This window comes from Fundulus heteroclitus, unplaced genomic scaffold (assembly GCF_011125445.2).
Source record: "Fundulus heteroclitus isolate FHET01 unplaced genomic scaffold, MU-UCD_Fhet_4.1 scaffold_95, whole genome shotgun sequence".
Taxonomy (NCBI): Eukaryota; Metazoa; Chordata; class Actinopteri; order Cyprinodontiformes; family Fundulidae; genus Fundulus; species Fundulus heteroclitus.
In genome coordinates this window covers 340458-447581 of record NW_023397417.1, presented here as the reverse complement: position 1 = coordinate 447581, position 107124 = coordinate 340458, and the positions used below count along the sequence as shown (strand labels likewise).

Genomic DNA, 107124 nt, shown 5'->3' with positions numbered 1-107124 from the left:
GAGAGCTCCCCCTCTGGTAGATTAGAAATAATGCAAGTGCTCAATTACTGAGGAGCTGCAGGAAGGTTCTCATTTTCTGTGCCAACTAACAGCGGAACATTGGGTGTTTCTGGGAGACTGAAAGTATTTATTTTGTATAGGCCATATATTCCTTTTAAAGTACTTGTTCTCACCCGCAGGGCTTTAAATGGCCAGACCCCCAATTGTTTGTGTCAGCTTTTAACCTGCTTTCAATCCCAGCACCCAGAATCTACAGGCCTTTTCTCATATGAGGCTAAAAATTAAGGGCTTTTGAGTCTATGACTGCAAAACTGTAGAACAATCTCCCCCTGCAACTTCCCTTTGCTGACTGACATTCATTATATACATCCATCCATCCATCCATTTTCTGTCACGCTTGTCCCTTGTGGGTTCGCGAGGGGTGCTGGTGCCTGTCTCCAGCGTTCAATGGGCGAGAGGCAGAGTAAACCCTGGAGAGGTTGCCAGTCAATCGTAGGGCAGCACAAAGACAAAGATGACAAACAACTATTCACGCACACACTCACACCTAAAGAGAATTTAGAGAGGCCAATTAACCTAACAGTCATGTTTTTGTACTGTGGGAGGAAGCCGGAGTACCCCGAGAGAACCCACACATGGACAGGGAGAACATGCAAACTCTATGCAGAATTATATATATATATATATATATATATATATATATATATATATATATATATATATATATATATATATATATATATATATAATGCTATTGAAATGAGTTCCTGAAATTAATTAATTTTTCGATAAGTTTCTTATTCATTAAGTATGTCTGTATATATAAATAGACAAATCCATAAAAAGGGATTTAAAAATTGCTTAAGAAGAGCAACACAGAAACAACTCTTAAAGGCATATATAGGAACGTCAGTATACTGCTTTTTTTCCCCTAAATTGCAACACAAAATAAAAGACCAGAAATATTTTTCTTTTTCTTTTGATCTTGGTTTTAGGAGCAATAAAAAGTCAACATCCAAAAGGATGAAGGAGAAAAAGTAATGAATTATTTGTTATTTTGCGATGCATGATTTAACAATCAATCATTTATTCTGGGGTTCATACTGCAGGTATAACAGAGATCCAGGAAACGAGTGTGGTAGAACAGGACTGAGAAACCCGCCTCAGCTTTCTCTGGTGACCTTCTCTCCACCCGCTCCAGTTTTGCTGCCTTCTTCTGCATGTTGGTCCTGATCCGGTCCATCTCTCTGCTGAAAACTAAACAGCACCACAGCTTCATGGTATTAATCTAAACAACCTCCCAATCTCACATCAGTCTGTTATGTGAAAATCTTCTGCCATGTTTGTGTTGGTTTAGCTGTGGGCTCATCCACTCTTACTTTCGTTGTACTGGTATGTCCCACCTTAAACATCAATACTGCAACGTGATTGGTCCGAACCATTTTTGGTTCAGACACAAAAGCTATAGATATTCAGTTCCTTATATTTTATTATCCATAAAAGCTGATTTTATGCTATTTATGAAACAGAGTAGGTCCCAAAACCATCAGGTTTTCTGAAAATACAAAATATTCTAAATTCAGAACTTTTTTCAAAATAAACCATTTTGTATTAAACTAATCTTCCTTTAGTTTAATGTTTAGGTTTAGTGTTTGAGATTGTACATTTTGTCTAGAAATAAAAAAAATAAAAAATAAACTGTGTCTTGTGTGAAAAGTAAATATTTTTTATTCTTATTTACTCTCTTCTAACCACAACTTTTGAATAGGTCCCTAAAATCAGGGAAAACAATAGTGGATAATAAAATTCAGAAAGGAGAATGTGAATTTAACCCAGGCTGATCCAGTTGCAGCTGCAGAGTTTTTGTACAGCTCTGGGGCTTCCTGTGTCACTGTGCTTCTCGAGCACAATAATAAACTGCAGAGTCTTCGGTCTTCAAGCTGCTCATGTGCAGATACACTTGATCCTTGCTGTTGTCTCTGGAGATGGTGAAGCGATTCTGAACAGATGTGGAGTAATATTTATTGCTTCCACTGGGAGCAGAAATATAGGAAACCCATTCCAGTCCTTTTCCTTCAGCTTGTCTGATCCAGCTGATCTCAGCGCTATCATCTGATATTCCTGCATATGTACAGGTCAGAGTGTGGGATTCTCCATGTCGTTTCACCACTGGTTCAGATTCAGTCAGAGTCTGAGTGAAAACAGCTGAAAGAAAGACGGTGAGATCAGAAAGGATCCGAACAGAAAACCTGTTAACAGAAGAGTGCAGAAGTTTGCTACCTACCAGAAACTGTAAACAGCAGAAGAGAAACACAGCCGACTACCGTCATTGTGAAAAGTTGTTGCACATCTCCTTGGTGGTTCAGTTCCTTCTCAGATAAATAAAGACATTTACATTGGCCCCTCCCAACAACTTTAAAATAAACACGTATGTAAAGATGTTAGGGGAAATGGGCATACGACTGATTGCTGACATGGAATTAATAATGCTTAGGGTGAAAAAAACATATTTGTTGTTGATCTGTACCTTTTAATGCATTAAAAGCTGATTTACTTAAACACTGCATGACTGTAGCAGTAAAACAGGAACAAAGGAGACTTTGCATGTCCTAATTTACAAACGTTAGTAACACTTTATTTGAAGGGGTGTGGATATGACTGACTGGGACAACAGTCATGAAGATTTATGACAGTGTATGTATTACATATCATTTGAGAGACACTTTTTGTGCAAAACGGACATTGTTCAAGACTTCTTTGTTATGAACATTTGACATTATAACCCAACATAAATATCTCGGCAGGTCTTAGTATAAATCTTAAAAAAGTTATTTAGATGTATCTGTGAACATTACATTACACTGTGATGTGTGATGTGTCTTAATTCTGTCAGTCATGAGACCATTTTGATTTTGTCATTAATATTATCCCTTAACTCAATTAAAGTTGAACAAGTAGCACTAATTTTTCCTTATCCTTATAGTTACAATACAACAATTTCAACTTGTCATAAAAATGCCTTTAAGTTGTAGTGCACTGATTAATTGTTATAAATACCCTATCAAAACCAATTGACAAGTAATGGATACAATTTATTTTATTTGTTTGCACAGTAATTTTTTCCTCCTCAAATCCACCTTGCCCCACCGCTATCTGTTTAAAATGAAGGTACATATAAATACCTTTTTAAGGTTTCTAATTAGATCTGTTATTACATTTGTATTATGGGTTATGATTGCTTGGTTATTGTCAAGTTGTCGTAAAATAAGACTTTTTTAAACAATGTCAACCTTGCATTAAAAGTGTCATAATGTATTCAATGACACAGTGACAACAGTCATAAACATGCATAAAGATGTCTTCATGTTCATAACATTGTTATGTCACGTTTATGACATATAATGTCAGTCTTATGCACACCCCTTGAAATACAGCGTTACCCAAAGGTCCTCACAAAGGATGACGTTTGACACAGACTGTACTGCTAAATGAATAGCATCTTTTTGCTACGCACATTTTAAAATATTTTACATATACATTCAGAAAGAAAAAAAGCTGTCAATCTTTCTATAAACTGTAAAGTGTAAACTAATTTATGACATTAAATAGTTTATGTTATGCCATAACACACTTTGTATATGGATAATTTAACTTAGATTAATTAAATTGTTGGTTTTCAAAGAATTTATAGTGTATTGGTTTCCCTCTGGTGGTTTAATGTTGCATTTTTTTCCGTCTGTGAAGTTCTATTTGATTGGCCAGTTGGTGGTTATTTTGACTCATTTGCAGAGGAATTCACATGGGGCACATTTTCTGCTCATTCCGATGTATTGTGTTTGGGGAGTGCTTTGAACAAGGACTACGCTTTACATGATTAAAACATAGGAAAATAAAAAGCAGAATAAAAAGCAATTCAAAACTTAAATGTAGAAAATTTTAAACAAAATGGAAACTAAAAGATTTTAATAACACATGGACTACAAACTTAAACTAATGATGTTTCAGTAAACAGTTTAACTAGAACAGTGAATGGCAAAGGCAGTCCTAAACAAATGGGTTTTCAATCTAGATTTAAAAGCATTCAGGCTTTCAGCACTTTTACAGTTTTCTGGAAGTTTGTTCCAGATAAGTGGAGCATGAAAAAAATGCTGCTTCTCTGTGTTTTGTCCACGTTCTGGTTATGCACAGTAGGCTGGACTCAAAAGACCTTAGTGGTCTTGGGGGGTTGATACACTGATAACAAGTTTGTGATATATTTAAGTGCTAAGCTATGCAGTGATTTATAGACTATATAATATTTTAAAGTATATTCTCTGAGATACAGGTAGCCAGTGTAAGGACTTTAGAACTGGGGTAATTTTGTCTATTTTCTTAGTCTTGGTGAGGACAAAGGCAGCAGCGTTCTGGATCAACTGCAGTTGTCTGAAAAACTTTTTTGGTTTTGGCTTTTGTGTTTTTTGTTGTTTACATAGTTTCATGTTTTTTTTTTATAACGAGAGAATCAAAGTCTTCACTTAAGTCATGTTCACTTTCACCTGACAGATATCGGTCAGTCACCACACAATTTTCTAACACATTTTTTTTTATTTAGAATTTTGTATTATTAATATAAAAGGATGAAAGCTCATTTTGCTTGACACTAAAATGGTTTCCTGAAAAGATAAGTGTAGCATATTATTCTGGTAAATGAATTATAAAATAAGAATTTGAACTTTATTGATCCCACAATGGAGAGATTCACTTCTGCATTTAACTCACTGTTAAATCTGGGCTGCCACTGTGCAGCGCCTGGGGAGCAATTGGGGGTTAAGGGTCTTGCTCAGGGACCCAGAGTGCAGGCAGTGGGGATCGAACCAGGTACTTGCAACCTTCTCAAAGCACAAGTGTGCTGCTCTAACCAGTAGGCCACTACTCCCTACCTTTTTAATGTTTTACATTATAATGTAAAACATGACACAATACAGGAATGGTGACAGTACTAGAAGCTAATTTGATTGTTAATGTATATGAAAGTTTTTTACATATTCCTCTATAAAACTTGTGATGTTCAGAAGCGCATGTTCAGAGGATGACTGGCTCAGCTGTTCACAGCTTAGAACAGAAAAAGGAGACGGTACGCGTCGCATGCCAGGAAGAAGTCCCAGTACAAGGGGGAGAAGTCAAATTAAGTTTATTTGTACAACATATTTCAGCAACATACAATTATTTATGCAATAAATAACACCACATAATGCGCAACAACGTCACAAAATTATGTGACCTCGTAATTAACTTGTATGATGGTTTTAAGGGAAATTTAAATCCTAATCTTAATCTTTCTTTATTAATTTCATCATCCATCATTTGATGTTTCAAACCGCAAGCTCATTTTATTGAAAAAGCTGCCAATACTTGCACATTAAACAGAGTCTGTTTTCATAGCTTAATTCTAGCTTCCAGCGGAGGCAGAGGCAACCCAAACATAGTGGTAGGTTGCAGCACATGTGATCCACTTTACAGCGTCATGAGAGAACAATGCTGCAGCCCAAATATCGGACCGTTCCACCAGGAATTGTTCCGGTGCTCCCCATTAGCCACTCTGGGTCTGAGTAGTCAAGACCTATGTTCATTAAGTTGTGCTAAGACTAGAATCATAAAGACCCCTTTTTTTACTATAAAGAAATAATAATGAAATACATTGACTTACAGTCATTTCCTTTATTTCCTTTCGTATAAATGCCCTCTCAGATTTGTTGACATTGGATAGCATTAACATTCTTAATGGGAAGGACTGTGACAGAAAATGAAAACCATTGGAAAAAATAAAATAAACAATTTTTTGTCTCACCATCAATGTTTCAGTGCAGTCATTATATCACTATTAGATAAATAAGATAAGATAAACTTCATTTATATAGCACCTTCCAACAATGGCTAGCATTGATCAAAGCGGTTTACAAATTAAAACAAATACATACAGAGAACAAAAAAAAAAACAGTTAAAAGGCAATCACAATAAAAAGATAAAAGAATATAGGAGTACAAAAAGTTAAAAGACAACAACGGCCCTTGCGGCCCAAATATGACATTCAAGATAAAAGCGTTCATCTGTTATTTGAGGGTGCTTCAGGTTTTTGTACAGCTGCTGAACCGACTTCAGTCACTGTGTCTCTCGAGCACAGTAATAAACAGCAGAATCTTCTGTTTTCAGACTGTTCATCTGCAGATACACCTGTTGTTTGCTGTTGTCTCTGGAGATGATGAAGCGCCCTTGGACTGACTGAGAGTGATAGATATAGCTGGGGTTATAAATGCTAGCTAACCACTCCAGTCCTTTCCCAGGAGCCTGTCTGATCCAGGCCATCCAGTAGTCACTGAATGTGAATCCCGAGGCCGTACAGGTCAGCATATGGGAGTCTCCGGGGTTTTTAACCACTGATTCAGATTCTTTCAGAGTCTGTCCTTCAACACCTGTGAAGCAGCAAAAGTGTAATTCTTGTTAAAAGACAATTTCTCAAAGACAGTTTAATGTTCTCTCTGCATTTTCTCACCCATAAAACAGAGGACAAAAATAAACAGTCCTGATCTGCTATCCATCATGTTCTGATGTGTTCTCTGTTCTCTTATCTCCCGTTCATGCTCCAACTATTAAGGCTAGAAGTTATTCAAGTTTTGCATTGACTCCTCCTGCCAGGGAGGGAGGATATTAATCTCAGGCTGACAAGGAAGTGAAAGTGTAAATTAGTTTCTTTATGTCAGAATTCAGTTTTTGTTGTTTATTATTTTCACTTCACTGGATGAAATAAAATAAGTGAGATGGGAAAATCGTTATTGTTGGCACTGTTGGATAATTGTTCTGAACATTAACAATTGTTCAATAAAAACTCACATTTTCTTTCTTTAAAAGGCAAGTTTTTTTTTTCTTTTTTGGACTGGGTGAGCATCCTGTAGTAATTCATTAATAAAATGCTTCCTCAAAAACATCTTAAAACACTGTGTAGACAGTGTATACATGTACATGTGTCTTGTGAAATCCATTCTAGTGGCTTAAAAATGCATCAACATAACTAAATTGAATGAATCATCTTGTTGTCACCAGCACCACCATATGGCCAAAGAGAGAATATCTCAAAGCCTCCCCACCTGCTTTAAACACACAACATCTTCATCACAGTAATACACAGCAAAGTATTATGACCTTAAATTGGACAGTCTAAGATTAACCATGCTATTGCCGTTTCTACTTGGCTTATCTATTTTACCTTGAAAACTGCTAAATATTGTGCTCCACCTCCATCCATGTAGATATATCCCATACTTTGTCTCCTTCAACTCATATCACAGCACCTAAATGAAGCCAGATCCGCTGGAGGAGAGACTGAGTCTCTCCAATGATTAGTTTCAAAACTCTGTATTCTGAACGGCAGCTTGATGACGTACCAGCAGAAGACATTGCACTAATTAAAATTAGGAAGCTATTTAGCAGGGTTTTTACATTTACATTTTTTACATTTCTGATGCCCAGGTTACAAGATCAGTCATCAATAGACATCTTGCAAGGAAACACTCATTTAAACCAAGAGGGATGCATAAAGGAGTGGATTCTTTATTCTTGTTACGCAGTTAAACACAGTCATGTTTTTATCTTAAATTTGATTTATATTCCTGATGGTGGAGAGAAAACAAAATAGTTCTAATTGTTCTGTTCCTCTGTATCAGTGCAGTCACTAGAACACGGTTAGTGTCTTATAAGGATAAAAGGCACTCGAGGTTTTTGTACAGCTGCTGAACCGACTTCAATCACAGTGAGACTCGAGCACAGTAATAAACAGCAGAATCCTCTGTGTTCAGACTGTTCATCTGCAGATAGACCTGCTGCTTGCTGTTGTCTCTAGAGATGGTAAACCGGCCTTGAACTGACTGAGAGTAGTATGTGCCACTACCAGTAGTGACAGAAGCAACCCACTCCGGTCCTTTTCCAGGATTCCTTCTGATCCAGGCGATCCAGTGGTTGCTGAATGTGAATCCAGAGGCTGTACAGGTTAATTTGTGGGATTCTCCTGGTCTTTTAACCACTGATTCAGACTCTGTCAGAGTCTGACCATCAACACCTGTGAAACAACACAGTCAAAAATCATAACTTTTGTAAAATGACTATTTCCTGTAGACAAATTATGTTCTGCCAACATTTTCTCACCCATAAAACAGACGATTAAAATGAGCAGTGCTGATCTGTGCTCCATCATGATCCAGTGTGTTTGTTGTTCTCTGACAATAGAACAAGAGATATAATTATGGCTGTAAGTTACAAAAGTTTTACATTGACTCCTCCTGCCTGGAAGGGAGGAACATAGACTTCATTATCAATACAGTATCATAGTCTGACTGGATTTATGTCATGCAGTTACACAGTTTCCTTTCTCTTTAAGTGTCAAAATGATTACATCACTAAAGAAAACAATAACTAAAATGACATGACCAGCAAATAAAGGAAACCCAAATTAAAAGAGACATATATAACAAAATGAACATATTTACAAACTATTGTGCAATCATCCCGCATTACAATATTTTTTGGACTATTAGTTGCATCAGTCAAAAATACGCCATAAAAGAGAAAAAAAGAGGTTTAAGTCATTCTGGACTATACATTGCATTCATTTAATTTAATTCAATTTAATTTATGCAATCCAAGACTAAAAACTGACATTTAATCTGGTAAGGCAATTTATTCAATGACACAGCTGCATCCACAGATGGCTGAATAACATGAAACGTACCCAGGAGGTTAAATGGGGTACATTTGCATAATAAGCCACCAACCTGGAAAGTTCTTGTCAGCCCTTTACACTGAAAGTTGGTAAAATTAAGCTGAAATTATATACTGACCGTAGCAGTGTTTTAATTAATAAATATATGCTAAAATCTTTTTATGCATAATTATTAGCCATTGTATTGTTATTTTTCTGTCTAAAAATAAATCTCAAAGTGTTTTGTGTCTTTATTTAAAAACAATTCATGCTAAATTGAAAACAGATCATCTTCTTCAGGCCAAAAAGCAAAAGTATTGATCTGATATTATGTGTATGATGAGAACTGAACAATGACCATCCATCAATAGCCTATATAATAATAAACACAGAGAGGATAAAGAATCACTTTACTCAATTAAGTCATTTTTAGTTGTTTCACACAAGAAATCTAGTCAGAAATAACAAAGAAAATAATTTAGTTTAGAGACGAACTTGTCGCAAAGCAAGAAATCCATGCAAGTGCCAACAAATTTCAGTTTGATTGAAAACCTGAGAGAGATAAACTATAGACAGATAAGCTAACCATGGATAGAATACTTGGTAAACACCAAACAAAATCATAGAATAAACGTACATATAGTAAGAAGCAAAGATATTTTACATACATTTTATTTAAAAATTAGGCCATTGCTGGGAAAAAAAACAAAAAAACTTTTCACTAGTTATTCTGAGGTCATAAAACTACTTCTGATTCTAAAACCATCTGTGATCTAAATGCAATGTTAACAGGTAAACATTAACCAGAGTTCTTACTGTCAGTATTTTCTGGTTAGTTTTGAACAGTTTTTGAAGAGCTCAACCAATTTTTACAAAAAAAGTTCAAATGGAAAATATATATTTTGTAGAGGTGTAACAGTACATTGATCTACATCAATTTATCAATTTGATGTTTAAAGATCCAGTTACATCAATGCAAAATGAAAATATCAAGCCATGTTGTCATTTTTAGGATGCACCTTTATTTTGAAATTTGGGAATGGGACTACAGAGAACAGGTGATCTATTATTATTATTATTATTATTATTATTATTATTATTATTATTATTATTATTATTATTATTATTAGGCGCCTGCCATAGCATTTGCAATGAGGAGGCAGTGCTGTGCGAAGCACAGCACTGCCTCCAATGCAAATGCATGGAGGCACCTATTACTATGCACCTCTAAACGCGTCTCTTTATTAATATTCTTTACTTCTTCTTCCGTCACGATTAATGCGGCCCGAACTGTAGCGTGCACCCCCACAACATAGGTATCAAAACCTGCGGCTCGATTACGAGATGTGTGCTACTACTTTAATTGGGATTTCGAGTTACCATGGCAACAAAATTAGCGAAAAACCACCCCCAAAAAACCCCATAGGAATGAATGGAGTCGGGTAGAAAGAAAGCCTAAAAAAAGCCTCCAAATGACCATTTTCAACGCTGTACTGTGTCGTCATGCTTTCACCTACGAACACCGTTTAACTTCCAGTTTGTAGATATATCTGTGACCTACTCAGAAGTGAAAACGGGATGTGGATATCTTTTATCGTCTCTTCACAGTTACTCCTCAAATCTCATGTCCAAAAATCAGCGAAATCATCGTTTATAATGAAAGTCAATGACGGAATTCTCCAACCGCTAGAGTGGGCCACTCTAGCTTTTTTAAAGATTTCAAAACTCCGAACAACTTGACCTTACTCGCTCAATTTTCGCTCTACGCAGACAAATTATACATGAAAACGTAGGTATTTTTGTCAGGATTCGGGAAATGTAACCCTCATTTGTGTGGCTTTTATAGATTTTTCGCAAATCACCTCAGACCGACACAAACCCGAAACCTCCCCCATTCATTTCCTATGGAGCGGTTTTGAAAAATGACGTCTAAAAATCCAAAACATCACATGTTTTCGCATCGTCGCTACTCCTAAACCGTTTTATGTACAGACATGAGACTTTCACACATGAATGTCCCAACCCTTCTGGCACTCACAAAAAAGGAATTTTGTGGATAACTGTTACGGTTTTTCCGCAGGAACAATTTGTTCGGGAGTAGCGAATGTGCAAAATCCTAAAAAAACTTTGGAGCTGCATTTTCCTTACCTGACTCCGCCAGATGGATTTGCTCCGCATATCCATCTGGAAACCTTCCGTTGAAGTAATTTTGGGAAGGGGCGAAAATACTGGTCAGCTGATTGGCCTATGTTGGTGATAGACGGGCCAAATAAACCAATCAGATTCGTCGTCGCTCGTAACAGAGCGACGACGAAAACACAACCACAAGCCAAGCTACTCTTGCTGCTGCAAGTAAAGGCTCGTTAGCTCAGCAGAGAAATACTCTGTAATTCCGATAAAACTTGCTCGATAGCCGCGCTAACGCTAGTTTCATCGGCTGAAGCCGCCATGTTCTTTAGACTGAACTGACGCGCTTCCCGTTGCGTCACACCGCAACCTGCCTCAAAGCCAACGCTGATTGGACGTTCGTTTGGTGAACGGCTCCAAATTTTCTTTAACGGAGAGTATCCAGACTGATCTGCGAGTGAAACCTTGAAACCTCGCGAGATCAGGATGGTCTCACGAGGCTAGCATTTTCCCACATCATCCACTTTTTTACATTGTCGCTGTGTCTACACCGATTTTTGTACAAACATAAAAATGAGCTTCATGGTCCTCAAAAGCCTGCTGATACTCATGGTGAAAGAATTATCTTGATATCTCTTATACTTTTTGAGTTACAGCGATTTGTTCGGGACACTCTTTAGAGGATTTCTGAAAATCCATAAAAATGCCATTTAGATCATAATTTTTTACGCCTTTATTAAAATTTTTCCAGCAAAAAACGATAGCTTTTCTTCTTCCCCTATCCGTTACAAACTAAACGCAGAAAAAATTACGTCTCTACCATTTACGGATGAAGAGATATCAAGCGTTGTTCGGGGCAAAGTTCTCCATTATAATCCAATGGGACTTTTTGTGAGCAAAGTCTCTGCACTTTGGTGCAGAGACGTTGGCCGCTGCAGGTGTGTGAGTGAGTTTCCATGACAACGGAACTCTGAGGGCCAGAGAGAGAAGGTCCATTAGGATACAATGGCAACTTTCGACGCCCGCTGCAGCGGCTGTGATTAATGTAGGAATCTGAAATTCGCACAGTCACTTCCTCCTAACATTTTAAAATTTTCATGTGACTTTCAGCAATGTGTCAGTTTTCTGTCCCATTTTGATTTTACATGCTTTCTTATTGGGCCTTTGCTTCCAACAGGACCTGGCATGATGCCCAGACACGACCCAATTGGCCAATACAGCACCACCCACATGTGGGAAATGGCACTACACACCATTTTGGTCAAATGTTGAGTTCTGGGCCCAGATGTGGTGAGGCTGAGTTGCTAAAGGAGGCCAATCTGTCCCATGAACTTTGGTCACGTTTGGTGACATTAAGTATTGGCACCCCTATTTGAGGCACTTCCCAGTACAGGATTTGGACCAAACTGACAGAGTACAATCACCCGGTGATACTGAACACAACCTTGTTAGCGGCTAACGGTTAGCATGTTGTTAACCGGAAGTAGCTCTTGGAAGGTATCACCAACTTCTGCTTCACAGAGTCTGTTCTTACTTTAGAGAGAAAGCTCCACAAGAAATTTGGGTTACGTCGCATCAAGCATCTCAAAGCTATGAGGTGTCAAAAATCCAATGCTTTTCAATGGGGGACCAAACCCCTTATGTTCCCAATGATGCATGCCCATATATGGCGCTACAGTATAGCTCACAGGGAAAGTGCAGGCTTTGCATGCAAGAGGTCGTGGGTTCGAAACCCGGCGTGGGTGACAAAGATTTTTGTGTTATAATCCCCACAGTGTATATTAAAACATGTGTGCTGATCCCATTAAGTATTTTTTTGTACCACCCGCCATTTTGAGTTACCATGGCAACGTTATAAACAACATATTTTCTCCCTATTTGAGGCTCATCCCAGTACAGGATTTTGACCAAACTAACAGAGTACACTCAATCAGTGATACCAAACACAACCATGTTAGCGGCTAATGGTTAGCATGTTGCTAACCGGAAGTAGCTCTAGGAAGCCTGTACAAACTTCTGCTTGACAGATTTGGTGAATTTTAGGATTTTCTCCCTTTTTAGGCACTTCTCAGTACAGGATTTCAACCAAACTAACAGAGTAACATCACCCGGTGATACTGAACACAGCCATGCTAGCGGCTAACCGTTAGCATGTTGCTAACTGGAAATAGATTTAGGAAGGTCCTACCAACTGCTGCTTAGCCAGAGTTCTTCTGCCTTTACAGACAGAGAGGGCTGCAGCTGTCAGTGAGTCTCCATGACAACGCTGCTAGCAAGAGGCTCCTAGGAGGTTCATTGACTTAACATGGCACCTTCAACGGCCGCTGTGAGGGCTGTGAAGACCGTAGGAACCTGAAATTTGCAGTGTTACTTCCTGTTAGTATTTTTGACGGTACGGTACGCACCAAGAGGCAGGCGCCTTGCTAAATTTCTTCAGAAATTTTTCTAGTTATTATTATTATTAAATTAGAAAAAATCAGTTTTTGTCTTTTGTCCCTGCTGCATCTCGTAGGTACACAATTTTATGTTTTTTTTTTTCACATTAGATATCATATTTCCAATGGTGGGACAATGATAAAAAAGGGACTTTAGCACTCTTCGATAGTATCAGTGTTTAGTGTTTCACTGTATCATTCTTAGTTTTCCAGTCCTCACAGCAAAAACACAATTATCCAACCTCTAACTCTGAATGAAACTTGAGGTTTTTGTACAGCTGCTGAACCGACTTCAGTCACTGTGTCTCTCGAGCACAGTAATAAACAGCAGAGTCTTCTGTTTTCAGACTATTCATCTGCAGATACAGCTGATCTCTGCCATTGTCTCTGGAGATGGTAAACCTGCCTTGGACTGACTGAGAATAATATGTGCTGCCACCACCAGTATTAATATAAGCAACCCACTCCAGTCCTTTTCCAGGAGCCTGTCTGATCCAGGCCATCCAGTAGCTGCTGAATGAGAATCCAGAGGCTGTACAGGTGAGTTTGTGGGATTCTCCTGGTCTTTTAACCACTGATTCAGATTCTGTCAGAGTCTGACCATAAATGCCTGTGAGGAAACACAGTCAAGAAATACAGTTTTGTTACAAAACTGGTTCACATGAACAAAAACAATATCTGGAAGCCTTTTCTCACCTGTGAAGCAGATTAAAAAGAAAAGCAGTTCAGATCTGACGTCCATCATGTTTCACTGTGAATTTTGTTCTCTGACAGCCTTGTTGTGTCACACAAATATAGCTGGAAACTAGTAAGCTTTGCATTGACTCCTCCTGTCAAACGTGTGTGTGTGTGTGTGTGTGGGGGGAGGGGGGGGGGGGGGGGTTCAAACTCAGATCTGTTAGGTAAATAGTTGCTATTTTTAATTTAAAAATTCCAATTAAGACAAAGGTCTGAATAATAAAGTGTGGCAAGTCACTGTAATTAGAAAGCAGTTGGATACAATATTAATAATCATGATCATTAGAATAATGAACAAAATCTGTCAGAAATATCCATAACATTGGGCCTAATTGTTCGGTGTATATATATATTTCTCAGTTTTACAACAAACAGTTATTTTTATTTATATACTATTATGGCAGGTCAGAAGTAGGCTTGCGACCTCATAGCATAAACTTTGGGTCACCACAAAGAAATTTGAAGCTTTTGCCTTTGATCACTGTTTGTTTGTTTCATCAAATACATTTATATATATATGTATGAAAAAATTGTATACTCAACACATAAATTAACAAACATAATGTATTGATTTTTGTCAGGAGACCGTTTTGGGCCCATCATACCAAATGTTTTTTTGGAAAATATGTTTTTCCAAAGCATGCGTTGGTGGAAAGTCAGCTAACAGGAAATCCTAAGTCCCAGCTGTTGAGCTCATTGTTGTTGTGTTTGTGTGTGTCTGCATGTGAGGAGTTTTTGTACAGCTTCTGTGCTCACATTAACCACTGTGGGTTTGGCACAGTAATACACAGCAGAGTCCTCTGGTTTCAGGTCTGACAGTCTAAGATACACCATGCTGTTACTGTTGTCTCTGGTGATTTCTATACGTCCATCAACACTGCTGGCATAAGCTGTTTTACTTGCATCGTACCAAATTGCCCCCATCCATTCCAAGGGTTTTCCTGCTGGTTGTCTGATCCAGTTCATTCCATACTGACTGAAATCAAACCCAGATCCTCTGCAGGACAGACTGAGAACTTCTTGAGGCTTTTTCACCACTGAGGTGGAAGGAATGGACTCCAGAGCCTGGCTGTTAAAACCTGACAGAGACCAAAACCAGTCAAAAAACAAGATACATTAAATTACAATAAAATGGCATTATGATCACAAAGTGATGCGGCTTACAGGGCAGACAGCTCACAAGCAACAGGACAGACAGTCTCAGCATCATCTTGAAACTGAAGCTGGGAATGAAGCTCTTTCCTCTAATTAAGAACAGAGGCAGACAGAAGGGGGCAGGCTGTGCAACATTTGCATTTCCTATATAACACAACATGCAAATATAGATCTACTATACAAATTATCTAATTTGATCAGTTGATCAGATTTATTTATGTAGCACATTTTGAAAACCAAACAATCCAAAGTAATTTTCTTAGAAAAAAATAATGCAAATAAAAAAACACAATAATAAATTTAATCCTATGATAAATAAGTATCAACAGAAAGTTTTTGGAACAGTGATAGGAGGAGGCAGATATATTAAGAAAATGAAAACTTTAGGATCAATGTATACTATTTAAAAAGAAAATCATTACATAAAAGCTGGACAGACTCGGTTAGTCTATGTCATCAGCAGTACAACAAAAAAAATCATAATTAACAGATAAACAGCTTTAAAACATAATCAGTATATGTTAATCAATATAATGTGTTTTCCTTAATGAACCGACTTATTTAAATAAATAAAGTTTTCAATAATATTCAAATTACTCTAATATCAACAAATATACAGATATACGTATAAACAGAAGCATGATCCTGTTATTTTGGGATGAGGAGTAAATAAATGTCAGAAGAGATAAAGATGATTTCATTCATCTTTGTTGGGTTTGGTTGGAAGGTAAAGCTGAAGGCTGGACTGATAATGTGTGGGAATATAATATCAAGAGTTGTTTATGGGATGGAGACAGGGCACGCCTCCTCTGGTTACACTCAGCCTGGTTGAAATGGCTTGAATTAATTTATTGTTTAACTGAGTTGGGTTATTTTCAGCCAACTTGAAAGTATCCAGCAGTTTTCAGCATGTTTAAGTTTAACTTTAAGTGATGATTTAATAACCATTTACTGAAGGTTTTCTTTTTTGTGTGTTTATTCTTTGTGAATATAATCTGCCTTTATAGACTCCCTATTCTCTAGCCCTAAACCTTTGCATCTGACAATATAAATCTAAAGATTTCTGAACCTAATTTTAGCATAATAGAAAAAATATTCTATAGGAACATACATTTAAATTTAAGAACAAATACAGCTGATTTTTGTCGTGATTTGGGTTTTTGTTTCTGTTTTGGACTGATCTTAACCACTCCCTGCCAGAATGTCTCATCTTGTCTTGTTTGCACTGCTTGTATGTTGCTCCCAGTTTTTGGTTGCTCAGCCTGTCAGACTCGGGTTTGTATGTTTGTCTTTTTTTTTTTGCAAAAGACCTGCCCTCACTTCTTAAGGATTACAAGTGACTGTGTGCTCATCCAGTTGCTCTTCGTTGGAACCAGAGAAGTTCTCAAAATCACAAGGTTTTCTGAAAACACAGAATACTCGTATTTCAGGGCTTGACATAAAACAAAATAGAAACTTTTTTCTATAGAAATCATTTGGAAATGTATTCGGTTCAAACTAATCTTCATTTAGCTTTATGCAAAATCTTTGAGAATGTATATTCTGTCTAGATATTCAGCACAACATTTGTGAATATTTGATATTCAGCACAATATTTGTGTTCCTCATAAGACACATTTGTGTCCTATGAGGAAAGATAATAATTTGTATGCTTGTTTACTCTCTTATAACAACAGCTTTGGAGCAGGTAAAAAATCAGGTAAAACAATAGTGGATAATAAAATACAGAAAAAAAGAGTGTGAATTTAACCCAGGCTGTTTGAGTGTCAGCTGCAGAGTTTTTGTACAGCTCTGGGGCTTCCTGTGTCACTGTGCTTCTCGAGCACAATAATAAACTGCAGAGTCTTCGGTCTTCAAGCTGCTCATGTGCAGATACACTTGATCCTTGCTGTTGTCTCTGGAGATGGTGAGGCGATTCTGGACAGATGTGGAGTAATATTTATCGCTTCCAGTGGGAGCAGAAATATGGGAAACCCACTCCAGTCCTTTTCCTTCAGCTTGTCTGATCCAGCTGATACGAGCATCATCATCTGATATTCCTGCATATGTACAGGTCAGAGTGTGGGATTCTCCATGTCGTTTCACCACTGGTTCAGATTCAGTCAGCGTCTGAGTGAAAACAGCTGAAAGAAAGACGGTGAGAAGGATCCGAACAGAAAACCTGTTAACAGAAGAGTGCAGAAGTTTGCTACCTACCAGAAACTGTAAACAGCAGGAGAAGAGAAACACAGCCGACTGCAGTCATTGTGAAAAGTTGTTGCACATCTCCTTGGTGGTTCGGTTCCTTCTGAGATAAATAAAGACATTTACATTGGCTCCTCCCCACAACTTTAAAATAAACACGTATGTAAACATGTTGAGGGAAATGGGCATACGACTGATTGCTGACATGGAATTAATAATGCTTAGGGTGAAAAAAACATATTTGTTGTTGATCTGTACCTTTTAATGCATTAAAAGCTGATTTACTTAAACACTGCATGACTGTAGCAGTAAAACAGGAACAAAGGAGACTTTGCATGTCCTTCTAATTTACAAAAGTTAGTAACACTTTATTTGAAGGGGTGTGGATATGACTGACTGGGACAACAGTCATGAAGATTTATGACAGTGTATGTATTACATATCATTCGAGAGACACTTTTTGTGCAAAATGGACATTGTTCAAGACTTCTCTGTTATGAACATTTGACATTAACACAACCAAAAATTTGTTTGTAATGACAACTTAAAATTAACATTATAGACATTATAACCCAACATAAATATCTCAGCAGGTCTTAGTATAAATCTTAAAAAGTTATTTAGATGTATCCGTGAACATTACATTACACTGTGATGTGTGATGTGTCTTAATTCTGTCAATCATGAGACCATTTTGATTTTGTCATTAACATTATCCCTTAACTCAATTAAAGTTGAACAAGTATTTCAACTTGTCATAAAAAATGCCTTTAAGTTGTAGTGCATTGATTAATTGTTATAAATACCCTATCAAAACCAATCGACAAGTAATGGATACAATTTATTTTATTTGTTTGCACAGTACTTGCATTTTTTCTTCCTCAACTCCACCTTGCCCCACTGCTATCTGTTTAAAATGAAGGTACATATAAATACCTTTTTAAAGGTTTCTAATTAGATCTGTTATTACATTTGTATAATGGGTTATGATTGCTTGGTTATTGTCAAGTTGTCGTAAAATAAGACTTTTTTAAACAATGTCAACCTTGCATTAAAAGTGTCATAATGTGTTCAATGTCACAGTGACAACAGTCATACACATGCATAAAGATGTCTTCATGTTCATAACATTGTTATGTCACGTTTATGACATATAATGTCAGTCTTATGCACACCCCTTGAAATACAGCGACGTTTGACACAGACTGTACTGCTAAATGAATAGCATCTTATTGCTACGCACATTTTAAAAGATTTTACATATACATTCAGAAAGAAAAAAAAGCTGTCAATCTTTCTATAAACTGTAACGTGTAAATTAATTTATGACATTAAATAATTTATGTTATGCCATAACACACTTTGTATATGGATAATTTAACTTAGATTAAGTAAATTGTTGTCATATATTGGTTTTCAAAGAATTTATAGTGTATTGGTTTCCCTCTGGTGGTTTAATGTTGCATTTTTTCCTTCTGTGAAGTTATATTTGATTGGCCAGTTGGTGGTTATTTTGACTCATTAGCAGAGGAATTCACATGGGGCACATTTTCTGCTCATTCCGATGTATTGTGTTTGGGGAGTGCTTTGAACAAGGACTACGCTTTACATGATTAAAACATAAGAAAATAAAAAGCAGAATAAAAAGCAATTCAAAACTTAAATGTAGAAATTTTTAAACAAAATGGAAACTAAAAGATTTTAATAACAGATGGACTACAAACTTAAACAAATGATGTTTCAGTAAACAGTTTAACTCGAACAGTGAATGGCAAAGGCAGTTCTAAACACATGGGTTTTCAATCTAGATTTAAAAGCCTTCAGGCTTTCAGCACTTTTACACTTTTATGGAAGTTTGTTCCAGATAAGTGGAGCATGAAAAAAAATGCTGCTTCTCTGTGTTTTGTCCTGGTTCTAGGTATGCACAGTAGGCTGGACTCAAAAGACCTTAGTGGTCTTGGGGGGTTGATACACTGATAACAAGTTTGTGATATATTTAAGTGCTAAGCTATGCAGTGATCTATAGACTATATAATATTTTAAAGTATATTCTCTGAGATACAGGGAGCCAGTGTAAGGACTTTAGAACTGGGGTAATTTTGTCTATTTTCTTAGTCTTGGTGAGGACAAAGGCAGCAGCGTTCTGGATCAACTGCAGTTGTCTGAAAAACTTTTTTGGTTTTGGCTTTTGTGTTTTTTGTTGTTTACATAGTTTCATGTTTTTTTTTATAACGAGAGAATCAAAGTCTTCACTTAAGTCATGTTCACTTTCACCTGACAGATATCGGTCAGTCACCACACAATTTTCTAACACATTTTTTTTTATTTAGAATTTTGTATTATTAATATAAAAGGATGGAAGCTCATTTTGCTTGACACTAAAATGGTTTCCTGAAAAGATAAGTGTAGCATATTATTCTGGTAAATTAATTATAAAATAAGAATTTGAACTTTATTGATCCCACAATGGAGAGATTCACTTCTGCATTTAACTCACTGTTAAATCTGGGCTGCCACTGTGCGGCGCCTGGGGAGCAATTGGGGGTTAAGGGTCTTGCTCAGGGACCCAGAGTGGAGACTGTGGAGATCGAACCAGGTACTTGCAACCTTCTCAAAGCACAAGTGTGCTGCTCTAACCAGTAGGCCACTACTCCCTACCTTTTTAATGTTTTACATTATAATGTAAAACATGACACAATACAGGAATGGTGACAGTACTAGAAGCTAATTTGATTGTTAATGTATATGAAAGTTCTTTACATATTCCTCTATAAAACATGTGATGTTCAGAAGCGCATGTTGAGAGGATGACTGGCTCAGCTGTTCACAGCTTAGAACAGAAAAAGGAGACGGTACGCGTTGCATGCCAGGAAGAAGTCCCAGTACAAGGGGGAGAAGTCAAATTAAGTTTATTTGTACAACATATTTCAGCAACATACAATTATTTATGCAATAAATAACACCACATAATGCGCAACAACGTCACAAAATTATGTGACCTCGTAATTAACTTGTATGATGGTTTTAAGGGAAATTTTAATCTTAATCTTAATCTTTCTTTATTAAATTTCATCATCCTCATTTGATGTTTCAAACTGCAAGCTCATTTTATTGAAAAAGCTGCCAATACTTGCACATTAAACAGAGTCTGTTTTCATAGCTTAATTCTAGCTTCCAGCGGAGGCAGAGGCAACCCAAACATAGTGGTAGGGGGCAGCACATGTGATCCACTTTACAGCGTCATGAGAGAACAACACTGCAGCCCAAATATCGGACCGGGCCACCAGGAATTGTCCCGGTGCTCCCCATTAGCCACTCTGGGTCTGAGTAGTCAAAACCCATGTTCATTAAGTTGTTACCTGACTCCGCCAGATAGATTTGCTCCGCATATCCATCTGGAAACCTTCCGTTGAAGTAATTTTGGGAAGGGGCGAAAATACTGGTTAGCTGATTGGCCTATGTTGGTGATAGACGGGCCAAATAAACCAATGAGATTCGTCGTCGCTCGACGAAAACACAACCACAAGCCAAGCTACTCTTGCTGCTGCAGGTAAAGGCTCGTTAGCTCAGCAAAGAAATACTCTGTAATTTCGATAAAACTTGCTCGATAGCCACGCTAACGCTAGTTTCATCGGCTGAAGCAGCCATGTTCTTTAGACTGAACTGTCGCGCTTCCCGTTGCGTCACACCTCAACCCGCCTCAAAGCCAACGCTAATTGGACGTTCGTTTGGTGAACGGCTCCAAATTTTCTTCAACGGAGGGTAGCCAGACTGATCTGCGAGTGAAACCTTGAAAGCTTGCGAGATCAGGATGGTCTCACGAGGCTAATTAAGTTGTGCTAAAGACTAGAATCATAAAGACCCCTTTTTTACTATAAAGAAATAATAATGAAATACATTAACTTAAAGTTATTTGCTTTATTTCCTTTCGTATAAATGCCCTCTCAGATTTGTTGACATTGGATAGCATTAACATTCTTAATGGGAAGGACTGTGACAGAAAATGAAAACCATTGGAAAAAATAAAATAAAAACATTTTTGTCTCACCATCAATGTTTCAGTGCAGTCATTATATCACTATTAGATAGATAAGATAAGATAAACTTCATTTATATAGCACCTTCCAACAATGGCTAGCATTGATCAAAGCGGTTTACAAATTAAAACAAATACATACAGAGAACAAAAAAAAAAACAGTTAAAAGGCAATCACAATAAAAAGATAAAAGAATATAGGAGTACAAAAGGTTAAAAGACAACAACGGCCCTTGCGGCCCAAATATGACATTCAAGATAAAAGTTTTCATCTGTTATTTGAGGGTGCTTTAGGTTTTTGTACAGCTGCTGAACTGACTTCAGTCACTGTGACTGTCGAGCACAGTAATAAACAGCAGAATCTTCTGTTTTCAGACTATTCATCTGCAGATACACCTGTTGTTTGCTGTTGTCTCTGGAAATGATGAAGCGCCCTTGGACTGACTGAGAGTGATAGATATTGCTGGGGTTATAAATGCTAGCTAACCACTCCAGTCCTTTCCCAGGAGCCTGTCTGATCCAGGCCATCCAGTAGTCACTGAATGTGAATCCCGAGGCCGTACAGGTCAGCATATGGGAGTCTCCGGGGTTTTTAACCACTGATTCAGATTCTTTCAGAGTCTGTCCTTCAACACCTGTGAAGCAGCAAAAGTGTAATTCTTGTTAAAAGGCAATTTCTCAAAAACAGTTTAATAAAAGGCAATTTCTCAGCATATACTCACCCATAAAACAGAGGACAAAAATAAACAGTCCTGTTCTGCTATCCATCATGTTCTGATGTGTTCTCTGTTCTCTTATCGCCCGTTCATGCTCCAACTATTAAGGCTGGAAGTTTTTCAAGTTTTGCATTGACTCCTCCTGCCAGGGAGGGAGGAAATTAATCTCAGGCTGACAAGAAAGTGAAAGTGTAAATTAGTTTCTTTATGTCAGAATTCAGTTTTTGTTGTTTATTATTTTCACTTCACTGGATGAAATAAAATAAGTGAGATGGGACACTCTTTATTGTTGGCACTGTTGGATAATTGTTCTGAACATTAACAATTGTTCAATAAAAACTTACGTTTTCTTTTTTTAAAAGGCAAGTTTTTTTTTCTTTTTTGGACTGGGTGAGCATCCTGTAGTAATTCATTAATAAAATGCTTCCTCAAAAACATCTTAAAACACTGTGTAGATAATGTATACATGTACATGAGTCTTGTGAAATCCATTCTAGTGGCTTAAAAATGCATCAACATAACTCAATTGAATGAATCATCTTGTTGTCACCAGCACCACCATATGGCCAAAGAGAGAATATCTCAAAGCCTCCCCACCTGCTTTAAACACACAACATCTTCATCACAGTAATACACAGCAAAGTATTATGACCTTAAATTGGACAGTCTAAGAAAAACCATGTTATTGCTGTTTCTACTTGTCTTATCTATTTTACCCTGAAAACTGCTAAACTCCACCTCCATCCATGTAGATACATCCAATACTTTGTCTCCTTCAACTCATATCACAGCACCTAAATGAAGCCAGATCCGCTGGAGGAGAGACTGAGTCTCCCCAATGATTTGTTTCAAACTCTGTATTCTGAACGGCAGCTTGATGACGTACCAGCAGAAGAGATTGCACTAATTAAAATTAGGAACCTATCAGATTTTTCACATTTAAAGACACATATCAATTGTGTTTATTGGGACCTGGGTAAGGAGAGGGTAGGACTCACCAGGAGGAGTTAGAATGAGCAGAACAAGAATAAATGTGTTTAACTTGCTGAGGAGGATTTCTGATGCCCGGGTTACAAGAACAGTCATCAATACACATCTTGCAAGGAAACACTCATTTAAACCTAGAGGATGCATAACGGAGTGGATTCTTTATTCTTGTTACACAGTTAAACACAGTCATGTTTTTATCTTAAATTTGATTTATGTTCCTGATGGTGGAGAGAAAACAAAATAGTTCTAATTGTTCTGTTCCTCTGTATCAGTGCAATCACTAAAACACGGTTAGTTTCTTATGAGATAAAAGGCACTCGAGGTTTTTGTACAGCTGCTGAACCGACTTCAATCACAGTGAGACTCGAGCACAGTAATAAACAGCAGAATCCTCTGTGTTCAGACTGTTCATCTGCAGATAGACCTGCTGCTTGCTGTTGTCTCTAGAGATGGTAAACCGGCCTTGAACTGACTGAGAGTAGTATGTGCCACTACCAGTAGTGACAGAAGCAACCCACTCCGGTCCTTTTCCAGGATCCCGTCTGATCCAGGTAATCCAGTGGTTGCTGAATGTGAATCCAGAGGCTGTACAGGTTAATTTGTGGGATTCTCCTGGTCTTGTAACCACTGATTCAGACTCTGTCAGAGTCTGACCATCAATACCTGTGAAACAACACAGTCAAAAATCATAACTTTTGTAAAATGACTATTTAGTAAAGACAAATTATGTTCTGCCAACATTTTCTCACCCATAAAACAGACGATTAAAATGAGCAGTGCTGATCTGTGCTCCATCATGATCCAGTGTGTTTGTTGTTCTCTGACAATAGAACAAGAGATATAATTATGGCTGTAAGTTACAAAGGTTTTACATTGACTCCTCCTACCTGGAAGGGAGGAACATAGACTTGAGTATTAATACAGTATCAAAGTCTGACTGGATTTATGTCATGCACTAAAGAAAACAATAAATAAAATGACATGAACAGCAAATAAAGGAAACCCAAATTAAAAGAGACATATAAAACAAAATGAACATATTTACAAACTATTGTGCAATCATCCTGTATTACCATACTTTTTTGGACTATAAGTTGCATCAGTCAAAAAATATGTCATAAAGAAGAAAAAAGATATGTATGTCATGCCGGACTATACTTCACATTTATTTAGAAATTTATTTTACACAATCCAAGACTAAAAACTGACATTTAATCTGTTATGGCAATTTATTCAATGACACAGCTGCATCCACAGTTGGCTGAATAACATGAAACGTACCTAGAAGGTTGAATGGGGTAAATTAGCATAATTAGCCACCAACCTGGAAAGTTCTTGTCAGCCCTTTACGCTGAAAGTTGGTAAAATTAAGCTGAAATTATATACTGACCGTAGCAGTGTTTTAATTAATAAATATATGCTAAAATCTTTTTATGTATAATTATTCGCCATTGTATTGTTATTTTTCTGTCTTAAAATAAATCTCAAAGTGTTTTGTGTCTTTATTTAAAAACAATTCATGCTAAATTGAAAACAGATCATCTTCTTCAGGCCAAAAAGCAAAAGTATTGATCTGATATTACGTATATGATGAGAACTGAACAATGACCATCCATCAGTGGCCTATATAGTATTAAACACAGAGAGGATAAGGAATCACTTTACTAAATTAAGTCATTTTTTGTTGTTTCACACAAGAAATCTAGTCAGAAATAACAAAGAAAATAATTTAGTTTAGAGACGAACTTGTCGCAAAGCAAGAAATCCATGCAAGTGTCAACAAATTTTTGTTTGATTGAAAACCTGAGAGAGATAAACTATAGACAGATAAGCTAACCATGGATAGAATACTTGGTAAACACCAAACAAAATCATAGAATAAACGTACATAGTATTATAGTAAGAAACAAAGATATTTTGCATACATTTTATTTAAAAATTAGGCCATTGCTGGGAAAAAAAAACTTTTGACTATAGTTATTCTGAGGTCATAAAACTACTTCTGATACTAAAACCCTCTGTGATCTAAATGCAATGTTAACAGGTAAACATTAACCAGAGTTCTTACTGTCAGTATTTTCTGGTTAGTTTTGAACAGTTTGGAAAATAAATATTTTGTAGAGGTGTAACAATACATTGATCTACATCAATTTATCAATTTGATGTTTAAAGATCCAGTTACATCAATACAAAATGAAAATATCAAGCCATGTTGTCATTTTTAGGATGTGCCTTTATTTTGAAATTTGGGAATGGGACTACAGAGACAGGTGATCTATTATTATTATTATTATTATTATTATTATTATTATTATTATTATTATTAAATTAGAAAAAATCTGTTTTTGTCTTTTGTCCCTGCTGCATCTCGTAGATACACAATTTTATGTTTTTTTTTTTTTTCACATTAGATATAATATTTCCGATGGTGGGACAATGATAAAAAAGGGACTTTAGCACTCTTCAATATTAGTATCAGTGTTTAGTGTTTCATTGTATCATTCTTAGTTTTCCAGTCCTCACAGCAAAAATACAAGTATCCAACTTCTGAATGAGACTTGAGGTTTTTGTACAGCTGCTGAAGCGACTTCAGTCACTGTGACTCTCGAGCACAGTAATAAACAGCAGAGTCTTCTGTTTTCAGACTATTCATTTGCAGATACAGCTGATCTCTGCCATTGTCTCTGGAGATGGTAAACCTGCCTTGGACTGACTGAGAATAATATGTGCTGCCACCACCATCAATATAAGCAACCCATTCCAGTCCTTTTCCAGGAGCCTGTCTGATCCAGGCCATCCAGTAGCTGCTGAATGTGAATCCAGATGCTGTACAGGTTAATTTGTGGGATTCTCCTGGTCTTTTAACCACTGGTTCAGATTCTGTCAGAGTCTGACCATAAATGCCTGTGAAGAAACACAGTCAACAAATAAAGTTATTTCTACAACACCGGATCACACGAGCAAATACAATATCTTGAAGCCTTTTCTCACCTGTGAAGCAGATGAAAAAGAAAAGCAGTTCAGATCTGACGTCCATCATGTTTCACTATGATTCTTGTTCTCTGACAGCCTTGTTTTGTCACACAAATATAGCTGGAAACTAGTAAGCTTTGCATTGACTCCTCCTGTCAAACGTGTGTGTGTGGGGGGGGGGGGGTTATTCAAACTCAGATATGTAAGGTAAATAGTTGCTATTTTTAATTAAAAAATTCCAATTAAGACAAAGGTCTGACTAATAAAGTGTGGCAAGTCACTCTAATTAGAAAGCAGTTGGATACAATATTAATAATCATGATCATTAGAATAACAAACAAAATCTGTCAGGAATATCCATATCATTGGGCCTAATTGTTCGGTATATATATATTACTCAGTTTTACAACAAACAGTTATTCTTATTTATACAATATTGTGGCAGGTCAGAAGTAGGCTAGCAACCTCAAAGCATAAACTTTGGGTCACCACAAAGAAATTTGAAGCTTTTGCCTTCGATCACTGTTTGTTTCTTTCATCAAACACAGTTTTATATATCGAAAAAAAATGGTATACTCAACACATAAATGAACAAACATAATGTATGCATTTTTATCAGGAGACCGTTTTGGGCCCATCATACTAAATGTTTCTTGGAAAATGAGCAAGAGAAATATGTTTTGCCAAAGCATGCGTTGGTGGAAAGTCAGCTAACAGGAAATCCTAAGTTCCAGCTGTTGAGCTCAGTGTTCTTGTGTTTGTGTGTGTCTGCATGTGAGGAGGTTTTGTACAGCCTCTGTGCTCACATTAACCACTGTGTATCTGGCACAGTAATACACAGCAGAGTCCTCTGGTTTCAGGTCTGACAGCCTGAGATACACCATGCTGTTGCTGTTGTCTCTGGTGATTTCTATTCGTCCATCAACACTGCTGGCATAAACTGTTTTACTTGCATCATTCCAAATTGCCCCCATCCATTCCAGGGGTTTTCCTGCTGGTTGTCTGATCCAGTGCATTCCATACCGACTGAAATCAAACCCAGATCCTCTGCAGGACAGACTGAGAACTTCTTGAGGCTTTTTCACCACTGAGGTGGAAGGAATGGACTCCAGAGCCTGGCTGTTAAAACCTGACAGAGACCAAAACCAGTCAAAAAACAAGATACATTCAATTAGAATAAAAACTGGCATTATGATCACAAGTTGATGCAGCTTACAGGGCAGATGGCTCACAAGCAACAGGACAGACAGTCTCAGCATCATCTTGAAACTTAAGCTGGGAATGAAGCTCTTTCTTCTAATTAAGAACAGAGGCAGACAGAAGGGGGCAGGCTGTGCAACATTTGCATTTCCTTGATAACACAACATGCAAATATAGATCTAATACATAAATTCTGATTTAATCAGTTGATCAGATTTATTTATGTAGCACATTTTGAAAACCAGACAATCCAAAGTAATTTTCTTAGAAAAAAAATAATGCAAATAAAAAAACACAATAATAAAATGAATCCTATGATAAATAAGTATCAACAGAAAGTTTTTGGAACAGTGATAAGAGGAGGCAGAGGTATTAAGAAAATGAAAACAAGAAAGAAACTTTAGGATCAATGTATACTATTTAGAGAAAATTCATTACATAAAAGTTGGATAGACTCGGTTAGTCTATATCATCAGCAGTGCAAGAAAAAAATCATAATTAACAGAACAACAGCTTTGAAACATAATCAGGAAATGTTAATCTATACAAAGTGTTTCCCTTAATGAACTGATTTACTAAAATAAATAAACTTTTCAATAATATTTAAATTATTTTAATATCAACGTATATAAAACACGTAAAACTGTAGACAATTTAAAAATTGTTCATGACGGGAAAAACAGAAACAGCTCTTCGAGGTATTGGTAGGACAACCAATAACCAGCTTTTTTCTAAAAGAAAAATGTAACAAAAAGACCAGAAAAATATTTTGTAGGCCTTTTATTGATCTTATCTGTGTGAATATTAAACAAAACCAGAATTTTGGGTTGAGGAGCAAATAAAAGTCAAAGTCCTAGAGAAACAACAAAGGATGAACAAAGATCCTTCAAATGATAAATCTACATGAAGATTTAAAATAGTTGTAAAGAGCAGAAGCAGCATCCTGTTATTTTGGGATGAGGAGTAAATAAATGTCAGAAGAGATAAAGATAATTTTATTCATCTTTGTCGAGTTTGGTTGGAAGGTAAAGCTGAAGGCTGGACTGATAATGTGTGGGAATATAATATCAAGAGTTGTTTATGGGATGGAGACAGGGCACGCCTCCTCTGGTTACACTCATCTTGGCCTGGTTGAAATGGCTTGAGTTGATTTATTATTTAACTGAGTTGGGTTATTTTCAGCCAACTTGTAAGTATCCAGCAGTTTTCAACATGTTTAAGTTTAGGTTTAAGTTTAAGTAATGATTTAATAACCATTTACTGATGGGTTTTCTTTTTTGTGTGTTTATTCTTTGTGAATATAATCTGCCTTTATAGACTCCCTATTCTCTAGCCCTAAACCTTTGCATCTGAAAACATAAATCTAAAGATTTCTGAACCTAATTTTAGCATAATTGAAAAAAAGATTCTATAGGCACATACATTTAAATTTAAGTACAAATACAGCTGATTTTTATCGTGATTTGGGTTTTTGTTCCTGTTTTGGACTGATCTTAACCACTCCCTGACAGAATGTCTCATCTTGTCTTGTTTGCACTGCTTGTATGTTGCTCCCAGTTTTTGTGTGCTCAGCCTGTCAGACTCGGGTTTGTATGTTTGTCTTTTTTTGCAAAAGACCTGCCCTCACTTCTTAAGGATTACAAGTGACTGTGTGCTCATCCAGTTGCTCTTCGTTGGAACCAGAGAAGTTCTCAAAATCACCAGGTTTTCTGAAAACACAGAATACTCGTATTTCAAGGCTTGACAATAAAAAAAGTTGAAACTTTTTACTATATAAATCATTTGGAAATGTATTCGGTTCAAACTAATCTTCCTTTAGCTTTATGCAAAATCTTTGAGAATGTTCTGTCTAGATATTCAGCACAAAACGCGAATGTGTCCTATGAGGAAAGATAATAATTTGTATGCTTGTTTACTCTCTTATAACAACAACTTTGGAACAGGTAAAAAATCAGGTAAAACAATAGTGGATGATAAAATTCAGAAAGGAGAATGTGAATTTAACCCAGGCTGATCCAGTTGCAGCTGCAGAGTTTTTGTACAGCTCTGGGGCTTCCTGTGTCACTGTGCTTCTTCGAGCACAATAATAAACTGCAGAGTCTTCAGTCTTCAAGCTGCTCATGTGCAGATACACTTGATCCTTGCTGTTGTCTCTGGAGATGGTGAAGCGATTCTTGACAGATGTGGAATATTGTTTAGTGCCTCCATTGGGAGCAGAAATATGGGAAACCCACTCCAGTCTTTTTCCTTCAGCTTGTCTGATCCAGCTGATATCAGCGTTATTATCTGATATTCCTGCATATGTACAGGTCAGAGTGTGGGATTCTCCATGTCGTTTCACCACTGGTTCAGATTCAGTCAGAGTTTGAGTAAAAACAGCTGAAAGAAAGACGGTGAAATCAGAAAGGATCTGAACAGAAAACCTGTTAACAGAAGAGTGCAGAAGTTTGCTACTTACCAGAAACTGTAAACAGCAGGAGAAGAGAAACACAGCCGACTGCAGTCATTGTGAAAAGTTTTTGCACATCTCCTTGGTGGTTCGGTCCATCTGAGATAAATAAAGACATTTACATTGGCTCCTCCCCACAACTTTAAAATAAACACGTATGTAAACATGTTGAGGGAAATGGGCATACGACTGATTGCTGAGATGGAATAAATAATGTTTAGGGTGAAAAAAAATATTTGTTGTTACTCTGTACCTTTTAATTCATTAAAAATATGATCTGCCTAAGAAAAGTAAAAAAAAAAAAAAACTGTTCATTCTGAATACAAGGCAAGATATTTTATAAACTTTTTCCAGAAACTACATATCAAATCAATTATTGTTGTGCCTAAAAAGGTATTTCCAACTCAGAAATTCTGTCATGATTATATACTTGGGCCCACATCAGAGAAATAAAAGAAATAAAATAAACCTAATATTTGTTTAGGTTTTCATTAGGAACTTTTGTCTTCCTTTCATGATATGTTTAATCTGACTCAAGAAAACCTAAAACTTAAGTGGTCTTAAACTGGGTGAGAGTTGATAAATGTGTGTTTATAACGGAGGGAGAGTTTGTATTGGCCTCCCTCTGCTATAGCACTGCCAGAAAGAGTCCCCTCTTTAGTGAATTTTCTAATTTTTTTCAGATTCTAATGAATTATTGGTATGAAAAATCTCCAGTGTCATTTAAAGCACTGCTGCTGGGGCATGTTTCATTTTTTTTTATCAATACCTGATCATTTTTACTTGCTGCTGATAAGGTGTTACACTTGTCACAGTGCGATTCACCTCTTGAGGCTTTATTCAGTCATTTTTCTTGCTTTTTCCAAATTAAGTATTATTTAATCACAGTGGTTCCAGGAAGAGCATAATAAAATGCCAGGGTTTCTCCCCAAAAATGCCAGCATAGTTAAAAGTAAACAGATAATAATGCCATAATGACGCTGTAGTCTAACTGGACACACCGAAAGTTATACTTGTTTTAGCCCTACCATCTTGCAAGTACGAAAATGTACAAAGTAAAACTTTTCACCAGTGCGTACAGAAAAAAATATCAAATTATTTATAGTTTTAATTTTTTCACAATTTCTGGCTCATGTAATACAGACACACACATATGTATAAATATATATATATATATATATATATATATATATATATATATATATATATATATATATATATATATATATACAAAATTATTCTGAATACTCTCCAATATTTTTCATGTTTTTTTCAGAAAAACATTTGGGAAACATTCTAATTAAAAGTTCCTTGAAAGTTTTCAATCACTGGGAGCTTGTTTCTGGCAGGATAATGTGAGTCAGTCAGTGAGCTGCGATAAACCGCAAGAAATAAACCTGGGAACCAAAACTGTTAACGAACATTTAACGAACTAGAAAAATTGTAAAAAAAAAAAAAAAAAGAAAAAAGAAAGAAATTAAGAGTACAGATTGGTTTTAGTTAGCTAATTAGGAAGCATGAAACTATGAACAAATGTTTTAAATAACACCTGTTTAGCTGTTAGTTTTTCATGACTGAAACCTGAATTAGTTTTGTTCCTCTGACTGTGAGAGGAAGCGAGGTAAATGAGCAAAACTTTTCAGAACAGCATAAATAAATGTAATATTAGCATTTAATCAAACCCTGAGTGAGTTATGGGACACTTTAGATTCACTCTTGTTTTGCTATTATTTTTTAACGTAATTATCAAATTGGAAAGGATCAAATTAAAGTTAAAACAATTTTCAGAAATCATAGTTTAATTTTTAACGGTCATATCTGCAGTATAGATGCACTAATCAAGAGTTACTATTCTCTGAAGGCTTCATTCATAATTTAATGAAACCTCTGTAGCACACAAACAGTAAATTAAGTATTCATAGCACTTTTCATATTATAGGTTCTATGGCTGCTGCACAGCACAGGGTTCTTAAAATAAACCATAATGTAGCCCAGAGCTGCTCCTTTATGCAGTTTCAGGGTCGCTGGGGCTATAATTTACAAACATAAGTTTGTGTGTTGTTCTGTAGTGATATTTCATTAATTAATTTTCAAACTACTCTATAGTCAATGAAGCTTCTACTGTTCATTAATTGTTTAAACTTATGTTGATGCCACAGATTCAAAACAAGGTTACTACTGCTGTGGTGAATGTGAGAAGGTTTATTTTTCACCACCAAACAGTGTGTGAAAGTAGCTCTCAAGATTTACATCATTTGTGACAGAGTAATGTTGCACATTAACATAGGGAGATCAGAGCTTCAAATTACCATGGCCAATCGCACACAGGACCCCTGGAAACAACTTAAAGATGGCTCTAAACACAAAGCATGAAGTCTTGATCTGGGATACAAACATAAATAGGTTTAGATAAGATGATGAACCCTTCTTTAGACACCGAGTCTTATCAATATAAAACCATATCCCACAATTTATTGCCTGGGAAAGATAGAGTCCTGTTGTCATAAAATTCTGTTTTTCTTTTTGCCATTTGTCCATGACACGACAAGCCAGTTGTCTTCAGGGTGTAATTAGTGGATCTGCTCAGTATAAAGCTTTTTCTAGTTTTTGAAAGTTCTTACAGTCCTATTATTTGTTAACTAAAGAACAGTCTCTTCCTGTAAAGAGCTGCAATGTAAACACAGTATAATCTATATTTATGTCAGTAGTATTATATTATCAATGTACAATTCATGATGCAGCATGAAATGAAACTTGGTTCATTATATTACTTTAAAATCCACACTCATTTAAACAATGTTTGTTTTTTTGGAATTTTGCCACTGAGTTATTTATCTTAAATATTACCAGTAGTGGGTTGAGCTGAATGCTTCCAAAGGAAGTGGTAAATGGGGGAAGTTTTTGTATGAGCCTCCTGCTTCTTTCTGTCACTGTGCCTCCGAGCACAGTAATACACAGCTGTGTCCTCAGTTTTCAGCTGGTTCATCTTCAGATAGAGTTTACTGTTTGAGTCATCTCTGGAGATGGTGAATCTTCCCTGGACTGAATTGGAGTAATAGATTGGAGTACTGCTGGTGCCTATATAGGCGATCCACTCCAGTCCTTTTCCAGGAGCCTGTCTGATCCAGCTCATCGCATAGCTGCTAAGCGTGAATCCAGAGGCCGTACAGGCCAGGGTGTGGGATTCTCCTGGTCTTTTAACCACTGATTCAGATTCTGTCAGAGTCTGACCAGCTACACCTGCAAAGATGAGAAAAGAATTATAACTTTGGATCCAAGAAAAGCTCCTATTCCAACTTAGGTTAGAAAAAGCTGTGTTCACCTGTCCAGCAGAAAGCTATCAGCAGCAGTGTTGTCCTGCAGTCCATGGTGTTGAGCTGACTGTCTGGTTCTCTGCCATCATCAGTGCAAGATGTTTAAAACAGTGACGTTTTGCATCAGCTCCTCCTCAAAGGGAGGGCCTAGAGTCAGGCAAAGTTCTTTTTATTTATGGAATGGAAACATTATTTTCACCAACAACATTTACATAACTCATCTATAACCTCATATTAAGCCGTTGATGTCATGGATTTCATAAAGACAAAAAGTCATCAGCATGAAGAAAAGTTTTATGTTGTCCATTTTCCAAAATATCTGTTGTATAAGTAAGCAATGAAATGGAAATTCTAAATTGGGATTTATGGTTAATTTGAAGAAATAGACAGAGACTCAGGGCTTGACGTTGAACAATTAAATATTTATTGTTGCTGGAGGATTTTGTACAGATGATGAACCGACTTCAGTAACTGTGTCTCTTTGAGCATATTAATAAACAGCAGAATATTCTGTCTTCAGACAGTTCATCTGTAGATACACCTGCTCTTAGTAGTTGTCTCTGGAGATGGTAAACCGGCCTTTGACTGTCTGAGAGTAGTATGTGCTGCCACCACCACCACTGATAGAAGCAACCCACTCCAGTCCTGTTCCAGGAGCCTGTCTGACCCAGACCATCCAGTAGTTGCTGATTTTGAATCCAGAGGCTGAACGGATCAGTTTGTGGGATTCTCCTGGTCTTTTAAGTGCTGGTTCCAATTCTGTCAGAGTCTGACAATAAACACCTGTGACGCAACATAGTCAGTAAGTACAGTTCTTGTTAAAGAAAGTGTTTCACAAATGTAGATTAAATTTCTGTCAGCTTCTTTACACCTGCAAAGTAAATAATAAAAAAACATTAGCTCAAAATTTGTAGTCCATCATGTTTCACTGTAATTCTGCTTCTATGACCGCCTTGTTCGGTTGCACAAATAAACCTGGAAACAAATCAAATATGCATTGACTCCTCCTGCCAGGCAAGAGGGGTTGGGGGATTGAAATTCAAATCTGTGAGGTAAATAGTATACTATAGTTTTAATAGTATTTTTGTCCCATCAAGGCAACAAATACAGTGAGGCAAATCACAAATATAATAAAGCAGTAATAAAGCAGACTGCTGCAGTTTCTCCTCTTCCCAACTAAGTGTATCTGGTAGATTGCGAGAAAGTACTTGTTTTGAACTGTGTTTCTGATCTACTGAAAGTATTTATTTTGTATAACCCGTCTCTTCCATTTGTAGTACTTGTTCTCACCTGCAGGACTTTAAATGACCTCCACACAAACACGGTCCCAACTCGGCTTGTTCCCCTCCTAGAGAGTGTTTGAACATGTTTGCTGCTCTTCTGCTTCTCAAACAGAGCAATGTGAGGTCTTAGTCTGTTTTCTAGCATTTGGTGGTTGTTCCAGGTTGTCAGTAGTAACCATTTTCTGTCTGCATTACGAACAAAACAAGCTAGTATAGGAGCTGAGTTAGATGAGGCTAACTCTGGAGTAACTACTGACCCTTTTGTTTTTTCTGAAAACCACTGAGAAGACTTCCCACAGCATTCTGGGCTTTCGTCAGATACTGCTGGGGTTTCACCAGCTTGTCCTGCAATCAAGAAATCCCAACAGTAAGAGAGCAACTGCAACAAACCCTCAATGTGTGTTAGCGTTAGCAATAACTGCTCTTAATTGGTGCAAGACTCTATGCCTTAAAATGAACAAATTGGATGCTTTGGAGCGGGATTTTGGAGGAAGTTATGAGCAGTAATTATCTTACCTGAAATAGCTCTCTGGTGAAGCCTATTGTATTTTTATTTTTTTATTTTGGTTACTGCTCCTACTAGCTATCCAGTGCATAGCAGCTTGTTCTCATCTTGTATCTGATTTTCCTGCCTTTTTCTACCTGCTGACTTGTGTACCGGACTTAGCCTGTTTCTAGATTATCCAAGCTTGCCTTGACCCCTGTCTGTTCTACCTGCTTGCCCGTGTACCGATCTGGATTGTTATCTGACCACCGAGCCTGCCTGTCCTCGTCCAGCCTGTCAGTTTGTTTGTGTACCGAGCTGGAGTTCACTATCTGATCACCGAGCCAGCCTGACCTTGTCTAGGCGGACTGCTCATCTGTCAACCTGTTTTCACCCATATCTGTCTTTAAGAACCGTCTTTAATCTTATCCACTTGTCTGGTTTGAATGCTGGGTCTTCTGTCTTGGCGTCATAACAATATGTCTACATTTTATGAACAAGAGTGGGATCCCGTCATGAAAAACTTACACTTTGATAATGTATCCCTCATATAAACTTTCCATTTCTATTTGTTACAACAAACAATGTGTCAAAAAATAGAGGAGATATAAATTCAGGAGAAACAGCCACTTATGCTGTTGCTATAAGGCAGGGGTCTTCAACAGGGGGTCCGCGACCCCTAGGGGGTCCGCGGAGGTACTGCATGGGGGTCGCGAAAGTTTTGGTTGATTAGACATTTTTTATACCCACCCCCCTGCAATTTTTTTCCACTAATTGAAATGTCTTTAAATTGAAATGTCGTTATGCATGATTACATGCAATTGACAGACATTGTTGATCTTGGCAGGTATCAGTTTATTGTGTTATGTTATGTTTATAAATGGCAGTGGCATGGCCACCCTACTCACTGTGCCTCGCACATGTTTAAAATAATAACATGAATATATGAACCCGTGTATTATTTGAGTATCTTAGTATTGAATGCACAATAACAAGGTACATTTACACATGGCACTATAGGACCAGTTTGATATAACACAATTTTATACAATATATATAATTAGGGGGTCCCCGCTCCATCTCGCCATCAGTTTGGGGGTCCTTGGCCTGGAAAACGTTGAAGACCTATGCTATAAGGGAAAAGTGTAATTCCCTTATCTAGTAAGCATGCCTCAGTTATTAAAGCTTTAAAAACTTGCAAAATGATGAAAAAAAGTCTAATGAAAATACTTGATCCAGTGATTTCACTTGTAAATAAGTGACATTTTTAAATTGCAGTGAGCAGCCAACAGCACTGTCTGCTCCTTGGTAGTATCAGTGGCAGGGGTCACCAACCTTTTTGAAAGTGAGAGCTTCTTCATTGGTACTATGTCATACGGAGGGCTACTAGTACTGACTTTTGAACTAAAGAGTCAGAGTTCATAATAACTTTATGTAATATAAAAACATTTTTAATGTTTTTATTTAAGATGACATTTTAAAATATATATGAATACAAAAGGAAAAGCAAAAAAATAGAATACATTGTTCACACTGAGCCTGGTTCTGCTGGCGGTTTTACCTTCCCGTTAAAGGGGAGTTTTCCTCTCCACTGTTGCTTCATGCTTGCTCAGTATGAGGGATTGCTGCAAGGCCATGGACAATGCACACGACTGTCTACTGTGACTCTACGCTCCCTCAGGAGGAGTGAATTCTGTTTCACTCCTCGAAGGCTTCAATCTGCTGGGTTTCGTTAGATTAAAAACTATTTGACCTATCTGTCTGATTTGATTGAATTTGACTTTGTAATGTGCCTTAAGATGACATGTATCATAAATTGAAATATAAATATAAAAAAATTGAATTGAATTGTATTGGCCCTGCGATAGACCGCGACCTGTCCAGGGTGTACCCGCCTCTTGCCCATTGACAGCTAGAGATAGGGACAAACACCTCTTGTGACCCCAATTGGAATAAGGTTGTTAGAAAATGGATGGATGGATAAATTATATGTTTTTTTGATTTTCATCAAAACTCTGCAGCCTTTTGGATTAGCTGAAGGCTTCAATTTACATTTTGTGGACTTCATTATAGTAAAGAATTACAATAGTCCAGCCTTGAAATAATAAATATATGGACTAGTTTTCAGCATCAATCCTCGACAAAATATTTCTAATATTCTGGAGGTGATAAAAGGAAACCTGTTTAATATGGGGGGTAAACACAAGCTACACTCTGAAGTTGTTCCGCAACATACCACAAGGTTTGAAAGAAGAAAGACTTGGAGAAGACATTGTTGATGGAAGGGACCGATTGTGTATAGGGAATGTTACTGCCATCTCAGGTGACAAATGAGAATCATTTAGTTTTATTTTGTGGTAAATATCTTACTTTTAGCTCTTTTAATGTTAATTTTAATAAAAACAGTAGTTCATAGACTGAAGTTTGAGGTTTGAGATTGAACAGTGTTACGGATTATGAGATTACAGAGACTGGGCTGTGAAAGGCAGTTACCATGGAAACTACAGACAAACAACAGACACTGGAGACACAGAGTCTGACATACTTAGACTGGACAGAATGACTGATTAGGGGTAGACATGCCAGCTGGGACGGGGCGACGTGGCACAGAGGTTAGGGAGATCGTCTTGCAATTGGTGGGTTGCCAGTTCAATCCCCCGCACTGACTGTCTCTGTCGTTGTGTCCTTGGGCAAGACACTTCACCCGCATTGCCTGTGTAAAGCGCTTTGGAGGTCATCAAGACTAGTTAAAGCACTATACAAGTACAAGCCATTTACCATTTACATTATAGTATGATCTTCTCCACCAATGTGATGAAAGGAACTCTGACATCAAACTGTGCACGGCCCTGAATGGGTGTACGCAATTGGTCCTACTTAATGTCTGTGAGAGGAGCGTACTCTCTGGCAAATCTACCCATCTCACATTGTTGTGTATGAGAGCCTAGTAGTGAAGCTGTAAACACCCCTCTGCCTTTTAGATTAAATATGCTAAAATATTGTTTCAGTCTTTATATTATCACAGAACTCTACAATAGAAACACCACATTTTTTAGGTAGAGTCTGGGTGGCCGCAACCAGGTCAGTTCTTTATCAACAAAAATGTTGATTGCTGCTGGAGGTTTTTGTACAGCTGCTGAACCGACGTCAGTCACTGTGTCTCTTCGAGCACAATAATAAACAGCAGAATCCTCTGTTTTCAGACTGTTCATCTGCAGATACACCTGCTGTTTGCTGTTATCTCTGGAGATGGTAAACCGGCCTCTGACTGACTGAGAGTAATATTTGCTTGAGACATCGATGGTTGAAACCCACTCCAGTCCTTTTCCAGGAGCCTGCCTGATCCAGGCCATCAAGTAGCTGCTGAAAGTGAATCCAGATCCTGTACAGGTCAGTGTGTGGGATTCTCCTGGTCTTTTAACCATCGGTTCAGATTCTTTCAGAATCTGACAATAAACGCCTGTGAAGCAACACAGTCAATTAGTTCAGTTAATGCTAAGATACAGTTTCACAAAGGCATATTAAATGTTTCAGCATTTTCTCACCTGTAGAGCAGATGATAAAAAACAGCAGTTCAGATTTGTGGTCCATCATGTTTCAGTGTGATTCTTGTTCTCTGACAGCCTCAGTTACAGTGGCACAGATAAAGCTCTAATTTAATGTTTTGCATTGACTCCTCCTGCAAGATGCAGGGGTGGAGAAGAGGTTAAATGCAATTCATTAAACTAAATTCCTGAAGTTAGACTGTTTTCTTTTCTGGTCATTCTTGTTTCTCTTAAATATAGTAATTTAAGATAATTTTTTTAGTTATAATAGTATTTTTTCCCAAAATCTGTCAAGGATATCAATAATATTGGTTTAGAAGAAACGGTTCCAACATGCTATCATAAACTTTAGGTCACTACAAAGAAAGCTAAATATTTTGTCCTCTATTATTGTTAAAGCAGAGCATCCAACACATTTATTTTGTAAATCTTTGATAGCCAACACTTTATGCAAAATGAACAAATATTCTGAATGGATTTTTTTTCAGTAGACTATTTTAGGGCCATCATATTGAACTATTTTTTGTGGAAGATGAGCTATGAAAAGTCTGCTAACAGGAAATCCTAAGTCCCAGCTGTTGAACTCAGTGTTCTTGTGTTTGTGTGCGTCTGTATGTGAGTAGTTTTTGTACAGCTTCTTTGCTTACATTAACCATTATGTGTAGCTCATGACACAGTAATAGCAGAGTCCTCTGGTTTCAGGTCTGATAGTCTGAGATACACCATGCTATTGCTGTTGTGTTTAATCATTTATATACGGTCATCAACAGTGCTAATATGAATTGTTTTACTTGCATCATGGGAAATAGCCCCCATCCACTCCAGTGTTTTCCTGCTGGCTGTCTGATTCAGTGCATTCCATACCAACTAAAATTATACCGAGATCCTCTGCAGGAAACTGAGAACTTCTTGAGGATTTTTCACCACTGAGATGGACAGAATGGACTCAAGAGCCTGGCTGTTAAACCTGACACAGACCAAAACCAGTCAAAAACAATTAAAATCGGACCAAAAGCTGGTATTATGGTGACAAGTTGGTGGAGTTTACAGCTCACGATCAACAGGACAGACAGTCTAAGCATCATCTTAAAACTGAAGCTGGGAATTGAGCTCTTTCCTATGATAAAGAACACTGGCAGAACGAAGTGGGTTGGCTGTGCAACATTTGCATTTTCTTCATAACACAACATGCAAATACAGATCTACACAAATGACCTGAAATGTTCATTAGATCCTCTCACTGAATAAATACTTAAACAAACATTTCAACACAAATCCAATGATGAATACATATCTATAGAAAAGGATAGGAACAGAAGGCAGACATTTTAAGTAAATAAAAACAAACAAAAACTTATAGGACAAATGTGTGGTATTCTGAAAAAGTATATTTAATAAAAACTTAACAGTCTCTAGTGGTCTATATTATCTGTGGTACGGGAGCTCCCCCTCTGGTGGATTAGAAATAATGCAAGTGCTCAATTACTGAGGAGCTGCAGGAAGGTTCTCACTTTCTGTGCCAACTAACAGTGGGACAATGGGTGTTTCTGGGAGACTGAAAGTATTTATTTTGCATAGGCCATATATTCCTTTTAAAGTACTTGTTCTCACCCGCAGGGCTTTAAATGACCAGACCCCCGATTATTTGTGTCAGCTTTTAACCAACTTTTGTTTGTAGCTTTCAATCCCAGCACCCAGAATCTACAGGCCTTTTCTCGTATGAGGTTAAAAACTAAAGGGGACAGGGCTTTTAAGTCTATGACTGCAAAACTGTAGAACAATCTCTCCCTTTCCTGACTGACATTCATTATATACATCCATCCATCCATCCATTTTCCATCATGCCTGTCCCATATGGGGTCGCGAGGGGTGCTGGTGCATATCTCCAGCGTTCAATGGGCGAGAGGCAGGGTAAACCCTGGAGAGGTTGCCAGTCAATCGTAGGGGAACACAGAGACAAAGATGACAAACAACTATTCACGCACACACTCACACCTAAAGAGAATTTACAGAGGCCAATTAACAGTCATGTTTTTGTACTGTTGGAGATATATATATATATATATATATATATATATATATATATATATATATATATATATATATATATATATATATATATATATATATATAAATTTATATATATATATATATATATATATATATATATATATATATATATATATATATATATATATATATATATAAAATGCTGTTGAAATTAGTTCCTGAAATTAATGAACTTTTCGGTTTCTTATTCACTAATTGTGACTGTATATATAAATAGACAAATCCATTGCAGGGGATTTAAAAATTGCTCAAGAAGAGCAACACAGAAACAATTCTTAAAGTCATAAATAAGAACATCAGTATACTGCTTTTTCCCTAAATTGCAACACAAAATAAAAGACCAGAAATATTTTTATTTTTATTTTGATCTTGGTTTTAGGAGCAATAAAAAGTCAACATCCAAGAGGATGAAAAAGTAATGAATTATTTGTTATTTTGCGATGCATGATTTAACAATCAATCATTTATACTGGGATTCATACTGCAGGTATAATAGAGATCCAGGAAACGAGTGTGGTAGAGCAGGACTGAGAAACCCGCCTCAGCTTTCTCTGGTGACAAGCACCTCCACCAGTTTTGCTGCCTTTTTCTGCATGTTGGTCCTGATCCGGTCCATCTCTCTGCTGAAAACTAAACAGCACCACAGCTTCATGGTGTTAATCTAAACAACCTCCCAATCTCACATCAGTCTGTTATGTGAAAATCTTCTGCCATGTTTGTGTTGGTTCAGCTGTGGGCTCAACCGCTGTTGCTTTCGTTGTACTGGTATGTCCCACCTTTACCCACAATACTGCAACGTGATTGGTCCGAACCGTTTTTGTTTCAGACACAAAAGCAATAGATATTCAGTTCCCTATATTTTATGATCCATGCAAGCTGATTTTATGCAATTTATGAAACAGAGTCGGTCCCAAAACCACCATTTTTTTTTGAAAATGCAAAATATTCTAAATTCAGAACTTTTTTCAAAATAAACCATTTTGTATTAAACTAATCTTCCTTTAGTTTAATACAAAGTGTTTGAGATTGTACATTTTGTCTAGAAATAAAAAAAAATAAAAAATAAACTGTCTCTTGTGTGAAAAGTAAATATTTTTTATTCTTGTTTTCTCTCTTTTAACAACAACTTTGGAACAGGTCCCTAAAATCATGTAAAACAATAGTGGATCATAAAATTCAGAAAGGAGAGTGTGAATTTAACCCAGGCTGTTTGAGTGTCAGCTGCAGAGTTTTTGTTCAGCTCTGGGGCTTCCTGTGTCACTGTGCTTCTTCGAGCACAATAATAAACTGCAGAGTCTTCGGTCTTCAAGCTGCTCATGTGCAGATACACTTGATCCTTGCTGTTGTCTCTGGAGATGGTGAAGCGATTCTTGACAGATGTGGAATATTGTTTAGAGCCTCCATTGGGAGCAGAAATATAGGAAACCCACTCCAGTCCTTTTCCTTCAGCTTGTCTGATCCAGCTGATCTCAGCGTTATTATCTGATATTCCTGCATATGTACAGGTCAGAGTGTGGGATTCTCCATGTCGTTTCACCACTGGTTCAGATTCAGTCAGAGTCTGAGTGAAAACAGCTGAAAGAAAGACGGTGAGATCAGAAAGGATCCGAACAGAAAACCTGTTAACAGAAGAGAGCAGAAGTTTGCTACCTACCAGAAACTGTAAACAACAGGAGAAGAGAAACAGAGCCGACTGCAGTCATTGTGAAAAGTTGTTGCACATCTCCTTGGTGGTTCAGTTTCTTCTGAGATAAATAAAGACATTTACATTGGCTCCTCCCCACAACTTTAAAATAAACACGTATGTAAAGATGTTAGGGGAAATGGGCATACGACTGATTGCTGACATGGAATTAATAATGCTTAGGGTGAAAAAAACATATTTGTTGTTGATCTGTACCTTTTAATGCATTAAAAGCTGATTTACTTAAACACTGCATGACTGTAGCAGTAAAACAGGAACAAAGGAGACTTTGCATGTCCTTCTAATTTACAAAAGTTAGTAACACTTTATTTGAAGGGGTGTGGATATGACTGACTGGGACAACAGTCATGAAGATTTATGACAGTGTATGTATTACATATCATTCGAGAGACACTTTTTGTGCAAAATGGACATTGTTCAAGACTTCTCTGTTATGAACATTTGACATTAACACAACCAAAAATTTGTTTGTAATGACAACTTAAAATTAACATTATAGACATTATAACCCAACATAAATATCTCAGCAGGTCTTAGTATAAATCTTAAAAAGTTATTTAGATGTATCCGTGAACATTACATTACACTGTGATGTGTGATGTGTCTTAATTCTGTCAATCATGAGACCATTTTGATTTTGTCATTAACATTATCCCTTAACTCAATTAAAGTTGAACAAGTATTTCAACTTGTCATAAAAAATGCCTTTAAGTTGTAGTGCATTGATTAATTGTTATAAATACCCTATCAAAACCAATCGACAAGTAATGGATACAATTTATTTTATTTGTTTGCACAGTACTTGCATTTTTTCTTCCTCAACTCCACCTTGCCCCACTGCTATCTGTTTAAAATGAAGGTACATATAAATACCTTTTTAAAGGTTTCTAATTAGATCTGTTATTACATTTGTATAATGGGTTATGATTGCTTGGTTATTGTCAAGTTGTCGTAAAATAAGACTTTTTTAAACAATGTCAACCTTGCATTAAAAGTGTCATAATGTATTCAATGACACAGTGACAACAGTCATACACATGCATAAAGATGTCTTCATGTTCATAACATTGTTATGTCATGTTTATGACATATAATGTCAGTCTTATGCACACCCCTTGAAATACAGCGACGTTTGACACAGACTGTACTGCTAAATGAATAGCATATTTTTGCTACGCACATTTTAAAAGATTTTACATATACATTCAGAAAGAAAAAAAGCTGTCAATCTTTCTATAAACTGTAATGTGTAAATTAATTTATGACATTAAATAATTTATGTTATGCCATAACACACTTTGTATATGGATAATTTAACTTAGATTAAGTAAATTGTTGTTATATATTGGTTTTCAAAGAATTTATAGTGTATTGGTTTCCCTCTGGTGGTTTAATGTTGCATTTTTTCCTTCTGTGAAGTTATATTTGATTGGCCAGTTGGTGGTTATTTTGACTCATTAGCAGAGGAATTCACATGGGGCACATTTTCTGCTCATTCCGATGTATTGTGTTTGGGGAGTTCTTTGAACAAGGACTACGCTTTACATGATTAAAACATAGGAAAATAAAAAGCAGAATAAAAAGCAATTCAAAACTTAAATGTAGAAATTTTTAAACAAAATGGAAACTAAAATATTTTAATAACAGATGGACTACAAACTTAAACAAATGATGTTTCAGTAAACAGTTTAACTCGAACAGTGAATGGCAAAGGCAGTTCTAAACACATGGGTTTTCAATCTAGATTTAAAAGCCTTCAGGCTTTCAGCACTTTTACACTTTTATGGAAGTTTGTTCCAGATAAGTGGAGCATGAAAAAAAATGCTGCTTCTCTGTGTTTTGTCCTGGTTCTAGGTATGCACAGTAGGCTGGAGTCAAAAGACCTTAGTGGTCTTGGGGGGTTGATACACTGATAACAAGTTTGTGATATATTTAAGTGCTAAGCTATGCAGTGATCTATAGACTATATAATATTTTAAAGTATATTCTCTGAGATACAGGGAGCCAGTGTAAGGACTTTAGAACTGGGGTAATTTTGTCTATTTTCTTAGTCTTGGTGAGGACAAAGGCAGCAGCGTTCTGGATCAACTGCAGTTGTCTGAAAAACTTTTTTGGTTTTGGCTATTGTGTTTTTTGTTGTTTACATAGTTTCATGTTTTTTTTTTATAACGAGAGAATCAAAGTCTTCACTTAAGTCATGTTCACTTTCACCTGACAGATATCGGTCAGTCACCACACAATTTTCTAACACATTTTTTTTTATTTAGAATTTTGTATTATTAATATAAAAGGATGGAAGCTCATTTTGCTTGACACTAAAATGGTTTCCTGAAAAGATAAGTGTAGCATATTATTCTGGTAAATTAATTATAAAATAAGAATTTGAACTTTATTGATCCCACAATGGAGAGATTCACTTCTGCATTTAACTCACTGTTAAATCTGGGCTGCCACTGTGCGGCGCCTGGGGAGCAATTGGGGGTTAAGGGTCTTGCTCAGGGACCCAGAGTGCAGACTGTGGGGATCGAACCAGGTACTTGCAACCTTCTCAAAGCACAAGTGTGCTGCTCTAACCAGTAGGCCACTACTCCCTACCTTTTTAATGTTTTACATTATAATGTAAAACATGACACAATACAGGAATGGTGACAGTACTAGAAGCTAATTTGATTGTTAATGTATATGAAAGTTCTTTACATATTCCTCTATAAAACATGTGATGTTCAGAAGCGCATGTTCAGAGGATGACTGGCTCAGCTGTTCATAGCTTAGAACAGAAAAAAGGAGACGGTACGCGTCGCATGCCAGGAAGAAGTCCCAGTACAAGGGGAAGAAGTCAAATTAAGTTTATTTGTACAACATATTTCAGCAACATACAATTATTTATGCAATAAATAACACCACATAATGCGCAACAACGTCACAAAATTATGTGACCTCGTAATTAACTTGTATGATGGTTTTAAGGGAAATTTTAATCTTAATCTTAATCTTTCTTTATTAAATTTCATCATCCTCATTTGATGTTTCAAACTGCAAGCTCATTTTATTGAAAAAGCTGCCAATACTTGCACATTAAACAGAGTCTGTTTTCATAGCTTAATTCTAGCTTCCAGCGGAGGCAGAGGCAACCCAAACATAGTGGTAGGGGGCAGCACATGTGATCCACTTTACAGCGTCATGAGAGAACAACACTGCAGCCCAAATATCGGACCGGGCCACCAGGAATTGTCCCGGTGCTCCCCATTAGCCACTCTGGGTCTGAGTAGTCAAAACCCATGTTCATTAAGTTGTTACCTGACTCCGCCAGATAGATTTGCTCCGCATATCCATCTGGAAACCTTCCGTTGAAGTAATTTTGGGAAGGGGCGAAAATACTGGTTAGCTGATTGGCCTATGTTGGTGATAGACGGGCCAAATAAACCAATGAGATTCGTCGTCGCTCGACGAAAACACAACCACAAGCCAAGCTACTCTTGCTGCTGCAGGTAAAGGCTCGTTAGCTCAGCAAAGAAATACTCTGTAATTCCGATAAAACTTGCTCGATAGCCACGCTAACGCTAGTTTCATCGGCTGAAGCAGCCATGTTCTTTAGACTGAACTGTCGCGCTTCCCGTTGCGTCACACCTCAACCCGCCTCAAAGCCAACGCTAATTGGACGTTCGTTTGGTGAACGGCTCCAAATTTTCTTTAACGGAGAGTAGCCAGACTGATCTGCGAGTGAAACCTTGAAAGCTCGCGAGATCAGGATGGTCTCACGAGGCTAATTAAGTTGTGCTAAAGACTAGAATCATAAAGACCCCTTTTTTACTATAAAGAAATAATAATGAAATACATTAACTTAAAGTTATTTGCTTTATTTCCTTTCGTATAAATGCCCTCTCAGATTTGTTGACATTGGATAGCATTAACATTCTTAATGGGAAGGACTGTGACAGAAAATGAAAACCATTGGAAAAAATAAAATAAAAACATTTTTGTCTCACCATCAATGTTTCAGTGCAGTCATTATATCACTATTAGATAGATAAGATAAGATAAACTTCATTTATATAGCACCTTCCAACAATGGCTAGCATTGATCAAAGCGGTTTACAAATTAAAACAAATACATACAGAGAACAAAAAAAAAAACAGTTAAAAGGCAATCACAATAAAAAGATAAAAGAATATAGGAGTACAAAAGGTTAAAAGACAACAACGGCCCTTGCGGCCCAAATATGACATTCAAGATAAAAGCGTTCATCTGTTATTTGAGGGTGCTTCAGGTTTTTGTACAGCTGCTGAACTGACTTCAGTCACTGTGACTGTCGAGCACAGTAATAAACAGCAGAATCTTCTGTTTTCAGACTGTTCATCTGCAGATACACCTGTTGTTTGCTGTTGTCTCTGGAGATGATGAAGCGCCCTTGAACTGACTGAGAGTGATAGATATTGCTGGGGTTATAAATGCTAGCTAACCACTCCAGTCCTTTCCCAGGAGCCTGTCTGATCCAGGCCATCCAGTAGTCACTGAATGTGAATCCCGAGGCCGTACAGGTCAGCATATGGGAGTCTCCGGGGTTTTTAACCACTGATTCAGATTCTTTCAGAGTCTGTCCTTCAACACCTGTGAAGCAGCAAAAGTGTAATTCTTGTTAAAAGGCAATTTCTCAAAAACAGTTTAATAAAAGGCAATTTCTCAGCATATACTCACCCATAAAACAGAGGACAAAAATAAACAGTCCTGTTCTGCTATCCATCATGTTCTGATGTGTTCTCTGTTCTCTTATCGCCCGTTCATGCTCCAACTATTAAGGCTGGAAGTTTTTCAAGTTTTGCATTGACTCCTCCTGCCAGGGAGGGAGGAAATTAATCTCAGGCTGACAAGAAAGTGAAAGTGTAAATTAGTTTCTTTATGTCAGAATTCAGTTTTTGTTGTTTATTATTTTCACTTCACTGGATGAAATAAAATAAGTGAGATGGGACACTCTTTATTGTTCGCACTGTTGGATAATTGTTCTGAACATTAACAATTGTTCAATAAAAACTCACATTTTCTTTCTTTAAAAGGCAAGTTTTTTTTTTCTTTTTTGGACTGGGTGAGCATCCTGTAGTAATTCATTAATAAAATGCTTCCTCAAAAACATCTTAAAACACTGTGTAGACAGTGTATACATGTACATGTGTCTTGTGAAATCCATTCTAGTGGCTTAAAAATGCATCAACATAACTAAATTGAATGAATCATCTTGTTGTCACCAGCACCACCATATGGCCAAAAAGAGAATATCTCAAAGCCTCCCCACCTGCTTTAAACACACAACATCTTCATCACAGTAATACACAGCAAAGTCTTCTGACCTTAAATTGGACAGTCTAAGATAAACCATGCTATTGCCGTTTCTACTTGGCTTATCTATTTTACCTTGAAAACTGCAAAATATTGTGCTCCACCTCCATCCATGTAGATACACCCAATACTTTGTCTCCTTCAACTCATATCACAGCACCTAAATGAAGCCAGATCCGCTGGAGGAGAGACTGAGTCTCCCCAATGATTAGTTTCAAAACTCTGTATTCTGAACGGCAGCTTGATGATGTACCAGCAGAAGACATTGCACTAATGTTTTTATCTTAAATTTGATTATATTCCTGATGGTGGAGAGAAAACAAAATAGTTCTAATTGTTCTGTTCCTCTGTATCAGTGCAGTCACTAAAACACGGTTAGTGTCTTATAAGATAAAAGGCACTCGAGGTTTTTGTACAGCTGCTGAACCGACTTCAATCACAGTGAGACTTGAGCACAGTAATAAACAGCAGAATCCTCTGTGTTCAGACTGTTCATCTGCAGATAGACCTGCTGCTTGCTGTTGTCTCTAGAGATGGTAAACCTGCCTTGAACTGACTGAGAGTAGTATGTGCCACTACCAGTAGTGACAGAAGCAACCCACTCCGGTCCTTTTCCAGGATCCCGTCTGATCCAGGCGATCCAGTGGTTGCTGAATGTGAATCCAGAGGCTGTACAGGTTAATTTGTGGGATTCTCCTGGTCTTTTAACCACTGATTCAGACTCTGTCAGAGTCTGACCATCAACACCTGTGAAACAACACAGTCAAAAATCATAACTTTTGTAAAATGACTATTTCCTGAAGACAAATTATGTTCTGCCAACATTTTCTCACCCATAAAACTGACGATTAAAATGAGCAGCGCTGATCTGTGCTCCATCATGATCCAGTGTGTTTGTTGTTCTCTGACAATAGAACAAGAGATATAATTATGGCTGTAAGTTACAAAAGTTTTACATTGACTCCTCCTGCCTGGAAGGGAGGACCATAGACTTGAGTATTAATACAGTATCAAAGTCTGACTGGATTTATTTCATGCAGTTAGACAGTTTCCTTTCTCTTTAAGTGTCAAAATGATTACATCACTAAAGAAAACAATACATAAAATGACATGACCAGCAAATAAAGGAAACCCAAATTAAAAGCAACATATATAACAAAATGAACATATTTACAAACTATTGTGCAATCATCCCGCATTACAATATTTTGTGGACTATTAGTTGCATCAGTCAAAAATACGCCATAAAGGAGAAAAAAAGAGGTTTAAGTCATTCTGGACTATACATTGCATTCATTTAATTTAATTCAATTTAATTTATGCAATCCAAGACTAAAAACTGACATTTAATCTGGTAAGGCAATTCATTCAATGACACAGCTGCATCTATAGTTGGCTGAATAACATGAAACGTACCCAGGAGGTTAAATGGGGTACATTTGCATAATAAGCCACCAATCTGGAATATTCTTGTCAGCCCTTTACGCTGAAAGTTGGTAAAATTAAGCTGAAATTATATACTGACCGTAGCAGTGTTTTAATTAATAAAAATATGCTAAAATCTTTTTATGTATAATTATTAGCCATTGTATTGTTATTTTTCTGTCTTAAAATAAATCTCAAAGTGTTTTGTGTCTTTATTTAAAAACAATTAATGCTAAATTGAAAACAGATCATCTTCTTCAGGCCAAAAAGCAAAAGTATTGATCTGATATTATATATATGATGAGAACTGAACAATGACCATCCATCAATAGCCTATATAATAATAAACACAGAGAGGATAAAGAATCACTTTACTCAATTAAGTAATTTTTTGTTGTTTCACACAAGAAATCTAGTCAGAAATAACAAAGAAAATAATTTAGTTTAGAAACTAACTTGTCGCAAAGCAAGAAATCCATGCAAGTGCCAACAAATTTCAGTTTGATCGAAAACCTGAGAGAGATAAACTATAGACAGATAAGCTAACCATGGATAGAATACTTGGTAAACACCAAACAGAATCATAGAATAAACGTACATAGTATTAAAGTAAGAAGCAAAGATATTTTACATACATTTTATTTAAAAATTAGGCCATTGCTGGGAAAAAAAAAAAACTTTTCACTAGTTATTCTGAGGTCATCAAACTACTTCTGATACTAAAACCGTCTGTGATCTAAATGCAATGTTAACAGGTAAACATTAACCAGAGTTCTTACTGTCAGTATTTTCTGGTTAGTTTTGAACAGTTTTTGAAGAGCTCAACCAATTTTTACAAAAAAAGTTCAAATGGAAAATAAATATTTTGTAGAGGTGTAACAATACATTGATCTACATCAATTTATCAATTTGACGTTTAAAGATCCAGTTACATCAATGCAAAATGAAAATATCAAGCCATATTGTCATTTTTAGGATGCGCCTTTATTCTGAAATTTGGGAATGGGACTACAGAGACAGGTGATCTATTATTATTATTATTATTATTATTATTATTATTATTATTATTATTATTATTATTATTATTATTATTAAATTAGAAAAAATCAGTTTTTGTCTTTTGTCCCTGCTGCATCTCGTAGATACACAATTTTATGTTTTTTTTCACATTAGATATAATATTTCCAATGGTGGGACAATGATAAAAATGGGACTTTAGCACTCTTCGATATTAGTATCAGTGTTTAGTGTTTCACTGTATCATTCTTAGTTTTCCAGTCCTCACAGCAAAAACACAATTATCCAACCTCTAACTCTGAATGAGACTTGAGGTTTTTGTACAGCTGCTGAACCGACTTCAGTCACTGTATCTCTCGAGCACAGTAATAAACAGCAGAGTCTTCTGTTTTCAGACTATTCATCTGCAGATACAGCTGATCTCTGCCATTGTCTCTGGAGATGGTAAACCTGCCTTGGACTGACTGAGAATAATATGTGCTGCCACCACCAGTATTAATAGAAGCAACCCACTCCAGTCCTTTTCCAGGAGCTTGTCTGATCCAGGCCATCCAGTAGCTGCTGAATGAGATTCCAGATGCTGTACATGTGAGTTTGTGGGATTCTCCTGGTCTTTTAACCACTGATTCAGATTCTGTCAGAGTCTGACCATAAATGCCTGTAAAGAAACACAGTCAAGAATTACAGTTTTGTTGCAAAACTGGTTCACATGAGCAAATACAATATCTGGAAGCCTTTTCTCACCTGTGAAGCAGATTAAAAAGAAAAGCAGTTCAGATCTGACGTCCATCATGTGTCAGTGTGAATTTTGTTCTCTGACAGCCTTGTTGTGTCACACAAATATAGCTGGAAACTAGTAAGCTTTGCATTGACTCCTCCTGTCAGACGTGTGTGTGTGTGTGTGTGTGTGTGTGTGTGTGTGTGTGTGTGGGGGGGGGGGGGGGGGGGGATTCAAACTCAGATCTGTTAGGTAAATAGTTGCTATTTTTAATTTAAAAATTCCAATTAAGACAAATGTCTGAATAATAAAGTGTGGCAAGTCACTGTAATTAGAAAGCAGTTGGATACAATATTAATAATCATGATCATTAGAATAATGAACAAAATCTGTCAGAAATATCCATAACATTGGGCCTAATTGTTCAGTATATATATATATTTCTCAGTTTTACAACAAACAGTTATTTTTATTTATATACTATTATGGCAGGTCAGAAGTAGGCTTGCGACCTCATAGCATAAACTTTGGGTCACCACAAAGAAATTTGAAGCTTTTGCCTTTGATCACTGTTTGTTTGTTTCATCAAATAAATTTATATATATATATATATATATATATATATATATATATATATATATATATATATATATATATATATGTATGAAAAAATGGTATACTCAACACATAAATTAATAAACATAATGTATTGATTTTGGTCAGGAGACCGTTTTGGGCCCATCATACTAAATGTTTTTTTGGAAGATATGTTTTTCCAAAGCATGCGTTGGTGGAAAGTCAGCTAACAGGAAATCCTAAGTCCCAGCTGTTGAGCTCAGTGTTCTTGTGTTTGTGTGTGTCTGCATGTGACGAGTTTTTGTACAGCTTCTGTGCTCACATTAACCACTGTGTCTCTGGCACAGTAATACACAGCAGAGTCCTCTGGTTTCAGGTCTGACAGTCTGAGATACACCATGCTGTTGCTGTTGTCTCTGGTGATTTCTATTCGTCCATCAACACTGCTGGCATAAACTGTTTTACTTGCATCATTCCAAATTGCCCCCATCCATTCTAGGGGTTTTCCTGCTGGTTGTCTGATCCAATGCATTCCATACCGACTGAAATCAAACCCAGATCCTCTGCAGGACAGACTGAGAACTTCTTGAGGCTTTTTCACCACTGAGGTGGAAGGAATGGACTCCAGAGCCTGGCTGTTAAAACCTGACAAAGACCAAAACCAGTCAAAAAACAAGATACATTCAATTAGAATAAAAATGGCATTGTGATCAGAAGGTGGTGCAGCTTACAGGGCAGACAGCTCACAAGCAACAGGACAGACAGTCTCAGCATCATCTTGAAACTGAAGCTGGGAATGAAGCTCTTTCCTCTAATTAAGAACAGAGGCAGACAGAAGGGGGCAGGCTGTGCAACATTTGCATTTCCTTGATAACACAACATGCAAATATAGATCTAATACATAAATTATCTGATTTGATCAGTTGATCAGATTTGTTTATGTAGCACATTTTGAAAACCAGACAATCCAAAGTCATTTTCTTAGAAAAAAATAATGCAAATAAAAAAACCACAATAATAAATTTAATCCTTTGATAAATAAGTATCAACAGAAAGTTTTTGGAACAGTGATAAGAGGAGGCAGAGATATTAAGAAAACAAAAACAAAAACAAACTTTAGGATCAATGTATACTATTAAAAAAAAATTATTACATAAAAGTTGGATAGACTCGGTTAGTCTATGTCAACAGCAGTACAAGAAAAAAATAATTAACAGAAAAACAGCTTTAAAACATAATCAGTATATCTTAATCAATACAATGTGTTTTCCTTAATGAACTGACTTACTAAAATAAATAAACATTTCAATAATATTCAAATTACTCTAATATCAATGAATATACAGATATACGCATAAAAAGAAGCAGTATCCTGTTATTTTGGGATGAGGAGTAAATAAATGTCAGAAGAGATAAAGATAATTTCATTCATCTTTGTTGAGTTTGGTTGGAAGGAAAAGCTGAAGGCCGGACTTAGAATGTGTAGGAATATAAAATCAAGAGTTGTTTATGGGATGGAGACAGGGCACGCCTCCTCTGGTTACACTCATCTTGGCCTGGTTGAAATGGTTGAGTTAATTTATTATTTAAGTGAGTCGGGTTATTTTCAGCCAACTTGAAAGTATCCAGCAGTTTTCAGCATGTTTTATGCAAAATCTTTGAGAATGTATATTCTGTCTAGATATTCAGCACAAAATACAAATGTGTCTTATGAGAAAAGATAATAATTGTTATGCTTGTTTACTCTCTTATAAAAACAACTTTGGAACAGGCCCCTAAAATCAGGTAAAACAATAGTGGAAAAAAATGTGGTAATTTAACCCAGGCTGTTTGAGTGTCAGCTGCAGAGTTTTTGTACAGCTCTGGGGCTTCCTGTGTCACTGTGCTTCTCGAGCACAATAATAAACTGCAGAGTCTTCCGTCTTCAAGCTGCTCATGTGCAGATACACTTGATCCTTGCTGTTGTCTCTGGAGATGGTGAAGCGATTCTGGACAGATGTGGAATAATATTTACCGCTTCCACTGGGAGCAGAAATATGGGAAACCCACTCCAGTCCTTTTCCTTCAGCTTGTCTGATCCAGCTGATATAAGCATCATCATCTGATATTTCTGCATATGTACAGGTCAGAGTGTGGGATTCTCCATGTCGTTTCACCACTGGTTCAGATTCAGTCAGAGTCTGAGTGAAAACAGCTGAAAGAAAGACGGTGAGATCAGAAAGGATCCGAACAGAAAACCTGTTAACAGAAGAGTGGAGAAGTTTGCTACCTACCAGAAACTGTAAACAGCAGGAGAAGAGAAACACAGCCGACTGCAGTCATTGTGAAAAGTTGTTGCACATCTCCTTGGTGGTTCAGTTTCTTCTCAGATAAATAAAGACATTTACATTGGCCCCTCCCCACAACTTTAAAATAACTATATATGTAAACATGTTGAGGGAAATGGGCATACGACTGATTGCTGAGATGAAATAAATAATGTTTAGGGTGAAAAAAATTATTTGTTGTTACTCTGTACCTTTTAATTCATTAAAAATATGATCTGCCTAAGCAAAGTTCGAAAAGACTAGCTGTTCATTCTGAATATAAAGCAAGATATTTTATAAACCTGGGGAAGTTTTACTTTTCCAAAAAGTGCATGTAAAAATGAATTATCTTTGTGCCTAAAATGGTATTTCCAACTCAGAAATTCTGTCATGATTATATAATTGGGCCCACATCAGAGAAATAAAATAAATAAAATAAACCTAATATTTTTTTAGGTTTTCATTAGGAAATTTTGTCCTCATTTGATGATATGTTTAAACTGACTCAAGAAAACCTAAAACTTAAATGGTCTTAAACTGTGTGATAAGTGTGTGTTTTAACGGAGGGAGAGTTTGTATTGGCCTTCCTCTGCTGGATGAAATATCTATAGCCCTGCCAGAAAGACTCCCCTCTTTATTGTATTTTCAAATTGTTTCACATTCTAATGAATAAATGGTATGAAAAATCTCCAGTGTCAATCAAAGCACTGCTGCTGGGGCACATTTCCATTTTTTTAATCAATACCTGATCTTTTTTGCTTGCTGCTGATAAGGTGTTACACTTGTTACAGTTCGATTCACCTCTTGAGGCTTTATTCGGTCATTTTTCTTGCTTCTTCCAAATGAATTATTATTTAATCACAGTGTTTCCAGCAAGGCCATAATAAATTGCAAGGTTTTCTCCCCAAAAATGCCAGCATAATTAAAAGTGAACAGATAATAAATCAAACAACGAAAAGCTGCCATAATGACGCTGTAGTCTACCTGCATACACCAAAAGTTATACTTGTTATAGCCCTACCATCATGCAAGTATGGAAATGTATGAAGTAAAAGTTTTCACCACTTTTTAACAACTGCGTACAGAAAAAAATGGCAAATTAATTATTGGTTTAATTTTTTTCAGAATTTCAGGCATTTGGGAAGCAATCTAATTGAACGTTTTTTTGAAAGTTTTCAATCACTGGGAGCTTGTTTCTGACAGGATAATGTGAGTCAGTCAGGGAGCTGTGATAAACCCACAAGAAATAAACCTGGGAATCAAAACAGTTAATTTTACATTAATTCAACATATTTTAGAACTTGCATTTAACAAACAAGAAAAATAGTAAAAAAAAAAAAAAAAATGAAGGGTACAGATTGGTTTTAGTTAGCTAATTAGGATGCATGAAACTATGACCAAATGTTTTAAATAACCCCGGTTTAGCAGTTAGTTTTTCATGACTGAAACCTGAATTAGTTTAGTTCCTCTGACTGCCGTGCTGAATGTGAGAAGGTTTATTTTTCACCACCAAACAGTGTGTGAAAGTAGCTCTCAAAATTTACATCATTTGTGACAGAATAATGTTGCACATTAACATAGGGAGATCAGAGCTTCAAATAATCATGGCCAATCGCACACAGAACCCCTGTAAAACAACTTAAAGATGGCTCTAAACACAAAGCATGAAGTCTTGATCTGGGATACAAACATAAATAGGTTTAGATAAGATGATGAACCCTTCTTTAGACACCAAGTCTTATCAATATAAAACCATATCCCACAATTTATTCCCTGGGAAAGATAGAGTCCTGTTGTCATAAAATTCTGTTTTTCTTTTTGCCATTTGCCCATGACACGACAAACCAGTTGTCTTCAGGCTGTAAATAGTGGATCTGCTCAGTATAAAGCTTTTTCTAGTTATTGAAATTTCTTATTTTCCTATTATTTGTCAACTAAAGAACAGTCTTTTCCTGTAAAGAGCTGCAATTTAAACCCAGTATAATCTATATTTATGTCAGTAGTATTATATTATCAATGTACAATTCATGATGCAGTATGAAATGAAACTTGGTTCATTACATTACTTTAAAATCCACATTCATTTAAACAATGTTTGTTTGTTGAAATTTTGCCACTGAGTTATTTATCTGAAGTATTACCAGTAGTGGGTTGAGCTGAATGCTTCCAGAGGAAGTGGTAAATGGGGGAAGTTTTTGTATGAGTCTCCTGCTTCTTTCTGTCACTGTGCCTCTCGAGCACAGTAATACACAGCTGTGTCCTCAGTTTTCAGCTGGTTCATCTTCAGATAGAGTTTACTGTTTGAGTCACTGGAGATGGTGAATCTTCCCTGAACTGAATTGGAGTAGGAGACTGGAGTACTGCTGGTGCCTATATAGGCGATCCATTCTAGTCCTTTTCCAGGAGCTTGTCTGATCCAGCTCATGTCATAGCTCCTAAGTGTGAATCCAGATGCCGTACAGGTCAGGGTGTGGGATTCTCCTGGTCTTTTAACCACTGATTCAGATTCTGTCAGAGTCTGACCAGCTACACCTGAAAAGATAGGAACAAAATTATAACTTTTGACCCAAGAAAAGCTCCTATTCCAAATAAGGTTAGAAAAAGCTGTTCACCTGTCCAGCAGAAAGCTATCAGCAGCAGTGTTGTCCTGCAGTCCATGATGTTGAGCTGAGTGTCTGTTTGCTGCCATCATCAGTGCAGGATCTTTAAAACAGTGACGTTTTGCTTCAACTCCTCCTCAAAGGGACGGACTAGAGTCAGGCAATGTTCTTTTTATTTAAATGGAAACATTAATTTCACCAACAACATTTACATAACTCGTCTATAACTTCATATTAAGCCGCTGATTTCATGAATTTCATAAAGAAAGAAAGTAATCAGCATGAAGAAAACTTTCTTTTATGTTGTCCATTTTCCGAAATATATGTTGTATAAATAACTGATGAAATAAAAATTCTAAATTGGATTTATGGTTGATTTGAAGAAACAGCCAGAGACTCGGGACTTGAAGGTGAACAAGTAAATGTTTATTGTTGCTGGAGGTTTTTGTACTGTCTGAGAGTAGTATGTGCTGCTGCCACCACCACCACTGATAGAAGCAACCCACTCCAGTCCTGTTCCAGGAGCCTGTCTGACCCAGACCATCCAGTAGTTGTTGATTTTGAATCCAGAGGCTGAACGGATCAGTTTGTGGGATTCTCCTGGTCTTTTAAGTGCTGGTTCCAATTCTGTCAGAGTCTGACAATAAACACCTGTGACGCAACATAGTCAATAAGTACAGTTCTTGTTAAGAAAGTGTTTCAAAAATGCAGATTAAATTTATGTCAGCTTCTTTTCGCCTGTAAAGTAAACAATTAAAAAACATTAGCTCAGAATTTGTAGTCCATCATGTTTCACTTTAATTCTGCTTCTATGACTGCCTTGTTCAGTTGCACAAATAAAGCTGGAAACAAATAACATTTGCATTGACTCCTCCTGCCAGACAAGAAGGGTTGGGGGATTCAAATTCAGATCTGCGAGGTAAATAGTATGCTAGTTTTAATAGTATTTTTGTCCCATTAAGACAACAAATTCAGTGATGCAAATCACACAAATAATAAAGCAGTAATAAAGCAGACTGCTGCAGTTTCTTCTCTTCCCAACTAAATGTATCTGGTAGATTGTCAGAAAGTACTTGTTTTAAACTGTGTTTCTGGTCGACTGAAAGTATTTATTTTGTATAACCCGTCTCTTCCCTTTGTAGTACTTGTTCTCACCTGCAGGGCTTTAAATGACCGGGCACCCGATTATTTGTGTAAGCTTTCAACCATCACCTATCATTTTATCCCTAAGGGACTCAGGGAACCCCTCTGCAACTTCCCTTTGCCCACTCCTTGTGAGTTTCTAAAAAAAAAAAAAAAAAAAAAAAAAAAAAAAAAAAAATTCTTCCTATAGGGTTTTACTGTGATTTTATTTTTTTATACTTGTTTTGATACTGTGTTTAAATAAAAATGTTTACATAGTGCTTTGTGGCTTTTTGTCTGTAAAAAGGAGCTAACTGATGAAAATGAGAAACTTCAAATATTAAACATTTTGTTATGCATTTTTACACATTAAGTTTGCATATTATTATTATATTTGAAGTTAATCTTTTATATATATTTTTTTTATTTATTTAGGGTAAAGCAGCCATTATTTTGAAAGTCTGAAGTTTAGCTGACCGGATTTCCTTAAGGTGTAGCCACGCCCACACCTCCACACAAACACGGTCCCAGCTCGGCTTGTTCCCCTCCTAGAGAGTGTTTGAACATGTTTGCTGTTTTTCTGCTTCTCAAACAGAGCAATGTGAGGTCTTAGTCTGTTTTCTAGCTTTTGGTGGTTGTTCCAGGGTGTCAGTAGTAACCATTTTCTGCCTGCATCACGAGCAAAACAAGCTAGTATAGGAGCTGAGTTAGATGAGGCTAACTCTGGAGTCACTACTGACCCTTTTGTTTCTCCTGAAAACCACTGAGAAGACTTCCCACAGCATTCTGGGCTTTTGTCAGATACTGCTGGGGTTTCACCAGCTTGTCCTGCAATCAGGAAATCCCAACAGTAAGAGAGCAACTGCAACAAACCCTCAATGTGTGTTAGCGTTAGCAATAACTGCTCTTAATTGGTGCAAGACTCTATGCCTTAAAATGAACAAATTGGATGCTTTGGAGCGGGATTTTGGAGGAAGTTATGAGCAGTAATTATCTTACGTGAAATAGCTCTCTAGTGAAGCCTATTGTTTGTTTGTTTTTTGTGTGTTTGTTTTTGGTTACTACTGCTAACAGCTATCTTCTTGAAATTTTCATAGGTATTCATCATGTGTATAAAAAAATTCATAAGCCTGTAAAAATATATCACTCTTCTCTTGCACAAGAGTGGCTCAAACATTGACATATTTTTATTTCTTTTTTTGCATTTACTGCTTTTGCACCATCTAGTTTATTTGTAGAGATTAGCATGCTAGCTAACATTAACCAAAATATTGTTTATTATTTGTTTTGAGGATTGTCAAGAGCCAAAACTCGCATGTTTTCTAACTAAAGGGACATTCTGATTACAGAAGAATGTTGTAATTTATTTAATAAGTTATCTGTAAGAATTGGTTGTTGTTACGATCGTGCACTCCTTCCTTCATGGTGGAGTATTTTAAAATACTTCACACACCAGGACATACTTTACATGCACTTTTGTAATATTACAATTGTATTCAGATTTTTTTTTCTTGTTTTAGGGATACTGTGATAAACCTAATTTCAGCTGAAGCTCAGTAAACTCATTCTGATTCTTCAGTATAGCAAAAAAGGTTTTCACAATTGTTTTGATTGAATCCCATTATTTCTTTTGTGTATTCACCAGTTATTTGGTCTCCAAAGTTACACCTGGCTCTTTAGGCCTTCCTATTTTCTCCTAATAACCTTACCTATAAGTAATGAAGACTTGTGCAGTGTTTTCAAATATGTAGTTAACATAAAAGTGACATTATCACAGTTTAACTACATGTTCAACCGAAACATCTGTATAGAGCTTCCAAATATCATGACCTTAATGGTAAAAGAAATACATTTCTTTTTTATCATGTTTTTTGCCACCAGGCTGCAACCCTTATGCTTTTTTTGTTTGTTTTCCATAAACATGAAACATTTTATTGGTCAAAATGTATTAATTCTCATTCATTCATCTTTCATTCTTTATTTTAAAACCTAAAATAAGAGATATGGCTCTTTAGTTTTCCTTAAAACTAAGAAATTGTATGTAGTCGGATTTTATAAATCTTAAGTAGTTATTAAGATCTTCTAATTAGGGAAAATGGCTCATTAAATTCTTTATGTTAAAATTATTGAAGACGACCAATAAACAAGGTGCTCTTCTTGCAAACAGTTAATTATATGCGGTCATTAACTTGAATATTAACATTACTTGCTTGCATGTTAGGTCACCAATAGGGAACCTTTACTGTGATGATATAGTAAGGCAATATGCAGATATTGATATAGTCTGAACATTTGTTTTTGGTTCAATTTTTTTTTTTTTTTTTTATGTGTGCCCTCACTTTTGTTTCCCATTACACTTGCTTATCAGTACTTTGGAGTTTGACTTCATTCTAACCCATCATTATAAAACGAAACATACACAAAGCTGATATTTAAATACTTTGAAAATATAATATAGCAACATAACTGCTGTTTTTCTAATTCACAGAATCATAGGCACCACAATATGGCTGCAAGATTACCCTGATCCTGCAGCACTTAAACACCAAGCTGCCTGCATTTCACCAGACATCCCGAATAAAACTGCCTTTTTATAATAAAGTTCTGACTGGGCCGTATGTCTGCTTTCAGGAGCATGAGGTACACATCTTTATAGATAGATAAAGAAGAAGCGTTTTTTTTTTCTGTATTTTTTTCCATATTTTTTCTGAAAACTTAATGCCATTTTTTTCTGGGTTTTCTCTCAGACCTCCTACAGAGTTCCACCCATCAATGTCTGCTGATTCCCAAGACCAGTTTGTCTCGAACCACGAGGAAGACTCCAGTTCCGAAGAACCAGAAGAACTGCGGTTTGAAAAGACACAGGATGAACCAAATGATGCGCAGATCAAAGAAGAGGAGAAGGAACTGTTAATCCATCGGGAAGATCAGCAGCTAGAAATGAAGCAAGAGACTGAGACCCCCTCTGTGGAAACGTCTTCTGAAGAGGAAACGGACGACAGTGATCTCGACCAAAATGGGGCTGAACTCCTCTCTCAGAGTCATGCTAAAGCAGAGGACCAAAACCAGGAAATATCTGGTAGCTGTTTGTCGCACTGCTGTGATGTCTGTGGTAAAGAGTTCAGGAAAAAAAATCATTTGACCGACCATAAGAGAACTCACACAGGTGAGAAGCCCTTCCTATGCGGGGTCTGTGGCAAGAGCTTCGGCCGAAAATATGGGCTTAACAGCCACATGAGAACTCACACAGGAGAGAAATCGTATTCCTGCGACGCGTGTGGCAAGGCCTTTAGTGACAGCGGTCAGCTGAACACTCACGTGAGAACTCACACGGGCGAGAAGCCGTATTCCTGTGATTTCTGCGGCAAAAACTTCAGTCAGAATGGTCACCTGAGGGACCACATGAGAATCCACATAGGTAAGAAGCCTTTCCAGTGTCGGCTCTGCGGCAAAACCTTCATGAGAAAAAACTGCCTGAAATGTCACATGGTTACTCACACTGGTGAGAAGCCCCACACCTGCGAGCTGTGCGGCAAGTCTTACGGCGTCCGCGCTAACTTGACCGCTCACATGAAGACGCACACGGGCGACAGGCCTTTCACCTGTCTAACCTGCAAGAGAAGCTTCATCACGAAGTCGGCTCTGAATAGCCACATGAGCACCCACTCGGGTGAGAAGCCTTTTTCCTGTCCGACCTGCGGGAAAAGTTTCCGCGAGAAAACCTTCATGACGGTGCACATGAAGACGCACACAGAGGAGAAACCGTTCTTGTGTCCCGTATGTGGGAAGAGGTTCAGTCAAAGGAGGTATTTGACCAAGCACAAAAGGGGCCACACAGATGACAAGCCGTACACCTGTGAGGTGTGCGGCAAAGGCTTCTGCCAGAGTTGCGATTTGACCTCTCACATGAGAACCCACACAGGAGAGAAGCCGTTTCCATGTCTGACCTGTGGAAAGAGTTTTGGTAAAAAAAGTAATTTAAATATACACATGAGAACTCACACAGGCGAAAGGCCCTTCCAGTGTCAGACGTGTGGGAAAGGTTTCAGAGAAAAAACATCTTTGAACAGACACACGGAAACTCAACACCCATAAAAAAAAGTATAATTTCTGACATGAGTAATTTGACTTCCACGCCTCTGTTGAGTCTGGCTTGACGTGAATAAACTCTAACCCTGAGGGAAAAAAGTGCTTTCCTGAAAAAATTCAGATTAAAACAAAACTTTTCCGTAGATGATGGTCACATAATACCGGTTCATCTTAGCTAATTAGAAGATCATCAAAAATGTATTTCTTTTAGTTATGTAATTAAAAAAGGGAAATGCAGTTATTATGTAGATTGATTACACACAGATTGATGTTTCAATAGTTCATATCTGTTGTTTTTGATGATTGTGGCCAATAGCTAATGAGAAAAAATTAAACCCACACTAACTCCTGACAAAATTGGAATATTATATAACACCAGTGAAAAAGATTTTTACTACAGAAGGGTTGGTTTGCTCACACTGCACAGGACAAATATCCGGTCGGATGTCCTTTGGCATAAACTACTGTATCAATGTTCTGCTGAGGTGTCTAGGAAACCCAGGTTGCTTTAATATGGGCTCTCTGCTCATGAGCTCATCTGCTCATAGGTTGATGCCTATTATCTTCCTCCTGATAATACTCTGCATGGCGTTTAGGTCAGGCAGTTGCTGGACAGTCAGCCTGGTTATTACAGCAGGTATTAGTAATTTTGGCAGGTTCCAAGTAAAAAAAAAAGGATATCTAAGCAAACTGCAGAAGTAAAACTTCCTGATGGATGACCTAAGTGTCTGTGGGCTTGGGATACAATTCAGGGGACCAACAACAGGTACCATGGCTCGCCAATTTATTAGTGGCAGTTCAGAAATTACACTGGACCTCAATCAGTATGAACTCTGAGCCTGCGTGCTCCTCTTTCATACTACGGAACATGTAAATGCAATGCTAACTCTAAATTTTAAGAGATGACCCACCGACCAACAGTCCAGTGGTTCTGTTTATCCTAGGTGAGACACTGGTTTGGAGTTGGCTTATAACCAGGAACGTGACAGCCGTAGCTCATGTCCTGGCTGTTAAAGCACAGGTCACAGTCCACACCTTATGAATTTCACCCAAGCAAATATGTTTTTTTTTTCTTCCACTTAACCTTCTATCAATAGTCCTGGATTTACCACTTGTGGCTTATTCCTCCATGTGGAGGGTGTTAGTCACTGTTAGCTGGAGGGCTGTAAAGTAAGCACTCTCCCGTAATCGTCTAGGTCACCAAAATAAAATGTCTGTATTTAAAAAAGTCCTTTTAAGGTTTATGTAATATACTAATGTAAACCATAAGAATCATCAAAATGAACAAAAACGAATGCTTGAAATATATAAATCTGGCTGTAATGCAATGAGTTTCACTCTGACTCCTTTTACTGAAAGAAATTAACTTTTTGATAATGTTAAAAAAAACTTTAGACGCTCCTGTATAATTGTGTTTTATGAGGTGTTCTCTGCATGTTATTGCCATTTTATTTTTTTACGTTTATATAGAAATGCTGCATATTTTGCTAGTATTTTTGAGTAACAAGAACAGATGGAAAATGTCAATTGTGCGAGAACAGAGGTGTGTTAAATGAACTGTCTGACACTAAATTATCCCTGTCCTGGAAATCTCACTTAGTGCTTAAAGCTCTATAAATGTTGTCCATTTAAGAAGGATTATCCTCAGATTGTTTTAAAATGTACATCCTTGGAAACTTTCAACATGCAAATTAAAGAAGTGGATCCCTACAATGGTTGTTGTGTGATGCGTTCATCCAACACAAATAATAAATTAGATTTGTGTAAGGTGTTAACTAAAGGCTTTCCAAAAATAATCTGGATCCTAAACCAGATTTTGATGGCTGCAGTCGTTTCTGTTGTTTCAGTTTGTGTACAAGTCATTTTCCTGCTAATATATTTGCCCTAAAAGTTAAGATTACAAAGACCCTCACAATCAAATTGATCTTTAATTTCTGTTGCACAACTTTGAATGGAATGATTGAGGAAAATAGAGTACATTCTACATTTTTATTTACAGATTTTTAAACAGGGTTTTGTTCATGACTTAAAAAGACTAGTTTTGTACTACGAAAAAAATCCTCTAAACACCAGTTGTTTAACAAGGTGTTTTAAATGATAGAAAACTATAAATATTGTCAAAACAATTTCCAAAGAAGCAGGCTCATATTCATTTTTACTCATCTCCTCATTGAAAACCAAATGATTTTTAAGCTATAGAACATTTTGTGTGTGTGTAATGCAGAACTTTTAAAGCTATAGCTGGTAATCCTGCTCAGAAACACAAATATTTTACCAGGTTTTATTATACTGGGTAAAATTGTCCTTCCTTCCTGAAAGTAGTCAATACATTATGTATTCAGAAACTTTTGAGAGTTTTTTTTCTTTTGTTTTTTTACAGATGAAACTTAGAAACGCTTGCATCTCTTTGTCAGTCCACATGTACCTATTGTTGCTTCCAGACTGGACGGTATCCGTTTAGTGGGATCTTTGCTATGAATGTGTCTGTGTCAGTTAGACTCACAGCAGCCAGCAGCAGAGCTACAGAGAACATGGTTGTGAAGCTGGTGGCAGTATTTTTTTTTCTTTTGCAGCAGACAGCAACAGATCAAGTCTGTAAAACTTGACTATTCTGATTTGCATAAAACCAAACCAACCACATCAGAAACACATGATAAAAAGTTGTTTTATGTAATATTAAGCATAGTGAAGGAACAGTCTACATGCTTGTATGCTGTTGATTTTAAATCAATATTGCCATTATATGAGAAAGTTAGCACATGTACTATCATATGGTGTGGGTCTTTCTGTGGGTATATTAATTCTGCGCTGTCTGGAATCAAGTGTGGCTGCGTTGCATTCTGAGACGGTCAGTCTGAAGAACGCATGCCCGGCTCCTATCTTCGCACTCTGTGCTCCATTAACCAGCCTTGGAAACCGTGACGTCAGACCACTGTTGTGAATTTGTATTCTCAAAGAAAAAATCTGTATTCTCAAGCAGCCGCTGCTGTTTGTGTTCATGAAGAATAAAGCACAAATTTAAACTTGATATTTGTATATATTAGTTATTGAAGTTGTAACTATTTAAACTGCATGTTGTATAATTTGCATGAAATTTCAATTATTATGAGTTTACAAATGTTTGTTATGCGCAACTTCTGACTAATATGGATAAGTATTTTGACAGTAATCTTACCTCATACAAGAGGTTAGCCAGACATGCACCTGAGTGGTAAAGGAACAGGAACAAATTTTTAAACAAATATAAACTGTGTTCTGAGAAAATGGAAAAGCAAAAAGATATTCAATAGATCTATGTTGTGCAAAATTTTCCATCGCAGTGTGTGGGCAGAGATTTATGGCTCCTCTGATGCCAGCTTTTGTAGGAACATTAATTTCTTCTTGGTATAAAACTGAATAAAGAGTACATTTAAATTTAAAGATAGATCTGAAATCACATATGGTCTTAGGGCGCCTCCTCTGGTAGTTTTGTGAATAATACATGTGTAAAGCCTGTGCAGGGTTTTTGTACAGCTGTGTTGCTTGTTTGTGTCACTGTGGTCTCTGGCACAGTAATACACAGCAGAGTCTTCAGGCTGCAGATTCTGTCCATTCAGAGTCACTGTGTTACTGGAATCCTGTAACGTAACGCTAAACTTGTTTTTCAGCATATCATTGTAGTCTGAGGTAGCTCCACTTTTCCCATCACCAATCCACTCCAGTCCTTTCCCATCACGCTGTCTGATCCAGCTTGTCCAATAGCTGCTCACAGAATAAGAGACCTGACAGCTGATGGTCAGACGTTGGCCTGGCTGCACAATCTGAGTGGCTGGTTGAATCAGCTCTTCACACTTTACACCTGTGTAAGATAAAGTTTGTAAAAAAATGTATATCATTCAGTAGTTGTGATCTTACTGTTTCTCTCTTAGTGAGACTCACATGATCCAGCAACCAGCAGCAGCAGCAGAGCTACAGAGAACATGTTGGTGCTGAAGGTGGTGGGAGTGTTTCTTCTTCTGCTTCTGCTGTCTCTAAACCATTAATAGTCGACTGCCTGGAGGTTTACTTTGCATACAGGAGGGCAAAACATAACTAAACTGTCCAATCAGAAGTGCAGCATCAGGTTTTGCTTTTCACAGAATCTACATAAAAAAAGCTTTACGGACATTAAAGTTAGATGATAAGGGGCTGATTAGTGCTTTCTTTTAACGCTGATATAGCCAAGTTCTTAATATAATATCAGTTTCTAAGAAAAGCTATATTTAGGTTTAGTACAGATTTTTTTTCCCCATATGTCATTATACTTAAAACATTACTCACTGATTCGTCTTTTAATTACGAACATGTTTTTTTTATTCTTATTATTATTTGAATGTGAATAATGACTCTAAGTTTATAATTTGGAGCCTGAACTCTCTGCTCTCAGACAGAGAGTCATAATAGCAAAAAAAGTTAGCAAATTTGCATGAAAGTCACATCACTTGAGACAGCAGTTGAAAACTGAAACCAATCATTTTGTCTCTTAATGGCAATTCTAGTAAAAACTTTACAAAAACTGAAATCCATCTGATTTTAAAAGTACTTAATTACAAGATTTATTTTGATTGATTAAGAGTGATAGGTGGTACCACCTTCACTGCTGATAGCAGAAACCAAATCTGGTCTTTTTCTGATTCAAGTGTTACAGTAATGCGCATCAACCCCAAAATATGTTCAGGTCAGATTATAGGATTATAGTGTTTGACCATCAGTACCAGCAGACTGGTTCTTCATTAGCAACTGAACTACAACAAATCTGCATTCATCATTCAGAATATTGGTAAAAATAATCCTTACCACTTTAGCTTATTGACTAGGTAATCATTGCAAGTACAACCTCAAATTTAAGCCAATTGCCTCTGTTCATGGTGTTTGTCAATGATTCACAGCAGCTCTTAAACTTTTTAACAGACATGTAAAAGTGGAGTAATATGCTCGTCCTCCTGGAGAAGAAACTGGACTCATCTGAGCTAAATATTTGCAAACATTTTATGCTATTGATTGTTTTTGATCCTTTCCAGACATCTTGTCATTTAAAGTAAAAAGTTCATTTTAAATAATTTAGTATCAGCTTGTTTTCTGTTTTTTATAAACACACAAGACCTAATCCTGGACTACAACATGTTTGAATTCTTTCTAAACCAATGGTCATCTATTACTCTAAAGAAAACTAAACCATTGAAACCAGGACAAAATTTGCTAAAACTATTATATATGATCCAAAGTGCAAAGTGGAGATTTCTTGTGGAAGGATTAAATCAGAAATTTTAAGTTGAACCTTTAGTTGGTAGAAATCCTGAAGAACAGGAAATCATGAACCACAATGTGAGTTTCTGTAACAGCGTACGTATCACTCTTGCATTGCCACCAATACAAGATTTTACAGGGCTCACACATTTGTTCTAAACAGGCCAGATAAATCATACAGAGCACTAAGGGCTTTCATTGATCATAACACAGGAAAATGGAATGAAGAAGAGCCCTGTACGGTCATTACATCAGCATTTCATATAAATCTAGGTACACTACCATGCAAGGGGCTGTACACTTCCTAATAAGACATCAGTGAAAAAATGTCTTAAGCCTGGCAAGCCAGACTGAATTACACAGAGCGTAAATTACCCATAATGCAGCAGCACTTTTCTGCTACTATAACAGTCATTATACATAATGGAGATTTTTGTTGCTTGGTACCTTGAAGGATAAAGAAAGTGCATGTGAGTACACCATGTATTATCTGATTTTTTTAGACAAAAGCTGCAAAAAAGTGTTCACTAGAGAGTTGACTCGATGGCATGACATGTTTTGCGGACTACAAATTGCAAAAAAAGCAGAAAACATCTGTTTTTTGAGTCACATCTTATGCTGACCCTTTTTACTCCTGCCTTTCAAATGGGGCTCTACCGGCTCTTTACCAGACAGTTAGTCTAACTAGTGAGGCTTAATGTCTCATTACTTGGGTGTTATCTGATAGATTGTGTAAGTAGCATTGTGTCCAAGACTAAAGTTAGCATACTGTCCCCGGGATAACTAACCCATTTCCATCAGCCCCCTTTATCCACATTTAAGTATGTTACTTTGGCCTGATTTGCTGGTTCATTTGTTGCATTGTATGTGTGAATGCGTCAACGCTCTTTTATGGAATAGCTTTTATCGAGCAATAGCTGTATACTTGTTTGTTTACTTTTTTATCCTATTCAGATGATTTTTATTGTTTGTAGTGCGTTTAATCATTGAAGCAGCTTTGTTTAGCATACAATGTCCAAGACAAATTTCCCTGTAGGGCCAATAAAGTATATATCTATCTACATCTTATATGATTCAATTTAGATGAATCATCTGTTATTTTCCCAACAACTGCTTTCAGTAGCTCCAGCAACCTGTAGTTTCATATATCTAACAGCCCAGTTGGAGGTTGTGCATGAATAATATTGTAAATAATGACAGTAATACTTTTTTTATGTACTCGTGGCAGCTGTAGTCAAGTTCTCCCTTTAACCTTTCTATAGTTCTGTTGTCTACAGGTACAAATTCACTTTGTGTGATTAGTCAGAATTAGACTAAATATAAAAGGAGAGCTGTATTTGGATTTAGTAGTAGTAGTAATTTTTCATATACATGATGTCATTGGATAACAGGAGCAATCTCAAAGCAAACAGCCAAACCTGCTGCACACGTCAATATTTTTGATTCCAAAACACACAATACTACTGCTATAAAATGCAAAAAACACAAAAAAGAAATGTTCCCAAATTTACAACAGAACATGAACTTAAGTCTTTTTTATCAGTGCCATTACCTTATATAGATTTTTTACCCACCTTCAGGGAATCTCAAAGGCACAATTAAGAAGGCTTAAATAATTGGTATGTTTTACTACATTTATAGTACTACAACTGTATGGTTGTACACTATGTTTAACAATTGACATTGGTTTTATCATTCAAAAATATGTTATAAGCAAATATTTAAAAAAGAAAACCTTGAGAGACTCGAGAGAAAAGTTTATGTGATGGATTTAAATACATCTCAGTTATTTCTCAATTTTGGACTGTCCAGACCCCCTCAGATCATCAGACCCAACTCCACTTAAATGTGTTTATTGTGACAAATAGAAATTGTGTCAGAGTTCCCCTTGTGGTGGCTTCCTGTTGAAACTATTCATGCATCAAGGAGTTTTTGTACCGTGTTTCTGCTTCCTGTGTCACTGTGGCCATTGAGCACAATAATAAACAGCAGAATCCTCAGCTGTCAGGCTGTTCATCTGCAGGTACACCTGACTTTTGCTGTTCTCTCTGGAGATGGTGAACCGGTTTTTCACTGAGTCAGAGTAGGAGATGAGGCTGCTGTCTGCTCTTATATAAGCAATCCATTCCAGTCTTTTTCCAGCTGGCTGTCTGATCCAGCTCATTCTAGGAGTGCTACTAAACCCAGAATATGTGCAGGTCAGTCTGTGGGATTCTCCAGGCCTTTTAACCACTGATTCAGACTCAGTCAGTGTTTGACCATCAGTACCTGCAGACAGACAGATCATTAGGTTCTGAACTGTAATAATTGTGTATTTACTCACTAAGAGGGTCCTTTAAATGATCATTTGTTCTCACCGGTCCAGTTAACTGCCAGGATGAGGAAAGCGATCACAACCTGATGAGGTCTGATCATTGTAGAAGCCATTTGTCTCTGCTCAGTCTGGACGTGTCTTTGTCTCTGATTTACTGCAGGTCTTGAACTCTCTCACAGACATGTAAAGGTGGAAGCAGTGCAAACTTTGCATCAACTCCTCCCTCTGGAAAAGATGCAGAACTCCTCTTCATTTATCTGTAGACATTTGATTTTAGTAATCTTTTGAGATTATGCTTGGAAATGTTGATGGACTAAGATAAACACTGACTAAATGTGAACCAGTTATCATTACTTTCATTCAAAGTCAGTTTTAAAGCCAAACAATAACTTATCTTATGAGTGTCGGGAAACAACTCTGTCAGAGGAGATAATTTTAGATAAAATGTGAATGTGAAGCAGAGGTGGGTTTATTATTATTTGTTTCATTCAGAATTTTATTTTATTTTTTGTCAAAATAGAGCAACTCAGAAACTTTTTAGGATTAAAATAATATATTAATCACCAAGCTCTTTGTAGAAATGGGTTAACAATATTAATTTGTGTTAAACCACAAGTTCAATGGAAGTCTGAAAAACACAAATGTTTACGTGACCTGTTTGTTGCTTTGGGAGCTGTCTAAATTTGGGGTTGTGCTCTTATTAATGTTTTATATATTTTTTACCAAAAATGGCAAGCTCTTTGTAGAAGTGGGGAAGAAACATATTTGATATCTGAAAAACTGATTAATATGAGTTGTTTCTTTGTTTTAGATTCCTCTGAGGTTTTACTCTGGTTGATTGTTTAAGATAAGATAAGATAAGATAAGATAAGATAAGATAAGATAAGATAAGATAGGCTTATCTTATGTTTGTTTAACAAAATTGTGAATAGGTCTAAAAGACCTCAAGTATGTTTCCTAATATAACTTTAAATGTTTCTTTTTCTCACTTCAGTATTATAAGAATATTTCAGGCATAGACTTTGCATCCCTTTTATTTGTCAATCCACCCAGTCTACCTAACACTGGTTCAAGAGCGCCTCTTCTGGTGATTATGTGTTGTATGTGATCTAAGGGGGTTTCTGTATAGCTCTGCTGCTTGTTTGTATCACTAGCTACATTTACATAAACAAAAGTAATCGGAATAAACACCGATCTGAATAAAAAAACGTCATGTAAACAAGCCTATCGGAATATGATGATTGGATTAACCTCAATACACATCAAAGTCTTCACACTGCATATTTTCCCTGTTCAGTCACAAACATATGCACAGATCAACTCTAATATTTTAATGAATGACCTGTAGCTGGTTGCGGCTCAATCACAAACTTTTTATAGCTTTGAAAAAGCTAGTTTCATAACACTGGAGATTAAATGAGAAACAAAACAACTTATTTTACAAAAAGACAAGTCAACCAAATTCCAATTGTTTCTTTTCTTTCAGGTTGTCTGATCCTGTGCACAAGACAGGAAGTAAATGAGAACAGAGCACTTTTGAACAACAGACTGAGAAAAGGAAACCACAAAGATGAGGGGAACAGGCATCTGGGTGGTACAGGAAGGTTGAGGAGGAAAGAAACACAAGTACTTGTTTGGCCTGGCTTCATGCTTGTGGTACTATAACAATGACTAAAGGCAATTGTTATGTTGTCCTCACATATCTAAACTGTGGTCTGATGATAGTGAGAAAGTGGAAAAGCAAAAAGGTATTCAATGGATCCATATTGCTCATAATATTTGAAATGTTTTATTGTTGCACTGTAATAGAGTGGGAACCTGTCTAGGTTGTACTCCACTTCTCACCCAATGAGCAATGCAGTTAGGCACCAAGCCCCTCTAGCCTCGTGAGACCATCCTGATCTCGCGAGCTTTCAAGGTTTCACTCGCAGATCAGTCTGGCTACTTTCCGTTAAAGAAAATTTGGAGCCGTTCACCAAACGAACGTCCAATCAGCGTTGGCTTTGAGGCGGGTTGAGGTGTGACGCAACGAGAAGCGCGACAGTTCAGTCTAAATAACATGGCGGCTTCAGCCGATAAAACTAACGTTAGGGTGGCTATCGAGCAAGTTTTATGGGAATTACAGAGTATTTCTTCACTGAAAGAAGAGCAAAACACTGTTCTGGAGGCTTTTCTCAGAGGAAAAGATGTTTTTGCTCTTCTCCCGACTGGTTTCGGCAAGAGCTTGTGGTTGTGTTTTCGTTGTCGCTGTTAGTACGTCATATGCTTCATTGATCTGATTGGTTTATTTGGCCCGTCTATCACCAACATAGGCCAATCAGCTGACCAGTATTTTCGCCCCTTCCCAAAATTACTTCAACGGAAGGTTTCCAGATAGATATGCGGAGCAAATCCATCTGGCGGAGTCAGGTTAAAGCCCCTCATGACCCTGCAAGGATAATTGTGTATAGAAAATGGATCAATGGATGGATATTTCTTTGTCTATTAATTTCCGACTTCTCTTTTGTTTCATTATCATGACTCCATATTCAGTTTTCCATGGCAGTGTGTGGGCAGGGATTTGTGGATGCTTGAATGACAGATTTTGTTTAATAAACAACACATAAATTTATGGTGTGTCTTACAGACAATCTGTTGACAAGTGAGCACTGGGTTCTTAGTGTGTAAATCCAGCTAATGTAATATTACCATAGAAAAAAAACATTACAGAAAATCCTTAACTGAATTTTTTAAATACTTTTTTAAGATTCTCACTGACTGTAAAAGCCTCAAGAGATTTTTAAAAGGTTCATCTGTTTTCACCAGTGGTCTCATGGCGCCTCCTTTGGTAGCTTAGGGAGCAAATACATTTGTAAAGCCTGTGCAGGGTTTTTGTACTGCTGTGCTGCTTGTTTTTATCACTGTGAGTCTGGCACAGTAATACACAGCAGAGTCTTCATGCTGTAGATTCTGTCCAATCAGAGTGACTGCTTTACTTGAATCCTGTAACGTAATGCTAAATTTGTTTTTCAGCATATTATTGTAATCTGAGGTATATCCACTTCGTGCATCACCAATCCACTCCAGTCCCTTCCCTGCAGGCTGTCTGATCCAGTTTGTCCAATAGCTGTCCAGAGAATAAGAGACCTGACAGCTGATGGTCAGACGATGACCTGGCTGCACAATCTGAGTGGCTGGTTGAATCAGCTCTTCGCACTTTACACCTGTGTAAGATAAAGTGTGGTAAATAATTATAAAAAATTTATATCATTCAGTAGTTGTGATCTTACTGCCTCTGCCTCAGTGAGACTCACAGGATCCAGCAGCCAGCAGCAGCAGCAGAGCTACAGAGAACATGTTGGTGCTGAAGGTGGTGGGAGTGTTTCTTCTTCTGCTTCTGCTGTCTCTAAACCATTAATAGTCGATTGCCTGGTGGTTTACTTTGCATACAGGAGGGCCAGAAATAACTAAACTGCCCAATCAGAAGTACAGCTATTAAAGTTAGATGATAATGAGGTTTATTAGTGCTCCCTTTTTAACACTGGAAGCAGCTGTATCTAAGTGCTGCATGTAATGTCAGTTTCTAAGAAAAGCTATATTTGGGTTTAGTACAGATTTTTCCCATATGTAGTTGTACTTAAAACATTACTCACTGATTCATCTTTAAATTGCATCCGTATTATCCATATTATCTGAATATGAATAATGACTGTGAAAGTTTAGAATTTAGAGCCTGAACTCTCTGCTCTCAGACATAATAGCAAAAACATTTAGCAAACTTGCATGAAAGTCAAATCACTTGAGGCAGCAGTTGAAAAGAACTGAAACCACTCAGTTTGTCTCTTAATGGCACTTCTAAGAAATCCTTTTAAAAATTTAAATACATCTGATTTTAAAAGTACTTAATTACATCATATGGTTTTTTTTGACTGATTAAGAGTGATAGGTGGTACCACCATCACTGCTGATAGCAGAAACCAAATCTGGTCTTTTTCTGATCCGAGTGTTACAGTAACGCACATCAACGCCTAAATATGTTCAGGTCACTCTGTGGGATTCTCCAGGTCTTTTAACCATTGGATAATGTTCAGTCAGTGTTTAACCATCAGTACCTGCAGACTGGTTCTTCATTAGCAACTGAACTATAATAAATCTGCATCTATCATTCAGTATATTGGTGAAAATAAATATGACCACTGCAGTTTATTGACAAGGTAATCATTGCAAGTACAACTTCAAATCGAATTATTGTAAAAGTCAAATTTCTCTGTTCATAGTGTTTATCAATGATTCACTGCTGCTCTTAAACTTTTTAACAGACTTGTAAAAGTGGAGTCATCATTTGCAATGACTCCTCCTGGAGAAGAAACTGAACTCATCTGATCCAAATCCTTGCAAATATTTTATGCTATTGATTTTTTTTTTATCCTTTCCAGACATCTTGTCATTTAGAGTAAAAAGTTTCTTCTCAAATAATTTAGTATCAACTTGTTTCCAGTTTTATAAACACACAAGACCTAATGCTGCCCTACAACATGTGTAAAGAATTGCTTGTGGTGAATCCAAAGTTTAGCCAAACACGGAGCTGATGCTACAAAAGGTCTTTATTGACAGAGATGATGGATCCTCCAGGTTGACAAAAAGGCAAAGGCTGGGACAAACTCAAAAACAGGAGAGATCATGCAGGGCAACAGACAGAGAATTTAAACAGAGGCTGCAAGGCTCTTACCAGGAGGTAGCGGACAGGGACAAGAGGAGATATTCCGGCAACTAACCGAAAACGAAGACGGGCTTAAATAGGCAACAGAACAGGAGAGCCGGGCGGGGCTAATTAACAAAAACAGGTGGAGGTGATAAAGGGAGCATAAGATTGATAAACAAAAACCTAAGGTAAGGAATAAGACTAAACGGACACGGGCTGAAATAAAAACTAACAACAAAGGCCAGATAACAAAAACAGGCTAAGCATAAATCCAAAACAAGAAACAGAAATAAATCCTAAGACAGAAAAGATAACTAAACTGAACAAATAACCTAAACCACAACAGAACATTACAACATGTTTAAATTATTTCAACACCAATTGTCCTCTATTGTTCTTAAGCAAAACTAAACCAATGAAACTAGAACAAAATTAGTTAAAACCATTATATCTGATTCAATGTGCAAAGTAGACTGTTTTTGTGAAATGAGGAAACCAGATTTTTATTTTTTTAGTTGAGCTTCAGGTTGGTAGAAATACTGATGATCAGAAAATTATGACCCACAATGTGAGTGGTTACTAAAGCAGAGTGTGTATCACACTTGTATTGTAAGATTGTACAAGGCTTATAGTTGTCTAATTTCCTTTTTTTTTTTACACATTAGTCAAGCGAGTTAGAGTTAGAAATCAAACTAACAATGGCTACATGAAAGAAATCTGCAGTCGACCTGAGTTGTATGATTCAACCAGTTATTACTAACGAGGCAAGTCCAAACCAAGATCAAGCCTACAGAAGAGTGAGTGAAGGGACTGGAGCAGTTAAGTGAAGGTGTCAATAGATAACACCATTGCACAGCTGTGTTTCTGGCTTCTCGCCAGCTGTGCATATTGCTGCCTGGCATGCGCAAGGCAAGCAATATGTCAGGCGGGTTACAGCACACATAAGTGGCGACCTTGTCGCTGAAATTATGTTAGGGGTGAACGCACCATTAGACACACCATACTGTTGATTTTATTTTAAATTATTTCAATATGTACTCTCAATCTGCTGGCATATGTGTTTCTACTCTGCCTTGAAAAGCCTCTTCTTATCTATTTCAGTCCTTTTCCTTCAGGCTGTCTGATCCAGTTGATTACATAGCTGGTAAATGTGAAGCCAGACCCTCTTTAGAACAGGCTGAGAATCTCTCCAGAATTTATACCACTGGACTGGAAGGAAGGGGCTTTTATGCTCTGACCTGTACATTACTCTACAGTAATGTGACGTCAAACACAAGGAACCTTACAGCGTACAGAGAGAACAAGAAGGACAACAGTAATTTTGTTCATCATCCTGAGGCTGGAGACACAAATTACAAACCAGTCAGCAGGACAGAAAAAGACAGCAGAGATTAGTTATTTGAATTATGATGGAGAAGGGACCCAATGTACTAAGTGGATGTGCTATTCATTGTTAATCTTATCTTTCATTTAACACAAACTATTTTTCATAACATTTAGCATTGTAAAATTAAAAAAGTACTAATGACGGGAAAATTTCAAAATTTATCTACTTGTTTTCAGTTTCAACATGTATTTTCATTTGTACAATAGTTATGACCCTTCCTTGGCTCCATATGATGAGCTCTTCAGATACACCATGTTGTTTTGAATGGGTCATCTACACTGTGTGAAAAGACAATGGTTTCTAGTTTGGATCAGTGAGAAAAACAAGTAGAAGATTGTTCTTCTGAGCTCTGATGTCTGCTAAATATGTATATTTGGGGAGACAGTGATAAATTGCCTGCTTCTGTCTCTAAACCATTAATAGTCGACTACCTGGAGGTTTACTTTGCATACAGGAGGGCAAAAAATAACTAAACTGTCCAAGTGCAGCATCAGATTTTGCTTTTCACAGAATCTACATAAAAAAAGCTTTACAATCATTAAAGTTAGATGATAAGGGGCTGATTAGTGCTTTCTTTTAACGCTGATATAGCCAAGTTCCTGCTTGCACTGGTCTGTATGGCTACTAATATAGCTCACCACAGTCATGGTTCGCGTGAATGGGTGAATGACTGAATGTGGTGTAAAGCACTTTGGGATCATCGGACTAGTTAAAGTGCTATACACGTACAAACCATTTACCATTTTTTACCATTTTGGAGAATAAATTGATATGGTTAATCCAAAATTCATCTGGATGTAATTATTGTTAATAATAATAATACTTAATCTTGATTGAAGTTTAATTAGCATGCAAAAACGCTGATTCTGTAATATATTGGCTGGCAGATTAGGATATTTTCTTGTCTCACTGCTAGATGTAAAAAAAAATTAAATAAATATAAAACAAAATGGATAGATATTCATCATTTTGTAACATCATTGTAAAATCTAGTTATATTAATGGTGCTTGATTCTTACTGTGGGAAGACAGTAAAATTATTTTTTCAAGCACATCAAGTGTTTTACATATAAAGAGTTCAAACATTTACTCATAAGATTGGGATTGCTGTATTAGTCAAATAAAGATGATCTCTTCAAGCAATATGTTCTGAATGATTTGGTGGTCTGATGGCTCCCCTTGTGGTGGTTTGGTGTCATGCACCAAGGAGTTTTTGTACAGTGTTTCTGCTTTCTGTGTCACTGTGACTCTCGAGCACAATAATAAACAGCAGAATCCTCAGCTGTCAGGCTGTTCATCTGCAGATACACCTGATTTCTGCTGTTCTCTCTAGTGATGGTGAACCGGTTTTTCACTGAGTCAGAGTAGTAGATGGTGCTACTGACCCTGCTGATATAAGCAATCCACTCCAGTCCTTTTCCAGCTGCCTGTCTGACCCAATGTATGTAAGGAGCGCTACTAAACCCAGAATATGTGCAGGTCAGTCTGTGGGATTCTCCAGGCCTTTTAACCACTGATTCTGACTCAGTCAGTGTTTGACCATCAGTACCTGCAGACAGACAGATCATTAGGTTCTGAACTGTAATAATTATGTATTTACTCACTAAGAAGTTCCTTTAAAATATCCTTTGTTCTCACCGGTCCAGTTAACTGCCAGGATGAGGAAAGCGATCACAACCTGATGAGGTCTGATCATTGTAGAAGCCATTTGTCTCTGCTCAGTCTGGACGTGTCTTTGTCTCTGATTTACTGCAGGTCTTGAACTCTCTCACAGACATGTAAAGGTGGAAGCAGTGCAAACTTTGCATCAACTCCTCCCCCTGGAAAAGATACAGAACCGCAGGCATTTGATTTCAATTATTTAGATAATTATTCTTAGATGTGTTGATGGTTTAACTTTAACACTAATTCACAGATAATTTATCATTGATTACATTTAAAGCCACAGAAATGTAAAGTCAAACAATAATCTTTTGAGCGTCTGTAGCAACCCTGTCAAAAGAGATAATTTTACATATAATGTGAATATGAAGCAGATGTAGAAAGGATTGTAATCCTTTTTTAATTCATGATTATTTTGTCACAAAAAACTCAGAAACTTTTTTAGATCTAAATAATAAACCAGTTTCAAAGCTCTTTGTAGAAATGGGTAAATATTATTCACATCTGTCATATTAACATATTAACAAATGTTAATATGAGATATTTGTTTGTGATATTTTGCAAGTGGTTTGAATTTAAGCTTATAATCTTATTTGAATAGTTTATTTTAATGCTCTCTTATATTTTTCTGATATGACTGTATAATGTGTCGTAAGTAGAAACAATTTTGTATTTGTAATTTAAGTTGTATCTTAACATACCAGGGATAAACTATGCATCCCTTTTATTTTTTAGTTTAAAATAGCTTACATAAAACTGGTAATAGCTAACAAAAGCACCTCCTCTGGTGGTTTTGTGTTACTGGTCCTCTGAGGGGTTTTTGTACAGCTGTGCTGCTTGTTTATCTCACTGTGGTCGTATCTGGCACAGTAATACACAGCCGAGTCTTCAGGCTGCATATTCTGTCCATTCAGAGTCACTGTTTTACTGGAAGTGACTACATCTATACTGAATTTGTTCTTCAGTGAATCTTTGTAGTATGATGATCCACCACCATGTTTCATCCCAATCCACTCCAGTCCTTTCCCTGCAGGCTGTCTGATCCAAGCTGTGTAGTAGCTGCTCAGAGAATAAGAGACCTGACAGCTGATGGTCAGACGTTGACCTGGCTGCACAGTCACAGAGGCTGGCTGTGTCAGCTGTTCACACTTCACACCTGCAGAGGAAAATGTTAAATTTATAATTACCACATAAACAGTGATCAGTCAGTTTATTGTGATCATGCTGTAAAAGTTTCTGCCTCAGTGAGACTCACAGGATCCAGCAACCAGCAGCAGCAGCAGAGCTACAGAGAACATTTTTGTGTTGAAGTTGATCTGATGGGAGTTTTTCTTCTTCTGCAGCTGACAGCATCAGACCAAGACTTTAAACCAGAACACTTCATTTGCATGATGACAATCCTGCCTGTCGGGATTTTTTACTTTTGTCATCCAGCATACATAAACAGTATTCCTGATAGAACAATGTTCATGTTAAACTGATAATTTCCATCTTTTGAACTGGTTTATTGTTCATTTTGTTTTCTCTTCTTACAGTAATTATATTTATTCAGGTAAATTAAAGTTTAAATTTAAAACTTTATACAATCCTGCAGATAGGAGACAATGATTAAATACTTTAAATACATTTTTGTTTCGATGCAACCTGAATTCAGTGCAGTCCTTCACAGAGAATATTGTACCTGTTCTCCAAGTTTTGAAGCATTGTTGCAAAATTTTCTGTGCACCTGAGCCACCTCACTGTTGTTACATTTCAATTTAAAACTGGTGCCAGTGTAAGTTTACAGGAGCACTGTTTAAGAGTTTAGAAAACAACACTTTCTAAAACTCCTTATTAAAAATTAAGTTTATGTGTCATTGATCATGATAAAAAATAAAAAAAGCTTTTGCTGCTGACTGCTGACTCACTGAATGAGCATTAAGCACACAGCGACTGCCACCATTCCTGTTGACCCTCAAAGCCCCCTGTATCTAAGTTAGGTGAGTTAAAGCATCTGATCGTTCCAGGACACTGAGCCTTGAGGACTAGAGACTGAGACCATTCCTCCAAGAGGTTTGTGTACAACTCTGCTGCTTGTATGTATCATTCTGGCTCTCTGGCACAATAATACACAGCAGAGTCCTCGGGCTGCATGTTCTGTCCATTTAGAGTCACTGAGCTGCTAGAAGAAGTAATAGTGATACTAAATTTGTGAAGCTTTGTATTCTGGGCTCAATCTACAGCCAGCTGAAACGATCCACTCCTATGAATTATATGATTGTATTTTGTATTCTTTGACAAACCTAAATTAAAAACATGAAAACATGCAAGCATGTATATTGAGGGTCTGTTCTATTTGTGTTAACAGCTGCTGGAAGTGAGGGAGTGGCATTCTGGGAAGGCATCATCGATAACCTGAGTGGCCCTGGTTGACCGCTACAGAAGAGAGAAGGGGCTAATCCCAAGAACAGTGCAATGCATCACAGGAATCAATACATTTGATCATTTTTGGACAGAAAAACCACCACAACATGGTTCAGAATATTTCATATCTAAAAATATGTTTGTAAATCAGTCTTTATTTGCACAGTTTTTAGCTGCTCTAGAAGATTTCTTTCTACCACCATGCTACACAGTTTTTCCCATATTTTTCTGCTGTTTTCTTTCTTTTTAACTTGAACAGCCCTCATTTTATCTTAGTATGCCATTTTTAATAACCCCACCTTGTTTTTATGTAAAATTACATTTTGATTTTTTTGAAAAAAAAAAAATGAAAATGTGCCTAAGAAATTAATACATGCAGCACAGCATGGTCGGTGAAGTTGATTCTGACTTCCTAAATGGACTAAATAACTTATTTGGGAGGTTTAAGGCATGAAACAGCACTCCAGCAGTGAAGGGTGTTCCCCATCAGGAAGAGGAGATGCTCTGCCTTGACACAGGCGACGTGTGGAAGACTCTGAGGAGAGTCAACCCGCGGAAGGCCCCAGGTCCGGACAACATACCTGGGCAGGTGCTCAAGGAGTGTGCAGGCCAGCTGGCTCACAGACATTTTTAACACCTCGCTGGAGCAAGCCACAGTGCCAGCATGCTTTAAGTCTGCCTCCATCCTTCCGGTGCCGAAGAAACCCCAAGTCACCTGTTTTAATGACTACCGGCCTGTTGCACTTACTCCCATCATGATGAAGTGCTTTGAAAGGCTGGTGAGAGAACACATCGTCTCCAGTCTTCCCCCAACACTCGACCCATTCCAGTTTGCCTACTGGCGGAACCGCTCCACTGAGGACGCCATCTCCTCCGCTCTTCACCTGAGCCTGGCACACCTGGAGGAGAAGAACACGCACATGCGGATGCTGATCCTGGACTTCAGTTCAGCGTTCAACACCATCATCCCACAGCATCTGGTGGGAAAACTGGAACATCTGGGCTTCAGCACACACCTTCGCAACTGGCTGCCAGACTTCCTCACCAACAGACCTCAGTCAGTCCGGGTCGGACAGAACACCTCTGACGTCATCACCCTCAGCACGGGCTCCCCTCAGGGCTGTGTCCTGAGCCCCCTGCTGTTCACTATGATGACACACGACTGCGTCCCCAGGTTCACCACCAATCACATCGTGAAGTTTGCTGATGACACAACGGTGGTGGGCCTGATCAGAGACGGCAACGACCAGGACTACAGAGAGGAGGTGGAGCAGCTGGTGGGCTGGTGCAGAGACAACAGCCTGATCCTGAACGTGGAGAAGACGAAGGAGATCATCGTCGACTTCAGGAAGAACCGGCCTCACCACGCTCCACTGCTCCTCAACAGCTTAGCTGTGGAGGTGGTCAACAGCACCAAATTCCTCGGGGTGCACATCATGGACAACCTCACCTGGTCTGTGAACACCACGTCACTGGTGAAGAGGGCACAGAAGCACCTGTACTTCCTGCGGAGGATGAGGAGACCCCACCCATCCTCACGACCTTCTACAGAAACACCATAGAGAGCATTCTGACCAGCTGTCTCTCTGTGTGGTGTGGAGGCTGCAGCGCCTCTGACTGGAAGAATGTGAGGAGAGTGGTGAGGACAGCAGAAAGGATCATCGGGGCTCCTCTCCCCTCCATTAAGAACATTTTATCCCAGCGCTGTGTGTCCCGAGCCCGTAACATCATCAGAGACCCCTCACACCACCACCATGGACTGTTCTCCCTGCTGCCCTCTGGAAAGAGGTTCCGCAGCATCCGCTGCAGGTCCATCAGGTTCTGCAAAAGCTTTTTCCCTGTTGCCATCAGACTGTTGAACTGTTGAACTAAAAACTGGACTCTGCACCAGTTTTGCACATTGCATCACTATCTGGCATTACCAATGCTTCCGAACTTTTAGTTTCCTTTTACTCAATGCATTTTTGCACAAATGCCTTTTTGCACATAAAAATGTTCTGAACATTCTCCTGCACATTGTGATTGCACACTGTCTTTCTCCCGCATTGTTTACATTTTGAACACTGCTGCACTTTATACTGTAAATGTTGCCTTATTCCACCTGAATCTCACTATACTCTTATAAGCTGTATGCAACGAAATTTCGTTCTGTATGCACTCTGTACATACAAAATGACAAAAAGTTCAAAGTCTAAGTATTAAGTAAGCGCTTTACTTTTAACACAGGGTTTATTATACATCATATTTATAATAATAATAAGTATTATTATTATTATTATTATTATTATTATTATTATTATTATTATCCATCCATCCCTCATGGGGTCGCGGGGGGGGTGCTGGTGCCTATCTCCAGCGTTCACTGGGCGAGAGGCGGGGTTCACCTGGACAGGTCGCCAGTCTGTCGCAGGGCAACACAGAGAGATACAAACAGGACAAACAACCTTTCATGCAAACATTCACACCTAAGGACAATTTGGAGAAGCCAATTAACCTAACAGTCATGTTTTTGGACTGTGGGAGGAAGCCGGAGTACCCGGAGAGAACCCACGCATGCACAGGGAGAACATGCAAACTCCATGCAGAAAGACCCAGAGGTGTACTTGAACCCAGGACCTTCTTGCTGCAAGGCAACAGTGCTACCCACTGCGCCACTGTGCAGCCATTATTATTATTATTATTATTATTATTATTATTATTATTATTATTATTATTATTATTATTATTATTATTATTATTATCCACCAGGGACATATCTATCAACTAATGCCTTGTGTTTCTGAGAAACCATGTTGGTCTGTTGCTGCTGGAGCTGCTATATATGTGATAAGTATAGTTGTTAAATTCATTCCCCGCTAATTCTGTTTAAATGTTTTTGGCACAGGTGAACATGAACACGATGTGCTGTAAATGGCCAATAACTGCTGGAAATTAGCAGGATTAACGGCAGTTTACAGGGATGAAAATCACAGTATTCGTGCAGTGCACCCTGGACTCCCTCATCTTCAGCACCAGGAAGACCTTCACTCCTCTCCTTCTCACTATTATCCTCTTCCAACCATCACATCAGAAGGGTAATCTAACTTTTTCCGCCCAAGCAGAACCCAGATGTCCCAGGGAACCTACAAGCTTTATCCTTTGAATAAACTTGTTGGTTTAAGTTCCAGTGTGACAGCATAGGAATGAGGAAACCAGCTTCTGGCTATTTATGATACACAAAGGTCTGTGCATTTAGCTCTTACTCTCTATGGAGACTTAAAATCAAATGATGTCATGCCTAAAACTAGCTTTATAACCAGTCTAAAATATTGATGAATAGTTGTCAGAATATTTAATCTTAGTATTGCAGAAAAATAAAACAGTTTCCATGGGTATGTATTTTCCAATATCTCAAAAAATAACAGAAACCTTTATAGATTTTTTTTAATAATAAAATTCGTTTTTTTTTTCTATCCCTTCACAGTCCCAGGATTTGTAATCTGATGCCCAATTCCTTAGCAGGCATCCAATGCTGGTTTGTGTTACTGTTATTCTTCGTCTGACAGCAGAAACTTCAGCCACTTCAGTCAGAGCCACCAGTTTACTGGAGGTGTCTGATCCAATGTTTATTTTATTCTTTAGTGGATATTTATTATCTAAGCAAGTGAGTTATTTAAATAAACTGAATTTTCATTGCCAGCTGTCAGAACCAACCCGTCCATTTGTAGATAAGTTTTTTTTAAAACTCTCACTTTGCATAAAATTATTTACTGCAAGTGTGGAAGATGTGTTCTCCTCTGACAAAGAGCTGCATCTTAGAAGTGTCTGAAGATATGAGATTGAATGATGTTTAAAAGTATTACTAAAGAAACTAACAAGTACTTTCACCTTTTTTATTTTTTGTCTCTGTGGAGACAAATAAATATTATATTTTTTTATATTAAACCCCCCCTTAGGATGATGATGCATTTATTGAAAGTGTGGAAGATTTGTTTTCTATTGAAAAAGCCACAATTTGGAAAGGTCTCATGATATGAAATTTAATAGTGTTTAAAAGTATTACTGTAGGAACCAACAAGTATAGTTCCATCTGCATTTGTCTGTGTAGGTATTTGATCCTCTTCTGCCCCCCTCAGGTTGTCATAAAAATAGATTTTGTAAAGTTTTTGTACAGCTGCTGGCTTACATTAACCACTGTGCATCCGCAGCACAGTAATACACAGCAGAGTCCTCTGGTTTCAGGTTAGACAGTCTCAGATGCACCATGCTGTTGCTGTCTACTCTACTTATTTCAATACGTCCAGTCAAACTGCTGACATATGTGTTGCTACTCTGGCTGGAAAAGCCTATTCCTATCCATTCCAGTCCTTTTCCAACAGGCTGTCTGATCCAGTGCATAACATAGTCAGTAAATATGAAGCCAGACCCCCTGCAGGACAGACTGAGAGTCTCTCCAGGATTTTTAACCACTGAAGTGGAAGGAATGGACTCCATACTCTGACCTGTACAACCTGATAAGATTAAGAAAGAGAGACCAATGAGGATTACAACGATACAGGAATGTGACGTAAAACACAAGGAAGCAGGAGAACTTACAGCGTACAGAGAGAACAAGAAGGACAACAGTGAATGTGTTCATCATCCTGAGGCTGGAGACACAAATTACAAACCAGTCAGCAGGACAGAAAAAGACAGCAGAGATTAGTGATTTGCATTATGATGAAGAAGGAGGGACTTAATGTTCTGAAAGAGTGCTCCATTCATTATAGATTTTATCTTTCATTAACACTTGAATTATTTGTTTCTATATTTTCTATAATGTTTAGCATTGAAAATTAAAAAAAAGATAATGAATATATTACATTTATCTATTTTTTTCAGTTTTAAATAGTAATTATCTCCTTTTTTTGACATAAAAAATTAAGATTTTTTTGGAACGGTGAGAAAAACAACTATGATATGTATGCTGAGTCAATATATTTGGACCACAGGTTATTTCGGAAAGCCTTTTTATAAATCATTCTCTAGGTTCTAAGGTGGAAGAGAAGCTTTTTGATAGGTTCTGGGTGTAGTCTATAAATTGAAATAATTTCTGTGAGTAACAGGGATCAGGGCAAAAAGTCTGGATATAGGGAAAAATGAAAAGTTTGGCATTTACTGAAAAAAGTTTATAAGATTTTAGTATGTATCTGGAACACAATGGTCATTATAAGTGCATTTATTAGGATGAACAAAAATGCTGGCTTGTGATTGTTTATTACATAATGCACCACACTATTAAAATATCCATCCATCCATTATCTGACTCACTTATCCCTCATGGGGTCTCAAGGGATGCTGGTGCCTATCTCCAGCATTCAATGGGCGAGAGGCAGGGTACACCCTGGACAGGTCTGTCGCATGGCAACACAGAGACAGACAAGACAAACAACCATTCACTCACACCTAAGGAAAATTTATAGAGACCAATTAACCTAACAGTCATATTTTTGGGCTGTGGGAGGAAGCCAGAGTAACCGGAGAGAACCCACGCACAAGGAGAACTTGCAAACTCCATGGAGAAAGATTCAGGGTTGGACTCGAACCCAGAACCTTCTTGCTATAAGATGATAGCGCTACCCACTGCACCCCTGTGCAGTCCAATTCCAATTTAATTTCTAAAAAATGGAAAGAGCGACATCCACATTTTTTGTAATAAGCTGCGCAAAATGTAAAATGCATTATTACATGATGAGGTGTTAATTCATTTTTCCACACCAGTGTGTGGGCAGATTTCTATGCTCCTTTAAATGCCTGATTCTGGTGAGACATCATACATTAGAAACAAAGGAAACAGTTATTTATGGTGTCTCTTACAGATTGTTTTTCAAGAACTAAACTCAGTAATCCGTTTTTTCAAGGCAATATTTTAGCAGTGATTTGTTGTTACTGTACAGCCAGATAAAACCCTCATGTTTGGTTCAGGTAAACATAAATAAAAGACATTTGTTTTCCGTAGGCATAACAGATAATCTGTTAATTATTGACATTAATTCTATCATTCAAAGCTCTTTTTTTGCAAATTCAGTCATTTTAAATAGAAAACTTCGAGAGAGATTGAAAGATTTATATATATAAGACAACTTATATCTGATGCGCGTAGTTTCTCCTGAAACCTTATTAAATGTACTCATTAAAATACTGATGCAAAAATCTGTTTTTGAAATAGTAGATTTTAAATTGTTTTTTATCCATCTTCTGATCCGCTTTATCCCTCATAGGGTTGCGGGGTCGCTGGTGCCTATCTCCAGCATTCACTGGGCGAGATGTGGGGTACACCCTGGACAGGTCGCCAGTCTGTCGCAGGGCAACACAGAGACAAACAGGACAAACAACCATTCACACACACACTCACACCTAAGGACAATTTGGAGAGACCAATTAACCTAACAGTCATGTTTTTGGACTGTGGGAGGAAGCTGGAGTGCCCGAAGAGAACCCACGCATGCACAGGGAGAACATGCAAACTCCATGCAGAAAGACCCATGACCTTCTTGCTGCAAGGCAACAACGCTACCCACTGCCCCACTGTGCAGCCCCCTAATTTCTTTTTTTTTTTTTTCTGATAAATTGATAAATTGTTTTTTATTAGGCACCAAAAGATTTTGGGCCTAATACATCTCAAAATTATTTCTCCAGTGTGAATTGTCCAGATTCCCTCAGATCATCAAAGACATCCATCTAAATTTGTTTGTTGTGATAAGTGGTGTCAGAGCTCCCCCTGTGGTGTCTTCTTGTTAAGACTATTCATGCATCAAGGAGTTTTTGTACAGTGTTTCTGCTTCCTGTGTCACTGTGGCTCTCGAGCACAATAATAAACAGCAGAATCCTCAGCTGTCAGGCTGTTCATTTGCAGATACACCTGATTTCTGCTGTTCTCTCTGGAGATGGTGAACCGGTTTTTCACTGAGTCAGAGTAATAGATGTAGTCGCTGTCATCGCTGATATAAGCAATCCACTCCAGTCCTTTTCCAGCTGCCTGTCTGATCCAGCCAATGTAAGGAGCGCTACTAAACCCAGAATATGTGCAGGTAAGTCTGTGGGACTCTCCAGGCCTTTTAACCACTGATTCAGACTCAGTCAGTGTTTGACCATCAGTACCTGCAGACAGACAGATCATTAGGTTCTGAACTGTAATAATTGTGTATTTACTCACTAAGAGGGTCCTTTAAATGGTCCTTTCTCACCGGTCCAGTTAACTGCCAGGATGAGGAAAGCGATCACAACCTGATGAGGTCTGATCATTGTAGAAGCCATTTGTCTCTGCTCAGTCTGGACGTGTCTTTGTCTCTGATTTACTGCAAGTCTTGAACTCTCACACAGACATGTAAAGGTGGAAGCAGCACAAACTTTGCATCAACTCCTCCCCCTGGAAAAGATACAGAACTCATCTTAATTTTCTGTAGACAGTTGATGTCAATATTTTTTTTAGATTATTCATTCTCAGTTGTTTTGATGGTTTAATATAAGCACTGATTTACAGGTAATTTATCATTTATTTATCTTAAAGCCATAACGATTTGAAGTCAAATAATAACAAGACTGTCTGCACCAACTATGTATACAGAGATAATGTTGCATATAATGTGAATATAAAGCAGATGTGGAAAGGATCGCAATCCTTTTTCAATCTGAAAAACTCACAGAGAAAGAAATGGCAATTAGAACAATTTTATTGATACAATATTTTAGTCTTTGGCGCTCAGACCTCGGCAGGAACGTTAATGCTGAATTATACTTTAATATGCATAAGTAGATGTATGAGAACAGGGATGTTCCCCCCCAGGTCTGAAACTGGTGGTGGAGTGGAGATAGAAGAAGTTTGTTCTGTCCATATGGTGATCTGTTTAAGATAGATGTCCAACTTGATAAACCCGGGTTGCATGAACTGTCCATGATGAGCAAGCTTGAAGCGACTGTGGAGAGGAAAAACTCCCCTTTGGGAAGAAACCTCTGGCAGAACCGGGCCCAACATGGTGGTCTTCTGCCGGACCAATAACAGGCGATAGGGAGTGATGAAGACTGAAGGGAGAAAACGCTCTGATGGGTTGAGGATGGAGGAACGTCTTGAAAGCTAGATGAACTCGGCTATGATGGTGGAGAAGGGGTTGGGGGTGGGTTGAATCGGACATCTGATTCGAAATCCAACATGCAATCCGTTTGCGCTTGCTGGTTAGCAGGCTGAGACGTGGATTTGAAGTTGCTTTTAAGATGAGCGTGGGATGCTGATTGGCTTCATGGAGGTGCGGTTCGTAGCTGATTGGCTCACATCAGAGGCGTATCAGACTCTGAATGGAGGCAGGCGATGAGTTTCTTCAATTGAACTTGCGCCTTCAGCTTCATTTTAATTGATGATCTATTTGTCACAAAAAAAATTAAAACTTTAAAACTCTAAAACTTTTTTAGATCTAAATAATAAACCAGTTTCAAAGCATTTTGTAGAAATGGGTAAATATTATTCCTATTTGTTTCACCAAAAGTTAATCAGAAGTCTGGAAAAAAGGAAACAAAATGTTAATATAAGATGTTTGTTTGTTTGTTTGTAGCATTTTAGGAGTGGTTTGAATTTAGTTTTATAATCTTATTTGAATGGTTTATTTTAATGCTCTCTTATATCTTCCTGATATGACAGTATAATTTGTCTTAAGTTGAAACATTTTGTATTTGTAATTTCAGTTGTATATTAACACACCAGGGATAAACTTTGTATTCCTTTTAATCTTCAGTTTAATATAGCTAAACATAAAACCTGGTCCAAAAGTGTCTCCTCTTGTGATTTTGTATTGCTGGTGTTCTGAGGGGTTTTTGTACAGCTGTGCTGCTGGTTTGTATCACTGTGGTCTTGTCTGGCACAGTAACACACAGTAATGAAGATGCAGAACTCAACTTTATTTTCTGTAGACATTTGATTTTAATAATCTTTTGTTATGAATTGGGTTTTTGTTTGTTTTGATTTGGACTTTTCTAGACTGTTCTTAATCAGCCTTTACATCTAAGACATCATCCAATGACCTCAGTCTACTTCCAGCTCCACCTGCTGCTACTAATTACAGTTAACTCGGCTCACTTGTTCACCCGCCTACATATACCTGCCTCAGCCAGCTCATCCCTTCCAGAACGTCTCATCTGATCTCATCTCATCCTTTGTGATGTGCTCTGCCTTCACCAGTTCCTATGTCCTCTCAGCCAGCTGGACTCTTCTTTTGAAAGCTGCCTGTGTCTGCATGCTTCACAAGTCTGTCGGTTTTCCCCGTGAGTTCCAGCCACTCGGTGATAAATACAGCATATGCTGTTATTTTGGAGCCCTCTTCTATTCTGGTGTATGGCCTGTTTGTTAAAATAAATTCTGAATAGATTATTCTTCTGCTGCTGCTCTCTCTAAACCATTAATAGTCTACAGACTGGAGGTTTAATTTGCATACAAGAGGGCCTGAAAGAACTACACTTCCCAATCAAAAGTGCAGTATCAGGGCATGCTGTTGACATCAAATATATCTAAAAAACTTTACCAATACTAAAGTAGTAATGAGTTACTAATGTCACAACAAAAATCAACTTTAAGATATCAGCACGCAAATATCATTTCAAGTCTGGCCCTGGCAATATACAGGTACATATCAAAATATTTGAATCTTATGGAATTGTTTAATTTGTTATATGCCTCATTTAAAGAAGCGGAGAAGGAGTTACAAAGAGCTCCACATAATATCAGTTTATTCATCTATTGTTTTTTTTCAATCAGAAACACAACAATCATATGCTGTGGTATAACTATAACAATCATTTGGAACTTTAAGGGTCTATTTTTCACATTCTCTTTAATGGAGTTTAATGGTAATCAGGGATGGATACTGTGGTCGAAAAAATGATGAATGGTCATATCTGATCAGATCTGGTCCAGAAGCAGCTGCAGATTCTTCCCATGTGAAAGAGCTCACATGGTTACAGAGTGATTTACTTGCCTCACTGCTGTGTTCACGTCTGACATGGAAAAGCTCCAACTCTTCCACTCCCTTGGTGTCACATTGATATCTTTGGGTACTGAAACATGTCAGAAAAGAGTATGCTTTGTACACTTTTGAAAAGGTGTGAACAATCCCTTAGATGCATTTCATGAACTAAAATTTGAATTCATTGCTTTTTTTTGTGTGAAACCTTTGTATGCAGTCCCAAAACTGAGACACACACCACCATTAATATTTCCATGAATGTCTTCTAACAAGTGACAATAGCCTAATTTACACTATACTTGTTAAACCGATCCATGCCGAGCTCAGTCCGAGCTTGGATCAGTTAACCAACTGGCTGGCATTTTTCTGATGGTAGATCATGTCTTCCTAAATATTTCTTTAATGGGTTTGCCACCTGGACACATTGATTGGATCACAAATCCCGAATGGCGATGATGGATTTGGTTAAAAAACATTGGTACACAAATGGGTTTTCTGTAGTAGCTGAAAGTTATTGCAAAAAAAGTTTTGATCTGTGCTTCTCACAACCCTTCTAGGGTTCCTGCACATCCACCCGCACAATTTTCATTCCAGCATCTGATGATAGATTTCATTGAGCTGACACCTGGTGAAGTAAAGAAATGGTTGTTATTAGAAAATGTAGCTTTATTTTGATTTTCTCTTTTAGTATTCCTGATATAGTATGTTTCTTGATTTGAAATATTTACTTTTTATTTGTAATTAGTCATATATCCAGGGGAGGGTAGTAACTAATTACATTTATTACCTGAGCAACTTTTTGAACAAAATATACTCCTAGAAACAGTTTTACAGCACTGTGCTTTTTACTTTTATTTGAGTAAATATTACGAAAAAGTATCACTATTCTTAAGGTGCGTTCAAATCGATTGCAAATATGGTAGGCTGAGTGACAGATTTACATGATATCTCTGCCTTGTCGCACCATGACAAACCAATCAGAAACTGGATGTGGTTGTGATGTGGGGTTTGAAAGATGGACACACAGATGAAGATGTGTTCAATCAACATGGAAGACAAGCTGAGAGTGGCGGTCTGAGGGTAGCCTGGGTAGTATGACTGAACCAATTATTATTACCGGGGAAAGTCCAGAAAGGACAGAGCCTGGAGAAGAGCGAGTAAGGAGACTGCAGTCACAGTTAAGTGAAATTGTCCCTAGATACCACCATTGTACTTCTGTGTTTCTGGCTTGTCACCTGCTGTATGAATGCACGGTGATATGTCTGCCGAGCACAGCAGCCAGAAGTGACTACATTGCGAAACCATTCACATTCGATCTGAACGCATCTTTACTTGAGTAGTATTTCTGGCTGCTCTATCCACTGTGAGTAACTCCATTGAATAAAAAAAATAAATAAATCAACCAAAAATACACCACAGAGACACACTTTTACAGTTTATATTAAGGTGAAACTTTATATTAAGGAAGGACTTAGCATGGGTGGTGAGAACAGTGCAGGGGATTGTGGGATGCCGTCTGCAGACTCTGGACTCAATTTATGCAGAACAAGTCCAAAGAAGGGCCAGACGCATCTCCACTGATCCCACCCTCCCAGGCAATGCGCTGTTTACCTCTCTCCCATCAGGTAAACACTTCAGAAGCCTCAAAGCCAAAAAATAAATAAACTTAGAAACAGCTTCTTCCCAAGAGCTGTGAGGGCAATCGCCCCCTGACGGGAGACTGCAGATCAACACTTTAAAATCACCCCACTGTTACTACCCGGTCATACATTACAATTAACCTTAATGTTACTGCCTACCTGCACAAAAATCATCTCAGAATATCTAAATGCACATCGCTGTAAACAAAGCCTCAAATCATGACAGTACAATGAGTACTATAAAAAAACTTTTGTTTACACAGTTTGTCAGTTTGCCTTCATTATGTGTAATGTGTGTAATGTGAACCTTAGTGGCCAAAGAGAAATTTTGCCACGGTAACACATGGTGACAATAAAAACACTTTGAACGCATAAAATAAGCTTTGCTTTTGTAATGATGTTTTTATTTACTGACCTTTATAAGCCATTTAATGGGCAAGTAACCATACAGTAAACAGCAGAAATTGTCATTGTAAGTACTTTGCACTGTCCTAACTTACTGTATATACATTAACTGCTTGGTTTCGTAAGTTTTATGTTGAACAACATTGTTTAGAAAAGTGTTATTTCTGCCTGAAGTTGTTACTTTGTAATTGTTAATGTTTGTAAATGTTTTAAGTTAGTCGTTAAAGGGACAGTGTGTGACTAATTTTCCTTTTAATGAGCAAAAAAACAAGTATTGCTTTTATAAATACATGTTCTGGCAAAGTCTAATAACAGAACAAGAGTCTAAATCGGTGTAGCTATTATTCCAAGTTGGAGATAAATCATGAGGGACGGGGATTTAAAACGGATGCGAAGGTTAACGGCTTTCTGCTGGACAAAAGGTAACTTCATGCAATAGAACAGTGAAGCTTATTTTTGCCATTATGTTAGAAATATGGCAGTTATGGTTCAGCAGCTACTCTGTCCTCCCAGCAGGCAGAGATGGTTTGGTTGTTCATCTCCCTCTTTCTCTGTGTGTGTAGAGGAATTGTGGAGGCAGATCAGCCATCCGTTTTCTGTGTAGCAACACCAAAACCAGGTTTCTTTACTCATGTTTATAAGTTGCTATTAGACCCCAAACAAGCGACTGCACATTCAGAAACAAGCCCATGAAAACGCAATGCACAGAATTTACAAGAGACTTTAGAAAAAAAAAAAAACAAGTGAGATAGGAAACATTGCAAAAATAAAAAAAAAACATTTCGCATGGTAACCGTAACTATTAGCAGGACATGTTGAAATCATCACGTTTATGATACTCAGCAGCTTCAGTTATTTTACGCATAACAGAGAGGTCGTTTGTAATTCATTTAGCGTACCACTACATGGTGCACCAGTGTGAGAATCTTTCACACTGAGGCTTTAAAATATCCAAATTTGTACATTATTTTTAATTTTTGCCTGGCCGATTACATTATTTTAAAATATTAAATCAGTTGTTTTAAATATTTTCTTCAGTACTTGAGTAGTCTCTTTACCAAATACTTGTTTTACTCTTACTTAAATAATTTCTTGGTTGGGTACTTTTCACTTTGACTTGAGTAAAAATATGTTGAGTTGTGCTACTCTTGAGTAAAATTTCTGGCTACTCTACCCATTTCTGTGTGTATCAATATGTCAGGGATACACTTTGGATCCTTTTTATTTTTCATTTTAAACAGTTAACCATAAAGTTTGGTTGAAAAGCACGTCCTCTGGTGATTTTGTGATATATGTGTTCTGAGTGCTGTTGTTTTTACAGCTGTGCTGCTTGCTTGTGTGACTCTGGCACAGTAATACACAGCAGAGTCTTCAGGCTGCATATCCTGTCCATTCAGTCACTTTTCTACTGGAAATGTTTACATCCATGCTGAATTTGTTGTTCAGGCAGTCTTTCTGAATGGGTCATGTGACCTAAAGTGCTGCATTACGGCAGTTTTAGCTCCCCTTAAACATGACAGCTAACCACATACGCTTCTACCTTTCTCATCCTCAAGTCAAAGCTTGTCATCATGGCGATGGTTTTTATTACAAAATTGAGTAAAAATAGTTCACAAACCTGCATGTCAGCTCTTCTCCTATGTTCAAGTTCCTGCAGACTTTCATAATCAGGTGATTGAGCCTACTGTCTGCCCCATCCATCTCCGCTTCTTTAAATGAGGCATAGAACAAATGAAAACAATTCCATGAGATTCAAATATTTTGATATGTACCTGTATATTGCAAGGGCCAGACTTCAAATGAGATTTGTGTGCTGATATCTTAAAGTTGATTTTTGTTGTGACATCTTTATAATAATTGACCGCAATAACTCTTGTTAATTTCTACAGAGGAACTTTAGTCGTATCCTCATCTTGTTATTTGAGAAAATAGAAACACGGCTTTTAACAATTTATTTGTTTTAAGCAAGGGTATTTCATGTTTTAGTATTTCTTTTTTTTTTTTTTCTAAAACCAGTACAAACTTTTCAAAGACAATATTTATGCTGTGACTCAAATATTGTATAATCCACCTGGTTTTAATTTCATGAATATCCTTCAAAGTTTTACAAAATATTTAGAATATTTAGTCAAACATTTTAAAGTTGATGAAAACTGTAAATATGTCAGTAGTCTTTGCTCTGAAAGGGTTCCAAATCTTCAGTGGACTAAGAGCTCCTCCTCTGGTGGATTTTCTTTTTTTTTTTTTTCTTTTTTTTTTTTTTTTTACATTTAAGGATCGGAATGGTTTTTGTACAGCTGGGCTGCTTGTTTTCATCACTGTGCCTCCCTCGCACAGTAATACACAGCGGAGTCTTCAGGCTGCATATTCTGTCCATTCAGCGTCACTGTTTTACTGGAAGTGTCTAAGTCAATACTGAACTTGCTCTTCAGTGAATCTTTGTAGTATGAGTCTCCAGTATATTTCATCCCAATCCACTCCAGTCCTTTCCCTGCAGGCTGTCTGATCCAAGCTGTCCTGTAGCTACCCAGACTATAAGAGACCTGACAGCTGATGGTCAGACGATGACCTGGCTGCACAGTCACAGAGGCTGGCTGTGTCAGCTGTTCACACTTCACACCTGTGGGTGAGAACATTAAGATAAAATTGTAAGTGAATCATTGTGGTGTGATTATTTTGACAGAGTTTCTGCCTAAGTGAGACTCACAGGATCCAGCAGCCAGCAGCAGCACCAGAGCTACAGAGAACATGTTGGTGCTGAAGATGATCTGATGATACTCTCCTTCTGCAGCAGACAGCAACAGATCAAGCCAATAAAACCAGACTCTTCTGATTTGCATAATACCAAACCAGCCACACCAGAAGCAAATGATAGAAGGGTTTTCTTTTATGTACTATTGACTGGCGGAAAAGGCACACAACACTTGCATTTTTATTAGCTATCTTGAATTAATTATGCTTTTTTATTTTTTTATTTCTGTATTTAAAATTTGTTATGTTAAATACATGAAACACATGCAAGAATAATTTTTCAGCTGTTTTTGAATCAACCCACACTTTTATAATCACTTGCAGTTATACTTTTAAAATTTTGTCTTTTACACGTGTCAGTAACATCTGAGACAACTTCAGTGGATTCAGGTCTCCTTAACTGGTCCCTTAAACCCACAAATGATTTGGCCTTTAAGGATTTTTGTGTCTGCAAAATGTTTCTGTTAAAATGACTCTGTTTTTCATAAATTACATATTCAGTATTTTCAGAAACAACATATTTTTGTCTTATTGTACGAAGACAAAAAGCTATCTGTGTATAATTTAAACAGTTGTGTCCCAATCTACAAAGGGACATGAGCTTGAGTCTTTATATCAGGTCATTGTCTTATGCAGATTATTTACCCACCAGCAGAGAAAACAATAAACAAAGGGTTAAATGAGTGGCCTGCTTTACTGTATTTGTAGTAAAACAATTAACCATTTATTGACTTTGATTCTGTCATTCAAAAAACTTTGTAAAGAAATTCTGTGTTTTTTTTTGTTTGTTTTTTTTGTTTTTTTTTAAACAGCAAACCTTAATGGACATTTTAGATTTTTTTTTTAGATAGATTTAATCCAGGGGTCACCAACATGGTGCCCGAGGAACGCCCGCCGACAGGGGGGCACAAACGGGTCAGTTGTCCCAGGCCCAGGACAGAGGGGAGGGGGGGTTGGGGCAAAACTGACACTCTAACTGACCATTAAAATGGTCAGTCAGAGTGTCAGTCAGCGTGCACGCTGACTGCAGCAGCAGTCTGTCACGGCCATAGACATAATATAAGAGTAGACGCGTCATTGGGCGGGTTCTGCCTATATTGCGATGCGTCAGAGCGTCCGCCATCTTAAGTGTGGCAAATCTGCAGTTACTCGGTCACTTAAACAGTATCAGAGGAACTTTAATCTCTGAATATACTTTGTATTCGTAGTATTTTTGTGTTTGTAATATTACAAGTTTATTTTCGTATCCCTTTAGCATCATTCTCCTGAATTTATTCTCCTAAAGAATAAAAATGTTTAAAATAATCTAACCTGGCCCTATTACTCCAGGAGTGAAATAATTCTGCAAACTGTGACTATTCTGGAAATGTTCCCCCTTAATTCTAATAATATGACATTTTTTCTCATAACATTATCACTTTTGTGTTTGTTTGTTTTTTTTACTTTATTGACCTAGGACTTTTTTTCTCATATTATTAATTTTACCTCTTTAATACTCCCCCAAAAAGTCTGTTCCTAAAGGTTCACATGTGACACGGTTTTATGAAATAATGAAGACCACAATGTTTAGATTTAACAAATTGATCCTTATATTCATAACACATGCACACACACACATATATATATATATATATATATATATATATATATATATATATATATATATATATATATATATATATATATATATATATAGAGAGAGAGAGAGAGGGCAGATACAAGTAGTGAAATAAGCCAGAATACATTTCCATGCAGCACAGGAATGAGGCATCTTTTCTGATTCATGTTCACAATAACAGAACTCAACTTTTTTCTTCCACATACAATATGGCGGTGACGTTGACGTGCGAACCTGCGCCCTATGACGCGTCTATGTATATGATGTCTGTGGTCACGGCACTTTGCTGCTCCCCCTGTGTGTGTGTGTGTGTGTGTGTGTGTGTGTGTGTGTGTGTGTGTGTGTGTGTGTGTGTGTGTGTGTGTGTGTGTGTGTGTGTGGTGGCGGCAGGTGTAGAGTGGGGGGCCCAAAAAGACTGCGTTGTCCCGGGCCCTAGCAAAGCTGTCAGCTGGCCAGAACATAGGTCACCACCTTCACGTTGTGAACTGTAGTGTAAAGCACTTTGGGGGTTATCGGACTAGTTGAAGTGCTGTACAAGTCATTTACCATTTTTACCATTTTGGACCAGAAGTTACTTCAGAAAGACTGTTGTGAAAAGTCTTTCTGTCCAGCTGCCAGTGTGTGATCAACTGACCAAATAATTTTCTAGCAATATGGAAGAGAAAAAACTAATATGATTAATCCAAAATTCATCTGGATATAATTATTAATAATAATAATTATTATTATTAATTTAAGTTTAAATTGGCATATAAAAACGCTGTTTCTGTAATATATTGGCTGGCAGATTAGGATATTTTATTGCCTCACTGCTAGATGAAAAAATTAATATTGAAATATAAAATAATAATTTTTAACATCATTAAATCTAGTCATTAATGGTGCTTGATTCTTACTGTGGTAAGACAGTAAAATTATTTTAAGCAAATTCAGTGTTTTACATATAAAGAGTTCAAACATTTACTCAAAAGATTGGGAATGCTAAAACAGTCAAATAAAGATGATCTCTTCAAGCAATATGTTCTGAATGATTTGGTGGTCTGATGGCTCCCCCTGTGGTGGTTTGGTGTCATGCATCAAGGAGTTTTTGTACAGTGTTTCTGCTTCCTGTGTCACTGTGGCTCTCGAGCACAATAATAAACAGCAGAATCCTCAGCTGTCAGGCTGTTCATCTGCAGATACACCTGGTTTCTGCTGTTCTCTCTGGAGATGGTGAACCGGTTTCTCACTGAGTCAGAGTAGTAGATATTGCTACTGCCACTGCTGATATAAGCAATCCACTCCAGTCCTTTTCCAGCTGCCTGTCTGATCCAGCCAATGCTCTGAGCGCTACCAAACCCAGAATATGTGCAGGTCAGTTTGTGGGATTCTCCAGGCCTTTTAACCACTGATTCTGACTCAGTCAGTGTTTGTCCATCAGTACCTGCAGACAGACAGATCATTAGGTACTGAACTGTAATAATTCTGTATTTACTCACTAAGAGGCTCCTTTAAATTATTCTTTGTTCTCACCGGTCCAGTTAACTGCCAGGATGAGGAAAGCGATCACAACCTGATGAGGTCTGATCATTGTAGAAGCCATTTGTCTCTGCTCAGTCTGGACGTGTCTTTGTCTCTGATTTACTGCAGGTCTTGAACTCTCTCACAGACATGTAAAGGTGGAAGCAGTGCAAACTTTGCATCAACTCCTCCCCCTGGAAAAGATGCAGAACTCCTCTTGATTTTCTGTGTGTTGATTTCAATAATTTTCTTAGATTATTCTCGGATGTTTTGATGGTTTTATATAAGCAGCAAATTTATTTTAAAGCCATAAAGATTTGAAGTCAAATAATAACAAATCTTAAGACAGAGATAATGTTACATATAATGTGAATATAAAGCAGATGTAGAAAGGATTATAATCCTTTTTTAAATGATGATTTGTCACAAAAAACATTAAAAACTTTAAAACTCTAAAACTTTTTCACATCTAAATAATAAACCAGTTTCAAAGCTTTTTGTAGAAATGGGTAAATATTACTCCTATTTGTTACACCTAAAGTTAAACAGAAGTCTGGAAAAAGGGAAACAATATATTAATATAAGATGTTTGTCTGCTTGTAATATTTTAGGAGGTGTTTGGAGTTAGGTTTATAATCTTATTTGAATGGTTTATTTTAATGCTCTCTTATATCTTCCTGATATGACAGTATGATTTGTCTTAAGTTGAAACATTTTGTATTTGTAATTTCAGTTGTAAATTAACACACCAGGGGCAAACTTTGTATTCCTTTAAAATGTTTAGTTTAATATACCTAAACTGGAGGTTTAATTTTCAAAAGCACCTCCACTGGTTATTTTTTGTTGCATGTGTTCTGGGGGGTTTTTGTACAGCTGTGCTGCTGGTTTCTGTCACTGTGGTCTCGTCTGGCACAGTAATACACAGCAGAGTCCTCAGGCTGCATATTCTGTCCATTCAGAGTCACTGTTTTACTGGAAGTATCTACATCAATTCTGAATTTGTTCTTTAAAGAATCTTTGTAGTATGATCTTCCACCACCATACTTCCTCCCAATCCACTCCAGTCCTTTCCCTGCAGGCTGTCTGATCCAAGCTGTCCAGTAGCTCAGATCATAAGAGACCTGACAGCTGATGGTCAGACGATGACCTGGCTGCACAGTCACAGAGGCTGGCTGGTTCAGCTGTTCACACTTCACACCTGCAGAGGAAAATGTTAAATTTATAATTACCACATAAACAGTGATCAGTCAGTTTATTGTGATCACGCTGTAAAAGTTTCTGCCTCAGTGAGACTCACAGGATCCAGCAACCAGCAGCAGCAGCAGAGCTACAGAGAACATGTTGGTGTTGAAGTTGATCTGATGGGAGTTTTTCTTCTTCTGCAACTGACAGCATCAGACCAAGACTTTAAACCAGAACACTTCATTTGCATGATGACGATCCTGCCTTTCCATTTTTTTGAGTTTTTCCTCCAGCATACAGAAACAGTATTTTTGAATGTACAATATTCATGTTAAACTATATTTTTTTCATCTTTTGAACTCTTATTTTGTCTGTTTTGTTTTCTACGCCATTCATATAGTAATTATATTTATTCAGGTACATTAAAGTTCATCACATGGAGGATTTAACAGTTTACACAATCCTGCAGAAATTTCTAAACTGTAAAAAGGAGACAATGATTAAATACTTTAAACTCTTTTTATGTTATGATGCAACAGGAATTCTCTTGAATCCTTCACAGAGAATATTGTACCTTCTCTCCATATCTTCAAGCACTGAGACAACATTATCTGTGCAGCTGAGCCACCTCACTGTTGTTACACTTAAATTTGGTTCATGTGTACATTTACAACAGCACTGAATTTTTGAGAGTTTATAAAACAAAACGTTCTAAACACATTGCTGCTCACTGCTGACTGAATGAGCATTAAGCTAATCTACTTGTTGGCAAGTTTTTTTATAATGATACACAGTGACTGGCACCTTTCCTGTTGAGCTTATAGACCCCCTATATCTGAATTAGGTGTGTTGAAGCATCTAAACATTACAGGACACCGGCCCTTGAGGATCAGACCATTCCTCCAAAGAGGTTTTTGTACAGCTCTGTTGCTGGTTTGTGTCACTCTGGCTCTCAGGCACAGTAATACACAGCAGAGTCCTCAGGCTGCATATTCTGTCCATTTAGAGCAGTGATGTCCAGCTCCAGTCCTCGTGAGACGGTGTCCTGAAACTTTTAGAGGTTTCCCTCGTCTCACACCCCTGAATCAAATGGCACAATTAGCTCCTCAGTATGCAGTCAGGTTCTTCAGAGTCCTGCTAATTACCTGATTATTTGGCTCAGGCGTATCGGACCTGGGACACATCTAAAAGTTGCAGGACTCCGGCCCTTGAGGACTGGACTTTGCTCATTCTGGACGTGTCTTTGTCTCTGATTTACTGCAGGTCTTGAACTCTCTCACAGACATGTAAAGGTGGAAGCAGCGCAAACTTTGCATCAACTCCTCCCCCAGGAAACGATGCAGAACTCATCTTTATTTTCTGTACACTTTTGACTTTAATAATCTTTTTTCATGAATTGGGTTTTGTTTTGTTTTTTTGCTTTGGACTATTCTGGACTTTTCTTAATCAGCCTTCACCTCTGAGACATCATCCAATGACGTCAGCCTACTTCCAGCTACCACTCTGCTTTAGAGCAGCTCCACCTGCTACTACTAATTACAGTCAACTCGGCTCGCCTATTCACCCATCTACATATACCTGCCTCAGCCAGCTCATCCCTTCCAGAACGTCTCATCTGATCTCATCTCATCCTTTGTGATGTGCTCTACCTTCACCAGTTCCTATGTCCTCTCAGCCAGCTGGACTCTTCTTCTGAAAGCTGCCTGTGTCTGCATGCTTCACAAGTCTGTCGGTTTTCCCCGTGAGTTCCAGCCACTCGCTGATAAATACAGCATATGCTGTTATTTTGGAGCCCTCTTCTATTCTGGTGTATGGCCTGTTTGTTAAAATAAATTCTGAATAGATTCTAAAATATGCCGGTTTATATCCTGACATTACACAATATATGATGTTTCTTATTTTGAAATGATGTTTGTTTTTGTAGTTTTCATTACATATAGTTATATACATGTTACGGATAAACTTTGCATATCTGTTTTTTTTTTTCAATTTATCCAGTCTATATAAAGCTGATTCAAGAGTGCCTCCTCTGGTGAGTTTGTATTACAAATGTTCTGAGGGGTTTTTGTACAGCTGTGCTGCTGGTTTGTATCACTGTGGTCTCGTCTGGCACAGTAATACACAGCAGAGTCTTCAGGCATCATATTCTGTCCATTCAGAGTCACTGTTTTACTGGAAATCTGTAACGTAATGCTGAACTTGTTTTTTAGCATATCATTGTAGTCTGACTTGCCACCACTTTGTGCATCACCAATCCACTCCAGTCCTTTCCCATCAGGCTGTCTGATCCAGTGTGTCCAATAGCTGTCCAGAGAATAAGAGACCTGACAGCTGATGGTCAGACGTTGACCTGGCTGCACAGTCACAGAGGCTGGTTGTATCAGCTCTTCACACTTTACACCTGTGAAAGAAAAAGTATTGTATATAATTATAAAAAGAATAGAACATTCAGTAGTCATTATCTTACTGCCTCTGTCTCAGTGAGACTCACAGGATCCAGCAGCCAGCAGCAGCAGCAGAGCTACAGAGAACATGTTGGTGCTGAAGCTGGTGGGAGTGTTTCTTCTTCTGCTTCTGTCTCTAAACCATTAATAGTCTACAGACTGGAGGTTTAATTTGCATACAGGAGGGCCTAAAAGAACTACACTTCCCAATCAAAAGTGCAGTATCAGGTTATGCTGTTGACATTAAATATATCTAATTTTTTTTTACTAATACTAAAGTAGTAATGAGTTAGTAATTGCTTTCCCAACACAGATTGAAGCTCTCGCCAAGAGCTCCACGTAATATCAGTTTATTCCTCTATTGTTTTTTTTAATCAGAAACACTTGATAAAAAAGGTACTTTATGCATTATCAACTAAAATCAAATATGTTTGAATATATTGTATTGATTTCAAATAAATTATGTGATTGTTTTATAATGGGAGAGAATATAAAACAATCATATGGTGTGGTTTAACTCTAACAATCATTTGGAACTTTAATGGTCTATTTTTCACATTCTCTTCCCAGAGTGTAATGGTAATCAGGGATGGATACTGTGGTGGAGAACAAAAATGACAATCTCATTGTAGAAGTGGGTAAGAAACATCTTTAATATCTGAAAAACTGATTAATGTGAGTGGTTTCTTTGTTTTAGAGTCATCTGAGGTTTTACTCTGGTTTATGTTTGTTCAACATAATTGTGAATAGGTCTAAAAGACCTCAAGTATGTTTGCTAATATAACTGTATATGTTTGTTTTTCTCACTTCAGTATTATATCAATATTTCAGGCATACTCTTCATCCCTTTTATTTGTCGATCCACCCAGTCTACCTAACACTGGTTCAAGAGCGCCTCTTCTGGTGATTATGTGTTGTATGTGATCTGAGGGGTTTCTGTATAGCTCTGCTGCTTGTTTGTATCACTAGCTATGTTTACATGAACAAAAGTAATTGGAATAAACAGCCGATCTGTATCTGCTCAGGGAATAGACCTGACAGCTGATGGTCAGACATTGACCCGACTGCACAGAGAGGCTGGCTGTGTCAGCTGTTCAATGTTGGTATTGTATTAGAAAGGGAGCAAATATATGATCACATGATCCTATGATGTGATGTTTCTGTGGGTACATGTCTATAACAAATATTTTCAACTTCAGGGGGCAATCTAACACTATCTCTTTCCATCTCTTTATCTATTTTCTTATTTTTTAAACCAAAATTGGAAATTTGTGCAATTTTTTTTCTAACTTAATTTGTGTCAAAGTTATATATATCAGTCACAAACATATGCACAGATCAACTCTAATATTTTAATGAATGACCTGTGGCTGGTTGCGGCTCAATCACACACTTTTTATAGCTTTGAAAAAGCTAGTTTTATAACCCTGGAGATTAAATGAGAAACAAAACAACTTATTTTACAAAAAGACAAGTCTACCAAATACTATTGTTCCTTTTCTTTCAGGTTGTCTGATCTTGATGCACAAGACAGGAAGTAAATGAGAACCCAGAACTTGTGAACAACAGACTGAGCAAAGGAAACCACAAAGATGAGGGGAACAGGCATCTGGGTGGTACAGGAAGGTTGAGGAGGAAAGAAACACAAGTACATGTTGAACTGGGCTTTATGCTTGTGGTACTATAACAATGACTAAAGTAAATTGTTGTGTTGTCCTCACATATCTAAACTTTGACCTGATGATAGTAAGAAAGTGGAAAAGCAAAAAGGTATTCAATGGATCCATATTGTTCATAATATTTGAAATGTTTTATTGTTGCACAGTAATAGAGTGGGAACCTGTGTAGGTTGTCCTCCACTTCTCAACCAATGAGCAATGCAGTTAGGCATCAAGCCCCTCATGACCCTGCAAGGATAATTGTGTATAAAAAATGGATCAATGAATGGATATTTCTTTGTCGATTAATTTCCGACTTCATTTCTTCTTTTCATTATCTAGGCTCAGTATTCAGTTTTCCATGGCAGTGTGTGGGCAGAGATTTGTGGATGCATGGATGACAGATTTTGGATTTTGTGTAATAAACAACACATTTATTTATGGTGTGTCTTACAGACAATCTGTTGACAAATGAGCAATGTGTTCTTAGTGTGTAAATCCAGCTAATGTAATATTACCATAGAAAAAAAAAACATTACGGAAAATCCATAACTGAATTTTTTAATACTTTTTTTAAGATTCCCAGAGATTGTAAAAGTCTCAAAAGTTTTATTTAAGGATTGCTCTGAAATCACCAGTGGTCTGATGGCACCTCCTCTGGTAGCTTTGTGAATAATACATTTGTAAAGCCTGTGTGGGGTTTTTGTACAGCTGTGCTGCTGGTTTGTGTCACTGTGAGTCTGGCACAGTAATACACAGCAGAGTCTTCAGGCTGCAGATTCTGTCCATTCAGAGTCACTGTTTTACTGGAATCCTGTAACGTAATGCTAAACTTGTTTTTCAGCATATCATTGTAGTCTGAGGTATCTCCACTTCTTCCATCACCAATCCACTCCAGTCCTTTCCCATCACGTTGTCTGATCCAGTTTGTCCAATAGCTGTCCAGAGAATAAGAGACCTGACAGCTGATGGTCAGACGATGACCTGGCTGCACAATCTGAGTGGCTGGTTGAATCAGCTCTTCACACTTTACACCTGTGTAAGATAAAATGTTGTGAATAATTATAAAAAAAAATTATATAGTTCAGTAGTTGTGATCTTACTGTTTCTCCCTCAGTGAGACTCACAGGATCCAGCAGCCAGCAGCAGCAGCAGAGCTACAGAGAACATGTTGGTGATGAAGCTGGTGGGAGTGTTTCTTCTTCTGCTTCTGCTGTCTCTAAACCATTAATAGTCGACTGCCTGGAGGTTTACTTTGCATACAGGAGGGCATAAAAAATGCACAATCAGAAGTACAACAACTATTAAAGTTAGATGATAATGAGGTTTATTAGTGCTTCCTTTTAAGACTGGAAGCAGCTGTATCTAAGTGCTCCATGTAATGTCAGTTTCTAAGAAAAGCTATATTTGGGTTTAGAACAGATTTTTCCCATATGTAGTTGTACTTAAAACATTACTCACTGATCCATCTTTAAATTGCATCTGTATTTTCCATATTATCCGAATATGAATAATGACTGTGAATGTTTAGAATTTGGATCCTGAACTCTCTGCTCTCAGACATAATAGCAAAAACATTTAGCAACCTTGCACAAAACCCATGAAAGTCAAATCACTTGAGGCAGCAGTTGAGAAGAACTGAAACCATTCAGTTTGTCTTTTAATAATACTTTTAAAATTTAAAAAAGATGTCATTTTTAAAGTACTGAATTTTTTTTTTTTTTTTTTTTTTTTTTTGACTGATTAAGAGTGATAGGTGGTACCACCATCACTGCTGATAGCAGAAACCAAATCTGGTCTTTTTCTGACCGAGTGTTACAGTAACGCACATCAATCCCTAAGTAGGGTCAGGTCACTCTGTGGGATTCTCCAGGTCTTTTAACCATTGGATAATGTTCAGTCAGTGTTTGACCATCAGTACCAGCAGATTGGTTCTTCATTAACAACTGAACTACAATAAATTTGCATTCATCATTCAGTATTTTGATGAAAATAAATATTACCACTGCAGTTTATTGACAAGGTAATCATCGCAAGTACAACTTCAAATCAAATTATTGTAAAAGTCAAATTTCTCTGTTCATAGTTTTTATCAATGATTCACTGCTGCTCTGAAACTTTTTAACAGACATGTAAAAGTGGAATCATCATTTGCAATGACTCCTCCTGGAGAAGAAACTGGATTAATCTGATCTAAATCTTTGCAAACATTTTATGCTATTGATTGTTTTTTTTATCCTTTCCAGACATCTTGTCATTTAGAGTAAAAAATTCCTTTTCAAATAATTTAGTGTCAACTTGTTTCCAGTTTTATATAAAAACACAAGACCTAATGCTGCCCAACAACATGTTTGAATTATTTCTACACCAATTGTCGTCTATTGTTCTTAAGCAAAACTAAACCAATGAAACTAGAACAAAGTTAGTTAAAACAAACCATAATATGTAATCCAATATGCGAAGTGGACTTTTTATGTGAAATGAGGAAATCAGATTTTTTTTAGTTAATGCTCGTGTTGGTAGAAACACTGATGATCAGGAAATCATGAACCACAATGTGAGTGGTTACTAAAACAGTATGTATCACCTGGGTGCAATTTGCTGGGGGCGATGGGGGGGATTTACCTCCCCTCTGTTCATGACGTCCTTCCTCTGGTCATTCATGTTTTATCCCTGGGGGGGATACATTCCTCCCCCCCTCTGGTCTGAATAAGTAATATTATGGATTTTTTTTAAAAATTATATAAATTAGGGCTGTCAGTTGTTAATTGCGCGTCAAAACACACACACCGTTACTCAATGTCTTTTCCCCGCCGTGCTCTCCGGACTGTGTTTCTTTTATCCTCGGCGTTTTCCGTAGTTTCAAAAGCGCTAGAGACTGTAGCAAAACAGACCCGCACTCACTGTTGCACAGACTGTTTATTTCATGCGACTTTGGGCTTGTTTTATTCTAAAGGCGCTTGTAAATTTCATAAGTCACGGGTTGCGTTTTTTTGGGCACGTTTCTGAAAGTGAAATCTCTTATTTGGGCTTTAAAATAAGTGACGAAACAGCGGTTATTAAGAGACCTGCCTGCACTAGACACTTTGTATCCAGCTGAAATATCCCTCCGCCATAGGAGCCGACGGTAGTAAAGGCAGACAGAGCAACTCTGCACGTATTTTCTGCAGTTTACGGTGCAATAACCAGTGATAACTGCTGAAAGTAGATTACTTGGTGCAGATCACCATTTTGAGCAGACATTGGTTCTGAAGATGAGCTTTTACACGTTGATAACATTGCAGAAACCCCAACCCATTAACCGTACTTTAATGCTTATTAATTTGTTTTCTCTGTATTTGACAAACTAAGGCTGAATTACGTTGCCAAACAAAGGACCTGGAGTTACTAAACAGTTGCTAAACAGTCTCATTCATGGTACTAAGCTCCTGCCCAGTTGCAAGCAAAGTGTAAGACTGGAATGACCTGGAAATCTAAAACAGCAAGCAAAAATATTGTTGTTGGTGTGAAAGCTCAGAGAGAGTGAAAAAACGAACAATAAAACTTATGACTTTATTGAAATGTAACATTTTTATTAATTTATATGTATATGCCTAATACCATGTCTATCTTTGTTTAAGAAGCAAAAAATATATCGGCATGAAAATAGGTATTTATTTACAAATGTATTTACACATTGTGTAAACATCAGGGCGTCATGATTAGTCATTTAGCCATTATAGTCCAGAGTTTAACATTTGGCACCAGGATGTTTTAATTCCAATTCTCAAAAGTGCTTGAAAAATAACAAAATAAAAATATTTTTTGTACAAGCATGTATTTTATTAGTGTCATTTATTGCAAATTTGCATATTAAAATACCCAAATAGACTTTTACACTTTCAGAAATAAAAGGATAAAACATGCGATTAATTTGCAATTAATCTCGAGTTAACTATCGACATTATGTGATTAATCGATTCAAATTCAAATTTGTATTCGTTTGACAGCCCTAATATAAATACATGTCTTGTGTCCTTCACATTTGTTAGTTGAATTTTTTGTTGTCTGTTTTTAAAGAGTATTAATAAGTTTTCTGCTCGAAGCGGTTAAATTAAACTAATACCCACTCCCGAGTCCAGACAGTAAATTGCGCAAGTTTAAAAACAATAGTCTAACCTACTGGATCTAGCTATTTACCTGAAAGAGCAGCTGCTAGCTAACCAAGTAATGAATGAGATCGTGTGGCAGCATGAACGTCAACAAAGTATTTTGTCATATTTCGGCCCGAAAAATCAACAGAAAAGGTAAAGAGTAGATGACGTGACGAACAGCCATGGTAATGTTACAGGATGAACTTTGGTGGATGATGAAGATTTGCAGGCAGCGTCACAAGACAAAAAAGCAGCAGCAGCCGATTTCTCCACCCACTCTCCCAGGACAGGTTATATGCTGTCTCGAGCCAGACAGCATGCAGGCCACATAACCTTGTCGTTATGTTCATTTATAAAACACTTGAAATGACCCCCCCTCTGTTTTTTTTTTTTTTTTTTGCAAATCTCACACTGTGTATCACCCTTGTATTGTAAGATTGTACAGGGCTTATAGTTCTCTAATTTTCCTTTATTTTACACATTAGTCATGTGAGTTAGAGTTAGAAATCAAACCAACAATGGCTGAAGAGACTGAAACAGTTAAGTGAAGGCGTCAATAGATAACACCATTGCACAGCTGTATTTCTGGCTTCTCGCCAGCTGTGCAATTGCTGTCGCCCGGCCTGCGAAAGGCAAGCGATATGTTAGGCAGGTTACAGCACACAAACGAGGTGACTTTGTTGCCTAAATTGCATTAGGTGTGAACGTACTATTAGACACACCATGCTGTTGATTTTATTTTAAATAATTTCAATATGTCCTCTCAATCTGCTGGCATATGTGTTTCTACTATGC

At 37.3% G+C, this 107124-nt stretch overlaps 3 protein-coding genes and 6 gene segments (V, D, J or C); 1 reads left to right on the top strand and 8 right to left on the bottom strand.

The window, feature by feature from the left end:
- Window positions 1-23443: 23443 nt before the first annotated feature.
- Window positions 23444-26150, bottom strand: LOC118562512. The gene is made up of 5 exons (XM_036134947.1): window positions 26102-26150; window positions 25707-26014; window positions 23972-23997; window positions 23860-23930; window positions 23444-23773 (listed from the first exon to the last, which is right to left on the bottom strand). The coding sequence occupies exons 1-5, from the start codon at window positions 26148-26150 to the stop codon at window positions 23463-23465; spliced, it is 765 nt and encodes a 254-aa protein (XP_035990840.1). The 3' UTR covers window positions 23444-23462.
- A 6297-nt stretch (window positions 26151-32447) lies between these two features.
- Window positions 32448-33108, bottom strand: LOC118562469. The segment is given in 2 exon segments: window positions 32448-32972; window positions 33055-33108. Coding segments are annotated over 2 exon segments (450 nt in total).
- A 1266-nt stretch (window positions 33109-34374) lies between these two features.
- Window positions 34375-63031, top strand: LOC105924303 (gastrula zinc finger protein XlCGF57.1). 5 transcript variants are annotated; one of them, XM_036134932.1, is made up of 3 exons: window positions 34380-34447; window positions 59718-59869; window positions 59977-63031. In XM_036134932.1, the coding sequence occupies exons 2-3, from the start codon at window positions 59847-59849 to the stop codon at window positions 61322-61324; spliced, it is 1371 nt and encodes a 456-aa protein (XP_035990825.1). In that variant the 5' UTR covers window positions 34380-34447; window positions 59718-59846; the 3' UTR covers window positions 61325-63031. The 5 variants fall into 5 exon arrangements, with proteins under 5 accessions (XP_035990827.1, XP_035990825.1, XP_035990824.1 ...); XM_036134931.1 differs by lacking the exon at window positions 34380-34447 and adding an exon at window positions 57732-57830; XM_036134930.1 differs by lacking the exon at window positions 34380-34447 and adding an exon at window positions 57732-58079.
- On the bottom strand, window positions 47780-50535 carry LOC118562471. The segment is given in 3 exon segments: window positions 47780-48212; window positions 48299-48369; window positions 50421-50535. Coding segments are annotated over 3 exon segments (420 nt in total).
- LOC118562511 lies at window positions 55729-56173 on the bottom strand. The segment is given in 2 exon segments: window positions 55729-56039; window positions 56120-56173. Coding segments are annotated over 2 exon segments (357 nt in total).
- A 13172-nt stretch (window positions 63032-76203) lies between the features above and the next one.
- Window positions 76204-77769, bottom strand: LOC118562510 (the record flags this gene model as incomplete). Its single annotated transcript, XM_036134946.1, has 3 exons — window positions 76204-76514; window positions 76604-76735; window positions 77478-77769. Coding segments are annotated over 3 exons (735 nt in total), but the record flags the coding sequence as incomplete, so codon positions are not given.
- Window positions 77770-78487: 718 nt separating this feature from the next.
- On the bottom strand, window positions 78488-86342 carry LOC118562509. The segment is given in 3 exon segments: window positions 78488-78533; window positions 85843-86149; window positions 86236-86342. Coding segments are annotated over 3 exon segments (423 nt in total).
- An 11403-nt stretch (window positions 86343-97745) lies between these two features.
- Window positions 97746-98252, bottom strand: LOC118562508. The segment is given in 2 exon segments: window positions 97746-98110; window positions 98210-98252. Coding segments are annotated over 2 exon segments (408 nt in total).
- A 1827-nt stretch (window positions 98253-100079) lies between these two features.
- On the bottom strand, window positions 100080-100628 carry LOC118562507. The segment is given in 2 exon segments: window positions 100080-100495; window positions 100586-100628. Coding segments are annotated over 2 exon segments (459 nt in total).
- Window positions 100629-107124: the final 6496 nt, after the last annotated feature.

Bases quoted from the DNA above. Each gene is read 5' to 3' on its own strand.
- LOC118562512 (XM_036134947.1), bottom strand. From the start codon at position 26,150: ATGATGGACGTCAGATCTGAACTGCTTTTCTTTTTCATCTGCTTCACA. The intron at 23,998-25,706 runs TGACTGAAGTCG...CCTCCCTTCCAG, and splicing joins ACTGTGCTCGAGAGTCACAG to GTAGGAGGAGTCAATGTAAA. The intron at 23,774-23,859 runs GTGAGAAAATGT...GTTGTTTCACAG, and splicing joins TTTAATCGTCTGTTTTATGG to GTATTGATGGTCAGACTCTG.
- LOC105924303 (XM_036134932.1), top strand. From the start codon at position 59,847: ATGTCTGCTTTCAGGAGCATGAG. The intron at 59,870-59,976 runs GTACACATCTTT...GTTTTCTCTCAG, and splicing joins TCTGCTTTCAGGAGCATGAG to ACCTCCTACAGAGTTCCACC.